Source organism: Aquila chrysaetos, chromosome 12 (genome assembly GCF_900496995.4).
Source record: "Aquila chrysaetos chrysaetos chromosome 12, bAquChr1.4, whole genome shotgun sequence".
Classification (NCBI taxonomy): domain Eukaryota; kingdom Metazoa; phylum Chordata; class Aves; order Accipitriformes; family Accipitridae; genus Aquila; species Aquila chrysaetos.
In genome coordinates this window covers 5,058,843-5,172,997 of record NC_044015.1, presented here as the reverse complement: position 1 = coordinate 5,172,997, position 114,155 = coordinate 5,058,843, and the positions used below count along the sequence as shown (strand labels likewise).

The 114,155-nt window shown below is 52.9% G+C and overlaps 4 protein-coding genes and 1 long non-coding RNA gene across 10 annotated transcripts; 2 read left to right on the top strand and 3 right to left on the bottom strand.

The window, feature by feature from the left end:
• Positions 1 to 261: 261 nt before the first annotated feature.
• LOC115349043 lies at positions 262 to 5,230 on the bottom strand. The gene is made up of 6 exons (XM_030032714.2): positions 5,150 to 5,230; positions 4,805 to 4,903; positions 2,744 to 2,847; positions 2,139 to 2,263; positions 1,393 to 1,505; positions 262 to 583 (listed from the first exon to the last, which is right to left on the bottom strand). Exons 1-6 carry the CDS (start codon positions 5,228 to 5,230, stop codon positions 326 to 328), a joined length of 780 nt encoding a protein of 259 aa, XP_029888574.1. The 3' UTR covers positions 262 to 325.
• A 2,590-nt stretch (positions 5,231 to 7,820) lies between these two features.
• On the top strand, positions 7,821 to 32,732 carry ONECUT3 (one cut homeobox 3). Its single transcript, XM_030033823.2, has 2 exons — positions 7,821 to 8,892; positions 30,331 to 32,732. The coding sequence occupies exons 1-2, from the start codon at positions 7,863 to 7,865 to the stop codon at positions 30,621 to 30,623; spliced, it is 1,323 nt and encodes a 440-aa protein (XP_029889683.1). The 5' UTR covers positions 7,821 to 7,862; the 3' UTR covers positions 30,624 to 32,732.
• Positions 32,733 to 38,989: 6,257 nt separating this feature from the next.
• On the bottom strand, positions 38,990 to 61,992 carry ATP8B3 (ATPase phospholipid transporting 8B3). Its single transcript, XM_030034152.1, has 28 exons — positions 61,729 to 61,992; positions 57,123 to 57,197; positions 56,433 to 56,524; positions 55,755 to 55,868; positions 55,195 to 55,293; positions 54,691 to 54,752; positions 53,998 to 54,070; positions 53,824 to 53,894; positions 53,176 to 53,258; positions 52,412 to 52,570; positions 51,781 to 51,869; positions 50,735 to 50,928; positions 49,833 to 50,041; positions 48,479 to 48,513; positions 47,874 to 48,030; positions 47,257 to 47,445; positions 46,713 to 46,825; positions 46,146 to 46,310; positions 45,730 to 45,841; positions 45,331 to 45,406; positions 44,728 to 44,869; positions 44,005 to 44,269; positions 43,257 to 43,480; positions 42,571 to 42,654; positions 42,027 to 42,266; positions 41,678 to 41,816; positions 41,280 to 41,410; positions 38,990 to 40,603 (listed from the first exon to the last, which is right to left on the bottom strand). Exons 1-28 carry the CDS (start codon positions 61,874 to 61,876, stop codon positions 40,367 to 40,369), a joined length of 3,777 nt encoding a protein of 1,258 aa, XP_029890012.1. The 5' UTR covers positions 61,877 to 61,992; the 3' UTR covers positions 38,990 to 40,366.
• Positions 61,993 to 67,181: 5,189 nt separating this feature from the next.
• On the bottom strand, positions 67,182 to 109,627 carry REXO1 (RNA exonuclease 1 homolog). 6 transcript variants are annotated; one of them, XM_030032776.2, is made up of 16 exons: positions 109,302 to 109,624; positions 93,590 to 95,373; positions 90,109 to 90,210; positions 87,489 to 87,690; positions 86,644 to 86,807; positions 84,627 to 84,764; positions 83,499 to 83,622; positions 82,292 to 82,405; positions 80,967 to 81,104; positions 78,947 to 79,060; positions 78,220 to 78,293; positions 74,556 to 74,666; positions 74,060 to 74,175; positions 73,752 to 73,890; positions 71,044 to 71,164; positions 67,182 to 70,156 (listed from the first exon to the last, which is right to left on the bottom strand). In XM_030032776.2, the coding sequence occupies exons 1-16, from the start codon at positions 109,495 to 109,497 to the stop codon at positions 70,068 to 70,070; spliced, it is 3,726 nt and encodes a 1,241-aa protein (XP_029888636.1). In that variant the 5' UTR covers positions 109,498 to 109,624; the 3' UTR covers positions 67,182 to 70,067. The 6 variants fall into 6 exon arrangements, with proteins under 6 accessions (XP_029888636.1, XP_029888637.1, XP_040983782.1 ...); XM_030032777.2 differs by lacking the exon at positions 109,302 to 109,624 and adding an exon at positions 102,632 to 102,743; XM_041127848.1 differs by lacking the exon at positions 109,302 to 109,624 and adding an exon at positions 100,899 to 100,929.
• A 102-nt stretch (positions 109,628 to 109,729) lies between these two features.
• On the top strand, positions 109,730 to 111,183 carry LOC115349071. The gene is made up of 2 exons (XR_003926000.2): positions 109,730 to 109,774; positions 110,946 to 111,183. It is a non-coding gene; the product is annotated as an uncharacterized LOC115349071 (long non-coding RNA).
• Positions 111,184 to 114,155: the final 2,972 nt, after the last annotated feature.

Genomic DNA, 114,155 nt, shown 5'->3' with positions numbered 1-114,155 from the left:
TTCAATACCCCCCAAAAAAAGTGGGGGTGGGAAAATGGGCTAAGTATTAAGGGGAGAAAATAAAAAAACAACAGAGAACAAGACGATGAGCACATCCAGGTTTCCCGGATCTGCAGAGAAATCGTCTCCTCGGCCCCTTCGCCCCTTCTCTCACAAGAAAGAGCCCTGTTGCGTTTCCCCTTCTCCCCACTGTGTTCAATAATAAATGAAAATGGTAAAAAGCAATTCATACACAGGCTAAGCATCTGGATTTATTATCAAGACAATTACACCGAGGAGAATTCCCGGAAAATTACTCTTTGAAGTCTTTCTCTGCCACCCCCTCCTAGTTTGGATAAATACAGCAGCAATTACTGCTGCGGGAGAGAGAAGGGCACGGGGAAAGGGGTGCCACCGCCTCGCACCCCAGCCAGGCTGGCTTTTGGGGTGGCATCTGCCATGGGGGTGGCTTCGTGCCCAGGGCGATAGTGGAGTTTAGTAGGAGGGGGGGTGGATTTGGGGGTAGAGCATGCACATGTTTCCCTTGGACGGGTCTGTGTGATGGGTATGGGCTGTGGCCGGCCCGCGCTCTGTGTGTGTGTGTCTGTGTCTGTGTGATATGAGCCGCTTTGGATTATTTTAGTGACAAGTGCCCCATGACCCAAGCAAGCCAAGGTGGGCGAGGGGGAGGCCTGAGCACCCCATCCTGTGGGGACCCACTGCCCGTCCCTACCAAGCCCAGAGCGGCTGCTCGGTCTGGCTGGGGGTCTGTGGGTGTCTGGCAGGTCCGTGCCTTGACCCTGCCTTGTCCACCGTTCCTGCCTCGGCTCCCATTTTACCTCCTCTCCATCCCTGCCTTGTCCCCGTCCCTGCCTTGTCCCCATCCCTACCTCATCCCCTTCCCTGCCTCGTCCCCTTCCCTACCTCATCCCCTTCCCTGCCTCGTCCCCTTCCCTGCCTCGTCCCCTTCCCTGCCTCGTCCCCGTCTCTGCCTCTTTTCCCGTTTTCCCTCACCCCCATCCCTGCCTCGTCCCAATTCCTGTCTCTCTCCGTTCCTGCCTCTCTCCATCCCTGCCTGCCTCCATCCCTGCTTCGTCCCTGTCCCCGCTTCATGTCCCCATCCCTGCCTCCTCCCATCCCTGCCTATTTCCATCCCTGCCTGTCCCCTCTGCCTGCCTGCCCCTACCCCTGCCTGCCCCCCCCCCGCTGCCTCCCCCGGCTCTTGCCGCAGGACGCGCCGGGTCCCCGCAACCCCGGGGAACGGAGGTACCTGTTGCGGGGGCTGAGCCGCAGGAACCGGGGGGGCTCCGGGCCCGGCAAATCATCCCCCCCCCCCAACCCACCCCCTTTCCCGGGCCCCTCCGCGGTGCGGCCGAGCCGGAGCAGGATCACGCAGGGGGGGCCCGGCCGTACCTTCCCGCTGCCCTCGGGCTTGCGGAGAAAAGTCTCCAAAACCGGGATCTTTTCGAAAAAGCAGAGACGCTTCCCGAGCCGGGAGAAGGAGCCCTGCGGCGACAGGGAAATACCTGCGGGAAATACAGAGAAACAGAGAATAGATATATATACCTATATATATACATCGCTTATATATAAAATAAATATCGTCTCTTTATATATATATATCCTTACATATATTATGTATAAAATAACTCTGTTGAATTCGCGTGCTTTCAGTGCACGGTGTGATGCAGGAACGCGCTGCAGCGCGGCGGAAAGCGCCCGGTTCTTCTCGTTTCCTCGGTGTTTCACAACGCACCGGCACCGGCACCGGCACCGGCTCCTCGGCCCCCGGCCCCGCAGCGAAGCTGAGCTCACGGCCCCCTCCGGACCCTCCCCGTGAGCCCCCGGGGTGCCTTTGGGGTGCTCAGAGACTCGGGCTTGAGGGTCCCCGAAATGCACAAGGAGCAGAAAGTGGGAGAGGACAGAGGAGGGGAGGGGGGGTGAAGGGCATTTCGGAGGTCTGGGGGACACCACTACCACCCACCACCCCCCGCCCCGCAGAGCACGGACAAATTCGTTGCATGTCTCACGTTGGGCTTTATAAATCCACCCGCTCCCCAGCCCGGCTCGGGGACGGCCGGGCCCGACCGGGAAAAAGCAGAGAGGGGACGAGAGGGAGGGGAAAAAATCGGGGGGAAAAAAAAAAAAAAAAATCCCACCTCGGAGCTCGGAGCTGGGCGAAATCTCAGCGATTTTCACCGGTTTTCCCCCGAAAGCCCCGGCGGGGCCAAGCCCGTCCCGCGCCGCTGCCAGGGTGTAAAGTTCAGGGCTGCTCCGCCGGGAACTTTTGAAAACAAATTGCGGTTGAAAGAGGCTCCCGGAGGCCCCCGTTGGTTTTCCCGGAGCTGGGGGCAGTGGGGGGGGGGCCCGGCCCGGTCCCCGGTCGCGGGTGGGTGCGGAGCCCCGGGAGTGCACGGCCCCGGCCCGGGCTACGCCGGAGCTCGGCGGGGCCGCTTCATTCGGGGAAAAACTGCGGGGGTTACATCGAAAAGAGCAACGGCCCGTCCTCAAAGTGTCCCCCCCGGGGCAAAATTGGATGGCAAACCCCCCCGGTCCCGCTCCCCGCCGCCGCCGCCGCGGCCCCGCCGCTGCCGGCCGCCGAGTTTCGGGGCGGCCCAAAGTTTGGGGGTAAACGAGAAAAGTCTCCGGAAAGGCTGTGGAGGGGTCGGTTCTCCCCCCACCCCCGCTCCGCCACCCCCCCGCTTGATTTCCCCCCGTTGCTGCCGCTTTTCCCCGCTCCCAGCCCGGCCCCGGCCCGACCCACCGAGCCCCGGGGGGAAGGCGGGCGGCAGAGGCAGACGGAGGGGGGGGCAGCTCCCGACGGGTCCCCCACCTTGTCCCTCTCCCTAAACTCCTCCGGGGCCGATTCTGCAGAGAGAGGGAAATTTTTCACGGGGGGGGGGGGGGCAAATTTAAAAATAAATAAATAAAAAAAATATTACATCCCGCAAAAGGGAAAGGAAAAAAAGCCGGGAGCGGCGGGGAAAGGGCCTGATCTTGCAGCTAAAATTGTCTTAAAATTTAAAAAAAAGCCGCCGAGGGCGCAGATCGGGGAGGGCTGCCGGGGGGGGGAGGCGGGATTTTAAGCAGAGGAAAAGGTCGATGGGGAAAGGGCCGGAGTTTTTTCCCGGTTGGATTGCTGCCCGAAGCGCCACAAACCCCGGCGCAACGCGCTGGGCGCCGCGGGGAAATCGGGGAAGGGCAAAACGGACCCGAAAACGCCGAAGAAGCCGGAGGACGGGGGGGGGGGACGGCGGGAGGTGCGGGGCTGCCCCCGCCCGCCGCCGGCCCGGGATACGCGGAGGCAGCGCGGAACCGCGCGGAGCCCCGGGGCGGGGGCGCGCAAGGGAACCGGTGGGGCTGGGGGCTTCGGTCCTGGCTCTGCTCCCCCCGAAGCGGCTTTCCCCATATCCCGCTTTAATAACCCCAAAACCGGGCGGAACTTTTCTGGCGTGGCTGGTTTTTTTCCTGCCTTGTTTTGTTTTGGAAGCGAAAGCGTTTGAATCCCCTTCAAGAACCGGTATCAAAGTCTCTTTTTTTAAAAGCTATTGATTGCAAAAGTCTTATTTAAACCAACACATTTTAGTTTCTCACATTTTAAAACATCATCTGGGGCCCATTGTATGGAAAATCGATTAGCAGAAATTGCCACGCTCTTTGCCTCCCGCTTGATTGTTGTAAAATCGAGACATCCATAGGCAAAGGCTGGGCTGGGGAAGATTTGGAACCGAAATGAAAGGGTTTGCGAGGAATCTATAGGCACTAAATAATTCACCTGCCAGGCGATGGTGCTGTTATTTTGAAGCCTTAAAGAACTTTAAGGAACTTGGGCTGCTATAGGGGCAGTGCTATGGCGGGATGCGCGGGAGCCACGTTACCGGCTCCTTCTCCTTCCCTGCCCGGCACAACAAAATGGTTTATCCCCTGCCTTGGACCTGCTCGCCGCCTGCAAGAAATACAGCCCGCAGGTGCGCACCCCGCTCCTCTGGGTGTATTTCTGGCCGTGTCGTTTGGGCTTCCGAGCTGTTCCTAAGGGAGGGTGGGGAAATAAATAAAAATAAAATAGATTTGAGCGCAAACCAACCGCGGTGCAGCCCAGGAAGGCAGAGGTACAGGCAGGGGTACAGGCAGGGAGCGGGCAGCAGTGAGCGTCCTGCCTCCGACACACCTTCCCCCGGGCTCCGGGGCTGCCCGACCGGCCCCGCCGCTGCCACCGCCTCCTGCCCGGGCCGGCCGGGAGTGGGGCCGCCTCTCCGGTGCGGGTAGCCCCGAGAGCCCCGCTCCGCCCGGAGGGGGGCAACGAGGCGCAGCCGGGGGGGTGCTGAGCGGGCGGGGGGGTGCTGAGCAGGGTTCTGCGCTGGCAAAGGGGTTTTTTTTTTGGGGGGGGGGGGTACCGGGTCCGCCCGGCTGCGCTTCTCTCCCTGCTCGTCCCGTCTAAGCGAAGCGGCCGGTGGCTCCGGAGGGGCTGGGGGGGGGGGGTGGGGGGGGAGGGGGGGGGGACCGGGCCCGGTGGAGGCTGCCCTGGGCCCGCGGTCCCCCTCCGCACTTACCGCTCTCCGCCCCCGGGGTGCCGGCGCTGCCCGGCTCCTCTCGGAGCGCTGCCCGGGCGGCTACGGAGGAGCAGAGGGATGGGAATTAAATAGGGAGAGGGAGCTCAGGAAGAAAGAGGAGGCGAAGGAAGGGATCAATAGCATCCAGCTGGCGAATGGAGACCGGGCCTCTCCCCCGCGCTGCGCCTCGGCCCATCGCTAGAGCCTCTGGGCGCTCCGAGGGGCTTCCCCCGGGCTGGGGCCGCCGCGGAGGCAGCAAACCCCGCCGGGCTCACCCATGGCCGGCAGCGGCTCGGGCCAGGGTCCGGCCCCCGGGGCCCGGCCCCGGGAGCTCCTGCCGCTTCCCCGGCCCCGCGTGTCTCGGTGACTCTCGCCTAATGATATTGTATCGATCGGGAAGAGCCGGGGGGGGGGGGGGGGGGGGCCGCGGGGCTACCGCATTACTCAATTATGTCGCACTAATTACTAAAAAGTCTCTCTCTTTTTTGTTGTTTGCTCCGTGCAAAGCTCGGCGGAGGGCAGAGTCCAGCGCCTGCCCCGGGGGGGCCCCGGTGCTGCGGGCCCGGCGGTGCTGGGGGCGGGTGGGGGGGGGCAGTAAGCCCGGCCCGGGGACGCTGTGCGGGACGGCGGGCGCGCTGGGCAGCTGCAGGGATAGATCTATCGATGGGCGGTCGATGGGCCGGTCGATGCGCTATCGCCATTATTACACTCAATGAAACCCTTCCAGACGCGGCTGCTTCATCCCTGGTTTGTTCCCCGCTTCCTCCTCGCTGCACACTTCGATAACCCCCCCCCCCCGCTTCAGCATCTTCTGGCGCTGCCCGGCTCCGGCCCCCCCCGCCCATCCCTGCCCGGCTCCATGTCCCGTTACCTGCCTGGAACCCCCCCCCCGAGCCCACCTGGATATCGGGGACTTCGCATCCCCACCGGAGCCCCCGGGATGCGGCTCCCTCCCGGTTTCGGGGTCTTGCTCACGGCCCGCGGACCCTCCCGGCAGGGACGCACCGGCGGTGAGAGCCGGGAGCGGGACACGGACGGAGGAGGGGGAGCGGATTCTTCCCACAACCCGGCTCGGCCGGGCCCGTCCCGGCTCCAGCGGGCCGGACCGCGGTATAAAGGGGTTACAGGGGCAGAAAAGGCGCTGAGGGGCGACCTCGGCTCCCCCCCCATCCATCCTCTGCTCCACGGGTGACCGCCCTGTGCCCGCATCCAGGGAACTTGGCGGGGCTTTATTTTATTGAATCGGGCGCTTCACCGACTTCCCAGGGGAGGGATGGGATGGGATGGGATGGGGTGGAGGGGATGAATGGGATGGAGTGGTTGGGATGGGATGGTTGGGATGGATCGGATGGTTGGGATGGGATGGGATGGAATGGGGGTGTGAATGGGATGGAATGGTTGGGATGGGATGGTTGGAATGGGATGGATGGGATAGGTTGGGTTAAATGCACTAAGTTTGGATGGGACGTTAATTTTTGCTGAATTATTCACTGCAAAGCCGGGTGGCCAGTGACACCCCGAGCACCGGCCGGTGGCTCCCGTCCCCAGGAGAGCAGGGACCTGCTGTCCCGCTGCTGCTGCCCCACACCGGAGCTCCCAGGCCTGCCCGGACGACCCTCGGCTGTGGGAGCCGCCTGGAGCCCGGCGGTGACCAGAGACCGAGCAGCCCATGCGAGGCTGGTGGGCCCACTCGCGGGGAACTATGGATTTTATTTTTCTTTTTTTCGGTCTGTTCAATAAAGCTGGGAAAACCGGCTCATCCCGGCCTGGAAATGCCCGAGCCACTTCAGCCGGCGCTGCCCGCCGCCCCTCCGTGTGGGGAGCCCGGTTCGGCTGGGCCGGGGCCGGGGCTGAGGCCGGCTGGAAACGGGCCCGGGAAGGACCCGGAGCCCCAGCCCGCCTGGTGGCCTAAACCCGGCTCGTGTCGCCTCTTCATTCTGCCTTCCTCCCTTCCCTTCCCTTCCCTTCCCTTCCCTTCCCTTCCCTTCCCTTCCCTTCCCTTCCCTTCCCTTCCCTTCCCTTCCCTTCCCTTCCCCTTTCCCTTCTTTCCCTTTCCCTTTCCATTTTGCCTTCCCCTTTTTCATTTTCCCTTTCCCTTTCCATTTTCCCTTTCTATTTTCCCTTTCCATTTTCCCTTTCCATTTTCCCTTTCCATTTTCCCTTTCCATTTTCCCTTTCCTTCTTTCCTTTCCCTTCTCCACCACCGCTGCCCAGGGCTCCGCAGCACAGCGCCATGTGCCGCCCCACGCGTGTCCCTGTCACACCCCACCCCAACCCCGCTCCCAGTGCCAAGGCAACCCCCCCCACCTCCCGGTAGCCTCCGCTGCCCGGGAACGGAAGGCAGTGCCCGCCGGGGGTCGGGTGGTGATGCTGGGGACACGCGTGGGGAAACACGGGTGTGCGGGGACAGGCGTCTTTGGGGTAGACGAGGCAGCCAGGCCCTTGGGAGCGACGGGGGGGGCGGGGGGAGTCCGGGGGAGGCAGCGGGGCTGGGGGGGGGGGGCTGGGGACAGGCGCATCCAGAGGTGGGGACAGCCAGATGTGTGCACGGGGGGGGGGCCTGGGGGCAGCCAGATGTGCGGGGGGCGCAGGTGGGCACAGTCGTGCAGCGCCGTCAGATGCGCGCTGGGTACCGGGTGCGGGGGGTCACCTGGGTGCTGGGGGGGGGCGACACACCCCCCCGGTGAGGGGAGGGTCACCCCGGTACGGGTGGGGGGGGCACCCCGGCGGGGGTTGGGGCTGCGGTGCGGTGTGCCGGGCCCCGCCGGCTTCTCTCCGCTCTCCTCCCGCCTCTGCCCGCCCCCCCCCCCCGCCCATTCCCGCACCCGTGGCGGGGGGGGGGGGGCGCGGCGCGGCTCGGTTCGGCGGGGGGGGGGGACACGACGACGGGGGGGGCGTGGCGGGGCGGCGCTGACGTCACGCCGCGGCCCAGAGCGAGGCTGCCGGGAGCCGGCGGCCGAGGCGCGCCGCAGCCGCCCCGAGCGCACGCACCGCGCCCCGCTCCGCTCCGCTCCGCACCGAGCCCCGCTCCCCGGCTCCCCGGCCGGCCGCAGCCCCCCCCACCCCCCCCCACCCCGCGCCGCAGCGCACCGAGGCGGGCTGGGGCTGGGGCGGGCGCGGCGCATCATGCTGGCCTGACCGCGGGGCGCGGGAGATCGATCCCCCGAGCGCGGAGTCTGAATTAATCCGGGCAGCCGGCGCGGGGAGCGGGGAGGGGGGGGGGGGGGCGGCGGTGGAGGAGGAGGAGGAGGAGGAGGAGGCGGCGGCGGGGGGGGGGGGGGGAGGAAGGCAGCGAGCGAGCGGGCGAGGCAGCGGCAGAGCCCGGCGGCCACCATGGAGCTGGCGATGGAGAACCTGGGCAGCCTGCACGGCGTCCCGCACTCGCAGCCCGCCGAGCTGCTGAGCCCGGCGCACGGGCGGCAGGGCTCGCACCGCAACCTGGTGCCGCACGGCCGGCCCGCCATGGTGTCGGGTATGGCCTCCATCCTGGAGGGGGGCGACTACCGCGCCGAGCACAGCCTGGCCGCCCCGCTGCACCCCGCCATGAGCATGTCCTGCGAGTCCCCCTCCGGCATGAGCCTGAGCAGCACCTACACCACGCTGACCCCCCTGCAGCACCTGCCGCCCATCTCCACCGTCTCGGAGAAGTTCCACCACCCGCACCACCACCACCACCACCACCACCCGCACCAGCGCCTGGCCGGTAACGTGAGCGGCAGCTTCACCCTCATGCGCGACGAGCGGAGCCTGGCCTCCATGGGCAACCTCTACAGCCACTACCCCAAGGACATGCCGGCCATGGGGCAGCCCCTGTCGCCGCTGCCCAACGGGCTGGGCAGCCTGCACAACGCCCAGCAGCCGCTGGCCCCCTACGGCCCCGGGGGCCACTTGCCCAACGAGAAGATGCTCTCGCCCAACGGCTTCGACTCCCACGCCGCGATGCTGTCCCGGGGCGAGGAGCACCTGGCGCGGGGCTTGGCTGCCCCCAGCTCGGCCATGATGCCGCCGCTCAACGGGATGCACCCGCACGGTCACCCGCACGCCCAGCCCGGTGGCTCTCTCCTGGGCGAGAGGGAGCGGCAGGCCTCGGCCACCGGTTCCCAGCCCGGCGGCTCCGGGCAGGTGGAGGAGATCAACACCAAGGAAGTGGCTCAGAGGATCACGGCCGAGCTGAAACGCTACAGCATCCCGCAGGCGATCTTCGCCCAGAGGATCTTGTGCCGCTCCCAGGGGACCCTCTCGGACCTGCTGCGGAACCCCAAGCCCTGGAGTAAGCTCAAGTCCGGCCGGGAGACTTTCCGGAGGATGTGGAAATGGTTGCAGGAGCCGGAATTTCAGAGGATGTCGGCGCTCAGGCTGGCAGGTAGGCTACGGCACGGTCCGCTGCCGCGGCCGCCCGCCCCGCACCTCCGGGCGGGTGGGTGGGTGAGGGGGTGCTGCGAACACGCGTGGGGACCCCTCGCTCGCGGGGGGGGAGGGGGGTGGCTGTTACCGAGCCCATGTGAAGCCTTTCGAAGAAAGGGAAAGAAATTCTATTTAAGGCGTATTATATTGAAGGCGAACCTCCCCCCCCCGCCTCCCCGGGCCTGCTCCTGCCAGCGGGAAATGAGAGATCCCGGGTGGCGGGAGCCGGGAGCTGCCCGCCGCTCCCCGCCGCCCCTCCGGGCTGCCTCTAGCCCCGGCGGGGCTTTCCCGTTCCGTCCCGCCAGCCGAAGCTGTCCCTTACCCCCCGGAGAGCCGCTGGCAGCCCCCGGCCCACGCTCCCCGCCGCCCGTGGGTGCGGGCTGAGCCGCGGGCCCCGGGGCCGCTCGTGGAGCTCCTTCGCGGGCGGTTTGGCACCGCCGCTCGGTACCGGAGCCGCGCTCGGGGGAAGCTCCGCTCCGTCCCCGCGCTGCCCGGTCGCTCCCCGCCGGGGGAGCCGGGGATGGGTTGGGCGGACTCGGGCAGCACCGGGGCTGCTCTCCGCTCCCTCCGGGGCACCGGCTGCCCTCGGGAAGAAGGAGCGACCCCCCCCCCGCCCCGTACCCCCGGTTCCCGGCCGGGGGAGGGCGGGGGGGGCTGCTGTCCCGCAGCACCGCGGGTGCGGAGCGCAGCGCGGAGGCAGAGCCATTCCCCGCGGCCGCCCCCGGCAGAGCTCGTTCGGCCTCAGGCCGGCGCTGGGCCGAGGGTTTGCTGGAGAAACGCGGTTTTGCTGCGCGGCCGCGCTGTGTGTGGCTGCGGGGGGGGCGGGCGGGGGTCGCGGCTCCGCTCTCCTCCGCGGGGGAGAGGGTCGAGGGCTGGCAGAGGGGTCAGTGCCCGGCCCGACCCTCCACCTCCCCGGCCCCCGGAGCCGCTCCGGCCCTTCCTTCCCCCGGCTCCTCCGTGCCGTTCCCGGCAGAACTGCGCCGGGGCTCCGCGGGGCCAAGCGGGGATGGCCGTGGGGTAAAAGCCACGCGTGTATAATTGTTTTAATTTTTTTTTTTTTTAAAGAAATCGGAGGTCCCCGTGGGGCCGGGCAGAGTCCGGCCCGCCGGGCGCTCGGCACGGCGAGGAGCCCGCTGTTATTTATGGAGGAGAGCAGCGTTCATATGTATTTAGTGTAATTCAGTTGCTCTTTAATTAGGGCAGGGTAGTGGCATCTTTTAGTTCCAGTCGATGCCCTATTGAAAAGCAGTTAATAGAATGCAAATTGTTCCTGGCTTTACAAGGTTCTGGTAAATAAAGATTTAAACACTGCCGCGATCGGCCGTTTAATGCCCCCGTTGTTCGGGCTAATTGAGCAGCGGGTGGCTGGTTTCTGACTCGCCAAAATTTGAAATAATAACCATGAAGGTGATGATAAAAATGCGGCCCCGGTTGGGGGAGGCTCGGGGAGGTCCCTGCCCGCCGGCCCGGCTCGGGCTCTGTCCCCGCTGCCATCGCTCCGCTCCTCCCGCGGCGTCGGGAGAGGTTTATTCTCTCCCAAATGGTTTTTATTCCCCAGCGCCGAGTTTCCCTCGGCCCTAGGGACGCCTTGGAGGCATTATTTACGGAAATTAAACCCCCAAATTTCACGGGGACAGGGTTTAATTCTTTGCTTTCTGCGAAGACAGAGGAAAAAACAAACAAAAAAAGCCACAACAAAACAAACCACCAAAGCAGTCACCCCGCCATGAACTGGCCCGCGTTGAACCCCGGCTCCCCACGCGGAACCGGGCCGCTCCGAGCGGCCCTTGGCGGGGGATCGGCCGGACCCCGGCCCCGGGCGGGGGGAGCCGCTCCCACCTCCCCGCGGCCTCCCCCGGCCCGGCCGCTTTGTTCCCGGCCCCCGGCCCCGGTGCCGCCCCGCTGGGACCCGCTTTCGTTTCGTTCCTCCCGCCGTTTCGTCCACCCGGGACCGGGACCGGTTGAAGCCCCTCGGGCTCAGCCCCGGCCCGGCTGCCCCGAGAAGGGGGGGTTCTATAGGAGGGGGTCGTGCTGCAGCGGGGGGGGCCGTGCCCGGCCTTCTCGATCGTTGCAGGCGAATCCCCTCCCCAACCCGACCCACTCCGGGGCCTCCGGTGGAACCTGCTCGTCCCTTCAGGCCGCCCCGGGCTGGGGGGGCTGGAGGGGCCCGGAGGGCTGCGACCCCCGCCCCCGGCAAGGAGGGAAGGGAGCCCTTCCCTGCCTGGGCAACGATCAGCTTTTTTCCCTCCCAGTGCAAGCGAAAAAAACGAGGTTTAGACGCGGGGCACGGCGAGGGCTGGTCCTGGTCCCAGTCCCGGTCCTGGTCCCGGTCCCGGTCCCGGTCCCGGTCCCGGTTCTGGTCCCGGTCCCGGTCCCGGTCCCGCCGGGCTGCTGGAGTCCATCTGATGGATTAGTCCGAGTCAGTAAATCGCGGATCAATAAACACGCCGGGCCCCTATAAATGGCAATTGCCGCTTTTCTCCTCTTTCCACTCCAATTCCCCCTCCCGCCGCCCCGTCCGCAGATGAACCATTAATTATTCAGCCGGGACCCGGGCAATGCCGCAGCCGGGGGGGCTGCAGCTCCCCCCCCGCCCCCGGGCTCCCTCCGGCTCCGCTCGCCCCGCGGGGCTCCGCAAAATAGGGGGGTCCCACGGGGAAACATCTGGGCAGCAGCTGGCCGGGCCCGGCCCGGCCCCTCGGGCCATCCATCTCTGCGACCCGCTGTCACGGCCGCAGCACCCCCCCCCCCCCCCAGATGCAGCTCCATAAACTTCGTGACCCCCCCACGAGGCCTGAGAGGGCCCGTGGGTGGCGGGGAGCTCCCGCCGTGGCATCTTTGGGGGTCCCTGCACGGCGGAGCGGGGCTCCGAGCCCCCACCCGCGACCCCCCCACCCGCCATCCCGGTCCCTCGACAAAGACATCGGCTTCGTTCCCGTGGGACCCTGTGGGAAGCGGGCATGCTCCTGCGCTCCCATCCCCGCGTGTCCGCGAAGGGCGGTGGGTGCCTTCCCACCACGCGTATCTGTGGGTGCGCTCCCATCCTGTCAGAGCAAACCCCCTCCCCGCCACGGATTTATTCCGACACTCAGAACTAGGGAATTCGCTCGTGATTATTTCTCGGGAGGGCGACAACATCGTTGTGTCCCTTTCGGTACACGGCTGCTGCCCGCTCCCCGCGTTCATTTGCCCTGAACTCGGCTGAGCGCTCGGCTGACCCATCCTCCCGTGTTTTTCCCCGAGACGCGTGTCCGTGCGGGAAATTCACGCACTTGCGTGAAGCGTTGGGGCCGCGAGTGGGCTGTAAGGCCGGGCCGGAAGAACCGGCTCCGCTGGGACCTGGCCGCTGCCCGCGTCCCGAGGAAGCAGCGCGATCCCGAGTGGGCTCCGCGGCCCCCAGGATCGGCTGTTTCTGCCCCAAAGCTTTTCCCGTGGCGCGGAGCAGGGGGAGCGCGGCCGCGCTGTGGCCGGGGCGGCTGGGCAGCGCTCCCCAAGCCCGTTCGTTCCCTTCTTCGTCTTTTACAGTTTCTTTTCCCTTTCCCTCTCCCAGCTTTCTTTTCTTTTTCCTTTAGCTTTCGCCCCCACCTTTTTCTCCCTTTTTTTTTTGTTTTGTTTTCGTTTACTTTTTGTGTTTTAGTTTCGTTTTTTTCCTTTCCGTTTTTTCCTTTCAGTTTTTTCCTTTCCTTTCCTTTCCTTTCCTTTCCTTTCCTTTCCTTTCCTTTCCTTTCCTTTCCTTTCCTTTCCTTTCCTTTCCTTTCCTTTCCTTTCCTTTCCTTTCCTTTCCTTTCCTTCTTTTGTCTTCCTTATTTCCTTCTTTCTTTCTTTCTCTGTCACTCTTTTATCTTTTCTTTTCTTTTCTTTTCTTTTCTTTTCTTTTCTTTTCTTTTCTTTTCTTTTCTTTTCTTTTCTTTTCTTTTTTTTCCTTTTCTTTCTCTTCTCCCAGGGCTTTCTCCCCCGAGCAAATCGCCGCTGCAGCACGAACCGTCGTTATTCAAAAAAACCCAAAACCACCCTGAAACTGTGAGCACGATCGCGGGGCTGGGCCAAGTCAAATGCCCGAGAGCTTTAGCAACGCTAATAATTAATGCCGCTAATTAATACTGCGAACTAATACACAACACTGCCAGAATCAGGGACAAGATTGGCAGCGTAAAAACTCGGGAAATATATATTATTTTTTTCCCCCACGAGTTTTGTTTCAATTTCAGCTTCTTTCAAACGACTTTGGCCCAGCGACGGCTCCTCCCCGCCGGCGGCCACCGGGCACCGGGGCGGCTCCGGCCGCGGCTCCGGGCGACCGCGGCCCCGGGCACCGGCCGCGGCTTCGGCCCGGGAGAGCGGCGGAAAATCCCGGACGGTTTCACTGCTTTCGATCCGCGCGTGTCCGCGGGGCGGCGGGGAAAACGCTCCGCGGCCGCGGGGGAGGTTTGTGGGATCGGGAGCGAATTATTTCGCCGCTGTAAAATGGGAGAAAACGAGAGTCTGGGGCTGGAGGCGTCCAGCGCCTCCCCCCCGGCACGGGAGAGATGCCCACTCAGGAAAAAACAAAGAAAGCAAGAGAGAAAGGAGACAAACCCGTTCTTCCCCTTGGAAAAAAAATGTGGGATTTTTTCCCCCCTTAAATTTCTCAAAATTTTCTTAAATTATTATTATTTTATTTTATATTTTTCTTAGCACGTTAATAAGATGCGACTTGCTCCGCCGGCGCGGAACCGCCCGCCGGGGCCGCCAGCCTGGAGCACCCACCGCCGGCTCCGCGGGGGCGGCCGCTGCGCGCCCCGCACCGCGCCCCGCACCACCCCGCACCCCGCTCCGCACCCCCCACCGCCCCGCTCCGCGCCCCGCACCCCACCACACTGCACCCCACACCACCCCGCACCCCGCTCCGCACCCCGCACCCTGCCCCGCACCGCCCCGCGCCCTTATCAGCGCGGCGGGGGCCGCCTCGCTCTGCCCGCGGTGATTTTTCTGTTTGTTCCTAATCTGCCCGTCAGGAGGGGCCAATAAACCTCCCGTCGGTTAAATATTAAAACGGGTTTCCAACCCCCCCAGGAGGAAATAATCTCCCCTCTCTGCTCCAGGTACAACCCACCCGTGTCCGTGGGATCCTGCTCCCACAATCACCGCTGCCCAAATCCCCCTCCCAGGGCTCCGCTCATCGCCTGCCCGGGAGGGACCCCCCCAGCCCCAAAGCAAAGGTAGCACCAGGGGCAAACCTGAGGCCTTTCTTGCCGCCTCCTCATTTTTGGGTGCACATTTTGGGTGGGGTTTTGTTGGTTTTTTTCTTTTTCTGGGTGTACGACATGGGGGTGATATTTTTTTCTCTGTCCTGTCAATCGCCACTGAAACCATAAGGGAGAGATAACAGAGAAGAGAAAACTCTCAGAGTGACCTTTGAATCAATTTGAAAAACCTCATTTAACTGATAAGTCTTGAAAGGCCCAGAACTAATTTGAAAATACATCTATTAAAATCTCATTGCCGCTGCCTGCGAGCTGCTGGGAAGGGTGTGCAAGGCGACTTCCCGGGGTTGGAGGAGCTGGGAAAGCAGGTTTAAGACCTGGTCAACAAAGAGATTCCAGAGCCGCCTGCAAAATGATGGGGCTTAAACCAGGAGAGAAAATAAGAATATTAAAAGAAAATCAGTCTTTCTTCCCTAGCTGGTGGGGAAAAGGGAGATTTACAGCATTTTCCTGCCATAACCAGGCGCGGAGTCTGGGATCGCAGACAGAATATTGGATTTTTTTTTTTATTTTTTTTTCCCTCCAGAAAACAAATCCAATATTTTCTCATTCTGCTCAGATGCAGTTGCAGGGCCGGGGAGCCTGCGCCTCTGGGAGAGGACAGCCGTCCCCCCCAGGAGTGGCTGCAGGGGAGGCTCTGCCTGTGCTCCCATCGCAGGGTTTTCCGCCTGGCTTCCTCGGTGCCACGGAGCAAATGCCAAAACCGGGGATGAACCCGGGCTCTGCCAAAGCGGAGGAAGAGAAGGGATGGTGAAGGCAGAAGACCAGAGGCAGGGCCCAGGTGCCTCTTTTCCTGCCCTGGAAACATTCCACCCTGCCCTGAGCATGGCACCTCGCCTCCCCCAGCATCCCTGCAGCATCGCCTGGGTGTAGAGGAATCAGAAATCCCCTATGGAAACCTCCTGGGCACACGGGTCTCCTTGTGCGAAGCCTTTGCAGGGCTCATGGCAGGGTGGCGATGGCTGACTTGCAACACCAACAAAAAAGTAAGAGGAAAAATTAAAAAAAAACCAAACCCACCAGAGCCTGGCTCGGAAGGGCTGGGGCTTTGCATCTCAGTGGAGATTCGGAGACCCAACGTGTTCTGCCCCAGACCTTGGGTTGCAGTTTGGGACGCCGCTGCCTTAGGACGGGCTGTGTTTCCCACAGGAATTGCTGCCTCCCTGGCCGCGGCAGAAGTCAGACCAGTTACCTCCCAGCCCCAGCACCTTGTTTTCTTGGGGGGGGAAGAATTTTCCCCCTTTGCTGCCTGATTCCCTGAGGTTTCTCAGAAAGGCTCAGGCAGAGGGACCCCGGCACCCCGAGTACAGACGGAGGCATTAGGCAGCTTTGATCTGCCCTCACCCCACATCCACGCACCCGCACGCAGCTCTGCCCCAGCTCCCTTTTGGAGCTGAGCTGAGGTGCACAAATCCTGTGGCTCAGCATCGAGCGGAGGCTTCAGTCAACCCGGGATGTGTCCAATCAACCCGGGATGTGCTCTTGGCCATTGCCCTACTCCTGCACAGCACCAACGGTAGCTGGGGTTAGTCCCTAGTTTTGAAAACTGGCCAAAAAGGGAAGTTGGAGCCAAAATTTTTCTCCTCCAGCCCATCCGTCCTCAGCCAAAAGCAATGCTGGGTGGGTGCAATGGGAGCAATGCAGGTATGCGCCGAGGCTGGCGAGCAGCCGGCAGTAGGTTTTGGCAGCCGAGTACATTTCTTACTGGCTCCGTGCAGGACCGTGGCCATTGAGTGGCAAGATTTTGCCGATTGAATGGAAATTAAAAAATCTTGTTGATACCTCAAATGATATAAAGCACCTCCAGCAAGATTTAAACCAAGGCAGGGTATGACAGGCAAAACAGATGGTGGATTTTTAAAACATTTGGAGTTGTTAAAAAATAGTGAAACGAAAAGGCAACCTGGATTATCTGGTGCTGGAAGGAGGGGGCAGGACATTTGAAAAATAAAGACCCAATATTAAAATTGAGACACATTTACATGGACATGGGTAGGATTTCAAGAATGACTTTAATAACTCTATCTTAACATATTCTATCTTAACATATTCTGTTAGGGATATGCACCGTTGCTCTAAGTCCTGGTGGTTTCTGCAGCGCAAGGTGAGGAGGTCCAAAAATTATTTAAAAGGGATTCAATGGGGTTCAAGGTGTTTCACAGGTGATGAAGTTAAGGCACGGAGAAGGCAATGCTTTGCTGCAGCAAAAGTGGGACTGGAGGTGCCGCATGGTGAGAGGAGGTGCACCCACGTACACCCACGATGGGTGGGATGCGGGCAGAGGTGGTGGGCTGAGATGGGTAGGGCTGCAGCGAGGATGCTCCTATTCCCCAGCCCCATCCCACTGTGGGTACTGACATTTTGCCCCCTTGTTTGGGATCAGTGATGGTCCTTTCCTTTGCTTTCTCATCCCCGGGGTTTTGCCTCCAAGCTCTTCCCTGCAGGACCTTGTCGCTCCAACCAAACCGTACCCTGGTTTCCTCTATGTAGGAGGACTTGGTGTTGCTGTGAGCTGAGAGTGGGGAGCTGCGGGGTGGAATTTGCTGCCTGGCCTCTAACCTGGGGAACAGCAGATGCCACCACTGCTGCCCTGCGTTGAACAATGTCCCCGTTGGGAGACCCGGACCCGCCGTCTTGCCTTGGTTCTGTATCTCTGTGATTGTCCCTCTTCTTTTTCTGTTCCCAGACCTAAGGTATAGAAATCACCAAGCAGGAGTGACCCCTTTGGGATCCGCAAAACCTTGTCACCCCTGGCAGGCTAGGGGTGGCTTGGCTCTGCCCAGGTTGGGAGAAGGAGCCAGAAAATCCCTGTGCGGGAGCCTGCCGAGGGGAAAGCAGGGACTGGTTTTGGGAAGGCGCTCACTGGGACTGGCCATCATCTCCTTGCTTGCAGAGCAGTGAGGAAAATCCTGACATCTTGACAAAAACAATATGACGGAAAAGCAAATTGCAGCTTTTTCTGCTGCTGATGGCATGGGCAGCAGTAACCGACCCAGCTCTGCTGAGCCCAGGTGTTGGCAGGAAGAGGCAGCAAGGGGACCAGGGGACTGCTGGTCTCCTACCCAGGTTGGAGGAGAACCGAGGTCTCCTGCTGTTGGCATGAATCCAGGGAGCCTGAAATATTGGGGGCTGGTGGGCTTGGAGTGTGCTGGGAGGGCTTGGTGCGTGGCACGGCTCTGCAGGGCACAGCCAGGAACTCAATGCATCAGGTTTGGCTGTCAGGGACCCTATAAAAACCCGAAGTGGACCAAAATGAGGGGAAACACCTCATGCCAAAGCGGTCTTCAAAGGGCTGTATAGGTGACGATCTCCCCAGGGAGCACCCACAGCGGTGCCCGGCACAGCCAGGGAAGCCGAGAGCCACGGCAAGTGGCTCTGGCCACTGGGAGATGTCCCAAAGCCTCGTCTCCCCTTCCCACGCCAAGTGCCACCACGCAGCTGAAGGGACAGGAGTTGTGACTTAACCGTGGGTTAACAAATTGAGCATCCATAAATCCCTCTGTGCCTCAGTTTCCCCACATGTAAGAGTGGGGATGACAGTGCTTTTACAGAGTATGTGAAGACACCAGCAGCTGGTTATTAAAGCCAAGGAACTCAGTGATGCCATGTAAAAGGCCAAACCTATAAGCTGGAAGATGAGCTCCAGCTAGCGATGCCCCTTTGTGGGAGTCATGCTATCCTCGGACGATAAAGAGCAGGTAATGAGCAAACTCTCTCCATTAGGGATAAAATTGCAAATGTATTGGGAGCTGCTGACGGGCGATGGTATCAGGGGCTGACAGAGATATCAACGGCTCTGCTCTGCTGCCGACAAAGGCTGCTCCCACTACAGACCATCGGAGACCCTGGCACTCAGCGCCTGTTGCAGGGCCGGGGAGCGCAGCAGCATGTGGCAGTGACGCTGGTGCCTGCAAGCAGCATCCCATCCCTTGCAATTTCTCCAGAGATCTGTCCCTGCTCTTCATTTTTTCCCATCTTCCGAGGGTCCCTCATTTGCCCTGGACCTGGCATCCCCCCAGATAAATTATAACCCGGGATGGGGGATGGATCTCGGTTGGGTTTTGCTCAGTGGTTGCTCAATGGATGGATCAACATCTGGCCCAGTTTGGCTCAAATGTGATGCTCGAAAAAATGATGGGGCCATGGTGGTTTGTGCTTCCAAAGCCCCCCCTGGGATGGGGGGGGGGTGTCCCTTCCCCATCTGCCTCCCAACCTGAAAGGGGAGAGGAGGAGGAGGGAGGGTGGGACAGTAGCACAGGGCTGCCAGGCTTTGGAGTCACCCAGAGGGACCCAAGGCTTTAAGAAGAGGCCTCTGGAAATAGATCCATGGATCAATGCTTGCCTTTAGTTCTCTTTTTGGGGCCAAACTTCAGGATTTTGATTTCTCACACGGAAGGCAGTGAACCCCTACCCTGATATTCACAGCCAAGCTCCTGTGTGGGGCACTCCTACCGGACCCCCCCAAAGCCACTCACCTGCCTGCCCACACACACAGGCAGCCAGAAGGGGGATCACGCTTGATTTAGGGCATTTAATTTGCTTTCTGTTGCATGTTTGTGGTGAGGTGGGTGTTCGCACATGCGTCTGCGTTGCGGCTGGTTTCAGTTCAGGTGGGTCAGAAATGGGGCGAAAGGAGGTGAGTCAAAGACGTGGCAAAGGGTGCAGGTATCATAGGATGCTTTCCATGCCAAGAGAAAAAAAATAAATTGAAAAATAAGTAATCGAAATCAGGGCATTTATTCAAAATAATGCTGATTTCAAACCAGCTTGTTTTTCCTGGAGAAAATTTGAAAGCATCTCCCCAAAACTGAAATAGCCTTTTCTGCCCCAAATTAATTATTCCCAGCCATTCCTCTGCCTTCAACACCTCCAAGAAAACCCCAAATTATTTATTTGCTTTGATTTTTGGCACCGTTGCAAGGTGGTTGCCCTACCAGTGGGTGCCCGGAGGTGGAGGAGGATCGGCCCTTCTCTCTGTACGAGAAGATGCTGCTTAATCGATACAGGCAGAGCCGGGATCTTCAGCCCCAGGGGTGTCACTACAGCACCGTCATCTCCCCTGGAAAAGGGACCTCAGGGGGGGCATTTGGTGGATCGGGGGGCTCAGATGTCCCCCTCAGCCTCCTGCCTGAGAGGTTTTCTAGTGGCGTTTATGGAGGGTTTATACTTTCTCTGCATGATGATTTCATTCCAGCTGGCTCCTCTCACCCATTGCTCTGATGCTCCTGAAGGTGCCGGAGCCCAGCCCGGGTACCCGGGGGGTGCTGGTGGTGGGAGGGAGCGGCCCCCCAGGCAGCGGCACCATCACCTGGCAGACACCCCCCTTGGCTGCCTCCTGTTCTACAAAAATGGGAGAAAACAGACAGGAAGGGAAAGGGGGACGACAACGTGGGGAAAACAAAGGGGCTGCTGGGCGTTGGGCTTGGATGGAGCTGTGACACCCAGCTGGGATCCCCTTGCTCCTCTCGTTTCCGTCCCTTTTCTCTTTCTTCTCTTGGTTTTCTTTTTCTCTTTTCCTTTTAAATTTTTTTCTTTTTTCTTCTCTGTTTTTCCTTTTCTTTATTTTTTCTTTTTTCTTCTTTCTTTTTCCTTATCTTTTTTCTTTTCCTTTCCCTTTTCTTTTTCTTTTTCTGTTTCTGTTTCTGTTTCTTTTTCTGTTTCTTTTTCTGTTTTTGTTTCTGTTTTTCTTTTTCTGTTTCTGTTTTTCTTTTTTCTTCTTCTTCTTCTCCTTTTTCTTCTCCTTCTCCTCTTCCTTTTCTCTTTTCTCTTTTCTCTTTTCTTTTTCTCTTTTTCCTTTTTCCTTCCTCCCCCCCTTCTCTCCTCCTTTCCTTCTCAGCCCATTTTGCCCCCCACAGCCGCTTTCGCAGCCAGCAATGAAATTTGGCCAAGAGAAACCATTCCCTTTAACGAACCCCGCAAACACACACACACCCCCCATCCAGCCATGCCGTTACATTTCACTCTCCCACCTTTGGGGCAAAGCCCTGGGGATGGGCAGCTTCCACCCAGGGAACAACCCAGCTCCATCAGGATTAATCCCCCCCTCGCACCACCCGTTTCCCTTCACCTCTCTCCCTGCAAACCTGTCTGTGAGCTCCCCGCCGGTCACGTAGCCATCAAACTGATGTGCCAGCAATATCCAACACGCAGTTAAAGCCACTCGTGGGAGTTTCAATAAAATCGACCAGGCAGGATCAATGGGCTGTGCTGGCCCCGGCCCCAGCCCCACACGGAGTGGCGGGGGGGGCAAGAAAAATACCCAGGGCTGTGAAATGGGGGCTGTGGGAGGGGGGGGAGCTGATTACAAATCCATCCCATACTTGCTGTGATTAATTGCTGCTTTACCAGAAGGAACAGCTCTGCATGGGGGTCATTTTTAAATGTAACGTTGTGGGGGAAGTTTCTCTGCCATGTTTGGATGGGAGGATGCAAAAGCCCTTTTCCCGGGGGAGTTTCCCTCCTGGCAGGACGGGGCCGGAGAGGGGCAGGGAGCAGGACCTGGGGGGCAGCGACAGTGGCTACAGCCCGGGCTGGTCATTCGCCCCCCCCCAAGCAGTGATTTGGGAGTTGGGAAGGACCCTCCCCAGCCGCTCAGGAGCATCCCCGGCTGCTTTGGAGCCATGGGGCAGGGGGGGATGCTGAACCCCCGCCAGCCGGGATCGCTGGCGTCCCGGTGCCGGGAGCCCGTCATGGAGCTGGCCGAGCTCCCAGCCGGGGAATCGCTTGACGCTCCGTCGCCCAGCGGGGTCCCAGTTTCTGGCTGCTTCTCACCCTAAAACCGCTCCCAGGCCCCGCTGCCTGTCCCCGGGCAGGCCCTTCGTCCCACGCCAGCGGTGAGGGCGTCCAGCCGGGCCTGTGCCTTCGCTCCCGGTGCTCGGGGGGTCTCGGTCCCTGCCCTGCCCGGCTCGAATTAAAACATCATCCATCGTTACAGCGGCAGCACGTAATCCCTGGCAGATCAGTGCAATTACTGCGGGAAATACCTTGGGAGCTGAACTAATAACGCCAGAGCGGTGTATTAAGAGTCACTGGCTTAGCGCAGGCCGCAGCCTCGCCAGCCCCACGCGTGTCGGGGGGACGGGGTGAGCCGCTCCGGGGGGGGGACAGCGGGTTCCCCGGGGGGGGTGTGGTTTGTGTGGCCGGGGTGGGAGTGATGGGGAGGGGGTGAGGGGCCGTGGGGCAGCCGTGGGGTTGTTCGTGGGGCGGTGATGGCGTCGTGACTGGGCGGCACGTGGGGTAGCCATGGGGTCGTGACTGGGCGGCACGTGGGGCAGCGATGGGGCGGCGTGTGAGGCAGCGGTGGGGCAGCTATGGGGCAGGGCTGGGACACTGTAGGAGGTGACATGACACTGGGGCAGCCGTGGGGCAGACGGAGGTTCCCCGCCTCGCTGCCGGGGCGGGAGGTGCCATTCCCGCGGTTCTCGGGGCTCTCTGGCCCCGACGTTCCCCCCCTCGGGACGCGGGTGGACCGCTCCATCCCGGCGCGCCCCGTCTGTGAACGGTGGCTGGAACGGCCCATCGCGTTGAGCGCCGGGGGGTGTGGGGAATAACCCATCTCCCTCGTGGAGGGGGGCGGCCGCAACGCGCCATTGGGCAGCGGCGGGGGGGGGCGGGGCGAGCTGTACCACTGCCACCGCCCCCCCGGGGTGGCGGAAATGCGGCCGTTCATCCGCAGGGGGGCGCCAGCGCGGCGGGGACGGCCCATCGTGTTTTCGGGGGGGGGGGGCGGAATAAACCATTCCCCGCCGTGCGGGGGGCAGCGCTCCAAAATGGCGGCGGGGCGGTGGAGTGGAGTGGGCTTCGGCGGGTTTCGGCGGCTGCCGGGGCCTTGGGGCTGGGAGTCCCCTCCACTCCACCTCGGCCCCGCCGCCCTCACGGCCCAGCCCGTAGGCAGGTGCTGCCGAAGGCCCTTTGCCCGGGCCAGGGGTGAGGGGGGCCCGGCATCACGCTGGGCCAGGGCCAGCCTGGTGGGGGAACGCACCCTGAGGGACCAGGCAGGTCCCCTCATGGGGTCCGAGCAGCTGCCCTGTGTCACCCTCCCGCCCCCAAGGAGCCCTCAATTCCCTCAGAGCAGCAAAATGGGACGCTGGGCCCCGCCATTGTCCCCAGACCCTTCCTCGGTGCGCGATGACCAGCCTGGGCACGTGCCACCCGCGCTGGCTGCTGCCTCACGACGTGGACGGCTTTGTGCCGGGTGTGAATAGCTGGGAATTGGGTTACGCTGGGAGCCGGGCTGTGGCACCTGTTGAGGTCAGGCTGGAAGCCGCTTTGAGCGCACTGGGGCCTTCTGGAGCAGGGCCTGGTGGCAGGGAAGGGCTCAAATCTGGAAGCTCCCTCCTGCGATGAGCTGCTGGACCTAAGGGATAATCTGAGAGCAACCGGTGTCCCTGCTCAGGCCCTCCCACCTGCCTTCAGAGGGTCCCAAACTCTGGTGAGGCAAACCTTGAATGCCCCAACCTGGAGGATTACACTTTTTCCTGTTGTTCACAGCACCACAGAGCAAGAAAGCCAGCAGCCATCCGAGAATTGACTCGGCCAAACCCTAAGGGAGCTGCCCATCTCACACCTGATAAATCCACCTGAGACCAGATTTAATCAGGAAATACAGAAAACTGTTGGTTTTTTCCCCCCACTGCTTTTCCCCTCTCTCCAGCAAATGTTCCTTGGCTGATAATGGCTCTGGGGCCTCTCTGGACACCAGCTCTCCACCAAGAGCGGCTCGGGAGCAACGTGTGCTCTGATGAAATACACTTCATTGATTGCTGAATTCTTTTATTGTCCCCGCTCAGAGAGCCAGATCTGGGAGCTGCTGAAGGCAGTGGGAGTTTGGCAGGAGGAGCCCAACAGGAACAGGCTGAGAGTCACTTAGCGGTAGCCCATGGTGATGCCAAAGGGAGATCCTCGCTGCTCCTTTCCTGTGCAAAGGAGCAAGGACAGAGGAGGACTGTGCAGGACCCACAGCTGCATGGGTCACAGGGATGTCACTTGCCTCAGATTCCTGGTGCAGTCTCCTTGTCTGGCATTACTTGGTTCTCCCTGTCATTGTGGCACAAATGGAACCCCAAACTACCTTTTTCCCCCCAGATTCTGCAGCTGGGGCTCTTGCGCCAAAGTTGAGCACGAGCAAGTGTCGCTGACTCTAAGGAAAACTTATTTCAGGGGTTGGAGGGTTTCCAGCCATGTCCCACCCCCATCCCCGCATCCTCCCTCTCTCCCAGAAGGCGACAACCTTCCCCTGCCACTGCCATCCCTTGCGGCACTGCCGGCTCCTGCCTGCCACGCTGCCTGACTCCAGCACTTCATTAGCACCAATTTGCTCTCGTCACACTAAGTGGCAATGACTCGGGAGAAGAGTAAGGAGAACAGAGCAGCTGGGAGGACTCCCAGGGCACCTCTGCCCAGCCCTGCCTCACACCAGGCAGCTGGTCCAGTCCCGGGCTGTGCTGGCAGCATGACCACCGAGCAGCTTGTGATGGCAGTGGTCTCCACCGGGACAATAAGAAGGAGACGACGCTGGTCCAGAAAAAAGCTTAGAAAGGGAGGAAACAGGACAAATGGGGGAAGTGACATTGCCAGCAGATGTGATGGCAGAGCTGCGGGTTGAGCCCAGTTCACCCGGCTCCAGGGGAGAGCAGAGCAGGGCACCGGGTCTCCCTTTACAAAAGTCTCCAGAAAAGCGAGTTAAAAATCAAACCTCTGCAGCAAGGAAATGCTTGTAACAACAGACCCACGTTTTTTAGTCACCTGAAACTGTTCTGTGTCCATGAGAGGAGTCTGATGCAGCTGGCTCAGGCCAGGGCTGTCTCTGGTGGTGCCAGTAGCAGCTTACCTGGAAAGGACAAGAATAAAAATAGGGCAAACATGGAGGGATGGAGCCAAGCACACCTGCAGCCACCCCAGCTTCTTTGTGTCCCTTCACCCACCCTCAGACCAGACAAACTCATCTGTTTCAGAGCTGGAAAAGCTGAAAATGCCACGCCATGAAAAACCAGACAGAGCTTGAGAAGAGCAGGAGAGGCAAAGTGAGGCATCCCACAGGGCTGGCATCACCACTCTGCTGCACGTTTGGATAGCTCTGCTGGTCCCCTCCAGCCTCTGCCAGTCCCAGCTGAACCCCTGTCTTGGGAGGGACTGTCATCACCTGAGCAGAGGACCGAGGACTTATGCTTTCATTTCCAGTCCCTTCCCTCAGCCTGCCGACCTGCACTGCTCTGAAAGCTGCTGGGGAATGAATGGGCTGGGGAGGTCCATGCAGGTGGCTGGTGATGCCTTGCAGCCCCGTACAGGTTGATTGGAGCTGCTGGCTGGAATGAGTCACCGAAACCCTTCACAAGGGAAGGAAAATGCACCCAGCAACGCAGAGGCAAGTGCTTTGTCTCATCTCATCTCCTTATTTGCAGCATTCAGAGGAAGATTTAATTTGCTGGGCTCCGAGAAGCGGCTCACCCTGCAGCGCGCTGGCTGCATACCAATGACCAGGGGCTCTCCCCGGGCCTCGGGACTCATCCTCCGGCAGCTCCCAGGGACACGAGCGGGGAAGCCTGTCCCCACCAAGGCAGGGCCACGTGGCACAGGGACACGCACGGAGCCAGGAGCTCTGGCCGGACTGTGTCACTCCAACCCAGCAGGACTGTGAGGCTGCAGCTCCGCAGACAAGTCGCAGCTCCTAATCGCATCTCTCAGGCTCTCGATGGCCTCTGACACACAGTTTTCTGAATCTGTGGGTTTCTAGAGCGGGGCAGTTTTTACTACAACATGGTTCAAAGCTGTCAGAAGCAGTGGCACCACAGCCGTCAAAATCCCCACAGGTTTTGGAGCCCAGAAGGTTTTTTTTTTTTTTTATCGTGAGCTGCTGAAGTCTGGAAGATCGCAGGCATTTGCAGGGATGTGCAGCGCGGGGCAGGCTCTGCCCTGGCAGTTGTGTGGTTGACACTGCATCCCCTTTGCCTGTGTGCTCGTTAGTTTTCAGAATCAAGTGAGGTTTCAGAAAAAAAAAAAAAAAAAGAGGCAGAAAAAAAGTTGGGGTTTGGGTTTTGGGCACTCTTTCTTCCTGTGTTGTCCACTGCTGAATCTCCCGTTAGCACTGAGTCTTCCCAGCTAGAGAAGACCCGAATTTCTGCTGGAGAAGCCTCTTTGTGACAAATCTCTTTGGGCTCTTTTCCTACAATGAAAAGAAAAGTCAAACAAACCTCTTGCAGTTACTAAGTTGCCCCAGCTCTGAGCAACCCAGCCAGCCCAGCTGTGGACCAAAGGATTTCTGTTTTGCGGATGAAATCCCCTGATCTCTGGTCCAGACTCAGCTCCAGCTTTCAGGAGCAGATGCCATGAGGTTAATTCAGCTCAGGATCAGACACCGCTCTGCTGTGGGAGGCACTGGGCTCATCCCAGTTTACTCAGAGCTGCAGCTCTCAAAACCTTCCAGAATATCAGGGCAGGGCATGAACCAGTAACACCCATTGCACAACCCGACAGCCAGCCCCGCCGTTCTCTGTGAAAGAGGTTGAGATCCCTCTGCCCCTTCAAGGAGAGGGGGAAACTGAGGCTAGTTTCCAGGGGCTAGACTCCTCTTGAAGGCATGGAGAGAAGCCAGCTTTGCTTAGGGCCATTTCCCACCCGGTGCCCACCAGTGAAAGAGCCTGTCCCACCTCTGCGCTGAAGAAATCTGTCCCGAGATGGCCGACCACATCCAGGTACCCCCTCTCCATCCCTTCTTCCACCTCCCTTTGAGCCCCTAAATGCTCCTCGGTCCCCTTGCACCACTGCGAGCCGATTTGACAGGGAGAAAAAGAGAAAAGCTTGTGGGTTTTTTTTTTTTCCCCCTAACCTCGCTTACAGCCAGCATGCTGGCTCTGAAAGCCCCTGGCTGTCTTTTGTGATTTCAACAAATCACCAGCACTTAAGCAAAGTGGGCAGAAAATTACAGGTTGTATTGCAAGTGAATGGAGAGGGAGAGCACGCTGGGGCTGAGAAAACAGAGGTTTGCGGGTATAATAGAGAAACCAGTGTCTGGCAGGCTGCGGAAGCCTGCAAAGCCATCAGGTATTAGTTAAATGCTTCTCGGAGTTCATGCTGGGAGGCATAATCGCAGCTTCTGAACAGCAGCCATTTGATTGTCTCTATTATGTCTCTTTAGAAATGATTTGGGAGATATTTTGCTTTGAGCTGTCAAGGTTAAGTCAAGGAAAACGCGCTCCCTCTGACATAAGTCTCCAGGGATGCAGAAACCCTCAGCAGAAATCCTCCAGGGGAAGCAGGTGGGATGCCTCTGCTTTCAGAGGACTTTCCTCTTGCTTTTGCCCCCAGGATTCTTCCTTGCCTTTGCTCCCTGTGTTTTTTCTGCAGCCAGACCAGCTACCTTAGGGATGAAATACCGCTAGGGTTGTGTGCCCAGCGTCCCAGGCCCGGACCTGGCTCTGTACTATCACCCCATCCCACTGCATCTGGCATTCCCTCCTTGTTACTCCTGCACTTGGCTGGTTTCAGCCAAGCCTGGCTGAGCTGTGGAGGTCTCAGAGGTCCAGGTGTTGTGACGTGAGCTAGGGAGAGATGGAGAGAGAAGAGAAAGACCTCCATTGTGGGCGAGCTCAACCCCTTACTGGCCATCGGAGCATTCCTGCTAGCCACGGGGGACCCTGGTCCTTCTCTCCCGCTGTTGGTCCTGGTACTGCCAGGGTCTCCTGTGCCCTAGGAGGAGCAGGGAGCAGGACAAGGCAGGGAATAAATCCTGTTCTTTGGGCATTTGCTGGGGAGATAATGCAGAAGCAGGGGTGGAAGTGCCCTGAAGCGTGTCCCCATCCCCACGGACTGCGGCCAGGCCCAGAGACCCTGGAGGGACATGGCTGAAGAACAGCATTCAGCCTAAGATGAGTCATTTGGAGCTTGGGACTTGGAAAACAGGGATTTTGAAGCACAGATAAAAACCATCACCTTATGTTGACCTGTGTGGGAGTTGGAGCCGTGCCGCCGGCTGTCCCCCGTCCCTGGCTCCCAAGGCCTGTGGGGACACGGGGACAGCCACCGCCAGCCTGCCTGGGAAGGCAGCGCCCAGGGGATGTGGAATAGGAAAAAGATCCTCTGTTGGGGGGGTTGATGGCCGCCGTAAATAGATCTGACCAGCGTCACTATTGATTTCTGTTGTGCGGAGCTGTAATTAGATTGAACTGGGTATGAGGGGTATTGGGCTGCGTCAGCAGAAAAAGAAATTAATAAATAAACAAACGAGCACAGGAAATGTGGGATGCGTCCGCCGCCGGTGTTGCAGGCCAAAAATAACAGAGGTATCAAGGGGTGCAGAGCAGGGTGTCACCTCTGTCTAAGCAATAGTCGGCACTGGTTTAAATGCTGGATCACAGTTTTACCAGCAAGACCCTGATGGTTAGTGTTTGCCTCGGAGCTTTGAGTTATTAATGGGTGACTGGTTTGTAATAATTACTCCTAAAAATTGAATGGAGGGGTCGGAATGTGAGTTCGAAAAGCTGAAACACTGAGTTTCAGGCTGGCTGTCCAGCACCACTGGTGGGAATGGGTGCCAGCAGGCAGGAGAGCGAGAGAACAGCCTGGATCCCAGTGGCTTTGCTAGGGTTACAGCGGGGTCAGCACATCACCCCGCATGTCCCATGGAGGTATGGATGTATTTACACATACCTACACACATTTGTATGTACCTGGTGTATATATGGTAGAGAGATGTAGTTTAAGTGCTATCCACGCAGAGCAAAGGCCATGCTCACAGGGTGCGTGTGAGGTGCCCACCATCGACCCGAGGTCCCACCCGCGCCACTGGCACGGGGCCGGAGCCGAGCATGCCGGGGGGATGCCGGGAGGGTACACGGCAGGCGGGCGAGGGGTCCGGAAGGGCGAAGACGCGCTGCTCCGAATGTGCACGTACGGTGTGGGGGGGACTTTTTCTGTTTGTTGTTTGGTTTGGGGGGAGTTTGGGGGGTCTTTTTTTTTTTTTTTAATTCATGTCTGGAAAAAAGTCAAATTTTCTATAAAGGCTTTTTTTGTTTGTTCTTTTTGCAAGCATCTGATGGTCATAGGGTAGGTTTCCACTAAACCATTCTCTGCTGGCTGTTTGAGTAAGATACCCCTGGGACAGCACCACCAGGGCTCAGACTGTCCCATGTCCCTAAGGACGGTGGTTTGCAGCCAAACCTGCTGGTGGGGGTGGGAGAAGGGGAGGGGAAGACTCTCCACTAACCACCTTTATCAGGGACAGCTGATTTTGGCTGAGTGTGGTTGGTTGTGCCAAGCTTGGTGCCTCCTGTCCTCTGCCCCAGCAGGAGCAGAATCGATGGCTCCCACCATCCGCATGGGGCCAGGGCAAGGACCGAGCCCAGCAACCAGGGAAACAAGGCTAAATTTGTTGGATAAATTAGCTGCTTCACTGAGTTCTAGATTTCCCCAGCTTTGGGTGGAAGGGGTGGATATCATCCTTCTCTGTTAGTTCAAGGTGATATAAAGAGGATTTGTAGTGCAGGCCAGCTGAAGAAAAAGCAGAGGAAGACCTTGCTTGTTCTGTAGTGAGGAAGAAGTGACTTCAGACATCCTCCTGTTACTCCTAGGCTACGCGGCTGCTTGCCCTTTTACTCAGCCTGGCCGTGAAGGTGCGTTTCTATAGCAGGCAGGTGATTAGCCTGAGGAAAATACCTGTCCCATGGACCGAAGATGCCATCCCATTGCTGTGGCAGTGGCTTTCCGCCTTGGCCTCTGGCCCCTCCAAGGTCTGTGCACCAGGTGGAAGAGACTCCTGGAAGTGCCTGAGAGAAGCAAGTTGAAATCTGTCATCCAGCAACATTCCGACAACGAATGTCTTGAAGGACCTGTGCCCTCCTTGCAAAATCCTTTGGCAGATCCGAACCAAGAAATACCAAAGGCTGAAAACTGCTGCTGTTTGGGGCAAGAGGGGGGCTTTCTTCGAAAAGCCCACAGTTTCCTGACTCTTATGAGCTTTCCAGAAGGAAACAGCATGTCCCCAACCTTGGAGGGCCAGATCCATGCCCTGCCTTGCCCATGGGCATCTCGTGCTCCCACAATGCTGCACATGTCTGGTCAAGTCCTGAGCCAGCGAAGTCCCTGTGCACCCTCAACAGCTTCCAGGTCATCCCTGCTTTGTGTAGGAACTGGACCAGCAACCTCCACCAACCTCAGTTATTCTATAATTTTCTAGAAAAGTATCATAGCAAAGGGCTCCTTTTCTCATCCCTTCCACCAGCAGTATGCTTAATACTCCTGCAATTAAAATTCATGTATTTACCAAAAGGTGTGTACTCACCTCCCTCCCTCCCTTGCACGCAGCGTGGTGGTGTCAGGGGGGAATTCCTGGCTCCCAGCAGCCCATCCCTCTGTGACAGCACCTCTGTCCTCCCCTACCGCTCGAGCCAAATCTGTAGGGGAGGCTTTTAGTTTGGTGCTGGCTCAACCTGACACACGTGCCAAAGTTTCTGGTAGCAAAGACACGCAGGGGAGACAATTTCCTGGAGCTTCAGATGGCTCAGGCTGTTCTCCAGCCTCCAGAGGCAGGAAAACCCCTTCCCAGAGCAGGTGGAACCACAAATGGTCCTTCCAGGCTGTCTGCTGTGGGATGTGGTGGTTGCAGACCGGCCTTTTCACAACGTCCCTGTCCCTGGCTCTTCCCTGTGTTTCGGAAGTGACAGCTGGACATGATGGCCAAGGGACACCGGTTCCCTGAGTCCTCCAGCGAGATCCACAGAGGTGATGGGGAGGCGAGGGAGACCATGCCAGAGTGCAGCAAGGGAGGGAGGCTGGTGGATGACCCCCAAAATTTAGGGATGGAGCAGGTCCCAATAGCCAGGCTGTGGGAGCAGAGTCAGCCCAGGAGTTTCCTCAGTCTCTAGTCCCAAGGTCAGCTGGAGATGCCGAGACTTGGGCTTTTCCTGGGCATCTGAAGAGGTGATGGGCTTCAACCAGGCTTTTCTAGTACTGATGTCGTAAGAGGCTGTCGTCCCATCTCAGCAGACGCTCAGGAGGCACAGGGAGGAAGAGGAGGGAGGTAGCTTAGGAGTGGTGGGCAACAAGCCAGCAGGTTTATTGGAGGGAAAGGCCTGGTTTTTGGGAGGCAGCCAGGCAACCTGCAAGTGGGCCAGAGTGGTGAGCACCAATTAATGGCCCTATTCTTTCTTTTGAACATCTAGCTTGCAAACGCAAAGAGCAAGAGCAGCAGAAAGACAGGAGCCTGCAGCCCAAGAAGCAGCGGCTGGTCTTCACGGACCTCCAGCGCCGCACCCTGATCGCCATCTTCAAGGAGAACAAGCGCCCATCCAAGGAGATGCAGATGACCATCTCACAGCAGCTGGGCTTGGAGCTCAACACCGTCAGCAACTTCTTCATGAATGCCCGCCGGCGGTGTATGAACCGCTGGCAGGAGGAGCCAGGCACCAACCCCGGAGTCCCCTCTTCTTCTACAAGCACTTTCTCCAAAGCATGATGTCCCCTAGCCCTCCCTGCCCCTTCCCGGACATCCTCCTCATGACAAAGCCAACCCCAGACTCACACTCATGCCCCAAGCCAACCGGGGTGGGTGCTTTTGGATGCTGCGAGTCCATCAGCCTCCCAAACCCTCAGCCGGGCGTCACCCCTGGATGTGCGCCTTGTGCCACATCCTGCTGCCATGTCCTCCCTGCTCATGGAGCAGGGAAAGGGTTTGCAACCAGGTCAGCTCTGTCCCCAGGAGGGCTTGGAGGAAACCCCTGTGGAGTGAGGGATGATGTGGGATGGAGGGAGAGGGTGAGGTGCTGTTTGGAAGCACGCCTGGTCCTTGGGGACCACAGAACCATGTCTTCATATGCCCACCAGGGTCTTTGGAGAGCGGGGCACCCCCTGACCAACCCCCCCAACCTCGATCTCTGCCACAGCCGCTCTTACAGCTCCCACAGTGGAGGGGTAAAGGTGGGGGAGGTACAAGAGGTCGAGTCATGGGGCTGGGCTCTGGCACAACCGCACTGAACCAGGGCCAAACCTGCCATGGTTCAAAGGGGGACGAGCAGGGAAAATGCTCACCGTGTGCCTGGAGGTTGACCAGGCTCCTGCCAGGTCTCTGGCTGCTGAAGCTTTTTCTCACCCTGAGGTACAGCGGCGTTCCCCAAGGCAGCCCGACCCTCTCTGCCATTGACACACGGGCATTTCTCCCCCTTGAAGGTTTTGAAAACCTGGTCGAGAGCATTCCTGTAGCCCCAGTCTCCTCCATGGGCTCTTCCTCCATCCCCCCCACGGGCACCCCCAAGAGCACCCCCACCCTCCAACCCCCCACCATGCACACATGCACCCCGACCCACGAGAGCACTCGTCCCCGGATCCCTCCCAGAGAAACTCCGTGGCAAAGGAGACACCTCGCTGTGGCCGCCCGCCTCCATGCACCCGAGCATCCCCCAGCACCACGGCTGGAGGGGGACCACGGCTGCACCGCGTCGCCTGGCGCCCAAGCAGGTCAAAGAAGCACATTTTAGCTACAGAAATCGGGTATTTAAAAATAATAATTGTTTGAAAGGAGACGGGAGGAGAGACTTGGAGCGAAGGATCTGATCTTTTCTGGTGACTGGCTTCACCATTCACCACTGGATTTCTGGTTCACTTTTCGGTTGAGGAATGGACACAGACAAAGCAGATTTGTTGGCTTTGTGTCTCGCCCCATCCACCCCTCGACACACACTATTGCCCCCTCCCGTACCCCCTCTTCATCTCTGTTACCAAAGAAATTACAAAACCAAAAACCCAACAACAAAAAAATTCCCTCCTGGGAACCAACGTCGGTGTACGGTGGGAAAAGAAAAATCCGAGGGATCTGGTGGCGAAATCCAGCCCTGGGTGTGAGAAGGGGGAAAACTCCCCGACGAGATTGAAAGGGAAAAAACCAACCCAAAAAAAGGAATAACAACAGAAACCACAAGCAAACAAGCTCAACGCAAATACCGGCAACTTACCAAAAAGACGCCAGATTTTTTTTTTTTTGTGCCAATTAACAACCTGCCTTAAAACGCGAATTTCTGGAGCAATGGTACTAGCTTCAAAACGATCGTTTCCTCCGAGCTCCCGATGGTGACTTGTGCCATATAAAAAGCAATCACGAGGCCAAACCCTTACAATCAGCCCTTGTCCCAGCCGCCCTGTGGGCTCCTTGCCAGCCTGGGGTGTCTTCGGGAGGAGCAGGAGGTGCCGCCAGGGACAGGGAAGGGCTGGGAGAGGCTTGGGGATGGAGGGGGAGGCAAGGTCCCCTCCTTCCCCCACCACTTGGGGAAAAAAAAAAAATCCTCCAAAACCAACCATCAACCAAAAAAAAAAAAGGGACACTATTGAATTTATGCGGGTAAAATAGTACCATCTGTGTTCTAGCGCTATGGTTTCTTCGATTCACTTTACTTTGAGAGCGATCTGTTGTGTAACAGGAAGGCACCTTGTTGAAAAGAAGGAAAAAAGGAAAAAAAAAGTGTATGTGTTCACCAAAAAAACCCAAAAAAAGCACCCCAAAAAAAGAGGAAAGAAAGGACAAAAGAATGAAAGAAAGAAAGAAAAAAACCCCTGCACACGAAGCCCTGACCGGCTGTGGTCACCGGCGGGGTTAGAGGACGTCTTTAACCAAAGAGCTCCTGGGGTAGGTGGGCAGTGGAGGGGTTGGGGGTGTCAGACTGGACACGGTCACACCAAACTAAACCAATTTATTGCTGGAAAGAGAGGGCGGGAGAGAGGGATGGAGAGAGGGAAGGAGTGGGAAGGGGCAGCTGCCGCAATGTATTTTGCCAACCACAACCCAAAAACTAACGGCAAAGCGAATCTCATCCCCCCAGGACCCCGCTGCCCGCCACTGATTTTTTCCCCTAACGTTGTTTCTTCTTGTCTTGTCGTGACGTGGTGACGATGGTGGTGGATTCCTGAACCCCATCGAGTAGTATTCAAGGGCTGAAAAGCCAGGAAGGGGGCCTTGGTTTGGGAAGTGAAAAACACACAGGAAAAAAAATGGGAAAAAAAGGAAAAGAAAGAAAAAGAAAAAAAAAGAAAAGAAAAAAAAAGAGTAAATGCCACAGGCCCTCAAGGATGCAAAGACATTTCTAGTGAGAACCCGAGAATAAAGGCTACCTCACTTGAGTTTTCAATTTTTGTGATTTGAAAATCACGTCTGATACCAAAGATTTTGTTGCCTTGTCTGGTCTGTGCTGGAAACGCCACTTTCCCTGCTCCCCGCGGACGGGCCGGCCGAGAGTCCTCCACCCCGGCCAAGAGCCCCTCGCTGCCCCCCCCCCCCCCCCCCCCCCCCCCAGCCCTGTCGAGTCCCCAGAGAGCGAGGGAGAAGGCAAGCGAGCGACTCCGGGATGGCAGCGTGGTAGATGAGTGCCTTTTTCTTGTACCAAAGGTGTGTGGCCATTTCTTTGCTCCTCTGCTTTGATCCTAAAGACTCACTATTACCTCAGCTCTCCAAAGGGACGGATTCTGGCAACTCTTGTAGTCTTTGGGTGTTGGGATGAAGGAAAGAAACCCAAACCTTGTTCTAATTGAAGAGAAAGCATCCCCCTTGCCGCCCGCTGCGGGAAAGGTGCTGGTTCCTCGGCGTGTCCCCTCTCTCAGATGTCCCTATGTCCCCCAACCTGATGTGGTCCCCAGGGTCCCTCCATCCAGCCCCTCTTGCCCTAGGAGCACTGACCTGGTGTCCAAGTTCCTTCTCGCAGGGCATCGCTCCTGGGGAAAGGTTTTGCTCCATGTCCTTCACCAGCCCAGCTTGATGCTGGGACCCTACAGAAGCCCACAAGATGAAGACATGGGTTTCATCACGGGGTGTTTCCTCCTCGCTCAGCTTGGACTTGGGCTTCGGTTTCCCTTTTTGGTAGCACAGGGAGGGTTCTTGGCATTTCTGTCTGGAAAGATGAAGGCAGGAGAGGTGGAAAGCCTCACCCCGGGCTTTCTCCAAACCCCTCCTTTAGGGAACGGTTTGGAGCTGTGAAACCTTTCAGCAGGAACTGTTTCCAAGTCCCCCAAAGGGTATTTTTGTCTCACTGGGGGAGATGGGTGCAGCCAAGTCTGCTCCACTCCACTGCTCACCCTTAGCAAAAGGCAATGGGAGGACCTGCCAGAGAAGATGCTCTTCCACAGCAATCTCCAGAATGTCTAATTTAGGGAAATCTTGGGTTGAATTGTACCTACTTGGTTCAGGCTCCGGCCGAGGTGGCTCCTTTTGAATTGGACCAAACTTGCCCAGGGCCAACCCCCCTGATGACAGCAAGCCCGGCCGGGACCCCCGTAGGGTCCTCCATCCTGCTGGGCAACCTGACAGAGCAAGTCAGAGCATCCCCGACCCCATCACCTCCCCATCTCCTCATTCCCCCTCCACACTATTGCCTTGGCCAGATCTTGCCCGACCCCATGGCCGTGCCACCCCGCTTCTACCTGATACCCACATGGCTTGTGATACCAAAGACGTTCTCTATGCAGGAGAAAGCCTTCTTTTCCACCCAGCACAGACCTTACAAGCCTTTGACAATGTTCTCTGAAATACCTCAAAATATTTAATGTATAGTTTATGTGATAAAAAAAAAAAAAATTACTTAGCTAGTTTTTGGAATTTGTGACTTGAAGCTTTATACTGTTAAATTATAATTTTGCAGAAGACGGCATGTTCTTATTTCTTTGACGCGTTCAATGGGAGACATATTGAATGTTAAGGAAATGAAAGCTGGATAGTTTCACGATTTAAAAAAAAAAGAGAGAGAAAGAGAGAGAGAAAGAGAGAGAGAAAGATTAAAAAAAGGACCCTTGGAGTTTACAGATTTCATATTTAAACAAGTCCTTTTAAAAAAAAAAGAAAAAAAAGAAAAACTAATAATGATGATGATACCTTTGCGTTCGGATGTGTTACTTTTCTCTGAGTCATGTCGTACAAGAGTATTTATTATATGTGTTCTGTGTTCAAATGTAATTTAAAGAAGACAAAAAAAAAAGACAAAAAAAAAGACAAGATGAGAATTTGATTTATGCATGAAAAAAATATACTCTTTCTTGAAGTAATGTAATAATTATTCGGGGAGGGGTGGTCGGGTGGGAGCGGGAGGGGACAAACTGTGCTTTTTTTGTCCACAAGTTTTCAGTTGATGAGGACTTCTCTGCATGGATCACGGTTTTTTCCAACTCATGCAACCACGGGAGAGTTGTTGTTTATCCCCCCGGTTTCTTCCTTTGCCTCTTTTCTTCCTTTCCTCACCCTGAAAATCGCGTCGCAGGGACGCAGGGAGGCAGGGGGCTGCTCGGAGGATCCCCAGGGAGGACAGGGTGCACAGTGTGGCCCCGTGCCCAGCAAACAGGGTAAGGGTTATCTGGGGTACGGGACACCGGTGTGCACACCCACGTGTCCCACCCGCCACCATGGGGTCTGGCTCCTCGCCGTGCTTTGGGTTTCGTTTTTTGCTTTTTTGTTTTTTCTTTATCCAGCTCTGTGGGTCAAATCCCAAGTGCAGACAAGAGGAGAGACAATCAACTGCCACAACCTGAGCCAGCAAAGCCGCGGGGCTCCTCGTGTGCTCTGAGACAAGGGAAACGGCCCCCGGGCACCCTAAACCTCCCCCTGGGGCTGAGACCTTTCCAGGTGATGCTCCCAAGTCCCCGTCCTTTGGGGTGACCTCACAGACCTGCCTCTGCCTTTGCCCTGCGTGGAAAGAGGTGCTGAAGATGGTACTGCATCAATGCCCAAATGGACCCAGGGATGGACTGGAGCGACCCATTTCTGAGGTTTTTCTCCCCAGGGATGTGGTTTGGGTCAGAGACACCACCCAGCACACAGTGTCTGCCCCTGCCAGGCTTTCACGTGCCACCCAGCCTGGCTCTCGCCCTGCATGGGGGCACCCGCTCTGGTTGAAGGGGTAAGAAGAAGAGTCCAGCCAGTGGAGAAGGTCCTGGAGGACCCCAGCCCACTAACAGGTCCCAGGGGATTTTGGAAGGTCTCCCTGCCTGCCCTAGACAGCCAGGGAGCTTTCTGCAAATGTCCAGAGAGCCCCCCCCTGAACAGGGCTGCATCCCCTGCTCCTTCCTCCCCCTGCTGCTCCTCCTCTCCTTGCTTAAAGATGGGAGGAGAGTAGCAGTAAGGAGTCATGTCTTTGGAGGTCAGGAAGGTGGTGGGGGCTCGGAGGAGGCAGTGGTACCTACTTCTTTCTGCTTCCCCACCATTACCAGAGCATTTACCTTAAAATGCTGGTTCCTCAGCCCTCTCCAGCCTCTTCACCACTCCATCCTTTGCCTCCGTCACTAGAGGTGGCCCCAAAGCTCAGCACACTGCGAGGAGAGAGATCTCAGCTTCTTCGGGCCCCACTGAAGTGGTCCCCAAAAGCAAAGTAGGTTTTTTTTAAAATCTGCATCTCTTGTCTAATGCAGTGTCCCTGCAGCCCTTGCCTTCTTCATGGCCAGCACTGAGATGCTCAGTACCAGGTGGTGGTGGGAGACGTGGGACCCACTGACCAAGGACCTGGGTTTTAGGAAGAGATGTTTATTCCAGCAGCACCATTCATCTACTAACCAACCCTCCTGTCCTCCGGGGAGCTCTGCATCTCTGCCATGTCCCATTTCCTCCTACGAGACCTTTTCTAGCATGACAAGCTTTGGTGCTTGGAGGCCAAGACCTCGTTTCCAACTGCAAGGTCTCACCAGGCTTGGATGCACAGTTCACAAGTCCTTGGACCTTACAGAGACCAGCTGGTTTCCATCATGGGGAATGAACCGAGTGGCTTGGGAAACCCCAGAGAAGCCAAAAGCCAAGCACTGTCCCCTGTCCTTTAGCACACCAGGACTTGCTGGATCAACCGCTGGCAGGCTGAGCCCTGCGCCACACCGGATCTGGCCATGCCTGCTGCCCACATCAACCAAAATGCCTTGAGGAGCAACTTGCCACAATACCAAAGATTTTTTTTTTTCCCTGCAGGTAATGACAATCCGAGCTCTGTCCTAAAGACAATTCTCTCGACCAGGGTTGCCCCCAAAGGGTGTTTTTGTGCTGTGGGGAGCAGGAGCAAAACTGGGGCCCCAGGGGCACCTCTGAGGATGATGGAGAGCAGATGGTCAGAGGGTGAGGAAGAGGAGTGGACCCAGGATCTCCCACTGAGATCTGCTGGTTCAGCCTGGCCACCATGTCCTACTTCAATTGTGGAAGTTTTCAGGGATTTGGGTCATTTCTTGATGCTCCCCCAGGCACTCCAGTTCTACCTTGGGTGGAAGTTTTCCACCGATGGCTTTTGTGCCTTGAAAACCCACCATCAGCAGCGGGGCAGTGCTGTCCCCGTCCCGCCGGGTGAACAGGAGGAGCACGGGCTCCCGGAGACACCTGGCTGGGTTTTAGCCATTGTCACCCCGCTACGGCACAGCCAGAGATGAGATTTTCCTGCTCTAACTATGGCTCCGCTGACGGGACATGGACACAGAGTGGGCCAGGAGCTGGCGTTTCTCTGTGCTGAGAAATGGCTTTGCAAAAAAAAAAAATCACCACTCGTCCCTTTTCCTGAGCACCCAAAGTCTGGGTGGGGAAGACGATCGGCTCCTTGTTACCGCTCTCCCCAGCCCACTTTGGGCACCGTGAAGAAGCCGCTGGGCTGGGTTGGCTGCCGGCACCATGCCAGCCGGCCGCCCTCATCACCGCCGCGCGTCCCCAGCATTAAATTGGCTCCTTTTCCCTTGTCTCAGAGGACACCCGCAGCTGAGGCGGCGCTGGCAGCCGGCGATGGGGCTGGACCTGCAGATGCTGCCGTGCAGAATCCGGTTCCTCTTGTGTCTTTGTTTGGGGTTTTTAAAGAGAGGAAATTAAAACTGCAAAGAACAAAATCAAGTTTTGTTTGTTTGTTTTTCTTTTTCCCCTTAAATTTCTAAAGGAAAAAAAGAAGTCAGACAGAATTAATCCTGGCCAGGAAGAACCCGCAGCCTCGGGTTTGCCAGTCCAGCCACCTCCAGAAAACATTGCTCATTTTTCTGTATAGCAATAGGCGACACTCACCCTCGTCCCGCACGGTCTGAGGGCCGCATTTCTGAGTTTTTAAATGACTTTTTCCTTCTAATTAAATTGATTTTTTTTTTCTGCTGCTTCATTGTTACTCTCATGGGATAGGTTTTACTCTACAGCGAAATGCAATTGTTACTCCTCTGTGTCTTGCAACTATATTTGTTTAAGCTACTTACAAACATTAAAAAAAAAAAAAAAAAAAAAAAAAGAGTCTTATGTGTCAGGCACTTTATCCAAACTGTGCTGTGTGCTCTGGAGTTTGTTCCTTGTTCTTTGCAATGACTCATGCAGGGGAAGTTACCAGGAAACTTAACTCCAGCCTGTCAACAGGTTTTAAAAGAGAAAAAAAAAAAATTAATCTCTATTTGTTCATCCTCTACTGGTCATGACTGTGTTGTATTTCTGCAGCTTTCTGTTTCTTCAATAAATTATTTTCTAGTCATTCACCCTGGCGTGTGTGTGTCCCGCAGTGATGCTCATGGGTCAGTTCCCTCCTGATGCAGCTCTGCTGCTGCTTTGGAGGAGTAGCCCCATTTTAACCATCTCAACTCCTTTCCCTAGACCTGGCCTGAGAGCATCAGGGGGCTGATGCGGGGATCATGCCCAGGCACCGGGAAAGGTTTCTCCCCCCAGTTTTCCACTTCCCCCAAGTTTTCCTTGGCAGTTGCAGAGGTGAGAGCTTTCCCAGAGGAAGCCTCAGATGCTTTTATTTCTTGGCACCATCCAGCACCCTTCTGGACAGAGCCCAAAGAAAACACTTTAATTCTCACAAACTCGGTGCAGATGAGGCCAAAGCACTTGTTAAACAAACCCATCAAGTCGTGTGTGCTGCAGGCAGGTCCAAGACCCCATGTCTGATTTAATTATTTATCTTTTTACCCGAATAGCTTGTCGTACTGTGCATTTTGCCATGGTGCAAGTGCTGGCAGGTGGCAAAGAGCTGGTGGTACGCACAGAGGGACCAAGGACCTTTCTGTGCAGCTTTCTTCCTTGGTGGCATAGCAGAGATTTACAGGAGAGGAGAGAAAAGCTAAAATCGTTTTAATTAAAAAATAAAAACAATAAAAAGGGTGATCTGGTCACCAGTCAGTTGTTCACACACAACTTTTCCAGCTGCTGATATCCCCAAAGCGTGGCACTGCAGGGCACGTGCTCCCATGCCCGCTGGGCAGAGCTGATGCACATCACCCCGATGCTTTGCCCTCCCCCTCCGCCAAAAGTACTTTTCAAGGGCTTTGCAGTGAACAGCCTGTGGCCACAAGTTGTCCCCAAAGATGGGGACATCAGTCCTGGGGGAGTGGGAAGTGGCTGCTGTGGAGACAGGGCATGGCACGTAGCAGATACCACCACCATGTGCACCTCGTGCTGGGATGGCAAAGACAAGGAGGTGGAGATGGTGGGGAGCAACAAGAGGAGGCTGCAAGAAGCTGGGCTGGTTTGGCTGGAGAAAAAAAACCTGCAGGTAATCAATCATACACAGGTCCTCCTTCAGAAAGTAGGGGGTATTTTAAAATTATGCCGCTCGAGTCTGATCTGTTGGGTTGATGCATGTGAAAGCCACGGGCGCCGGGTCCAGCCCTGCATGGGGAGGGCGGCTGGCTCTGCCCTGTGCTCCTTGAAGCCTTGGGAAAACAAGATGAGGGTCTTCGTGCAGCCGGTGCAGCTCGGCCCCCGGCACAGAAGGGAGTGAGCAGGGGTGAAGGGCTGCACCCGCCACCCAGCCCCACCGCTGGTTTTGCATCAGAGTATTTTGGTAATTCAGAGGTGGAATAATGAGCCTGGGACAGCAGAGTTGCTGTTTGTGGGTCCAGCCTGGAGCAGGATCAGCCTTGGGCAGGAGGAAGCCCAGCTCCGAGGGGGCTCAGCAAAGGGAAGGGGGCTGGGGTGCCAGCCAGGGTGTTGCGGGGCAAGGGGCCAAGCGTGGAGGCAGAGGTTGGTGGTTTTCATGGCTTTACAGGCTCCTGCAAAGCCCATGCACACACTGCATGGGGGAGATTTTGCCGCTGGTGGGACACATCCCAGGACTCAGTGCCTGGAGCAGCAGCCCCCCAGGCTGGGCCAGAGCCTCTGCAGCCACAGGGGCTGCCCGTGCTTCAAAACCATCCAAATAAGATTTTAAAAATGCCCATAAAAGGAGGGAGCCAGCCAGTTCTGTGCCTTGACGGCACCTCCCCTGTCCCAGCATGGTGGGAGGTTGATGCCAGCCAGGGCAGCTATGCCGAGGGACTGGGGAGGGAGGACAAAACTGGGGTTGTCTCTGGGTGCAGGAGACCTGGGGCGGTGCGGCGGGTGGCCCCGGCACGCAGACTGTCCCCGCGGGTGATGAGGCCGGCGTAGCCCTCCTGGTGGGAGAAGGCGTAGCTGGAGCGGCGGTGGAAGGAGCCATGAGGGACATGGGCACGCAGCTCCACCGAGGGCTCCGGCTCCCGCTTGGCCTTCAAGCGGATCTTCTGCAAGGAGACGGAGAGATCAGGGCTGTGGCCTCCTCCCACGCAAGCCCTCACCCCGAGGGGGGACACACAGGGAGCTCAAGGTCACCCTCCACCGAGACACAGTTTAGGTCCCAGCTCCACCATGACCTGAGTTACCATGATGGGATACGTAACATGGGGACCCTCTTGGGGGTATTCAAAGCTCCTGGAGCCCTGGTGCACAATCTCAAGCCCTGCTTTCATCTGGGACCTCTTTGTACCACCAGGAAGGTATAACCCACAACCCAGATGGGAATGAGCTCTACCAAGGCTGGGGGTGGTACCAAGACGTGCACCAGACCCCAGTGCCTCCTAAGCGGCAGGTCCGGGGAGTCCTGCAGGCCAGTTCCTTACTGCAGCCAAAAGCAGACCCTCTCCAAGAGGAGGTCTCTCGCCCCAGGGCCTTCTGTCGGGCCATGAACCAATTTGGGGAGAGGGCCCTGAAGCCAGGCTTGGGCACCAGTGTCATGAGAGACCACCATGAGCTGAGTGGTGCCACCAAGGAGAGGTGACATGTCCCACTACTACAGTCCAGGCAGTGGCTTCGCTGGGGAACCTCACCTTTCCCATCACCAGCAGCGCCCTGGCCAGCCCCAGACACTGCCGCTGGCAGGAGACAGACCCCTCCCCATGCCAGCCCCCGTGCAGCCCTTACCTGCTGGATGGTGGTTTTGCCCGTGATGGTGCGGTACAAGTGGACGGTGAGCGAGGGGATGGTGTTCACCACCAGGGACAGCAGGACCACAAGCAAGACGTAGGGGTCGGTCAGGGCATTCCGGCTGGCATCTGTCAACGCAAGAAGTGAGTGGGCGATATTTAAGTAGGGAAGGTGGAGAGGACAGAGGGAACAACTGTCGGGGGACAGGCCCCCACCCATGAAGGTGTTGAGGGGTCTAAAGAGGAGATGGCACCTAAACTGGAGTCAAAACTCAAAACACCAAGACTGAGAAGTGGTGATGAAGAGATGATCTACAAGGTGGGAAACACCAAGCCCAGGCTGGGGTCCCCTGGCTGGGGAAGGGAAGGGCCATGGGGATCCCCGGGGCGTCTCACCTGGGAAACGGAAGATGGCAGGGGCTATCCTGAAGGCATCAATGCTTTGGGTCAGGAAGGAGAAGAAGCAGAAGAGCAGCAGGCTGGCTGTGACCATCAGGAAGGACAATGCTGTCCAGAACTTGGTGTCCAGGATGATCTGCAGGGGCAAGGGCAGAGCACACAGCGTCTTATGGAGGCTGCAGGGACCCTCTTCCATTCAGCCACTTGTCCTGAATTCCTCCCCTGCCGCAAGGGAGATCACCCCCCCAGCCACGAAGCTGTTGGGAATGGTGTTAGAGAGCCCAGGGCTGCAATCCCTAATCATCTACCACCGGGCCAGGATGGGGAAGGGCAGATTGGTGCTTACCTCCACGAGGACTGACAGCAACGCCGACGTGGCCACCGTGACGGCAAAGGACTCGTAGTCACCGACAACCTTGCTGCCGACATGGTCCTCAAAGGCCCAGAGCGCAATGTAGAAGCTGGCAAGCGAGGTGCTGACCCCATGCAGGACGGTGATGCCAAAAACGCGGTAGTTGAAGAGCTCGTCTTGCTGCCCAATCACATAGAGCTCAGGGAACTCCAGGCTCTTCTTGGCACTCACGTCCTGCCAGGAGACCACCAAGCATCACCCTCCCCACCCACACTGGGGAGCAGGATTGGGCCATCCCACCCAATACACCCTTCGGGAGAGCTGCAGTGAGTCCCTCCAGTTGCTTGCTCTGGGGTGATGGGGAACAGAGGCACCCCAGGACAGGTGGAGAGCTCCAAATGCCCATTGAGCTGCTTGGTACCGTGTCCCAGCACAAAAAGCCGTGCAGATGGGGTGCAACAACTGCTGGGCTGATTCACACCTGCTGAAGATGCAGCCTCCAGGCACAGGGGCTGGATGCAGCCCGGTGAACCCATACCTGCTCCAGAAGGCCCACAGACAGCACGGGGTATGCAGTGTAGAAAATGTTGTAGAGTGCAAGGAACCAGCCCTCATACAGAGGCTAGAAGGGAAAAGAAAGCAGCTGTGAGCTCAGTGGTGCTTTGGAAAGACTCAGAAAGGATGCCCAGGCACCAGGGGTGAGTCCAAGAGACTCATATCCAAACTCTGGAGAAATCCCCATGGACTTTCCCCAGGCTTTGCATCAGCCCCATGTTGTCTGCAGTGATCGGTGGGCTGTGGGGCCATGCTGCAGACAGAGATGGGAGGCTGAAGCCACACAGTAGTGGTCAAGTCACACTAATGGCCCTTGGGTTAAAATTTTGGAGGAAGCCAGCTTAATGCACATGGCATCTTTCCCTGCGTCTGTCTGAGACTGAGCTGCAGCTCACAAGGACATCCCAAATCTCCACAGGATGCTTTTCCCAATGCAGCCAGGTAAAAAGCAGATAACCAGGTGCATCTTAGCCAGGCAGCCCCCAAAAATTGGACAACCCAATACCAGGGCATGGGAGAAAGGAGACCAGGGCAGTGATGTGGACATGTGCCCATCAGGCAGTACCAGGCACGAGACCTGCATGGGATCCTCAGCAGGGGAGGTCGAAACATGGGTGTGCAGACCTCCAGGGGATGGATATGACCCTTACTAATGGCTGAATCCCTCACCTGAGCTGTGAATCCGCTGTGGAAAGCGAACCAGACCTGGGCCATGAGACCAGCAAAGGTCTTGTAGAAGAAGTAGCGGAGGAACTTGCAGATGCGGAGATATGCCCAGCGACCGTGGACGAGCAGGAGGCGCTGGAGGTAGGAGAACTGTGCCAGGGCGTAGTCGCTGCACTGCACGGCTTGCATGCCCTCCAGCCCGCTGATGCCCACCCCGATGTCAGCGGCTGCGGAGGACAGGAGGGTGTGAAATGCACGTGGGGAGGTTTTCAGTGAGCTGGGTGCTTGAATTCCCTGTGGATTGCCCCGAGGGTGATGGGCAGAGGGTGAATCCAGGGCTGATGGGCAAAGGGAAGAAGCCCCCTCTATCACATGCCACAGCTGTGGGAGTGACATGCCGGGCATGACTGGGTGTGCAAAGAGCACAACCCCATGTCAGGCTGCTGGAGAGGGGCAGGAACGTCTCTGCCAGCTGCCCACGTTAGGGCTTGAAGTTTCATCAAGGTTCATCCCCGCTGTCAAAGCAAGTGGTCCACCCTGCTCTTGTCCCAGGCTGGTCCTGGTTCTGGTCCTGTGCCTCTCGCTCCCCTCCCGGCACAGCAACATGAGGAACTGGTTTGGGGGTTCCCCTCCCAACTCCTCATCTCAAAGGAGAGGGTGAGGTGGTGGAGATGGCAGATGGGACACCACCACTCCCTGCTAGCAGGACGTGCCGGCCAAAACCCACACTCCCCCCTGCCCTGAGCCTCACTTTTGATCATGTTGACATCGTTGGCCCCATCTCCAATGGCCAGCGTGATGGCCTTCTTGTGCTTCTTCACCAACTCCACGATGAGGGCTTTCTGCTTGGGGGTCACCCTGCAGCAGATCACCGCCTGGCAGCTGGTGGCCAAGTCCACGAAGGCCTTCTCCACCAGACTGCCCTGCTCCTGCGAGGCTGTAGCCCTGCAGCAAGCCAGCCGCTGCCACAGCCACCCCTTCTCCTTCAGCACCTCTCCCGTGTGGAGGATTTTGTCCTTAGGGGAGAGCACACGTGGTTGGGACCTCACTCATAGCCTTCATGGCATGAGGGCCCCCAGCTCCTCAACAATGCTCTTAAATCTTGTAGGTGCTACAAAAAAGCAACCCCCAGTTTTCTCCAAGTTCAGCACGCAGCAGGTACTGCGACTGTGAGACCGGTTTGTCCCAGTGTGACCAGAAGAGCATGTGATTACCCTCCAGCCTGCATCATCCCAGAAGACTGGTCAGGCAGGTGTGCTCGAAACCCCCCAACACCAAATGATCGGTGCAAGGTTGTCCCCTTCTTCACTCATCATTCCCCAACCAAAAATGGGTTTTTCCCGCCCGTTGGGCAGGAGGGGCATCACCTCCTCAGCGTGCTGGTGCCACCCAGGATTTGGATAGCATCAGGGCAGAAAGAGCAATCTGCCAGTGGAGGCAGGGAGCAGAGAAGAGCATCCTAGTGCCACCTTACCAGGAAGTCCCCGCTGATGATGAGAGCTCTTTTCTTGTTGCGTGAAGCCTCTGGGCGCTGCTGGGAGAGGCAGCCATTGCACAGGGCTTCCCCGCTGCTGCTGAGGTGGTTGTTGCTCACCCAGTAAGTCCTGAGGATCTTGCTGTGTGAGGAAGGGATGGTTGGAGCCGAGCTGGGGACACAGGGCATGCTGCCTGGCTTCGACCGAGACCTACAGTTGGCCTTTGGCATCTCAAAGCCAGCTCCAGGGAGATGGGGCTGGTACCCAGGGGTGGGAACAGGAGGGACAGAGAGGGGGACCCAAGGGCTCACTGAGATCAGAAATCAGCCTCTGTCCCCACGGTTCAGAGGCTGGAGAGGCAGCTTAAGCACTTTCTGGTCAAAGCCTGCCAAGAGAATGCTGTAGGGGCAGAAACAGATGGGGAGGCCATGCAAATGAGCATGCAAACAGCAAATGAGGGCCTTTGATATCCAGGCTGGGACAGGGAAGGAGAAGCATCTCTGGCAGAGTCGAGCTCTGCCCATCCTGCACAGGTTCCTATGCCCTCGGGTGTCTTCAGCGGGGACACCAATGTCCTCAACCAGGAGGTCACGATTCCTCACCTGATCTCCTTCTCCTCCAGGATCTCCATGTCGTCCGTGAGCAGCTTGCACGCATAGCCAATGTTCATTGCAGTCTCTGCAACACACAGGTGCCAACGGCCGATGGCCACAAGATGCTGCCCCCCCCATCCCGGGGCAGCCCCCAGCCCTTAGGTCCAACAGCCCTCAGTGGGCTGCAGCTGCTGGGGGCTCTGATCTAGCTCTGTGCCATTACGCAGATGGCTTCCTGCCCCAGTTTCCCCATGGGTGACATGATCTGTGGGACGTGCTATTACTTTATATTAAAGGGAAGAGCAGAACCTGGTTGTTTCCCACTCCAGGATCTCATATCTCTTCTCTGGTCCTGCTTAGGGGAGAAGCTGAAATGTGTTGGTGGGGTCTGAGGTTGCCTCCACTGACCTTGTTTGTCTCCCGTCAGCACCCACACTTTAATGTTGCCCAGTTTCAGCAGCTGGATGGTCTCAGGGACTCCATCTTGTAACTTGTCCTCAATGGCTGTGGCCCCAAGCAGCTGGAAGGAGGGTAAGTGGGTGTCGTGACATGGGGCAGGGCAAGATGCGGAGGTGGGAATTGCCCCTGGATCCAACCAGGGGTCCTTGCCCATGGGTGGACACAACCTGACAGGTCTCTAACCCAGTGTCTACTGGCATGTCACAAAGTCACCCCTGGAGGGAGGACCTCCACCTGCCCTCCCACCCAGGGGATGGGTGTTGCGTTGGACGTTTCACCCCTCATCCCGGAGAGCTGAACCCCCTGGTCCTGCTCTCTGTGGGACCAGCGCAACCGATTCCTCCTAAACCCCGGCCTCATCCCACCTGCAGGTTCTGCTCCATCTCCTCGTACAGCTTGTCCAGCTCCCGCGCGCGGTCCTGCAGCAGGATGCTGGCCTCACGGTGCCTCCTGCTCCACACGCTGTACTCAACCTCGCTCACCTCCTTGCTGGCCAGGCATAAAGTCCTCAGCGTCTCCTCTGCAAAGCGCTGCAGAGATGAGACATCAGGTCTCCCTTCCCTCGACCAGGATGACTTTCACAGTGGACCAGGGCATCATGCCAGCCAGACACAATGTTCCCATGGCCAGAGCCAGAGACCCTCCAGGATCTGAGGGTCTCCCTCTGGGCTCTGACTCCCTCCCCCATCCTACAGCATCCCCATGAGAATCCTTGCAATGCAACTGGTCCATGCAGAACACCGAAGGTGGATTTGATGCCCTCTTAGCCCCTGTCCCATATGCAGGTGAGGCTCCTAGAGCAGAAGGAAGAAAGAAGGACCAAAATCCTGAAGCCAGAGGGAGAAAGAGCAGCAGGGGACTCCAGGACACCCAGGCCAAAGCCAGCAGCAGGGACACCAGCCCTTTCCACCCCAGGCTGGCATGGGACTCACATCCAGCGCCATCTCGGTGAAGGTCTCATTGGGCCCTCGCCTCTGCAGTCTCTCCAGGATGACTGTGTCAGCCCCCTTGGTGTAGAGCCGGATCGTGCCCTGGGGGTCTCGCACTGGGAGGGAGGGGAAGGACAGCTTAGGTACGCAGAGAGGTGGCTCCCACTCATCGCTGTTCCCATGCAATGGCCATGCTCTAGAAGACACCCCGGAGGACGCTAGTGTTTTTCTGCTCGTGGTCATAGGAAGCACAGGAATGTCCCCCGATCTGCACCACCATGAGGCAGAATCAGGCCTCAAGGACTGTCAGTTCCTCACATACCTACTCTGAACCCCTGATTTACTCGCTCTCTCGGCTTCTCAAACCCTTCACCAAGGTACCAGGGAGAGCAAAGCCACAGGGATGACCAGGATAATCCTTAGGAGTCCTTGTGCCAGTTGCAGTCAATCACAGCCATCCTGGTGCCATCCCTTGTAGGGCTGGGTATGGAAGGGACCCTCTGTGTTCCTGAAGGGCCCCCTCTCTGAGACACCCCATCCCGCTCACCCAGGACAGACATCCTCTTGCGATCGCTGTTGAAGTCCAGCATGGCCAGCACTTTGTACGTCCTCTTCACCCCCAGCTCACTGATGGTGATGGTGTCTTGCGTTCGGGCCAGAAAGACGTATCCCAAGTTCCTGGCTGCCAACACCAGCGCTTCTTCGTCTGGTGAAGCTGCCTGATAAACCAGCTGGTCTGCAGAAGAGGAGTAGGGATTAGACAAGGAGACTCCCAGCCAGGCAACTCTTGGACATCTGAAACACCCTGTTCTTGCCCAGTACCAACATTATCTATGGAGACCCTAAAGTCCAAGCCACCAGGCTAGGGAAACTCAGTCCTACTTGTCTCATCTCTTCCACTCATTGCCACAGGCAGGACAAGTGCCCAGACAGGGATGGATTATCCTCCCTGTGCTTCTGTTCCAACTAATTAGCTTTAAAACAAACCCAAATGTACACATCCGTGATGCTTGGACGGTGGCCCAAAGCATCCCTGGGCTCTCATGCCACCTGCACCCCCACAGCAGAGCTTTGCTGGGCGATGGAAAAAGCCATCGTGGCCTCAATGCCTTGAATGGCAGCTCGACCCCGCTCCGAGCACGTCAACCACTGTGTCCAACCCACCGCCCTTTTCCTCCACCATGACAGTGTGGCAGAGGGCCAGCAGTCTCAGGAACTCCCTCAGCACAGGGTCACTGTCCCGCCGGGCGGCTTCCAGCAGCATCGCGTCGCAAAAGTCCAACTTCTTCTCCCCATGGTGGCTCCAGGTCAACCCCGACCCCTGCAAGAGGCACGGGCAGGCTGCAGGTGCCCGAGAGAGAGACCGAGCATGGTGCTCTGCACCGGGGATGCTGCTGGGTTGACAATACAGCAACCCTGCGCTGGCACGGTCCGATCCAGATCAGAGTCCATAAGCCGAGCTCTGCATTGCCTACACCAAGGGGATGAGTATAAAAAGGTTGGGAATCAAAAAAAAGAAAAAAAAAAGAGGACGCATTATTTTATAAACCCAGTTCCCCTGTCCTTGACTGGCAGCTGAGAACTGGCAAACTTGCCAGCCCGAGGAAGCATATGCCTCTCTGTTACAGCATGGGACCCATTGTAAGCAAGCTGTGCTCCAAAACAAAAGGCTGGTCCTGCTGCCGGTGTAATCAATAACTGCTACGGCTTTGGCCCCGATGAGGAACAGCGTCCGGCCCCATGCTACGTGGGAGAGGGGAGTTACGCACCGATGGCTGCTTGTTCCCACGGCCTGTGCCTGTACCTGCCAAAATAAAAATAATTCAATTAATAACTGCAGGAGGCATCGCCGGTGGGGGCTTCGAGCAGTTTCTCTGGAAGGGACTGCTGCTTTTGCTGGCCAAAAGACTGGCAAAAAGGGACAGGTTTCCAGCAGCTGCTTGGTGTCCGTCATGAGCCAGGCTCTGTTAGGATGTCCAGGTTTGACTTATTTGGCTTTCTACACATTTTTAATGTTAAAAATTCAGGTCTAGCCTTCATCCACATTTCCTTGGAGACTCTGCGGTTGGCCAGAGATTGGTATGGGATTACGGCGATGCTGCTGTCGCAGAGGTGCAACAACGATACATCAGGCAGGGGAAAATTGGTTTTATTCCTGCTTAAAAACTTTGCTAGATTTTTTTTTTCCTCCTCTTTGCTTTATCACTGTCTATTTGTCTCAAGTGCCTGATACTTATCTCAGGAAAAAGGAGCTCCATGCTAAAGCTCTGGCTCACCCCACTTGCTAAATTTCACTAATCAAGCACTGAGACAATTCCCAAAAGCCAGCTGAGCACTCGAGTAAGTATAGCAGTAAGAAATGGAAGGACTTGGCAATCCTCAGGTTTCTAAGGGGAAACACAAGCAGAATCATAAAAAAGCACAAAGAGCAATTATATGCATTCACTGTAAAGAAAAAGAATAAGGGAAATGATAATTTCTTTGCCTCCTCCATAGGTCACCTGAAAGCCTTAAAGTGCCCAGATTTGGAAACCGAGCTGGAAATTCATCAGAAAACAATGTAAAGAAGAAAAGCAAACCCTCCTTTTTCTCTCCAGACCTTCATAGAAAATAAAAATCCATGGGCTTCACTGGCCCATCACCCTGAGGCTTCTCTGCCTGCCCTATCCTGGACACTTGGGCCAGCATCAGCTAATTATTCCAGGTGGGATCCACCTCACTCAGACTATGTGTTTGCCATGTAGCTGTGCTGAGTTTCTAACCCCAGGGTCCCTTTTGTATCAGGGAAGACCTAGCTGATCTCAGCTGAGTTTGAGCCATGATACATCTCCTGAAAGGTACGTAGCCATTTCAGGCAGGCAGAAATGTGCCCTGACTCCGTGCACTGGGAGCGTGAGACAAATGTGACCGCAGGCGTGGTGGCCGCTGCAAAGCACCGATAACACAGAAGATGAGAACAAGCTGAATTCCTACAGCTTCTGCTTACACACTGGACCACCAAGATCAATCCACATGCCCCAAGCTTCCTAGTGAGCCAGGAGGAGTGGAAAGAACCAAAGTGGCCTAAATTCAAGGTCTACCTCACTCATGAGTCTCTACAAACTTGCATCCACGAAAAGTTACCGTAGATGGTCCCATTGATGCAGCATTTCTTGAAGCTCATAACATTTTGTGTCAAGGTGCCAGTCTTGTCCGAGAAGATATATTCAATCTGGCCAAGCTGATCATTGAGGCTGGTGCTTCTGGCTTTTGCTGGAATGTCCTTGACAGCGTAATACATTTCCAGATCCCAGTTGATAAAAAAACTGTTCACCAGATAGATGAATTCAAACCTAGGGTGTCAGATAGAAGAAAGCTCACGCTGGGGAAGGAGATCACATTACTCGCATCCCAAGGGCACTTGGGGATCTGACACAGGAAGAAAGGGCAGAGGGGAACTCCCCACCTGGATCCTATTGCTCTGAGCTTGGGAGAAGCAAGAGGGTTTTCATTGTTTGTGGCCAGTTTTCCAGAAGGCTCATCACACCTGACTGAGAGCCCACTGGGTCCCAGGCAACTGGGCTCCCCTCTGGAAATCTGGCCCTTGATGACAAAATTAATAGATCTGGAGGGCCGAAAAGTTTGGAAACGGCTTCTTCCAGCACAGATTGTGATTATTGCCTGCTCGCAGCAGTTGTGCCCTTCTCTTCCCCACCCTGCTGCTGCTCAGTGGGGAAACACCACCTTCATCAGTCTCATCCTCAGCCTGCCCACAATTTCCAACATCGATACGTGTCTTTGCATCTCTTTTCTGGCTTTCCTCTGAGAAGGTCTCAAAGCACATCATCAATGTTTGTAAGATACACACCCCATCCATCCTTACCCTCTTACGGCTAAGGGAACACATGGGAATGACTTGCTCAGGGTCCCGGCTGGATCTTTTGTGCAGCCCCATTTTGTGGCTGTAAACCAAGGTGCCAGATGATGGCCAAGGACAGGGTGTGAGGTATTGATCTCTGATCACTTCCAAGCTCTGTTGTTCTTACGTTATATACATGGACATGGGTATGATGATGCTCAGGAGGATCATGAAGCCCCAGAAGTTGAAGAAGGCCTGCTGGGCAGGAGTTGTACGCTTGCAGAGAGCAGAGAGGTAGCTGTGCTTCTCCTGGAACATCCTGGCCCAGAACCCAGAGGCAACGGCGAGGCCCAGCGACGTGACCAACAGCACCAGGAAGATCTGAGGTGGGAAGCCAGGATGAGAATGTCCCATCACACAGAGCCCACCAGACTCTTTTCTAGGATCAACCATTGCCCCTTCCGAACGGTTTGCCTCATTTAGCTGTAAACCTGTGGAAAGGTGTCCTTGTGCCTGAAACTGGTTCTCAGAGCTCATCCTGGGCCGAGATGAAGGATCGTAGCACATATTTCAGCTTGACACATCCGCAACACACACACGGCAAACCCCAACTTTCCCACCCTCCTAATTGCCTCAGACACCATCTCCCTGGGCAAGGGGTGTCCTGCAGCCTTCCTGCTGAAGTACCAGCAAACAGAGGAATCTAGTGGCCAGTCTGAGAAGGGATGACACTCAACCACCAGGAACAGGAGTAAGAGCCGTCCAATTCATCGTTGTGACCACGCTGCTTCGCTTCCCGCAGAGGAAAGGCTCCTCCTTCCCCCATCCTCCATCTACGCTGTGCTGAGCCACAGCTGGCAGGTCCCTCTGCACAAGCCACATCCTTGGACCTGCACAGTTATGGATTAGTAAAGCAGGCCAGGAGTGGCTGGAGATCCTGAATACTCCAGTTCATTGGTCCAAGGGGCTGCTCTACAGCTGAGGACTCAGAGCTGCCAGGGCCCAGGGTTTAAGCAACACAACCACCACACAGACTGCTCCAGACCCAGCAACTGCCACTTCCTGGGAACATCACTTGGTATTTGCCCATAACGTGTTAAACCCAAGATATTTTGGGCAAAATATTGCAAGCTTAAGAAAATTAGCATCACCCAAGAAAGCAGCCTCTCACAAGACTTGTGAGCAACCCCAGGAGGCCAGTGGACCAGAGCAGGAGGAGTTTGCACCACTCACTATGATCACCAGCCGGTCCATCATGCGGTCCAGCTTGGTTTTCTTCCGCTTGATCTTTCCACAGTTCTTCATAATTTTGGAATCAAATCCTGGACGAGAAGCATTTTAGAAGTAAAAACGTGAGTCCACAGCCCCCAGAAGGTTGAGTTGCAGCTAAGTGGTGCTCGTTACCTCCATAACAACATTTCCCCCCACCAGTGAAGACTTCAGAGGACCACATCCCTTGATCAGTGGTTAATCAAGCTGTGGCTGCACACTCGGAGAAGTGCTGCTTACACCAGATCTTATCCCTCCCCTCTACCCACAGCTACTCATGGCCAAGCTCTCAGCTGCACTCTCAGAGCCACAAAGTGCAAGAGGCCACAAAATGGAGTGGATCCAGGATGTGATGCAGGTGAAATCTAACTTGGGCTGAGTAGAGGTTTGGTACGACCACATCATCTCCCTGCCAGCAAGCCCAACACCAGCAAAGCTTAGGACAAGCTTCTGGGGGCTTGGTTACAGTGGCAGGTCCTCCCACTTTGTAACAGCTAAGAATGGGACCTGCTGATGCCAGAAGTGCTTGGGCAGCTTAAAATCCCTGGGGACCTGGGTGTTTTCTGCCCTTCCTGCTCTGGGCCTGGGCACTCACCTGCGTAGATAACCAAGCCGTAGCAAACGTCGGTGTTGCGAATCTTGCAGCCTCGCAGCAAGATCCTTTCGCTGTCAAGCGAGTAGGTCTCGCCCCTCCACTCCAGCGTGCCGGTGAAGCTGTGCATGCGGCTGTTGGGCTCCTCACAGGTCACTCTCCCTTGAGTAGAGGGCATGATTCAGGTGATGGCTTTGGGGGAAACGAGAGGACCTTTCTCTCCCCTCACCCGCCACGCCTGCCCCTCCGAAGAGGGGTGCTGGGGGATTCTCGGGGAGGTTGAGGTTTTGTCAGGGCATCTGCAGATGCAGTTGGGCTATGGGTGGCTCAAATTAAGGCTAAGGTGGAGGGTCACCCCGCAGTGCTGGGAGGGTGCTCAGTCCAGGAACCGCACTGGGCTATAAAAGTGGAGACACAATCCCCTTGATTCCCAGAGCCTCTGAGAGGGGAGTCTGCATCCTATGGAGGGCCAAAGGGGAAAAAAATCCAGGGTCTGAGCTCAGGTTTGGGAGCCAAGCACTTGATTCCAATGGGAAAATCAGGATCCAGGACAGGGGGAAGGTGCACAACCCCGATGGACTCATCACAGGGCTGCTTTGCTGGGGAAGGGCCTCCATGCAAGGTCTTTGGCTCCTTGCAGGCGGGAGCAAGGGCAACCTCCTGTCGGACTGATGGCACTTGGTGCCTGAGGGGCCAAAGACTTCCCAAAGCTGAACCCATCCCATGCCAGTGAGATGGCCACATCTTCACCCATCTGGGAGGCTCACCGTCAAAGGCAGCCATGATCTCCTCGCTCACCAGCTCCTGGTGGGTGACCAGAAGGGCTTGTCTGAACTTCAGGTTTGTTTCCCTGTGAACAAGAGCCAGGGAGGGAAAAATAGAACAACCCTGTGGGGTGACAGAGCTGTTAATTCGGCTGCCAGACCCATGGGACAGAGATGACCATTAATTATTGGGTGTTTACATGACTGATGACAATGAAAAGCGAGATAAGGACCTATCGTGACAGACATCAAGCACTCATGCAGGGAGCCCTGGACCGGAGACCCTGCCATTAAATCATCTGCAGATGGAGGCAGGAGGGACAGGCAGCTGCTGTCCTCCGCCTGGCTGGGAGGGAGCTGAGAGATGGAGAGAGATGCCCGAGGTCACAAGCTGCTCTGTGGAAGTCTCAAAAGTGTTTTTGGACTCCCGTTTTCAAAATTTGGGGTTCAAATCCCATTTCTGGGGTGTTTGTAGGTTTAGCTTTTGGAGGATCCCCCACATCCCATGATTTCTGCTGGACTTGCAGCCTTCCCAGCATGCCTGACCCCCAATGCCGGGGGTTCCCCAAGACTGGAGGCTTCAGCCGTTGGCTGGGATGTCTCTGCCCCTCTCCCCCCATGGCAATAGCAGTCCCCTGCCCCTCTCCTCACCCATCGATGTCAGCAGTCTCCACATAGCACAGGCTGCTGGGCTCCGAGCTGCACAGCAAGAGCATGTCGGCCTTGAAGAACAAAAAGTGGGAGAGATCACCTGGCTGAGCCCTTCCTTGCCAAAACTCCCCCTCACTGCCCCTGGTGTGCAGCCAGCTCCGGGGCATCACTCACCGGGACAAAGCTCTCCTTACGCAGCCGGACGATGTCCCCGACGCAGATGTCACGCCATTTCTGCCAGCAGAAGCTGGGGGAGAATTAGAGGTGGACATTTTTATCCTTGCAAAGCAGTGAGAATGGGGGCTGTGCCTGTTTCTGTCCTCTGGACCAGCCTGTGTCTGTCCCAGCTTCTTGCACGAATGGGGTCTCTCGATTGTTGGTTCCTCTGCCACCGTGGTGGCCTCCCATGTGGATGACTGAAGGATGGCTGAGCACCGAGGATGGCACAGGACCCATTTGTCACATCCATATCCCCCATATCTACAGGTGGCAGGGACTTTCAGTCCCCTGGCCACAGGTGGGACATGCTGATCGTCCCCGGACCAGTGTTTAGCAGTGATATGACTCCGTGGGTTAGATATGAAGACCTGGAGGAACTTCTGTGGCCAAGGAAACCCTCCTCCCAGCACATCACAGCAAATTAGAGCTTTTTTAGACCTGTTGTCTGTAGCTGGAATATGATCGTCCCTACAGAGGAACAGCTGGACCTGCAGCAGATTTTGGGAGGTGATGGGAGTTTGCAGAGTCAGGGACAGTCCCACCAAAACCCTTCTCAGCTGCTGTGCTCAAGGGTGCTCAGCACTTCAGATGCTCCATCATTCCACACAGGCCTGGAAAACAAGGGTACAGCTTCCCAAAGCCCCTCACCTCTTCCCAGACAGGATTTCACATGGCCTGCTGTTGATGTTTCTGTCACTTTGGTGTCGGCCCTGTACAGAGAGAAAAAGAGGCCAAAAGAAAACTATGGGCCATGCCAGACTTCCTTGTCCCACGAAAACAACCCCCTTAATGCCACCATCTGCCTTCTCAGCCCCAGGGCAATATCTGCTTTCTGAAGCAATTGGAAGATGTATTCCGATGAATAAAGAGGTATTTCTGGGGACCAATCTGGGAATATAGCCATTGGTTAAGATATTAAAAGATGACAGAGATGGGGGTCTAGACCCCAAGGAAAGCAACCGGCTTGTCACATCCTTCCCATGGGAAAATACAAAGCATTTTGGACATGGTAGAGTTGATGGTACCTCAGGAACGATGAACAGAAACTCCCAAGCTTTTCAGTTCTCCCCACAGCAAAGGCGCCCTTTCTGCTGACTGTCCCCCCCAGGACCTACACCCAACACACAGGCTTTTGCTCCAACCCATACTTACAATGTCATCGATCAGGTCTCGTAGACCCCGAATGGTGAGAAGGCAGCTCAGGGGAAACAGCAGAGTGTACCAGGGCAGTGTGGAGATCTCAGGGAAGGTCTAGAGAAGGAGAATTTTAGACCACTGACACAACATTCACCCCACCTTGGGACACTTGAGGTGACTGAGTAACTCCCCCTCCCTCCCAGCTCCCTTCCCCAGTCAACGCCTGAGGATGGCAGGAACCCATTTAAGAAGAATCAAATCAACATCTCTGCTTAGAGAGAACTGTTTTGCTGAATTTCCTCCTCTTTTTAAAGTGGATGTGTGAAATGCATGTGGGTTTCTATCTAGGTGCGGTCTACATGAGCTTCGCTTACATCCCAACCCAATCAGTTTAAAGTAACCAAACTTAACGTATAGGTTAAACCCCTCAGAGTTCATGAAAGACAATGAACACCACTGAAAAGCAGCATCCTTGACACCATTTTAGACCAGAGTACTCTACTCTAAATGCCAGACAACCCTCCTGTGCTAGACAGTCTCCCACACACTTGCTCTTATCTTGGTGTCCATCTCACCTGTAAGAGGATGACAAAGACGAAGTAGACATTGGCCATTCGGTGGAACTGCTCATAGAGGTTCAGCGGCAGGAAGGTAAAGATGTTGTACTTGGCTGTCTTAATGGCATTGCCCTGCAGAAGAAAGGCAGGTCAAAGCCACAGTGGGAGTTCAGCCACATGAAATCAATGATGTGTTTTGAAAATGCCAAAACCAGTCTGGTGTTTTTAGGACCTCAACTTTTCATGGCAAAAGAGATGCCTTTGAAAATTTACCAAAGCCATAAGGAAAAAAAGAGATTTACTAGAGCAAAGGGCCATATAAAATTGAAACAAAATAGTTTGCTTCCGATCATCTAAAGCATCTCTAACTGACCTCCAACTAGATGGTCATTATTTAGCTGGAAAAAAAAAACCTGGTTTTGTTCAATCAAAACTTTTCCCAAAATCTTTTGACTCGACCATCAGACTAAAAAGTATCCTTCATACAGTGCTGCTCCTTGTCTGACAGCTTCAGAGGGCATCTGGGGCACCAGGCAGGGAGCAGCCCTTCCTATTCATTTTGGATTACATATGTGACTCTCCATCCTACTGGAGATCACTCTGCAGCATCTCTGTCATGTCACCTCCAACCACCACCAGCTCAGGAATCAGGGGCTGGGTAAAGAAATGGCCCAGGACTGGCCCAGGCTGACTCACCGCATACTTCTTCTTGGTCAGACAGAAGGCAAATTTCTTCTTGAATTGCATGTGGTAGTTTCGGTCGTTGGCCCTCACCTCCCAGGTGAAAGCTGGAAAAGCAAGTGGATATCCACCAGCTCTCATCAGAGCCAGGCCCTGGTCATCAGCCTCTGGCCTCCAAGGACACAAGGACCAGTGATGGTGCCACTGGGCTCGTGGTGACCCACCGCTGGTGAGATGGGCTTTCCATAGTGCACCTACACCTTGAGAGCAGCTGAAGCTACAACTGGGACAGAGCTGGATCTTTGGGGTCAGCTGGGTTACAGAGTGGGCAGAGTGGGCCAGAAGCTTCCAGAGATGTAGGACTGCTGCGCGCACTTCCCCTCTGAGCCTCAGGCTAACTGTTTGGGCTCAGGTTTTGGTTTAACAGTATAATCAGGCCAGGTGAAGGATGACTCCTCCGTGCACAGTCTTTGCTGTTCTGAAGACTGGTTGTTCCTCTCCTGATTTCCTTTCTGATACTGCCAGGCAAGGGATATCCCAGCCATGTTCCCCAACTCCTGCACCCCAGCTGACAGTCGATCCTTCCAGACCATTTCACCCCAAATCTGCTTCTTCTCCATCTCACAACCTTGTCCCACATTCAGCTTTCTCATAAACTGTCTAAAGAAAAAGAAAAACCCCAAAACACACTCATTGCACACTGACCTGGCAGCTGCTGCTTTCCATGCAGGCAGCCCGAGGCTCGGTCCTGCTCAGCCATGCTGGCACTGCTGCCAGGATCTAGGAACAAGGACAACCGCAGATATTTGCAACGCTGAGCAATAACAGCATGATCCCACTGGGATGCTCCAACATCCCAAAGCTGGGCCCTCCACCCCTCCAGGGCAGGACATCATGCAGAAGGGACACTCTTCTGAGCACAGCTGGGGATGGGTGTCTTCCCCAGACCGACAAACTAATTTAGACCTTTTTACTACCCCGGAAATGTAAAACCCTACAGCAGTCCTCTGTAGCCATCTGAACATTACAGATCAGTGACGTCAGGCTGAATATTTGTTATGAGAAAACATCTTTCTCCCTTTAACGCCTGATGTTCTTTGTCATGCCTTTTGCAGGACCAGCCATAGCTCAGATCTGAATTGAAATCCACTTCACCCTGGCATTTTTTTCCAACAGTCACAGATTTGCCCTTCACGGGTGCCTTACGCTTACTCAGACTTTGTGTGGGCATTGGTGCTGGGGGTTGTCTGGATAGACCCCTGCCTTCTCAGTGCTCTCAGGGATGCTCAAGAGCTTTGGCATGGGTCATCTTTCAGACACACCTTCGCCCAGCTCCAGCTGCCCATGACAACTCAAAGACACTTTTCCTCTCTGAGGAAGTTATGGGAAATCATTTGAAGTCATCAGCAAGGAGTAGAAACTCTCCCCATCCTGCCATCACACCCGAGCATCCGTCATGCCTAGAGAGCAGCCACCTTCATCAATGACAAGATTTCCCTTATGCTCAGTAGCTCAGTGACCTTCCCTGCAGAGATGTTAGGGAAGATTAATTAATGTTTGTGAAGCGCTTTGTGATCCTTACATGAAAGGAGTCAGTGAGGTATAAAGCATTAATTACCTTATTATTAAATAATCCCACACAGAAGTCTGTCCCTGCCATTATTTTTTATCTCACTCCTTTGATCACTTCTTTTTTTCCATTCTTTCACCAAAGTATCTACTTCTCTCCCTATTGCTCCTCGTGGTACAAGGCAAATTTGATATTGGTTTGCCCCAACACACAACGCTGCCCTGAGACGCTCACGGATGCCACCAGCTGGGCCAGAGCTGTCACCTCATCAAAGAGACCCTGAACAGCAACATGGGCAGCACCAAGGCCCCTGCGTCCAAGAGCTTGCCCCAAAAAAAGCTTTAATCCACGACATCATCCTTCTTTACCACTAAGGACTCGGCATTTGTCACCGTACTTGGATCCTAAATGACACCCATGAACTCAGCACATTTGGGGCCCATCTTTATTTTCGCAGCATGGCTGAGAAGGAAGGCAGGCTTGCAGGGAGCTGCTGTGCACGGTGGGACGCTCATGCTACATCCTACGGCTCCAACTACCATTTGTCCCACAGATAAGAGGGAGCGGGAAGAGCAGGGATACCTGGAGGGATGAGATTTCTTCCATACCCAGCTGCACGGAAGCCCCTTGGTGCCCAGACTGGCCGTTCCCACTTTGTTTGGGCAAAATAAGGTGGCAAAGGATTTGACACAGAGAAATGCAAATCTTCCATCTTCCACCCTGCCGTGACAGCACTCGTGTCCTTGGCCCAGTGAAGCTGTCAGCCTGGGACATGTTTCCCTGCAGAGAGCCAGTTCTGGGCTGCATCTGGTTGCAGAGAGACAAAGCAGGGGACACCGAACTGCCCTCCATGTCCCGCTCCTGGCAGGCATGTTTCCCTGCCTCCTCCTAACAGAGGGGTGGGCTCCCCTGACCACGCAGGGGTACCTCCTCCTCATGGACCATAAACAAACCAAAGGATACAGGCTCAATGGAGGTACCTGCACCATAGGGAACATCCAACAGAAGACAAGATGAACCTCGGGGTATCCAGAATGGGGAAAACTGAGCCACCCGCTCACACACCTCTAAGCCAGCGAGTGTCCCTTAGTTCGTACTGGTGGAGGCAACCATCCCCGCCGTGACCCCATCCCCAACACTGGGCCAGGGCACAGCAAGGTCCTCACCAGCCCCGGTCCATCCTGCAGTTGCCAACCATGGGCAAGCAGGGCAGAGCCAGGGATGGCAACCAGGCTCAACCCCGAGCCCAGATCTCCAGTCAAGCTTGCGATGATGAGGTAGGCTCAGATTCAAGCTAGGAAGTCAACATGCAGGTCAGAATCATGTCTGGTGACAAAGGCCAAGGTGAGACATAGCCCGGTGATTGCTGGCCAGGTCCACTGGGACAAGAGAGCTCCAAGGCCAAGCCAGAAAGTCAGTCCATGGGTAGAGGGCTGGGTCCGTGGCCAGGCGCAGGCACTTGGCCAAGCTGGAGACAGACCCACCTACAACTAAAACTTGGGCTAGGACTGAGCCCCAGGACTGAGCTTAACTAGAGCCCATGGGCAGTGTGGGAGAGGTCCCAGGTGAGGCTGCTCAGGACCATTAAGACCTGTTAGTGCCCTCGGGGCCCTGACCCGTTGCTCAAAGCTTCTTCTGACCTTGCTCCAGGACATTAATATTAAAGCTAAGGCCAACAGTGATGAGTGCCAAGATTTTTGCCTGGGCTCACTGCTTCCAAAACAGCAAACAGTGTGATCACTTTAATCAAAGAGTCTAACCCTGCCCTGAGTCTCGCCGAGATGCACAGGAAGACCTTACTTTTGTCTGCGGTCATCCTTTCAGAAGGTCTCTCTTGCGCCCAGGATCAGGCCTGAAGTTGACTATCCGTCACGTCCCCGCTGTGTTTGGCACCTGCGAGCCCCATTGTACCCAGTAACAATTGCCATTACCCCCTCCGCACACCGCTCATCGGCTCCAAAGCACCCCTGTTCCCGGGCGATGCCAAATGAAAGTACAGCTAATTAAGCACCTGCAGTTGGCAGATGCAGGACGCTCTGTGGAGCTGAGTGCTGTGCAAAGGCAGCCAGGAAAACAGCCTCTTGCCAAAGCCCGGGAGCAGGGTGAAAAGGGAAAAAAGTAAAAAAAAAAAAAAAAAAAGAGTGATTCAAAGCACTGGAGAAATACTCCCAAGGAGGTATCCAAGAAATCTCAGTTCCAAGAAAACTCTCGACAAACCTCACTCATCACCTCAATAATTAGAAATAAAAATTGCACTTTGGGTAAGCGGGAACAGGCTGGAAGAGGGTGCCAGGGCACCCTGCCAGCCCCAGCCATGCAGGCGGGCAGCCAAACCCTGCACCAGCCCCAAGCCTGGAGCTTCCCAGGGCCAGAAAGGGCCAGCAACGTCCAAAGGCACAAGACATCCTCTGACCACTGCTCCACGCCTCTTCTAGACCAACAGTGATTTATTAGCCCACGGGATGTTCCTCCAACTCAATGACTGGGATGAACCGGCTGGTCCACCTGGCCCAACAGGGAACATCCCGTCTCGCTGGTCCCTGAGGTCTCGAGCTGTAAAGCAGCCACGCGGTGCTGCTGGGTGCTAACAAGACCCAAAGCGGGGCCTTCTCACCCAAAAAGCGTAGTTTTAGGCTAGCGGAGGTTTGCATGGCTGAACACAAATAAACCAGTTTTAAGCAGGAAAGGGCACTGCGCCACAAGGGTTTGGCCTGGCTTAGGGGAACACGTGGAGATTTATGTCGTTCGCTGATCCGATCCTGCTGCCATGGGGTTTCTGTGACGGTTTTGTTTCTGAAATCTCCAGATAAAATGTTGAGTTGTTGCTCAGTACAGGAATTAGTGTAAGACACGTTGGGTTCCCTGGGAGTGCCCAGCAGACCCAGCACAGCCAGTGCCCGTGGCCAGGCGCTTCTGCTCACCTTTCTCCCCCTCCTGCTCCCTCCCAGACAAAAATAAAGCGGGGGGACAGGACCAGCCTAACCCCCCCCATTACCTGCCCCGGGGCTGGAGGGCGTTGCTGTAACCAGCCTTGTGAGTGCTGCTGTTCTTTACCTGCCTGCAGCATCCCCATGGGACCCCAGCTGGTGTCCCACCACCCCGGGGGGACCCCCCCACCACCGCCAACCCCCGGTTACCGCAGCTCCGGCATCACCCCAGGCTCGGCCCCATCACGACGGCCCCATCGCGACAGCCGTCGGCGACAGCAGCCCGAGGACGGGCGATGAGCAGGTGGGTGCGTGCGGCAGCAGCCAGCTCATGCCTCCTCCTGCCCTCGTCATGCCGGAAACACCCCCGCGCTCCGGCCGGGTGGATCACAGCTCATTAAAACCTCTCCGGGGTTTTTTTTTTTTTTCCCCCAACTCTGAGGACATGCCCGGGCCATGAGTTTCCCTCCGCTCGCCCTATTTTTCCACCTGCTTTGATGTGACTCCAGGTGAAAAGGCGGTTCCACCGTCCCAAAACGCTCTTCCGTGCCCAGCATCCAACTGCGGCTTTGTTAAAGGGGTGCTGCCCTGGGATCCCTCCTTCTTCCCAGGGTCCATAGGGAGAGATGCAGCTCCCAGGAGAGCCCCAAAGGACCCCCCGACAATGAGCCCCCCCCCCCCCACTGCCCACTCAGCACCCATGGGTGCCCCGGAGCGAGCAGGAGGAGGAGGATGGCAGTTCTTGGGACCTGCTGCCCTGAGGTGGGGCTGCCACCGTGCCACACTCCCCCCCACCTCCCCCGGGTCCCCGTACCTGCACCGATCCTGCCCGCGGTCCTGCCGACAGCCTCGGGCAGCCGCCGAGCTCCTGCCACCGCAGCGCCGAGCGGGACTGCTGCCACCTGTCCTGCCCCACGCGGGGACCGTGGGGACAGCCCATGCCACACCTCCAGCCCTGGCATCCGCAGGGACCTGCCTGCCCTGCCTGCCTCCCAGCCTGCCTCTCCCTGCCTGCTGCCGGGGCACCCTCGCCGGGCACCCCCCGGGGCTCCCCTTCCTTGCTGGCAGCCGGGGCACGGCTCAAAACGTGCCCGGATTTATCATCTCGGCGCAGCTTGGTTCAAAACAACCCAGAGCTGCTGCTGCAGGATCTGCCAGGGGATGGGGACGCGGTCTCCCGGCCGGGTCATCCCCACCACCGTCCTGGTGGAGAGGCAGGTGGTCCCAAACCGGGTCCAAGGGCAACGGGTGGGCACGAGCATCTCTGGGGCAGCGTTTAGGCAGAGAGCGGGCGGATTCAGGCAGCAGGGGCGTTGGGCTGCACCAGGGCTGAACTGGTTTCACTGGGGAGCACTCAGTCTCCCCCCCCTCCCCAGAGCCCCCAAGGTCTGGCAGCAGCTCGGTGGGGCTTGGGCTGTGCCTTGAACACCGAGGAAGGTGGGAGCAGGGGCCAGTCGAGGAAGAGGAGGCTGAAGGCACAAACGAACCGTGCCACCTCCGCGCAGCCCCGAGGTGACAGCACCGGGACTGCAAACCCAGCTGGGGACAGAGGCCACCTCGTTAGTGACGGCAGCTAAGGAGACGAGAGCCAGCCCGGTGTCTCCCTGCTCTCCCATCCCACCCCGCACTTGTCCCGCACGCCCGCAGAGAGGCCCCACCGTAGTGGTCCTGCCTTAGCCGTCATTAGATTAATTGCTCACTGCAATTAACCACAGAAACCCGGAGGCAATTAACCAAGCGCTGGCCTGACAGTCCATAAAGCATTTACTGCGTAGTCATGAATAACTTGTTTGAGGTCCATAAACAACGCAGCTGCGCCATGTCCCCGTATCCCCATGTCCCCATGGGGCACTGGGTGATACTGGTCAGCACCCGACTTGCGGCAGTGGGTGCGGATTTGGGTGCATCCCCATCCCGGGGCTTCTCCTCACCTCCCGAAAAGGGAGGGGAAAAACCTCACCCAACCCTTGCCCAAGGGGCTGGTGCTGTGAGATAAGCCAAATTAACAAGTTATTGTTAATTCTCACGCAAAGTTGGTGAACTGCAGCACGTGTCGTTTTGAAATAAAACGCGGCAGCCGCCGAGGGGTTGAGCTCAAAGGGAGAGGTCTGGGTCACAGTGGGCAGGACAGGACGTTTTGGTTAGATGGTCTGAGCAAATGCCAGTGGTGAGAGCGGGCAGATACTGGAGCGGGGTCAGGGAGTCTCCATCCTCGACCGCAGCGGGGTCTGGCCGGCCCCACTGGGAGCGATTTTTTGCATTTTTGCAGCCCCAGATTATGACCGTTAACATTAACCCAACCCCTTTCTCCAAATACAAGTGGAGTTTCTCCCTTCCCGCTCCCCAAGCCCATCACCTGCCTTTCACGCCTGCTCTTCCCCAGCAGCTCCTCCGCCGCCGCGGTGATTCCCCTGCAGCTCTCGTGGGGCTGACGCCTGGCCCCGGAGCGGCATCCGCGAGGAAATTCGGCATTTCGGCCCTCATCTGCCATCTCCTACCTGCCGCTCCCTTCTGCGCCGGCAGCAGGTGCAGCACCGAAGCCCCGCAAAGACCCTCGGACGAAGATGGCACCGGCACCGCTGGGAAGGGTCGGTGGCCGCTTGGGCATGGTGGGGTCAGGCCCCGGCCCCAATCCTCCGCATCCCCCCCCCATTTTCGCAGCCGTTCGCTGCTTCCGGCAGCAGCGGGCCAGATCCGGAGGAAGGAAAGGGATTTCCACATCCTGGCCCCGTGTCCCCCCCCGCAGGGACACGTGGCGGGTGGCTTTGGGCACCCAGGAACCAATAACGCTGGCGGAGAACGGCCGAGGTCACCCTGGCAACCGCAGCCAGCGAAGATGACATTTTTACCAATCAATCGCCCCCTGCAATTAGCTGAACACCCCCCCCTCCCCCCCCCCCGGTGCAATTAAGTGAGCGCCGGGAGGCCACACGCAGCCCAACGCTGGGGCAGATGATGCTCCTCTGGGCGCCACGATGACCGTCCCAGCGCGTCCCCCTGTCCGGGCACAAGAGACCCTCGTGGGGTCTGCCCCACGGCAGCGGCGGCCAGATCCTGTGTGCGACCTCCTGCGCTTGCAGGGAAGAGTTAAACATTTGAGCTTGGGTTTTTACCTTTGCTTGTGGACTGAGCAGCTCCGGGTGCCCCGTTCCAATCGGCCGAGCAGCTACAAAGCCCCGTTTGTTCAGAGAAAATAATAATAATAATTTAGAAACGTTTCCATGCGGGACAGGGGTTGTTTCTCAGCCTGGGAGCAGCCCCACGTGCAGCCCCCGGCCTCAAGCCAGCACCTCCCCGGGCTCCCATTAACGCCCCAAACTTTGGTCTGGGCTCGGCCACCAGCAGACATAATGGCGATGGCGGGGGCCGTCATGGCGCGATGGACGGGCAGCGCTTCTCCGGGCATGGCTGCCGCCTTCCCTGAGCCCCCGGACCAGAACTGCTCTGCGCAGAGGCGGTGGCAGGAGTGAGCGATGCCCTTGGCACCCAGCACCCGCCTCCAACACCCAAAAACTCACCCCCCCCCCCCAAAAAAAAACCTGCACAACCAGTCGGCTGCTGTCCTCCTTCCTGCTCAGCATCCGCACCCTCCTCTTCCTCCTCCTCTGCTCCCGGCCACCTTGCAGCCACCTCAGGTCAGGGGACAGGGCTGGGAAGGGGACAGGGCTGGTCACTGGTGGTCACTCTGTTTTTCACCCACCACCAGCCCTTGCATCCCAGTCTGGCCAGTTCTCCTCTCTCACTGGTGGCTGGAGGGTGCAGAAGGACACCGGTCCCTGCGGTGACACCAGTGTCACCCACCTTGCCCTGCTGCAGGTTTAGGGCTGGGAACAGGGACCCCCATGTCTGGGGAACCCTGCAGCCCCCCTGCACTGCAGGGCACTTTGGGGGTGCAGGGGCACGGGCATCCCCCGCCGCCACCCCAGGGGAAACCGAGGCACGGAGCAGAGCGGCTGAGGTGCCCGGGCTCGGCACACCGACCCCGGCTCTGGCCAAACGAAAGACTGGAGCGAGGAGGAGTGCAGAGGGAGCGGATGCACGGGGTCTGCCGCGAGGTCCCTGTCCCCATCGACCATGGCAGAAAGGGCGTCATGGCACCGATGTCACCGCGTAAGGAGCTTTCCTGCCTGCACACGCAAGCCACGGGATCCCTGACACACGATAGATACTCGCTCCCAGCCCTCACCCTCCCGGACGTTCTGGACAAACCGTGGTAAAAAGCGTTTTGAAAAGAGGATCGATGACCATGATCACCTCTGACCTGTGCCGCGTGGCTTGGCGGCAGGGGGTGACATGCAGATGCCCCGTGGATGCCCTTTGATGGGGGACGATGCTGCAGGATGAAACAGGCCCTGGTGCAAACCCTGGTAGCATCTGCAAATGCAGGGTTGCATGTGATGAGCTGCCCAGTCTCAGCTGCAGCTGCAGAAGAAGGACACGTAACGACCCCATGCACCCAACCAGCCCCCTGGGCTGCCCAAAACCTCTCCCCGCCTTGCGAGGGGGCAGGAGGCTGCTTTGATTCAGGTTTGGAAATTCCCTCCCTGGTGACATGGGCAGGGGGGGAGCAGCCATGCAAGCTGAGCTGCAACCAGCACTGCAGAGGCAGGAGCAGGGCAGGAACCCTCCTCTTGGGGCTGAAACAAACTCTGACAGTGCCATCAGGGACCCAGCAGGTCACTGTATCCGTGACAGCTCCAAGGACACGGCCAGCCCAGTGGCACCAATTTGCTGGTAAAGAGCTTAGACTGGGATGGGGGCCAGAGGCTGTTTCCACAGATCGATACAGGCACAGTGTGCGGAGATGGGGGCCGGACCCGGACAAAGTGGGGGGATTTGTAACACCCTGGCATCTCTGAGCTGGGGTGGAAATCAAGCCTTTTTTTCCAGCAAGCTACTTCGTGTCACCTCTCCAAATTTCAGCTTGCCCTGAAGGAGCTGGCTGTGCTGGTCCGAAGGGGTTTCGGGCAGCGAGGGACCAGGGTTATGGCTCTGGGAGTCTCTCTTCTTGTTTGCTTCCCATTTCAGCTCCAGCATCCCAAAGCCGAGCCGGTGGCAGGGGGAAAGGCAGCACCAAGCCCAGGGGCTACACTTCAAGTCAGAGGCAAAGGACCCCAAAGAGGCAAAGGTTTCAGAGAGCAAGAAAGCCCCTTGCTGCGGTTTCTGTTGGCAATGCCCCACCTCCAGCAGCACCCTTGGGAAACAAGGTTTTCCAGGGAAAAATGAGGGTCTCCGAGACAGATATTGAACACACACCTGCAGCACCGGTGTCCGCCTGTCCATCCATGTGTCCATCTGCACACCCGATGCTGGGTGAGCGGTGCTCACCTGGGACCGGGGCTCTTGCAACCCTAAAAACCCTGCCTGCCTCACAGCGGGTGACCTGCAAGAGGGGGACGTTGTGGGAGGAGAGGAGCCAACCATCCCGTAGGGGAAGGGATGGCACCCCGGGAGGTTAACGCTGGAGCTCAGCACACCCAGCACCTCAAAGGCCCATAAAGGTGGCTGAGAACACAGGTCAGCCGTGACTTTTATAGCATCCTGAGTAACCGCTGCCATCGCCAAGCCATCACCAGCACGTTAAATAAAACACATTGCCAGTGAGGTCATCTAATAGCCTATTATTTTTTTATTTGAACTTTTTACCTTCACCTCTTCCTCCGTGCTGAATCAGCTCCTTCACTTGGCACTTTAATTCCTGCCCCATTTGTGAGATTGATACGGGCTCTCCTGGGGAGCTTGGTCAGGCGGTGGGAGGATGCCCAGGCAGGCGCTGGCGCTCTTGGGACTTTCGCCCCTGCTCCGGGATGGAGGCAAGAGGAGCCAGGACCTGCCCCACTGCTGCCCCACGGCTCAGGACACTGCATGGGGGGCGAGAAGGGTTTGCACAGAGCAAGGATACGGCCCACACCACCCCAGGCACCACGAGCATCACCTGGTCTTGCAGTCCCAGGGGGTTGGGCTGGACTTTTGCCCTGGCTGAGTGGCACCAGTTTCACCCCCTCTCCTCCAGCTCCTCAGCTCACCCCCAGAACGCTGACATGCCGCAGAGAGGCACGGACTATTGAGAGGTGCAAAGCCGGTGACAAGTGCTGGGGGAAGGCTGGGCTCTGCTGCAGAGCCGCTTTGTGAGGACATAGAGGAAATAACAGTGGCTGCAAGTTGAAGGGATGCTCCAGGGAAGCCTGCCCACGTCCGGGATGGCTCCAGCACCCATCCTCCCCAATCCGGCCACAGGCAGAGCAGACCCAGACTCAGGAGCGTGCGTCTAGTCAACACTCTTTTATTAAAAACAATTACAAAAAGTTACAGGTTACAATAGTTATGTACAACCCAAAAACCTCTTACCAACCACAAACCTCTGGATTTACAGTGTTACGGTGCCCGGGGGTGGAGGCGATGGCAGCCTGTGGGTCCGACATTTGCTCTGACCCACACCAACAGTATGGGTAGAAGTGGTCCGCTTTCCCACTAACATCCCACGAGACAGGCAACCTCCCCTCCACACACACACCCCACTCCAAAAGCCTCATTTTAGGGGGTCCCAGCTGAACCGTGGGGAAAGGAAGGGGAAATGACTGAGGTCCCCTGGCCTGGCAGGACTCACGCCTGGAGGAATGCACCCTGCAGCGATTTCTGCCTTCCCCAAGCCCAGGCGGTGGGATCAAGCCAAGCAACCAGCTCCCCAAGCAGGACACCAGCGCGCCGGGTCCACGTTAGAAACATGCCAGCTTTTCCAGGGAAGACAGCTGCTGCAAGAGAGGGCCAGGGAGCTGGGACTGCCTGTCCAGTAATGGAGGAAACTTGAGGCAAGAGCCAGCTTTGAAATCTAACATGGCTGCATGGTAGATCGGTGGGCTGCTCCAGGTACACTCTGTCACTGCAGCCGGGTGTGAAGATAAACGGGGGAATAAACAAGGGAAAGAGGCAGAAGCGGGAACAAACTTTCCTCCCTGGTTAGGAAGCACTGAACTTTCTCTCTGTCTCTCCCACAGCCTGGGCGGGAACAGCATCGTTCCTGGCAGGCAATGGGAGAGGGGGACAAGACAAGGTGTCCCAAGGCTGCTTCACAAGGAAGCCCCACGGCAGGCAAGGAGGCGGCTGCAACGCTTGGCAAAGGTGGGCTGCAAGGAGAGCTGGACGCAACGTGCCCTGTGGAGTGCTGAGGGAGTGGCAGGGAGCTGCACAACCTGAAGTCTGGGGTAATGAACAGGCTGGCAGTCTGTGCCACTGCCCACCGGGGGACACACAGAGGGGCTCAGCAATAACAGGAGCCTTTACGGTCCCCACTTCTGGTGGCTTCACGAGAGCCTGGCAGAGGTCAGGCACTGGAAGCCACATCCTTGCCTCTGAGGACAGCAATACCAGCGCCCTCTGGCCCACGCAGGGGGGGCCCGAGCAGGACACCCCTGCCCACGGCACACAGCCCAGCCCCGTGCTCCTCCCCACCACCGGCGCTGGGCACGGAGGTGGGACAGGTCAGTGGGATGTGTCGGCTGACACACAGCACGTCCCCAAACTCTGAGCCCAGCACCGCCAGCAGGGGTACAAAGAGGTGGACCCACCTCTGACAAGAACCAAAACCCAGCATCTCCCCTGCCCCACTGCCACCAGAGCAACACAGCCAGCCTGTGCCAAGGGCGCGGGGGCCAGCACCATACCAGCTACTGCTGGGAAGCAATGCCAGTCCCGCCTGGGAGGGGCGAGGCGATCGCTGCTCTAATAATGGGGCTAAGCTGCTGCCAGGACCTCAGCTAAAAGACCTCATCTATCACGGACCATTTTGATCAGCTCTGTTGTTCCTCCAACAGCAACGGAGCCTGGCCGGAGAGAGACCACTAGAGCTGTCCAGTCTGCCTGTGCTGCTGCCCCAGTTGCCGCAAGCGTGACAGAGACACGCTCTCAACAGTTGCTTTTGTCCAGGGGCCAGACAGACAATAACTGGGTCTTTTGCTCTTCTTCAAAACACCCAACATGTAAACTAGTTTAAAAGAATAATTTTTACCTATTGCTTTTGCTCTTGCCTGCACCAAGTCCCTGCTATCAGGGACAGCCTGGTGGGGAGTCCTGCAGACTGTTAGGGGCCACCCTTAGGTGCAATCTTAGCTGCACCTAGGTCCCCCCAAAAACCTCGATCCCTACATACAAGCTCACTGGAGACATGCTGGAAGGTCAGGGTCAGGGGAAGGACAGCTTGTCCTAACCCACAAAGACACAATGCCTGCTCTTACCACTGTCCTCCCCAACACAGCTCCTTCCCTGGAAGGCTCCAAGTTGCTGCTTGGTTCTGGGAGCCCAGTTTGTCCCAGCCCGACTGTCCCTTGTCTTGCTACTACACACACGGCTCCCTGAGGTCTGGTCAAGGTCTGACACTTGTGGTTTCCCCCTTTTGCAGCAATTGCAGAACCAGGATGCCAGCCCTCACTGAAGAGATCGCCTGGGTCGCAGCAGGCAGTAATTCCCCTGACCCCGTCTCATTCCTCTCCGACCTGCTGCTCCTACCACACACTCTCAGAGACAGCCTCCCTCTCTTGCAGCTCTGGCTTTCTCCTCCACAGTGGGACTGCACTAGGATCTCCTCCCAGATGGCTTGATCCTCAGCTCTCACTACCCCCTGCTTGCCACACCAGCAATCCACTCACTTTACAGCTTCCTGCACAACTTTCTTCCATTTCCCCCCTCCTCCAAACACTGTGGGAATCTACCAGCTTTGGAGTACAGAGGCAATTTAAGTTACATTTGAAAAAAAAAAAAAAAAAAGGAAAAGATCTACCTTTAACCGAACCAGAAAGATCCTTCTGCACATATCCAACCTACCTCTAAAAGCTTCTCCTAGGAACCAAGAAGTTCTCTCTGGTCGTGCTACTCAAAACCACCTTGCCATGCCTACAAGGCAATTGTTGTACCACAAAGTATCCCTCAGGTGGAGTAAAGAGGATCTGAGAGCCACTATCTGGACACAGGGACCTGCAAGCAGTGAGCTGGTGCCATTCAGCTGCACCAGCAGCAGTCCTTAAGTCCCATAGATACCTGCGAGTGCACGGGGAGTCTGGGGTAGCATGCTGCTGCGTACAGGTGGACAGTGTTACTCTGAGCATTTATTGCACTGCTTCAAAGAGGTGGAAGAGGAACAGGAGAGAGAGAAAGCGCAAGTCATCGTTTCACTTTAGCATCTTCTTTGATCTTCCAGACCATCAGCTCCATGCAAGCTCTGGCATCCTCGCTGGAGTCGTGCCCTTCCACTGGGGACAGAAAGGCAAGGATGACAGTTACCACCTCGGCCCAGGCAGTCCCTCTGCTGCACAGGGGCTGCCTGCTCACAGCACAAAGCACAGAGGAAGGCTTCCCGAGACCAGGTCCTGCCTGACACTGCTGGCCCAGCTGCTCACTGCCCTCTGCCACAGCAACCACAGGTGCATCTGTGATCACCGTGAACCACAGTGATGGATTTGAAGTAGAAGAATTTCCGCTAAACACATCTTTTGCTGGACTTCAGCCTGACACCATTCCCTTGTTTAAATTAAGGGCTGAAGTCCTGCTAGTCTGTAGGCCCCCAGGCTACAGAGTAGCTGGTCAGAGGCACCTCAATTTCCCCAGCAGTATGTTTACAATGTGCTCAAGGAAGATGGAAAGGAACATGCCATGCTTCAAACAGAAAGGTCAATCTCAGTTTGCCAGAGAGGGAAGGAAGGGCATGACATGAGGCCAGGCTGGATGGGGCTTTGAGCAGCCTGATCTAGTGGAAGGTGTCCTTGCCCATGGCAGGCGGTTTGGAACTAGATGATCTTTAAAGTCCCTTCCAACCCAAACCATTCTATGATTCTATGACATGGCCGTGACAGACCTATGTCTGGCCTTCTCACACCACTTCTCTGGTCCCCACTTAGCACAGAAAGGGAAGAAGCAAGTGCCACTGGCCCTCAGAACAGGGTTCAAACTGAAACTGTGTGGCAGAGACTTCATAAGCTGGCCCATTCACAGTTACTGCCAGATGCTATGCAGGAAAAAAAAGATTAGGAGAAAGAGGATGATGGGGCTTGGGGAGAGCAGAGGAAGGCAGGTCCAAGGAGCCCACACCCAGGTGGGACAGGACACGAGACCCTCACTTTCAGCTACTCCTTGGTCTCACCATTGTCCTGGATGATGCGCTTGAGGTAGTCTGCCATCAGCGTCCGGAGAGCCCGTTTGTAAGGCAAACCCAGCCGGTGGGGAAAGACAATCGCAGTATCCACCACTGTGCCATGGATAAGCTGGAGGGAGGGAGCAGGAAAGAAACGTGCTTATTTTCCCTCTCCCACAGGGACGGACACTCCTTAGGATTAACCATGCTAAAGCAATCTTCCGGTCAGCCTCTCAGGCTCAATGTAATGCTGTCACCAAGCTCCAACCCAACCAGTCTTGCAAGAGGCTCTGGCTGAATCAGAGATGACTCCCCCTTGAAGCGTGCGTGCACACAGTCTTCCCAATGTTCTGCCAGCCAACATACCTGCCCTTGAAGTCCTGCCTAACTGCACATTCAAAGTAGCAGAAATTCAAGGCTGATTCAGTTCGAATAACTCAAACAACAGGACAGGTCAATCCTTAATACCCCAGCCTGAAGAAGCTGGCATACCTCTGAGAGTGTCTTTCACAATGAAAAACTAAGCCGAGGAACCAGTTGACCCCACAAAGCTTGTAACAGCCTTTCAACTGCTTCCCACTTCTGTCCACATCTTGAGAAAGATGTGCAAGTCAAAACTGTACCTAACCCATTATACATCACACTGCTTCTGCAGAAAAGGCCTAACCCTCAAGGTGCAAACCAACCTGAAAACTTCCAGTCCGTCAGCAATGAGTCAACAGGAAGTTTTTAACCAGCACTGGCTTAGCAAGGATGAAATAGGGCAAGGAGATCTTGTACTTCTGGGCATAAGGAGCTACACAGTGGATGGGAGGGAGGCCCTGGCCTGGTCCCATGTCCGGGTCAAAGTGCCTGGGCACACAGGAGAGGCAAGAGGTTTGCTGTCATCTAGCTATGAAGTGTCATCGTGCTGGAGGAACTGAGGATACTGAAGAGGTCAACATGCTGCCTACCCTGCACCAAGGGCCCCTGTGGAGGACCAAAAGGCCACATCTGACAGAGTCCATAAACATAGGGTAAGCTGGCTTTTTTTTAAATACTAATTTCTTACTCTCAGGCTAAGACAAGATTAATCCTCTTTTGCCAAGAATACGTGTTCAGTAAGAGCTAAAGGAACGTGGATGAAGGCAGCCCACATCTTGAGTACAAGAGTAAAATGCAAGGTCTAAGAAATAAACCTGTATGCCTGACCAAAAGACGGCTCTGCAAGTCTCGACACAGGATGACTCAGACAGGACCCTGATAATCCAGTCTCCTCATCTGCCTCGACTCTTCCTAGGCACCAGCTAATGTTGCGTGACAATCCGTAACTTCGTCATTAATAGTTTCATAGCCCAGCTCCGTAAATGCCTGAGAACAGCTGCAGTTTAACAGAAACAACCTGCTACGCTCTTTGGAGTATAAAACTGCCAACATTATGGATAATCTCTCCTAGACTGCAGTCAAGTTTGGCACCCACCCAGGCACAATGATAATTGCTTATGTAGATCAGGAAGACTGAGGAAACAGGATAATATAGCTTTAAATAAAAATTGAAATGCTATCACCATTTGGAGCTTGCCATGGCCATTAGCGAGATGTCAACTTTACTGCCACAGCCTTCAGACATTACGACTTGACATGCCACTGCCTGTCACGCTCTGCTATATTGCTCTCGGGTTCGTTCTCTTGGCAGCGTCTGCGATGCTAAGAGAAAATCGTGCCTCTAAGAGGCCAACGCAGTCATCTTGTGCTGATAAAACTGTAAATAATTTTTTTATGATGATGATGAACTCTCCGAGAGGCTGGGATAAAGGGTGCCATGGAGAGGTAAAGTGCTTTGCAGGCATTAAAACCTCCTGCTTCCAAACCATCACCGTGAGTTGGCAGCCACAGCTTCTTCATCAAAGAAGCTGCATGATAAAAAATGGCTGGAGGAAGTTCTGGCTTGTGAGCATAGACTAAAGACTCAGCTCCTGCCTGCCGCACACTTTCTTGGTGACCCTGGACAAGCCCTTGGGGATCTATGTTCAGAGCGCAAGGGGAGAGGACAGCCCTCCCTCGCAGGACAGCAGAGATGGCTGAGAGGTGTGCAGGGTAGACTGAGGAGGGCCAGGCAGGAAACAAGACAGATAAAAGGTCAAAATAGCTTGATCAAAGTAACACCACAAATGACAGCAAACCAGGCAGAGAACCTCACTCAAAGAAAACAGACTTTTTAACATTAGAAGAGGAACCATGAGAATTATCTCAAGTGGCAGAGACAACAAAGAGGCTTGTCCTGTTTCTAAAATAGTTACTGTTGGCATCCAGAGGGCACAGGGGACTCCGGAGCCTCCCCTGTTCACGCCCTGACCCTGGCTGAACACATCTTCAAGCCAGTCAAAGCATGCTGACACCAACGGAGGATTCTTGACTATATGGCAGGGGTGAAAGGCAAATGATTCAAGATCAGTCCTTCCAACCAGCCCTGCTCTATTCACCCTCCCCAGTCACCTCTAGAGAGGTCTGTCACCCTGGGCAGCACCAGTCACTAAAAGCTGGGGTGACACGAGTGACACACAACCCACTCCCTTGCTCTTCCACCACAGACAGCTTCCCACTGGCTCAGAGACAAATCTACTGTGTTCCTCCTGGTTCTTGGAAATAAACATTTCCTAAATTTAAAGGAGACATATAACACACACCAGGGTGGGAAAGAACCAGAGGGAGATGTAAACACAAGACATGCAAGTTACCTTTAGTGCAAATAAGTCACTTTCCAAGCTGTGCCCTATCAATATGGTATCTGCACTGAACATGTTCAGTAGGACGGCTTGGACATCCCGCAGGGTGATACTAGTGTTCTCCAGGTCCTCTTCTGTCACACCTGAGAATCTGCAGAGCAAGAGGAGGGCTTCCTTCACTAAAGGAACACCTCAAGGCCCAAAGCATCTCAGCCATTAGGAAGTGGCGGTCAGTGGAGTTTCAACCAGTGCTCCCAGCCATTCCCCCTAAGCTCCTGATTCTAAGCACAGACCTCTGATCCAAGGAAGACCGTCCTTACCTGGTGTTATAGTCCACCACCTTGGTGTCCGGTTTGACAAAGGTGTCGTATACCACTTTCAGGTCAGAGTTGATCACAGTTACTCTTGTCAGCTCCAGTCCTTGCTTGGTGTAGCACTGCAAGCAACAGACCAGACATGAAGACAAGTGCATGCCAACCACAGCATAGTATCAATGGAGCCATTCACCAAAGTGCTGCAGCTCCCCAAATGCAGCACATCTAGTGTAGCAAGGCCAGCCAGCAAATATTGCTCAATATCAGCCAGCTAGCTACAGCTTTTCAAGGGTGCACACAGTCCCTAAATGAAACACACATTGCTAGAACTAATTAGGAAGAGCTAATTTAAATGTACAGGACCAATATGACTTAGAGACCACAGCAGAAAGGAAAGATGGTAAGGAAGCAGACATTTCCTTCAGCCACTTGTATCACACCCTCAGCCTTCCCCAAAAAGCTTTATTTTGCTTGTGTATTGCCTCTATCCTTAGGGACCCACCATTTCGCAGTCTAATGCGTAGATTCCAGGGTAGCCATCAGTCGTAGGCAACTTCTCAAAAGTCTTCACAAAGCCATCAAGGCTCTCCTTTCGCCCATCATGGACATGTTGCTTAAAGAAAAAAAAAAAAAAAAAAGGAAAAAAAAAAGGAAAAAAAAAAAAAAAGGGGGGGACAATTGTTGATGGTAGGAACAAGAATCCAAAAAGCCCACTTCACTAGAACGTCGACTTAAACAAAAAGATTTTTTTTTATCATTTCTAAAGGTTAATGAAGAATAAGTTTTGCCTACCAGTCAGTCTAAGAAGTTCACCACAACAGCAAACATAGCCATATGCAACCCTGATTCCAAAGCCAGATCAGGGCTAGTGGCATCGTATTGACAGCTCACATCTAGGGACAAGTAGCTTTCAACTTTCAATTCAGAGCAGAATTACTCAGAAAGGGTCACACTGAGGTCTTACACTGACCTAACTCCAGCTGCTGGTTCCTGGTTTAGCTTGCAGCCAAGACATGCCCAGGTGCAGGATTCTAATCCCAGACATCCCTGTTTGAGCATTAGCATCAGATGTATCATAGCCCATAGGCAGCATGAGAAACTGGTGTAATGAAGTACCAGAAAATGTCAATGTGTGCATACAAACAAAAGCCACTGTATTCCAAAACCACACAGCTCGCACACAAATGGGAGCTACTGCCTACCAGCACTTGAGGCAATAAATAGAGAGTATTTCCAACCACTCTTCATTATCCCTAGCTAAAGCTCTAGGGTCAACAAGATCCAGCACAGAAGAGCTCCCTGAGCTAGCAGGAAAACTCAGGGAGGGATTTCACAAGTAGCTTAAGCCAATGCAAGACTAAGCTGCTGTTGCAACAGGCACTCCCACTCTCCTCTCCTCCACAGCCACAGATCCCACCCTACCTGGTCAGCCTGAAAGCCTTCTTCAGAGGGGAGAGTTTTAAACTGGATGATTGCACTGATCTGGTTATCTGTACCACTGCACCAGTGGGGAAGCAGGAACACATAATCGAGGGCAATGCAGAGGTTGTGACAGCCCTTTTGCCCACTAACATGATTTTAGGTCAAATTAAACTGCTGCACCACACCCAGAGGTGATGCTCTATCTCCCTTATTCCCCAGTGGGTTTTTTTGTTTTGTTTAAGTTTTGTCTATCCCTAAATCTCAATGTATTTGCACAACATCACAGCAGCCTGCGTACAGCCTTCTTCATTGTGCTTCTCACAGATCTCACCCTACAAGGAATCAGACTGTACTTGTTTGTGTCAGGATAGAAAGGCTGGAGAGATGAGGAACTGAGGCACTTGTAAAGCTGAAACCTGTAGGCAGAGGGATAACCAAAGCAAGGATATGCATATTTTCCTGCACAGGTTATTACTGCAGGTGCAGCCAGAGTACACAGAACTACATCATTTAAAGTTAATGAGGCAGCTGGACCAACACTCAATCCAATCTCTCCCTATATCCAAAGCCAGCACTGTTCAAAGGCCACATGGTCCGTTGCTTCCCAGGAACAAGAGGCCACACTTGTCCATTCTGCATCTATGCCCATGAACCTGACCGTTTTGCTGAAGAAATGGGTAGGGCAGATTACCAGGCCAACAGATAGTAAACGTTTCTCTCCCTTGCAGCTTGATCCCTTCCCACCCTCTGTAATACAATATAACTGGGCAGTGAAGGAAAGAAAAAAAATTTAGGTGTCTTTCTAGACTAGTTCATGTTCTGCAACTGTCCAATTCTTCCTTGCTGGGAGGAGGGCAGAAAAGTTGCTTCTGTTTTTCAGACCAGTGAAAGAAGCAGACTCGGTCATCACAAAGAACAGCAGCTCCAAACTCCTCCGCTCCTGGGGAGCGGTAGGTACGAGCACAGCTCCATCCTGCCATCTCCTGCCACACTGGCTAACTGCAGCATGATCCAGACAGGCATATCCCAAACGTATTTGGAAGGAAAAGACACAGACATGCTTTTCTAACCAGCTACGGATCTAGTTAGTTAGAACAGTTTCTTATTACAAATATTTGCTGTTTTCAGTGCCCTCCTTCAAAGCTGAAGGATACTGTGCTCCCCAGTAGCCCAAACATCCCAGTATCTCATTGCATACTCTCATCCTGAGCAGGCTGTGGACTCCAACCTTAAATCTACCAAAGGATGCTGTGAAACTCACTCATTTGGATGAAAAAAACCACGAAATCCAGAACACAGTGATCTGTAGCAGCACAACAACTAGGAGGCAGATGCAAAAGGAAGCCTGAGCCCTGCAGCATTGGCGGCATGCTTCATTGAGTAAGAGACTATTAGAGAGATTGTATGTTTCTTAAAAGGCCATGAGGTTTTATGGTCTACAACAGCCACGTAAAAACATGTGGAGAAGTCACGTTTTTATAGTCCCATCAATTTCTCCTGACTTCCCTGCTGGATGTTTTTTGGAACACTGATTAAAGAGAGATCCTAATTTCACATGAAAAAGAAATAGGAGAAGTAGCAGCCTGCCTGATCCCATCCATGCTTCAGACTGTGCAGGGCAGGCCTTTAGGGTGCCCATACAGACAATTCTTCCTATTTTAACAAGCCTTGAATTTTGCCCCAGAATTCACTTCCTAGCTCTAGTTTTTGGCCAGAACAAGAAGGGCACACACCTCTCCAGAACCTACAGCCAGCCTTGCTGGCCCCGTATCGCTTGAGGTCTTTCAAACAGTGCGACAAGAAGATGCTTTGTAACAGATACGCTCTAGGAGCCTCTTCCACTGGACGTGACCCTTTTAGATCCCCTCTCACTTGGTTCTGCATCATGCTCCTCTCCCCTGCATGGCAGCTGCCAAATATAAAAATGCCACTGAAACAGTGACGAGGAGCATCCCCAGAGACCTGAGGGAGAGGCAAAAGATGGATTGCTCCCTTCAGCCAATGTTTTGAGAGGACTAGTGATGCCAGGCTGGGAAGCCAACTCTCCTGTTGCCTAAAGGAGAGAGAGGAGGAAAAAAAAAAAAAAAAAAAAAAAAAAAGTACCTGTGCAAAGGTATCGCAAACAGTGTTCAGCCCTATCAAAGGGCCAAAACTCCATTCCTGTGCAGGTTTTTCATTCTGCTTTCTAGTGCTGGGATCCTTTCCCCCCGTCCCTTCTCAAGAGAAGTAATAGTTATGAGTCACAACACGCTCTTTGGGAAGCTTCTACCCTTTAATACAACAAAGGGCGTGCAGTAAACAGAAAACTAAGAAAAGATTTGGCCTACAGCAGAAAGTTACCTTAGCACAGGCATCTGGGAAAGAAAAAATGGGAAAAAGGTTTTGGCACACTGTTGTCAAGGCCCCGAGACTGCTCTTTGAAAGGAAATCCCTTATTCCTCACTTCCTCAGCGCTTCCCTAAAGAAGTCTGTACGTGAGCTTTTGCTGGGCAGCTTAATTCATTGGCATTTGCTTAGAACAAATGAAACCACCTCAATCCAGACAGCTGAGTCTCCTCCTTCCTACCAAACACTGAATCTTCCTACCTTTGCATAGCAAAAGATATTTCAGAAGTACTTGTTTTGTCCCCCTTAAGGGAAGCCACCATTCTTCTAGAGGCTTAAGCAACAGTTACACAGCCATCACCACAGTAAGCAGAGGACAAATGTCACTGAGAATAAAAAGGTGTTGTTCAATAACTTACTTTAGCAACCTGGCAGCCTGGTGAACCCACAGCTCCTGAGCAGCAGCTGTAATGAGTTTCCCATCCACCTGGCACTGAAAGAGCAAGAGATAAGAGTCAAAGAGAAGAGTCCTGTTAATAGGAGACCTAAACTTTAGCTCTTACATGCAGAGATACCCTGTATGAGCACAGCAACAATGTGTCAAACAAAGGGGGAAAATAAGTATGGATTCGCATGCAGCAATCTAAAGAGTTTAAGTCTTTCACACTCAGCCAGACAAACTCCAGAAGCCACCCGGATGCTCTGCTGGAAAACCACAGCAGAGCTTAAACTAGGTTAGTGTCTTGCTGCAAATGAATTCAGCCAAGATGAGTAAACTCTCCTGGGCAGTGACAGACATCTAGAGCTCCCAAGTCAGCCTCCTAAAAAGACTGATTTTTTTCAAAAGGCACAGGAAGGTTTGTTTTTTCTTTTATTTTTTTTTAAACTGGAAGATCAACAACCTCTGCTCCAGCCCCAGTGTCACGCTTTCGGGACTGTCCCACTACTTCCCAGCAGCTCTTTGCCAGGCTATTTCAGCAGCAGCAGGGCCACCCAGTGACGAAACTAGGAACTGTCACAACCTGTGAACGTGACAACCCCCAAAAGTCACAAAACGTTCCACAGCAACTCAAACCCAAGGCAGACTCCGTGTTCGAAGTTAGAGCACAGCTAGCATGTGACTAAGCCCTCTTTGAAGAGATATACCTCTCTGCTTGCGTAGCCTTCCCCAGTGATGGACACACTCCTCTTTGCGAATGCAGTTTCCAGAGGCTGAGACCATGTACTCAGTGCCACAGCGACAACAAATCCTGCAGGAGGCTTTAAGAGAAGAGAGAAGCAAAAGTCAGGTCACTAGAAATCCTTCACCTGTTAAACTTGGCCAAAGCACAAGTAAATCAGCATCACTCAAGCCCCAAACACTGGTGAAACAACTTTTCCTGTTAAAAAGGATTCCAAATGTTGTTTCAAACTCCCATAAAAGACACAGCAATCCCTCTGAAAATGCAGTCCTGTAGCATTTGCCTCCCAAACGCTTCTCAGAGGCAAACATAAGATTCCCTAGTGGTTTTGGTGCACAACATCAGCTTCAACACAGTTCACATCAACATTTGCTGCATTGTTTCTCCATCCACAGCAAATTATGTTGTACTCTAACAAAGTTATTTTAAGAAACAGGATAAATAAGTCATTCTTTGGACATCAGAGGTAATGAAGCCTGGTTTCCAGGGGATCTGTGCCTTGTCACTTCCAAATGACATTCGAGTTCTTCCTGGGTACAGCTTTTCTGTAAGGATTCTCCAGCATCTAAAAATGGGAAGACTTACAGCACAGCCTGGCCCACCGAGGGGGCAGTTACAGACTTCTCCCTCCTGTCATCTGTGCTTGTACTGCCCACAATTCAGAAAAGGGAGATGCAAAAAGCCACAGTAAAGGAGTTGACTGTCATGCTTCTGATCTCCATGCAATTACCTGAGTTCTAGTGTAAGCATTTAAGCTCCGCATAACACCAGTCTAGACCATTTTTGTCCACTGACCATGGTCACAGCATTAACAGACCAGCAATAGCTTTAGTTAAATAAGAACAAATTCAAAGATCCTGCAACATCTGCAGCAAAGTACAGAACCAGGAACATGATGTCAGAATCATATAAAGCAGCTGGCTGGTTAACTGGAGAAAAGGGCTCTAACAAATACAGCACTTGACAGCGTTAATGCAAGAAAGCTTTCGTACAGGTTGCTTCAGCAACCACAGGACAAATGTAGACACAAGGTGTTAACATGGATGAGCACTTAACACACTTTAGCAAGGTCTCTCCAAAGAGATGCTCAGAGGAGTGTGGCAAGGCACCTTAAAATATATCCTAAGTATGTGTTTTATCCCTGCTGCACCACAGCCTGCTCTAATCAGTGTTTGAGAAGCATTAATCCTGCTACAGGAGTTCAGAAAATTCAGATGGAGGAGGACCCCATCCTATACTGAGGAAACCTGGGGGATTATTTTGTCTAGTTGCAAAAAGGGCTGTTGGGAACTACTTGGCCCAGTGCTGTCAAGAGATCAAGCAGAAAACTGCAATCCAAACCAGCAAGGCATGACCCATTGCAAAACCAGCCTGGCCCAATGTCAGTCCATATCCCACTGTAACAACAGTTCATACGCAGGGACACAAAAAAAAATATCCTTCCCCTGCAAGAGCAGAGCTTCGTCAGATGCTGAACAGGAGCCTCTCTCCAATCATTTCCCTTGCAACAGCTGCAGGCAGCCTCCAAGTTAGTGCAATGAACTTGGGAGTCAAAGCCTGCACTGAGTAAACAAGTGCAAAACATGTGCCCTCACAGGGGGTGGCCAAAGGCAGCTTGTCCACAGAGGCAACCTGACCAATTCATATTCTTTGGCAGCAATTAGAAACCTCACTCAGCCTCACAGCCCCACATGCCACAAACTATAAACCTTGTGTCAAAAACAACATTCTTGTGACATGCAAGCTGAAGAAACTCGTCCTCTAGAAAGGCAGCAGACTTCTGCAGCCACACACCTCTCCTCTGCAACCGGCTGGCCTGCAGAGACAGAGGTCACAGCCAAGGAGACACATCACACCAAGGGCAAATGGCTCCATGCTGAGACCAAGAACATCTTTATGCAAAAAGACCAGTTGCAAGCAGGACAGGTGTCTCCAGTTGTAATATTCTGCAAGGTTTGCTAGATACGAGAGCCAGCAGAGCTTACAGTCAATCGTTTTCTTCTCCTCTGCAGTGAAGAGGACAGCACGGCCGGGCTTCTCTGGGTGAGGCATTGGATAACCATTTTCCTTTAGCTGCTCCTCAGTCATGAGATACTCCTTTAGTCGCCGGTATAAGGCAGCTCCTATACAAAAAGACAATGCTGAAGCCAGATCACTTAAGTAGGGGCTGTTCTCTCTTACTGTTTTTTGCTTTATCAAGCCTCCTGGCAGGGACTCCCACTATTTTGAAATTCCTTCCACTGCCTTTGTTCAGGATTGACAGGGAAATAGGTGTCGGGGCAGTATTTTTTAAAATCTGGTCATTGGTGCACAAGCTGATTTTTAACCTCTTCAACAACCAGCATTAAGTCTGGAAAACACAGATGAAACAGAATTCCCCCAAAGGGCCCATCTTCAGGTCTTTTTGTTACCAGTGTGAGACTTCTCCCATTTTAATGTTTTAAATGCTTTAACTGGTAATTTGTAACACAGCCCAAAGAATACCGCTCAAAGGCCACCCACAGCTAGCTAAAAAATTCATTATCAGAAGCTTTCTTCCTGCTGTTGATTTCAGGCTGCTTGTTTCATTTCACAGAATAATTATAACTTCTTGCACTCTGCTCAATATCTATTCTTTTGCTGCTACGTTAAACCCTTCCAATATTGCTGTGTACCCTTTGATGTTGCTTAGCTGAGCTATACAGGCCCTTTTAAGCTTTCTCCATGTCAATTCCTTCTGCTCCATGGCCTCCCTGTCTCTTCTCTGATCTCCTCAACAATTTGCCTACATCTCTTGGCAACCAAAATACCCATAACCGATTTGAGCCAACATGAATAATGCTTCTGGCACAACCCTTTGGCTACGATATGACCTTACTATGACATTCATAAACGTGAAATTGAGCCCTGCAGAGCAGATGGAGATATTTGTAAGTTTGCCTTTTAATCTGGCAGGCACATTGTAAAGTACTGCTTCAGGGCAAGAAAGTTAAAGTAAAATCCAGACAGAAATAAAATCCCCAAAGTCAGTAATACCCAAAACACAAGAAGCAGCTCTGAACAGTTACTGATGCTACATCAAAGCCACGCAGACTATATCAGTGAACTTGCAGCCCAAAGCAGGGAAGCAAGGAAGGTGCTGATCAGAGTGGCGTACCATTCAGCGAGCGACTCTGCGGCGCTGTACTGTAGTTAGGTAATAACTCATAACACTGGCCCACAGATAAATCACAGCACTTCATGCATCAGCCAGATCCTGCTCTCCCCAGTTACAGTGTTATACCTCCGGCTATAATTTACAGGTTAGAGCCTCACAGGAGCAGGGTCTTACCTGTTAAATCCTCTGCTCTCAAGCTCCCTGACCGGTTTAGAGTAAAGCTTGTCTTAGCAGCAAGCTTCCCTCCCAGCACAGCTTCATGGGACACCACTTTCTTGTTACTTGTCTCTGCAGTGAGAAGAGGGAAGAAGCAAAAGAGGACAGAGATCAGGTACCCTGCTGAGTAAGAGTAAGTGACTTCAGTCCTACAGTTTGGGGCACTACATATTGGCAAAAGGAGGACTGCATTTATCCTCTTGAACTCTTGCCCTGCTCCAGAAATTGGCACATGTAAGGTGGTGGCCTAACATTTTCATTCCAGCACTATAGGGAACTTTCTGTTTCCATTGTCAGCCCACAGAAACTTTTTTTAAGGGCAGCAAGGACATTTTTACAGTTCCCCTGGAAACTCTGGTAGCTCTACCTGCTTACTCTGCATAGCAAGCCCTCCTACTGACCAAAAGCAAGAGAGGACTAAGCACAGAAGCAACTCGACCCAGTCATGTGCTGCATGGTGGCATCACCCATCCACCGTGAGCAGCTTTGTTGTTAGGTCCCTGCAGACCAGACTCCCACGCTGCATCTTTCAACTTCTTTTAGAAAGGAGCTTCAGAGCTCTAGAATATGCTCAGCACATCAGATAATGGCAGATAGGTGCTTTTTACTAATCATTAACTGGCAGCCCTCTCCTAAAGGCCAGCCTCCCAAGTTCAGCCGCTCTGACTAATGGCCATGAAGGTAATGAAGACAGAGGGTAGAAAAGGGAAGAGACCAGGAAAAAAAAAATTCACAAGAACAGCACAAATTGATTGTTTAATGTACCCTCTCGAGAGCCAATAATGAAATGTCTTAACCCTCTTCGTTTCTCTCTTGAAGCTTAATGTGTGTAACAGATTTCTGTGGTGATGGACGAGTCTATCACTTTGAAGGCATCATGTGAAAGTTACTCCATTAGCGGAGCTTTTCATTTTAAAGAACTTGTGCTAAAAAAAAAAATCCATGTGGCATTATCTCCATTTAGGTTCAGACAGCCAACAAAGCATTGCAGGACTTGCCTCTTGAAGGCCCATTAAAGCTTGCCAGACTATAAAAAGCTAACTGGACTTGTTTGCCTTTCAGCATAATGCTTCTGAGAAATGGGTCTGTCTTTTCAATAAATTTCTCTCCATGGCTTCTAATCCAAGCAGGGCTCCGATTATTAAACCACAAACGTGGTACGTACTGTTCGTACTGGACGGGGAATTGGGCACTAGGCTTCGGAGCTTCTTTAAGGTGTTCACTGCCACATTCAGGTAGATGTTGCGACTGGTGCTACGTTCGTAAGCCACCTTCTCTTCTGACAGAGCCTGCAAACAAGGCAATTCATTACTACATACTCTCTTTCCACTACTGCTTTTGGAGAAAAGAAATGTTTGGCTCTTAAAACACAGAATCCAAGCATGATAGCAAAAAAAATTGCCCATCAAGGAATCGAGTAATAAAGTGGAACATGGCAGAAACATATACTGGTTCTGGGGCCTGTTTTAGGTGAGTAAGAGGGGAAAAAAAAAAAAAAAAATTGTATTTTAAACAAAGTGCTGGAAGAAGCATTTTCATGTGAAATCTTCCCTGACAGATTAACAAAGCAGTTCTGGGACTGCCTGGGAAAGGCTGTTTTCCCCACTTCAGTGGCAGCGCAAGATCTTAACTGGCAAGAAAAGGAAGTTTGGCAAACGGTCACTCATTGGATGCAATAGGAACATTCCCCCTAGGGAGCTGTGAAGGTGAAATCCCACAAAAGAAATCCTCGTGGCATCTGCTTTGGTTACAAAACACACCACACAATGTCCGATATTTACCCAACTAACATTAATGGTCAGTTTTCCAATAAAATGCATTACTTTCTCAACTCTGCTTTTGGAAATCCTACTATACTACTCCCTACTGCTGGAAGGCTCCTTAAAAGCCTTCATAAGCAGCAAGTTTTACCAATTACATCTATCTCAAATACTTACCTCTGCTGAACACTTAGATTCCAGGAGGTGTTTGCTGCTGTACCAGAGCAAAAGGCCCTTTTGTCCAGCTTGACCATAATGCACATTCCCCTATGTCCTTCTTCTGAGGTTATTAAAAAGATCATGTGTGCTTTCCGAATGAAGGGAAAGATGGGATTTCCTACTGGAAACCCCCACTGGAATTACACTTTCTGTTGTCTAGTCTGGAATTATTTAATGCCAGTCTCCTCTACAGAACTGTATGTGGATAGGAGAGTTTTCTGGGTTTGCTGCAGTTTTAGAAGGTCTTAGCCAAGGCAGAGGATGTTATTGTCTGCTGCAGACTTTATTCATAAGAAGCAAGCATCAGTACAGACCTTGTCAAATGCTTCCTGGGAGGAAGAGCAGAATTTCAGGCACTCATCAATGAAGAGATTGAGATATCTTTGACGAATGTTTGTTGGGACTTTAGCACCAAATTCTGTGGGAATAACAGGCCTCTGTAAGCTGGCGCTCTAGAGATGAGACAGAGAGAGAGAAAGAGGCTATTCAGGGTTTAAGAGGTATGTGGCTTTGAGACTCTCACATTTCCTGCCATGTTATTAATAGTGGCATGACTTCCTTTCTGAAAATCTGCCCAAAGCTAAACATAACACACATAATTTTTGGTACTAAAAATGCCACTTGAAGCTTTTGTACCACCTTCAGTATCTGAACTACTTCAAAAAACAACCATGTTTCGTTATGCAACTCATCCAGCAGCCAAGGACTCCCAGTGGCATTAGTCACAATACTACATTTACACATACAAGCATTCCAGACCACAAAAATGATGACATTTACATTAAGAGATTCAAGATTAGGATGGTACCAAGTACCACACTTTCAATTGGAGACATGAACACAACACCAGCTATGTGCATGACAGACATGGTTTTCTTTTTGGTACTCTGGCTGTGAAGAGAGAATGAGAGGCCCACTCCTGCCAGGCTGGCAGCCAGCTAAATCATCACACTTTCTGTGGGATTTCTGTAACTTTACTGCATTTGGTTCTTTCTTCCTTTTTAATGCCAATCATGATGCTCCTGAAAGGATTTCCCCCTTAAATTGAACGACATGGTCTTCAGGCATAAAAACCGCATGTTGGACCAAGTCACGACCTACCACTGCAGTTTTCCATTTAACACCAGTTTATCTGCCAAATCACACAATTTGCCTCTTTTTTTGAGAAAAAAACCTGTGCATTCACCTCTAAAGCACTCAATTGTTTCATCAGTCTTTCTCCATCCCACCCAAGAGATATCCATAAACCAAACCATCTGCTGCAATCTGTAATAAAAACAGCTCTATGGAAGGGGAGCAACTGGTCCTAATCTCAATGGGAAAAGTGCTCATCTTCCTCGTAAGACTTCCAATTTGATGCCCCATTCAAGGGGATTTGGTCCTTTTCATTACATATATATTTTTTCTCAACCTCTAATACAATACCCTTAAGCACCTCTGTAACACTGGTAAATATTATCCTTTCAGTTGTCTATTTTATTTTTAATCAGCTTCAAGTTATATGTTGCTATGGTGGCTTTTTGGGTGGGGAAGAAAGAAAATGACTTTTCACTCCTACAGAAATAATCAGAATACTTTATGACATATCTTGACACAAGGTATCATCAATAAAGATATCTTTAATCAAGTCCTGGCACTAACCACATTCCTTGCCATCCACTCCAGCAAACAGCTTCTTATGCCATCCACACGCAGCTAAACGAGAAACTCTATTCTGAATTGTCTTAGCAAGTAACATGTTCCCCAGTGCTTATGGGAAAAGGAGGGACTTCTTTGCTAACGAGTTCATAGCAAAAGTACTCAAAGGCTGGGCATGTATCCCAGGAGAAAAAAAAAAAAAAAAAGAAGAAAAATAAAAAAGATAGTTTTTTCCCCAAATATTAACAGCAGCATGAAGTTTAAATCATCACATTTTAACTATATAGGTCACTGTGGGACATTATTCATAACCACCTTCCTCAGTATGGCCCACAAAGCCCGGGAAGGCCATTAATCCAGCCATGCCTTTTGAAGACGAAAAGCTCCAAGTCCCTGACACAAACAGCTACACACCTAGCCAGACAGCACAACAGAAGACTCAAACTGAAGATGAGTGATCAATATTCAAAGAGATCAGAGCAGCACTTAAGTATTTCTATCTTTTTAAGCTCCTACCCCTCAAGTGTTTAATTTTTTATACAATGCTATCAAGGAAAACCACAGGAAGAAACAAACCCACTTAATCAACCTAATCAAAACACCGCTCTTCAGAGACTGCTAAGTTTGGAGCAGCATGGTTAAACATACCACCCTCAATGGGGAATGACCGGAAAGATTTCAAATTTCTCTTACCTGTAAGGAGGGAACATGTGCTATCCTTTTCGGCACGATGGTGCTGGTGGTCTTTGAAGCCATCCCAGCTAAGGTGCAAGCCTTCAGAGGAAGGGTGGATGCTTCACAGTCATTGGAAGGTGTGACACTCCTGCCAGCAACAGTCGTCTTACTACTCATGAGGCCTGCAAGAAACAAAAAATATATTTAGGTAGAAATCCAACCACTGGGCTTCAGGTTGCCAGAATGAACTTACTATAAAAGGTCCATGCTGCAAGCTGTGATTTTTTCGAATGGAAGCCTCCAAAGGGATACAAATTGGGTAATTTTACCACCTTCCAGGCAAGGATGAAGGAACCTTCTGCCAGGAAACGTGCCTTATTTCTGTTTGTTTTGGGGTAACTGAGTCAGCAGAGTTTAAAGATGTAACCCTGTCAGCTACAATGCACTAACTGCCCATCGCGTCATCTCTGAGTCCTTCCAACTACAAAGGGATACCAATGAGCATTAATTAGTACTTCCCTCCTGTTCGTGCCACCTCTGAAAGCTTAAATGGAAGAGAGAATGAGGAGCAAGCACACTCCAAGGAAGAAACACAAAAAGAACAGGCTGAAGTGAGGGAGGCTGGATGAGACAGACAGGGGAATGAAGCTGTATGTCTAGCCTGTTGCTTTTCAGAACAGGATGGAATTTCCCAGGGGAAGGACCTTCCACTGGTCACTATCAACAAAGATTCAAGTCATGGCCAATGCTACACATCTCCTGATAGTTTCACATCTGCTCGTGAGAAATTTAAACATAAGGCAGTGTCTTTTAACAAGGGGGAGGACAGGACACCATTATCACAAATAACGCTGCTGGCTTACTTTGTTTGGCTGCTGCGGAAAGGGCTACATTTGGCACATGAGCAATCCTCTTCTTTTCTCCTGGCAAAGAAAGAGAGGCCTTTTGAACGGCCACAGCCAGCTGTGCCGCCTGCTGCTGAGCCAGCTGGATCCTCTGGTAACAGACCTCCTGAGCAGTGGGGGGACGGTATGGCCGGATTACGGGCTTGCTCGGGACCTCTGCCTGCACAGACAAAAAGGTTTTAGAGCCAGCATGCTCGCCTGCTCAATCCCCACCCTCTGGCTTCCATTCACCCAAGAAAGGTCTCTTTTCCTCAACCCCTCTCTGTTAGCAAATACAGGTCTTTGAGAGAAGAAGATCCCAACCGTCCTCCAGGACAAAACATTTAGAGTCACCCACCAAAAAACACGACATTAATGATTCGCCCTCTGGCAAGACCTCCCAGCACTCTGACATGTTCCTAAATTGGTAGGTGGTATTTGAACTGCTTGTTTAATGGCATGATGTTCCCCATCACTGTGCCTAACCCTCTTCTGGACTCTGTCAACACTCTCAGCTCTACAGTCTTGCACTAGAAAATGAATGTAGCCCCGTGCTGCCTACTGCATGCTTCTTTAGTTTATATTGCAATGAAAAAGTGACCAACTATTCTCCATTCCCCTTTGCTACATGATGCTGAGTTTTACAGCTCTCTCCCTCTCTGTCTTTCCCATGCTGAACAACCAGTGCCATCTACCCTTGCATTACAGCAGCTCTCCACCTCTCAGCAGCCTTGTTTCAGGTCTCTAGTTCCTGTAACAACTTAAAAGTCTCACATATATGTATTTATAGGATTAGAGCGTTACATAAACTGAGCTCTGAATTTTAAACAGGCTGTCCCTGCCTACTTCTGGAGGCATTTCACTGCTTCAGCCGTTACTAGCACAAGTTACACATGCATTTTCTTTGATGTCCAAATTTAGGTTGCAGGAAAGGTGCCAGAAATTATGTCAGCAAAGAGAGAAGTTTTCTAGCAGCAGAAGTACAAGAGAAACAGCAGTAGTACAAACTTCTCCACACTACTTAATAACCTTTGAAATCTGAGAAACAGGCCTTCCCTCCTGATATTTCTTCAGAGAAGGGTACACTCACACAGCCCATGTGTAACATGGTGGTTTTGAGACCACAAATTGGGGCAAACTGGCACCTCCTGCATTCCTGGTCTCTGATGCTGACACCAGCTTCTAGATACCAAACTGAGTGCAGTCAGCCCTTGAATTATAATTACAGACTTCCGAGCAGGACAGGACACTCATTTTCTGCCTCACCTTCAATTCCTTTCGCCCACCATTTCCCCTGGCAACTAAACTAGAACTCAGCTCCCCCTGCTTCTGCCTGCTCAGTCCTTGAGCTATAGATCACAAGCAAGACTGAGCAAATATTCAACTTGGAGGGACACAGCAAAGCACAGGCCTCAACTCTGCACGGAAAAGCAGCAGTTCAGGTCTTACGGCACCTCTTGAACAAACTTGGCAGCAGCACCAAGCTGAGATACTCCAGGGAACGCACGTCCCAGTGCGTGCTCATGGCAGCTGCTGCTGAGCACACCAGATCGGCTCTGTTTGCCCATGCAATGGCTGTGCTGGGGCTCACATCTTTGGAAAGCATTTTGGGATTAGCTGTCACATTAAGAAAATGTATTTAAAGATTTGTACATGTCTAAAAGGTACCTATTTACAATAAATATTTGAGTTAATGAATTTCCAACCCATTTGCTTCAGTCTCTTATCTCTTCACTTTGGAAGAAAGGGCCCTTATCAAAACACATGAACTGGCTGAAGATATGTAGTTAAATAAAACGCATTGTATTGACCTCAGGGCTTCAAATTATTAAAAGCAAAGAAACCTTTTCTAGGCAGAGAGGGAAGGAAGAACAATTAATTTGGACTACCCAGCTCAAATCAGTGCTTAAGTCTCCACTCTTATCCTGCTGGAACATAAAACTGACTAATCTGTGCTCAGCACCTGGAGGGAAACACATTAAACCCTCAGAGAAAACATGAATTAAAATCCCAGTGAGAAAGAAATAAAAAAAATCAGAATGCCTTCCTTGCTTCTTTTTTTTATTCTTCTCCTCTGTATTTAAAGTATTTTCACAATTGTGAAAGAAGAGTATCAGACAAGATACTGTTGATATTTTGGCTGATTCAGCACAGATATAAGGCAATGGTTTTAAACATCTGACAAAATTCCTACAGCTATCTTTTAGGTCCACAAGACAAAGAAAAGTACCATCAAACACAGACTGACCTTGTGTCCAGCTAATTTTTATCTAAGTGATTGAATGAAGCTATACTGTAGAAAAATGAACATCTCAACTTATCCCAATGAGTTACAAGGCACAGAATCCATTTATGCTTCTACAGCTTACCCTTAGTTTTATGAAAGTTTATTAGAGTTTTGCTGCCATTTGTAACAGATGCCTAACCATGTTTTTCAGAAATCAGAAAGGAGAGAAAAGAAAACTGACATAGACGGATTCCAGCACAACTCATCCGCTACTGCCTGAACCTGGGATGGCATCATTTTCCAGTGTTGTAACAGGACAAAAAATCCTCACTTTCAAGAATCTAAACTTTTGCTTCTAAAAGCTGCACTTACATTTCCTTGTTTGACAAGATGAGAGATCCTTCTTTTTTGGCCAGGAAACAAGGTAGTTAAATTATCTTCTGTCTTTTCTTCATTTCCTTCCTCTTTGGATAGCTGGAAAACAAAAGAACAAGCTTCCAAAATTGAATAGACTTGAAGATCCCTCTCAATGAGGAGATCTGAAAAATCTCCTTTTGGGTTAACAGAAAGTCTTTGCAGGTGGCAGGTGAGAACAACATGTGGTCAGCTGCTGAACTACTAAAACAAACCTTGTTTTGAACCCAAGAGCCACCAATGAAGCCAACGAACAGCAGCATTACAGTTCTCACCCAAGCAGTCGCTCCACGAGCTGTGCACTAGGCAGCACTGGCATGATTCAGGAGAGCCCCTACCTTCCACGAGAGACTTGAACACCCTTCTCCTGCCAGCCACTCACACATGTCACCTTTCATGGCATTCTTAAAATCCAGAGGGTTTGGGGTTTGTTTTTAAGAACTTGGGAGCTGACTCATTTCTGCCCTTGTAGAACATGCTGCCAGAGCAGGTCCTGAAAACCTGCCTGACATCAAACCACGGTGCCCCCACTCCACATTTAGGGAAATGTTTCTCTGCAGTTTTATCCACAGCCATATCTGCAGAAAGACTGCAGTAACAAACCCCCAGGTCACACACTTGTATGGCCAGAAACCCAGGAGGAAGTAACAGCACCTCTCTAGCTAAAGCTACTTCTGAATTAACATCTCAGACTTGCTCCCAGGGCAGGGGGGAAACCACCTTAACATCTTCTTTGAATTTGACTCAGCTGTTCATTTATACAAAAAACATTTCACAAGTTTATTTTTCAAAACTATAACTGCTCTCCAGTCAATCTTGCTTTCAGTTTTCCAACACAACCCCTGGCAAATCTCTGAGCAGAGATGAGCCTGACAATCTCTTGGAAATTCAGCAACAGAGCTGAGGGCTGGATTTGGGGATGAGCTCAGATTCCACTTAGGTTGAGCTTGTGTTCATCACCACAAGGGCATTCTGGATGAGCACTTTGCACTGAATCACTTTGCTCTCTAGGAACTCGGTAAGTCTGTTAATTCAGTTAAATCCTTAATAAACTCACTCACAAAGCGATCATGCCTGGTGGAAAAGTACCACACTGCCCACACGTACCTTCCCTCTGGACTAGCACATTACCAAGATCAAACGACATGGGCTCCATCTACAAAATTATTCCATAAACAAAAAAATTCCCTGTGACCAATCCCACCCGCCAGAAACACAGCGGGGAAGCAGGTACCTACTTACAAACACCCATCTCTCAAAGAAGGACCCCTCCACTGCAACGCTTGTTTCTCCCTTTCCAAAACAGGGGGAAATTAAATTTCAGTGCAAGGATATAAGGTAAAGCACGTGCAAAGGAAACACACGTGGCTGCTGACAGCTCAACATTGCCACTCCATGCCAGAATTAACTGTTTGCAGTGAGTGGCAGCCCCTGGTTCAGCACTTTCTGAATTCAGCCCATTTTGAATCACCCCATATTTGGAAAGCTCTAAATGGATTAGTATTTCCCACTATAGATTGTATGCCCTTAAACTATTTTCACTTAAACTGGGCAATTTGGAGAAAGAAAGCCAAAAATAAAGTGCTCTTTCCTAGCTGGGAATTGTCCTAAACACTGAAGAAAGAACAGCTGAATTTTAAACAAGCAAAATCAAGTAATGCTTAATAGTTCAGAAGAAAATCATTACACTGAACTGCTTTATATAGTTTCTCCTACCAAGGCATTTCATGAGTGTAAAAAAGGTCTTTACTTGTCAGCAACACAGACTTCTCTCCAAACAGATCGGGGATATTAGCGCAACAGAGAGTTCAGCAAAAAGCTTTAATAGTCCAGCTATTCTTTTCAAAAGATGAGCTCTCCTCCCCATGCTGCAGATCCCGGCTCACTTTGTCCTCCACATACAGATGGTTATGAATGGAAGAATTTTGTTCATGGCCACTTCACCCACCCAATTCACAAAAGCCTGAAAACCAGCACCAATTTCTGATGCTGTTTTTAGAATAAAAGTCAACAATCAATCATACCAGCAGAAACTGCCTCTCCACCATGCAGTTGCATAGCTCCTGCTGCACTCGCCCTGCCCCTCCTTCAGATCAGTAATCCCCAAAGGAGTCTTGCTGTGTTTGAAGGGGTCTAAACTGGAACACATTAGAAGCACTGGTGGTGTCCCAGTACCTCCATTATCTTTTGGATGCAGGATAGCTGCAGTTGAAGCTACTCAGTAATTCCTTGGATAGACACACTCATCCTTTGGTACCCCCTCTCCCCCAGCACACAGAAGGCACCTGATTTTGTCACCTTGCCTCATTAAGCCTGCCAGGTAATACAGCTAACTCAGCAACCCTGATACCTCTGCACTGCAGTCAGATGTGCCAGATGGATAACGCTAGATACAGGTTTGGGGTGTTTTTTCAACATTGCCAAATTTGTCACCTTTTTCTTTTTTAAAGCTCTTTCCAATCCAATTCCCTGAACACCTGCTCTGTACACAAGCCAAATCATCCCAACCAGAAAATCTGGGCATGTTGGGTTTGACAGCAAGTCAAACAATCCTGCCCATGCACAGGCAACCGTTCCTGGGATCAAGGGTTTGCTCTTGCTGCCCAGTCAAACTCAGATGTCAGAAGATGAAGGATGAGTTTTGTCTGCTCCTACTTCCCTGCCTTAGATACTGTTAGAGGATCACTGCCAGCAGCTGCTTTCTAGCCTTTTACACTTGCTCCATTCTGTTTTAATCTTCGAAAACGAGGGTCTTGCATCCTCTGGGGAGCCCTCTGACCTCACAGTCACTGGGCAGAAGCCTTTTTATGTAAATGCTGTCTTTTTACCTCCTTATTCTGAAACCCCTTGTACCTTTTGAAGAAATTTTACCCTCCATTTCTTATTTGTGCCACCTACACGGTATCCAGAGATCCTCATAAAATATCTGCAGTATGCATTTAAAATAGGAAACAGTAATCTGGGGAGTCTCTGAAGTGTCCAGTGCCAACTACATCAATTTACTTGCACCAACACATTGTCCTGGTTCTACCTGTCACTACATTCCTTAAACTATGCTGCAGCAAGAAGGCATCATCCAGATTAGCAAGCTTGGATTAGCTTTGAAACACTCACAACATACTCTCTGAAGCTTTTTCTCCAGCCATCCAGGCCACCATGGTTCTTAGGCCAGATAGAGAGAAAAGTAGCTGATAACCCTGAAAGCTAAAGGCCTTCCACACAAAAGGTAACTGAATCCTTACATTTCACAGCAGCTTTCAATCCAGCAGGTAAATTCAGGTGCAAACTCTTCAAAGCACTCAGTCATGACAAGGATGAGGTTATTCCAACATATGGAGTCTCCCTCTTCAGCTACTTGAAATAAGCAACACCACTAAACTAAACCAGAATCCTTTCACATTTAGAGGTGAGAGAACCAACCAACCCAAATCAGCATTACCTGTTTACCCAGCCTTCCCTTGTCTTCAGTTTTCACATCTGTAGATTCATTAAAAATCCTGAGACACTCTTCCATTGGATCTGACTCAAAGTCCAAGTCTTTCTCAAGAATGGAATAATCAATGTCATCAGATGTTGAGGAAGATGATGATGACTTTGACAATTTAGAGCGCTTTGCTTTCTTTGTCTCTTCATTTTCACTCTCAGAGTCTGAACCATAGTCATCACCATCCGAGTCTGAGCTCACATCAAGTAACGTGGATGGCAAAGGCTGACCTTTTTCATCATCATCTCCACTCTCATCGCCGAACAGGTCAACATGACTCAAACTCTGCTGCTTCCGACCCTTCTTTGGATCTCCTTTTTCTGTAGAATTGACCTTTTCTTTCTTTCGCTCCAGTGCTGGAGTCTTGGTCCCTTTCTCTTTGTTTTTACGGCCAGAGGTTTCCTTACCATTTTTCACATCAACTGTTTTAATCTTGGAGTCCTTCTTGCTGCTCCCCACCTTCTCTGTGCTAGAGCCTTTGATCAAACCCTCACTCTTGCTTTTCCCTGAACTACTGCTGGCGGACTTGGACTTTTCTTTCTTAAGCCCATCCACTTTTTCTGACTTCTGTTTTTCAGGTTTCTTTAAATTCCCATCGGTTTTCACTTTGACACTTCTATCTTTGCAGTTTTTCTCTTCATTCTTGATTTTTAATTTTTCTTCTTTCTTGAGCACTTTGTCTTTTTCTGTATTTTTACTTTTCTCCTTCTTACCAACCTCATTGAGGCCAGGTGTTTTACTAAGGTCTGATTTCTTCCTTTTTGTTTTGTCTTTTGAGTCTTTGTTTTTGTTTTCAATTTCCTGGTCATTCTTACCAGAACACAATTTCGCTGCTTTTGCATTCTTGTCTGATAAGTTTTTGGCAAGATTTTTCTGTGAACTTGAAACGTCTTCCACGCCATATCGCCCTGCCACTTCTTTGCTATCCTGGGAAGCAAAGTCATCCAGTTTGGTGCTCTGCTCTTTTTTGGATAACCCATCATTTGACTCACTTTCAGAACCAGCTTTTGACTGTGAACTAGCAGAAGTTGGTTTATATTCCACATCAGCCTCATCTTCAGAGGAAGAGAACCTGGCACACACTTCATAGTCATCGAGTACTTCACAGAGCTTCTTTCGTGAAGGAGAGTAAGATTCTTCATAACTAGACACCCTACCCCTTTTAGACCCTTTTGGCTCCTTTGTTGTGGCTTTGCTCAAAAGCCTGGCTGAATAATTTGAAAGTGGGTCATATTCCAAGTCTGTAGAAGGCTTAGAGTCATCAATCACATATTTATTGTTAGTGACAGTGCTACTGTATTTTTTATTCTGTACTACAGCCTTGGGAACATATTCCAGTGAGCTACCTTTAGATCGGGAAGTATCCAAAGTGTATTTACTTGACCGGCTAGCAGCAGCGAGAGGAGTAGGGTTGTAGTCCGAGTTATTATTAAAGTTGTAGCTACCTGGATTATACTCTAAGGAGGTAAATGAATCATTTTGTGTCCCAGCAGGTGACACGGGTGTATTCGAAATGAGCGAAGAGGCCTCTGAAGCACTGAACTCCTTTGTCGTTTCTAGCAGCTCCTCATACTTTTTCTGCTCTCTCTCAACTTCATTTTTGACTGCCTCAATGGCCTTGTTGACCAGCTCCAGCTCCAGAATACCGGGTGTCACATCTGTAATGTCAGCCAGAGTGCCATCCTCCACCTCCAGTGAGGGTCTCGGAAGTTCTGGATTGTAGGGATCATAGCCTCGTTCTGTAAAAGAGAAAGAAAAAATAATTTACTGCCAGGAATTTAGGCAAAATTTTCTTTGGAGTAAAATTTTAAAAAAGGTCTTTTTAAGGTCTGCTGTCATCAAAACCCAATACTACCAAAAGCCATGCTCTTGTCGCCACAGAATAAATGTTTGATATCAAAAGCCACCAGTGATGTTCTCTGGTCAGCAGCAGGTGTGTGGCTAGACTAGATTTTAGAAACTACTCCCGGGTCTTATGGACTAAAGATCTATTAACAAAGTGGTTTTATTACTCATGGAAAACCTCTATAAATTAAATATTCTTTGGGGCACCGAAGAATAATCACTGTATTAGGACCAAGAGGAGCTGCGTCTGCGCAGAATTATCTGCTTAATTCAGTGAAGCAACCAAGGGAGGAAAGAGGATTCCAGTATGAAAACTGTGGATTAGGTTCTCACTTATCAATGCCAATGCCTAAAGCCCACTGAAAGCCTCCAATATTCCTCAAAGCTCAGTACTTCTCACGGCAGTTGCAGGAAAACCAGTCTTATTTGGACTGACAAACTGAGTGCTGCTAGTAAGAAAAAACTACAGGTACAAAGGCAACACAACTCAACCACACAGAACAACCACCAAGACAGGAATATTAAACAACCAGAATATTTCTCTTTTCTGACATTCGTCTTTTCAGACAAGTCCCTTCAGTGGCCTCTCTTACACAGACATTTCTAGGACTACAAGCAGAGGATACGCTTTGACCATGCTCACAGCTCTTCCAACCACAGCTCTACAGGAGCACTTTTGGCAAGTGATGGTCCACCCTGTGGAACTACATGGAAATGCCAAAGCAACCTGTCCAAGTGACAACTTACAACTGGAGAGTCCATTAAAGCTCATCTTGTAACATTCATCTTGAAAAGGACATGGGAGCAGTTGTCACAAGCACAAACACTCACTACTTTCCGCCATGGTATCCCAAACTCTCCCACCTACCTTTCCAACTCATAGTGAAAAGGAAGGGAAAAGGATGTCATTCACGCATGTGTGCAGAGTGACAGGCACCCTGCTTGTGAAAGCAGGCAGGAAAATAACTTCACCTTAAAAAATTAGACTAGTAATGGAGGAACCCAGTAATAAAAGGTGACTGCATTTAGCAAGCTAAGAGAAGCTACAGGTAAGTTAATGGCTGCTTTTTGACTTTGAACAGTTTCCAACCCTTGTTTTATCATAGTGTTTCTGGATGCTGATATTCCAGAGGAACTTTCTGTTCTTTGCTAGAAGGATAGTAGTAAAACTGGCTTTCCAACACGAATATGTAGAAGAAAAAAAACAATAAGCAGAGAGATAAAAGACAGGGAAAAAAAACCCTCTCAGGTCTAAGAGGGATGAAAGAATTTCTTGTAACAGCCAGAAATGAACAGTGTTTACAGGAGCTGTTTCTACCATTCTCACAAGACTGAGTTTTTTCTTGGATTTTTTTTTTTTTTTTTTTTTTTTTGGAAAGGATCCATGAATGCACAGCTCCCTTTGGTAATAAGAAAAGAACCTGTCTAGCAGTTGGCAGAACTAGCCTCCAAGGAAGCAGAATAATAGAGACTGGGTTAAAATAAAGACAGTGGTTTCATAAAATACTTTTTACTCCCTCAGGTTTGCAAAGTTTTTTTCCAAACCAACTAGCTCCTGATTGAGCAGGGACTCTGGGCAGTCATAGTATGGTGTCACCATCTTCCAAAGGACAGTCTGAGCTGTGCTCAGGACCAGAAATCTCGGGAAAAAGGAACAAGGTGATATATTTCTATAACTAGCTTCCCCTCCGCCTATTGCAAAGTGCTTTACAACCAAGATACAAAGAGCATTTCCAAAACTAGTGTCTGCTCTTCCTGATGCCCAGCACAGCTCACACCCTGGGGGAGAGAGGGAGGGAGAAGGTGGCAAAGCAGAGCATCTCAGTGGATAGTGTACACCTGACAGACTGATATCCAGAGCCTAGTTAGAAAAAGAAACCACGAAGAAATGCAGGTAACAAGGAAAAAACAGGAACAAACCTAGATGCAAACAGCATCAGCAGCATCAAGGCTAGTATATGTAAACAGATTATCAAAACAATTAGGTATAAATATTAGCCTAACAGCTGATGAACAACAGAGCCCTCCATACCCGCCACCTCATTTCTCACCACTTTGCGAAACGCCAACTCCATAGTGGTAGAGAAGACCAGTGCGGTGAAGTCTGGAGGAGTCAGCTATTACCCTTTAACGCAAGATGGAGACCTAAAATTTAGCACAAGCATTGTTAAGGGAACAGCTGAAAACCTGGTAATTTGTGCAGCGATAAGTATTAGGGGGCCTATAAGCAGAGGCAAGAACACAGAGTCTGGATCTAAAGACTTGCCAAAACAAACACTACCACACACAAAAAAAACCCCAAACCCTAAACTATACAATACACAAAATACATCTTGTCTACACAGAAAAGCAAACTATTTTAAATACATCAAGATACAGAAAAAGTAGAAGACAACCTAAGTACAGACCTGGTGTCTGATTCTCTGCTGTTCATCTACAGTATAAAAATAATTTGCACATTTTCTTTCAGTGGAATGACCAGATGTAAAAATACATTGCAATCTCTGAGAATGCCAGCAGGCTTTGAGATATAGTCATAAAAGAGCTCTTTTGTAGGTGTGTAGGAGGCCTGATGGATTACCCAAGCGGCGCTGATCAAAGGCTACCTTTTCCATGAAAGAGACTTGTGTAAGTGGGCTCCGTGATACTAATCAGGACTGTCACCTTTGGCTATGATGCATTTGCAGATAATGTAGTGGAAACACAAGCAGAAGGGGATTTTTTTTTTTTTTTAATGTATCTACATACATACACACACACACACACATATATATATATATATGGATAGCCCTAAACACACAAGTCCCCAGAGTCAGAGAAATTAAATAGCCTATCTGAAATCAGGCCACCTTTTCAGATGCCTAATTATACTTCTAAGAACCTAGGAGAGAAAAGGATCTCTGGGCAATTGAGCCCAGTGCCACATAGGCAGGCACCCAGCTACACCCACACACCCCTTCTTACAACCTGAATACGAGATTCAAACGAGTCTTCAGCTTCTGCATTTATTCCTCTCCATTTCAAATGCATTAGTGTCCATGGTGTAAAGAAAGATTACTACAAGATGAACTACACTGGTTTTGCTATTCTGATATACAAGATGTCTGCAGTATTTCTGCTGAAGCAAAATGAGTTAGAGGCACCACATAGTAAAATAACTCTTTTAGGATGGATGTCAAATTGAGAGTCTACACTGTCCTTTGAGAATCGTGAGATAATGAGACTTAAGATGACAACTCCTTATAGGATTGTGAACTAAACTGCTGTCAGGACACTCTTTAAAATACAAACTATTTTAATAAATTAATATACCTCAGACATAATGAAATAGTCCTTCTGAGGCACAAAAAGGTGAAGTTAACATCAACACTACACCAAAGAAGTTATTAATAATTTACATAGGACCTCAGCAAACAATTTATTTAACCTAGAACCACTTCAGAATATACCAAAATTAACTGCACTTAAATCAGCCACTTCAGCCGAGTATACAAAAGCATAAAACAAGATTCTTCCAAAAAACCAAGGTTGATTGTTTTTTTCCTGGTTACAGTCATGTTGGTTCTGGGAAATGATGCCTCAGTTCTGAGGTGGAGCTGTTTTATTACAGAGCTTCTAAAGCTAACGACTCCTTGCTGTACACTGGTCCTTCTAGTTTGTGCAACAGGTGAAGGCAGTAAACAAAGGCTGACATTAAATGAATAATCGGAGTACAAGGTCACCTGTTTGATGTTAAAACTTATTTCACAGTGAATCACTCTGGAGAAAAAGATGTCTCTTCTTTTCAAGCACCCTACCAGAACACATACTTCAGATGTTTTAAATACAGAAAAGCCCAGATGTATGACAGGTACTGGTGGTTGTAAACCTGCAGGTTTTGGAAGAGGAGTCAAGCTCTTCCATGCATGTGGGACATGGATGACAGCTACCTTCCTTCCAGATATAACAGTTGCTAAGCAGCAACAGCTGCTGCTAAACAAAAGGGAGGCAAAAATTGGAAACTTTCAAATTTACAGCAATTAAGATCTCAAAACGGAAGGGTTTGCTGGCCAAGCTGCAGAGGGACCAGCACAGGCCAAAAGACAGTGAACATTTTCAAGACCCGCCGCTGAAGTCACCCATTTTCCTGGGTCACCCGGAGCTGGCAACAAGAAGTGCATTCACTGGGAGATGGGGACAGTGAAAGCTGTTGGGAAACCTCTTTGGAGGAAAAAAAAAAAAAAAAAAAAAAAAAGACATTTTTATTTTAACGTCATCAGAACAGCTTTGTTAGCTTAACAGCTTGCCTGTGTTTACAGTGCCAGTACTTAGCAAATGGACAACCTTTGCGATTACAGAAAAATTATCACCATTGGAAAATTATTTTAAGCTTTTCATTTAATGCTTTACAGAAGAGACAGTGGTTTCTCAAGAACAAAATGTTTCAAAAAGGCTTTACCAGCAGGCTGAGTTTTGCTACTGTTCAGAATTAAACAGCGCAAAAGAAATGGCAGGTTTTGGCGCAGACCTCATTTGTGAGTACCCAAAGCAAATTTCCAACAATTAATTTAACAGTAATGTCCAACCACCTGGAAATAATTAACACTGAGATTTAAAATAGTACATTTCAAATAATTATTCAGAGTAAATGGGTTAGGAGGGCAGGTAAGAGGAGCTAAAAGAAATGTTTCTTTAACTTTAAATATAATGCTAGTCCTAATGATTTTTTTTTTCACTCCTCCTTTCTCTTTTTAAATAGTGAATTTAATTATTAAAATTAAGTATTAAAAGCATAGATAACCTTGTCCTGGTCTAAGAACATCAGGGAAGCAAGGTTTGAGAGGTATTACAGCCAGTCTAGTCCAAGCTGGCCAATCCCTATGCACCCTACTCTTTGCATGTTACTCCATGACAGGTATTTGATGCCACAGCATCAAAGTACATCATGAACCAACAAGGTCATTTCTTTAGTGGAAAAAAGGAAGCAAATATGAGAAAAGAGAGTCTTATATTAGCAAGGCTGAAAAAAGTTTGAACAGTCATCCATCACACTGCGGTATTTTTAAACCTGCTGTGACAAAGCCTGCTTAAGGTCAGGGTATGGTTTCACCAGATGTTGTCAGCCAACGTAAGCACTCGGTGCCACCGAAGAACTGTCTCAGTGGGCTGAACTGGTTGACCAGGGGGTTCACCGGAGGGTTTCACAACCATCATAGGGAGGGGTGGATCACACCGAGGGACAAGAGCAGCCAGACATCACCCTCGTACAAGCCATAAGCCGTTTTCTCAGCTCAGCCACCTGAGACTGCTGACGGGCTGTGGCTGGAGAGGAGACACGGACCTGCCTGAGTGGGTTCAATCCAGCAAGGGACCAGCTCCAACATGGGCCATGTCACTCCTAAGCAAGCAGCATTATCAGGGAACGACTCAAGAAACTCACTGTGACAGGAGGACATTAGGGCACACCCCTCACAGCAGCTCAGACAGCAGCTCAGACAGCAACATCCAGGGAAGCAGTACACACCTCCTAATTTTATTCAAGAAAAATCAACTTTGCATGGTTTTGTCTCTGGTGCAGCAGAAGATGCATCTAAAAGGTCCTCAAGCCTACTAAATATGGCAGCTTCACCCTCGTGATAGCCTCACAGACGGTTCTGGAGGACTGTCCTGAACACTGGGACTGCCACTGCTTCACACAGCAACACTAGTTAAATCCGAGGATGCAAAAGCCAGAACAAGACAGTCTGGCCCATGCAAAAGCCATCATTTACATTCCTCTACTGCCACAGTGATTTACAGTCCCACCCGTCCTGGTGCTAAAACAACAGCGGTAGGCAAAGAGCATCAGAGGTGTGTCAAGATCTGTGATAAATGTAATGTTTTCCTAAGAGGAAATCACACTATTGGTACATTTCTCCCATAACCTAGGAAAGAACGTGAGAAAAAGAACTGGTGTATTTACCAGGACAGGGGCAGAAAGCAAAGGTTGGCACCCAAAACATCACGATTGCTCCCCATGCTGCTATCCCGACCCCACAGCCTGTCATCACACAGGCTAGAAGGCGTCTCACCGTTTTAAAATCGATGATACATTAATCTGGATATTCAATGTTTGGATTCTTTGGAGATGACTTTCCACTCCCTTTCTCATTTTAGCTTTAAAGTTATTCCTCAATATACAAGAAAAGTTGAAACTCTGTTTGGGGAAAAAAAAAAAAAAAAAAAAATTAACGGAGACTTATTTTTTCTGTTTCTGAGAAAAAGACAGACCAGAAAACATTTCCACATCTCCTGTATAAGTGATGGGTAAAACTAAGGATCTACTCCAAAACTTAATTAGTTTTTCCGAAGAAGGCTACAACTTAGCTTTCAAAGCAGAAGAAAAAAAAAGAAATACTTCAAGTATTCTGGTGTCTTCTTTTCTCTCTGTTTAACTCCACCTTGAAAACTTACTTTGACCAGCAGGGTCACAAGCAGTAACACTACTCCTCACCCACCAGTTCCTTAACTTTCCAGCCTTTCTCTTGCTTGCTCAAGATAAGTTACCTTCTCAACACCTGTCTTATTTCTTTAACTGTTTCGGGTGAAGAATTCCCATTTAAGGGAAAAAAAAAAAACAATAACCAGCAGTATTTCAATACAGTCACAACTGGAAACTTTGAAAAACAAAGTTAAAAACAAAAGAAAAGCACCCTTCAAGCTATATTACATTTAAAAACTTCAGCTGTAACTTATGAAGGGCTAAAACAAAAACTTAAACTGGTTTTAAAACCTGTCCGGCTTTAGTTAACTCAAAAGCTGGAATTAATACTTTGCAGCTCCTTTACGACTCAAGACACCTGCAGCTCCGCAGACTCTTTTAACCAGCTATCCCAACACACTCCCCGATTCTCAGCACAGATCCTCTCTTTAATAAACAGGCTAGACCTCACAGGGAAATTAAAATCCTTGTGCAACTAAACCCTCCAAAGCAGAACTAACTTTTTTTGCATAGTCCATGTATTTCAGAGGCAGATGCAACCCTGAGGACCAAAGTCTCACATTAAATGAATGGCTAACACGTGAAAGCCTCTCTGGAGAAGGCACTTCTCCCGCAGCTGCTTCTTCACGTACTGCAACCCACACAAAAACACAAGTTCACTCCACAGTAAGTCAAAAACTTCAAAGAATTACCTGAGCTCCCCGCAGTTAATAAATATTGCAGATATTTGTTCATGCTGTACTTGAGGCTTTTAATATCTGCTTGGTACTGCTAAGACACTCCAGCAAAGGCTTATAGCACAATACCGCTGACCATGTGCTGACACAGCACTTTCTGGGCTGCAGAGATAATTAGGGCAGGACTTACCAACCCAAAGTCCCGCCTTCACCCTCATTTACTCCCAAGTCGGATGAGGTTTTACTCAAGTGTCTGCAGGGACTTTTTGACTGTTTTCTTCTTTCCTAGCACTACTATCATCTTGGGGGATTTTTTGACATCCTACTTTCCCCAATCCCCAACTGTACACGTTGCTTTTTACTTGATTTGAGCAACACAAGTTGGCCAGCACAGCAGTTTCCCAAACAGCGATCCCCAGGGTCGTGCTAAGCGATCCCTTCATCCTGCCGGGCCCCCACCAGCAGCACGCTCCCCAACTGGAGCCCAACACCACCCCACTTCTCCAGCACAACAACCCACGCTCAGTCCCAGCAGGGAAGGAGGCTGCAGGGCAGGGAGATGACCTGGCCCTGCTTGTTGGTGCGTGCCTGCCTGCGGCCCAGTGCTGCCGCCTCTCCGGTATTACGTGAGCCCGCTGCCCCGGTGCCTCTGACTCCCCTCGCCCAGCACAGGGCAGCCCACAGAAAGCAATTTGGGAAACGCTGGACTAGTGAGTTGTGTTTTCTGCTTCTCCAGCACTAACGCCGCACTGCAGTGTTTGACTAGAGGAAAAAAACCAACAAAACCAGAGGAAGTGTTTAAATGTCAGGTAAGATATTCCACACTGGAGAGAGAAATCCTGTAAGAGCAGACAAAGGGCTCCTGTGGTGGGCAGAGAGGAGCCTGGGGAGCTCGCAAACACTGGCACAACTCTAGTACCTTCAACACCCATGCAGGCCGCTGCACCTTTAGCCTTCAAAATCCTTCCGGCTTGACAACAGAGAAGATTTGCTCCCACCTCCTGCTTTTCACAAGTCTGTAACTGGAGTGAGGAAGAGCCACATGCAAGCTCAGGGCCGAGTCTCCCCACAGCCACTCCCACTTGCAGAAAGACCAAAAATCAGAAGTGCCCTGTCAGCCCACACCGAAATCCTGACATATAATGCAGCTGCACCTGCCCACCCACAGGAAACCTGCCATAACTGACAATTTAGTTAAATGACAAGAAATCCCTAACCACTGGAAAGCCATGACATTGATTTACATGAAAAGACACATCCTGACCTTACCGTCAAGTGGGTTTTCTATTCTTCATTTCAAAACTCAGTTAAAAAAACATCCACTGGCGACATTTTGGTAATTACTGTCCTAAACACAAATATGGGGGGAAAAAAGCAGTCTTGGCAATGCCCCCGACATGTAGTTCATGGACTAGAGCACCCAACACTGAACCACTCGATTTCCTTTCTTGGTGAAGAAATACTGAAGGCAGTTCATAAGTTTCCATTTCTGCTCATTCAATTTCCCTGTAGGAAATACAGTAATAAAAGCTCTTTCCTACAAGAAGCTGATCTTGCACAACATCAACTACAGGAAGGAAAACGCATCTGTGAAGACTTTTTTTTATCCTTACTACACATGGAGTGAACCTGCGCTGCAATATAAGTAGTACAAAGGCAATCCCAGACAGCACAGAGAGGCTGCTCCCACCAAACACGGCTGAGTTTAACGTGCAGCCTCTCAGCAATGTGCTGTATGAGGAACCTGACTGGCAAAAAAGACAACAGCCTTGGTCCTATGGTGACGCATGGGCTAAGGATGATTAAAGTTGGGTTTTAACATTTAAAGAGCCTCTTTAGGTTTTACCAAGTATCATTTTGCACAGTGTTTTATATACAAGTCACAGCCATCCCACATGGTTGCTTTCTGGCTGAAGACTTTGAAGAAGGGAAAGGTAAAGTGCCTTCCTGCATCAGTGACAGGATCAACAGAGTTAAAGCTGGGGAGATAAGCCCAAGGATTTCTCCGCACCTGACCTGGGCCAACAGGAGCCAAACAGTGTTACAATGGCTTACTTGTGGGCTGGGTAGTGTAAATCACAGAGAGGTGAAAAATTCCATCGCTGGACAGTACCACACAAACCCATCCAGTCACCTTTCAAAGATGCAATCTAGATTTAATCTGCAAAGCCTTGCCCATCCAAATAGATAATCCACTGTGCTGGTTTTGGCTGTGATAGAGTTAACTTTCTTCATAGTTGCTAGTACAAGGCTGTGTTTTGGATTTGTGCTGGAAACAGTGCTGATAACACAGGGATGTTTCTGTTATTGCTGAGCAGTGCTTACAGAGTCAAGGCCTTTTCTGCTCCTCACCCCACCCCACCAGCAAGTCGGCTTGGGGTGCACAAGAAGCTGGGAGGGGACACAGCTGGGACGGCTTACCCCGACTGACCGAAAGGATATTCCAGACCATAGGATATCACACTTAGCATGTAAAGCTGGGGAAAGAAGGAGGAAGGGGGGGAAATGTTCAGAGTGATGGGGTTTGTCTTTCCAAGTAACTGTTACACATGATGGAGCCCTGCTTTCCTAGTGAAGGCTGAACACCTGCCTGCTGATGGGAAGTTGTGAATGAATTCCTTATTTTGCTTTACTTATTAAACTGTCTTTATCTCAACCCACGAGTTTTCTCACTTTTACTCTTCTGATTCTCTTCCCCATCCCACCAGGGGGGAGTGGGCGAGCAGCTGTGTGGTGCTTAGTTGCCAGCTGGGGTTAAAGCACAACACCACACAGCAAGAAAACCACTCCACAAGCTTTGGACCATACAAGAAGACTGCTGAGCAACTGTCAGCACGCACCACTCCAGAATGAAGTATTTCAAAGCAGGGTGCTGAAAGCCTTGCTCTTCCCATCTCATGCTAACACAAGGATCAGAGCAGACAAAGAGGAATTCAGACCTCCAGACCTGGACACAGCTTTCTGCTCTGGGTTCAAGTAACATCCACCTCCTAAGCATCTCCCGACAGCTACTATCAAGCCCAGCAAACCAAAGAGCTGGTTTCCTTAAGATATTTATGAAGAGATGTATTATGCTTCTTTTATGTCTTTCAGCATACTCAGGACCTAGACTTTAAAGAGAGACCTATTTTTCTCCTCTACAGCTCTTGAAGAGACGCTTTTAGGACTGAAGGCAGTTCTTCCCTCCTACTTACACAGCACGCTTTCAAAGCACTTCACACACATTCAATAATCTTTTCATCCTGCTCTGAAGCAGGTGGGGTTTAGTCATTTTGTAGATGGAAAAAGCACTTCAGCCAAGTCAGGATTAGAATTTGCAATCTCCAGATTCCCAGTCCTGCACAGGCTCACATCCCATTTCTCAGCCCACAAACACTGCCGTGGAAATACCACATCAGTGCATGCTACCACCCTAGCACCCTCCTCAGTTTTCAGCCAGCCCTGAATTTGCACAAGCCTCCAGGTAGTCACACTTTTTTACCACGCAGGCAGATACTTGCAGTAAAGACACTGAAATAGATTTCCCACATGAAGTATCATACGTTTCAGAACCCAGTTCAAACGTGTCCTACGGACCAGATGCATCATGCCAGTTCCCTCCTCACCCGACAAGTTTGTATTTACCGAGCTGCTTTCAGAGGGGAAGAAAAGGGAACGCCTGCCACATGCAAGCAGGAGGAAAACTCAGTCCTCCTGCTGCTGATGATCTCCTAAGAGGCATGGAGGCCTCTTCACCACTGTCTCCCAGTGGTTGGGACCACAAGAGCACTGTATGAAAAATAAGGATCATCTGTTACGAACATCTGAACACTACGCTCCTCAGGAAGTCTGGAACTGTGAGGGGGGCAAAGAAAAGGGAAACAGTACTATGTTGCACTAATTCCCCTTTTCATCTCCTCTCTGCTCCACCTAGCACTCGTCCACAGCCTCCTCCCACCACGATCTGGCAAGGCCAGCTTGACTTCTCAGTTTTCAAAAGCTACTTTCAAGGCTATGAAAGATCTACTAAGAGTGTTGGGGTTACTGCCAGTCCTACAGTGATCCTCAAACACTGAAGTCAACATCAGCCTCGAATCAATATGCTTAGCATGCTGGTTCTTTAGATGTTATCCTTTTTTCTAGACAGCATCCAAGAAAACACAGATCTGCATTGTAGCTCTTGGTATAGATACCCACCTGCTTTGGCAAAAAAATTAGGCTTTTAAAGCTTATTTATTAAGCAATGAGATTAAATAGGTCAAATATGCCCAAGTGCATTGTTATAAGGCTACTTTGAAACAAGACAGGTAGTTTCACTGACAGGGAGCAACTTATGTTGGATCAAGAACCTGCTTTCAAGAAGATGGTTGCCTGGTTGCTAGCTAAACTACTACACCCTCTAGTGTAAATCTTAAATACAACCTTCCAGGCTAGACAAGCTTCAGACAGACAGAGGAAAAGACAGGAGCACTTCAACCTGAACCCTTCAGATGAAGCCGAGACACAGCACTGCTTACAAAACAACTGCAAAAGCATCTTCTGCTCCTACAGAAATCAGGCACCTTACGCAACCCCGTTGAAGTCCTTTCTAAAAGACAGTGTTTTGCAGCAGGTTCATCGCTCATTTTCCATTTCTCAATCAAAATCAACATAGAAAAAAAATGGCTGAAGTCCAACACTAAGCTGAGGCAGAATTTACAGATTCCTGGTTATGACACCCATGCCATGCATTAGATGCCAAGAGTTTGGGAAAGAGGGCAAGAACACACACTGAGCTGGCTGTGGGGAGTGGGAGGCAGCAGGCTGGAAGTTAAGCTTCATTATCCTGCTTCTTTTGCAAGTGGCAGACACTTCACCTAGGAAAACTAGACCCATGCTTATAGCTTTTGTTTTTCAAAAGCCAGAGCTTCTCTAGGAGTCATAATATAGTAAGCCACTCTTACTCCCCAAAACACAGGGTTTTTCTCCTGGGTCACTAACACATCCCAGCCAGGCCTAACAAGACATTTGGATAATTTCTTTCTTGTCATTTACGCTAAGCTCTTACATGAACACTTTTCAGCCAGTATTAGAAGCTGCACACACTTTCCAAGTGCAGCAGGAGGTTTTACTAAAGATGAACCTTCACTTCCCCATTTCGAAAATCAAAACCAGCACCAGCTTTTATTTAGTACAGCAGCATCTGTTTCAGGTGGCAGACCAAAATAAGCAAATCTAGTTCCAAAACTGACACTCTACAGATATTTAAAGACAAACAGGAATAGTACACTGAAACATAATTATAATATCAAGCACCTAGAGGACCATCCTAAAGGGTTCTACGGAGCTTTTCAAATTCAAAAGAACACCGAAAGAGGCAAAAACTTTTGTCTTTCTAATATGGCATCTGTCCGCCTGCGACAGCCCTGAGTACGCACGCTTCCTTTATTCTAAACTAAACCACAGTTGTGGTAAGTTGACCAGGTAGCCAGGAGGCATGAAGAATTAATCATCTTCCAAACTTGTGAATAACCCAACGTTAAGCAGGCACAGAAAAAACACAAGTCATGCTTTATTTTGACAACTTCTGCTTCAGGTTGTTAGAGACGATACATACTAGCAAGTATACCTAACTGAAATAACACAGCTTTAACAAAAATAAAGCAAGCAGCATTTTTCTAGGGAAAAGAATGAAGGCTTGTCTCTCCAGATAAACAGGCAGATCAGCAAATAATGTGTGTAAGTAAAACGACACGAGTTGCTGGAAGAATGGAGGAGAACAATAGCTCACTAGCTTTTTTGCAGCCAAGCTTCATCTGAGAAACCTGGCAGCACTCCATGCCTTACTCAAGACCCTCATAGGGAGGGGGCCCGGCTCACCGCAGCCCCCGCCCCACGATGCCCCACTAGCAGGACCTGCCTCGCAGCACTGGACAAGAGAACACATCACCTCCAGCTCCCAAAGCCCATGCATCTCCTGAAGGGTTGTGATGGCACAGCAGCTCTTAGCAAAGGTTTGAGTGAGAGGCTGCCCTGACACCTCATTGCTACGTGAGCCGTGGTGCATGGAGGGACAAAGAAAGGGATCAGAACAGAGCTGCCCTTCTGCAGCCTCCATCCTGGTGACGAGAGACAGGCTGACCTCAGACAATCGGACATTTTGGAAAGCTGCTCCCCACCACCCCCTGTCAGATGGCAACTGTGGGATCTGACCGACGATGATGAGGAGGAGACACCCATCTCTCTCTCACCTGGAGGGGCAGAAAAGGCCCTTCAGACCCTCCTTTGGAGGCAACAAGAGGTGACATCGAAGGGCCCAGAGAGCACAAGCAGACACAAGAGCTCAGGGGCAAGCGGGACCCACCTGTCCCGCCTGGATGGTACTGACAGACCCCCGTGAGGACATCCCACTCGAGAGGGGCTTGAGGGGGAAACACCCAAGCCCTGGCAGCAGGTGGGATTTAGAGGACTCGGAGGCAGATTCAGGCCCTGAACAGCGGGCAGGCGTGAGAAGGAGGAAGGGCACGGGCCTGTCCTTGCCAGGGTGAGGACACGCTGCTCCTGGGGGAGGGGGGCAGTGCCGGGGTGGGGGGCGGCGGGACCGCGGGGCGAGGGCGGCGCAGGGCCGGGAGCGGCCACAGCCCGGGGAGGGAAAAAGACGGGGGAAAGGGAAGGAGGTACCGCGACCCGCCGGGCCGGGCCGGGCCGGGCCGGGCCGGGGCCGTACCTGCGCCGTGGCCGAGCGCGACCCCCGCGCCGGGGCCGCCGGAGGCTCCGCACCGCGCCGCCGCCGCCGCCGCCACCGGGGGGTGCCGGAAGTGGCAGTAGGGCCGGCGGCAGGGCGGGCCCCCACCCGGCCCCGGCCCCCCAGCGCTGAGGAAAGGGCAGTCGATGCCGCGGAAATAGCCGGTGGATCTCAGCATCCCGCCGGCTGCGGGGCGGGGAGCAGGGCCGGGGCGCCGGGGAGGGGACAGGAGGCGCGGGCGGCGGCGGCGACGCGCTCTCGCCTCACACCGCCGGCTCCGGCGCCGCCGCCATCTTGGAAGCGCCAGGCCCGGCGGCGAGGCCCCCGCGACGCCGCTGCCCGCACAGGGCTGCCCGCGGCGCGCCTGAGCTGAGCGCGGGGCGGGGCCGGGGGCGGGGCTAAGGGCGAGGGCGGGCGATGGAAAATGGCGGCCACAGGGAGGCGCCCGCGCTGAGGTGAGCTCGGCCCGCCGGCCGCCTACCTCGGGGTGCCGGGGCCTGCCTGGCCTCTGCCCGGCGGCTGCGGGCCTGGGGGCACCGGCGGGAGGAGTCCGGGGTGGGTCTCTCCCTCAGGAAGGGGCCTGGGGCGGTTCCGGGCTCCCGCGGGCTGTAGGGGGACAAACCCCCGCGGCTGGAGGTCAGTCGCCTGTCGCCCTCCCGGAGCCATAACTGGCGTGTGACCAGTTTGTAGGAGATGCCGTCGAGAGCATTTCCCAGTTCAGCTGGTTTGGGGCACACCGCTGCACCCGCTCCCCCCAAAGCGGCCGCAGAGCGAGGGGAAGGCGGGTGCAGGCCCTAGCCCTGTGGCCGCCCCGTCCTGCTGCCTCACACCCCGGGCTGGGCCACCTCTGCTCCACCCGAACACCAAACACCGCCAGGTCCCTCCTGCTGCGGCCAGAGGGACGGCCCTGGGCTCCTTGCGCTGCGGCCCACCACCCCCAGCATGGCCCACCACCCTCAGCACAGCGTCGGCCTTCAGGAAAGCAGCAGAACACCAGCCGGGTTTTGGTAGAGGGACCCGAGGCAGAAATAACTCACCTGAGGCCACGCGGAGGAACGAATTCACTCTGCGCTTCTCCCTGCCATGAAGACCCAGCCCTCCCTCCTTTTCCCCAGGCAATCGTCACACCCATATTTACCAGTGGGGAAACTGAGGCACATGGTAAATAGCAATCTGTCTGTGTCGAGCCGGCACCAGAGCAGGGACTCAGAGCTGGCCCTGGGGGGGTTCAGGCAGGTGAGGGGCATCTGCAGCACCTGGGAACCACCCAGCAGTGCCCCTACCTTGAGTTTTCAGAGGAGGGGGTCTCCACCTTCAGCAGATAAGGCTGTTTTGGGACGATAGCGAGCAACCAAGGCCTTCGAGGAGAAATCCCATTAAATGGAGCCGGAAGCCCCAGCCCAGAGAGAAGGGATGATCCAGGAAAGCCTCATCACTTTTGAAAGGAGAGATGGGAGAGAGGGTGGAAAGCGCTGAGGCAGTGCAGGGAGCCAGCTAGTTGATATAGAGAAAAGTGCACAAGGAGGAGTCGTCCTCGGCCCCAGGGAAGGCCGAGGGAAAGATTACAAAAGTCATGTTTCATAGTAGTCTTAAAAAAAACCAAAACCACTTTATTTTCAAATACAGCACAGCAACAAGGTGATGATGGTGCCTCCTCCCTACCCATCGCTCCCCCACAATGTCCCAGCAGAGCAAGTCTGGGAGCTGAGGATGTCAGGAGAGGAACCCACCACCATGCCTGGCCAACGTGCAGGGGGGAACGGGCAGGAGACCGATGCCCCAGCACTGCCGAGGTTTGGAGGCGAGCAGCTGCCAGCCCCGGGAAACCTGAATAATCAATAAAAAGCTTTTAAAAAGCAGGAAACACCAGGAGATCAACAGCCTTCCCTCTGGCAGAAACGTGCAACCAACACAAGGTGCTTTACAAGGTACCCAGGGAGGGCTCATGCTGAGCATCCCCACCCACACTCCTGCCAGCCAGCTCCCCGCCTCCCACAAGTGCTAGAAAAGCAAGCTATTCTTTCCCCCAAAAAAGAAAGCATTTTTATTTTTATGATATAGATAAATCTATTTTATATAACTTCAGCTGTAATAGAGAGAACTCTGTAGAAAGACCACGTGCACAGACACATGCTGAATAACATTATTTTCCTTCCTTATAATTCTTGCCCCATGCTTACTCAACTCACAAGCTGGCAAAATAAAATAAAATAATATAAAATAAACCATTCACTTCTGTCCAGACCTAGAGGACCCCACATGGTTAAACTGTCCTTTATTGATTGATTCAGGCCAATCTTGTCTATGCTTTTGCTTCCCCATGTGGAAAGGGGCAGCTTGGTTAACTGGGATGCCCACTTAGTTCCCAGTTAGCAGCACTGGAAAAGGTCCCAAGGGTGGCTGCGCACCCTGAGGCAGCCCCTCTGAGAACAGGGACACCCAAATTCACCCGTCCTGGTGAATCCGAGCGCTCCCCAAGCTCGGCACCACAAACAAGTCCCTCCAACCCTGCAAGGACCTGAACCCCCCCACCACAGCCTCCCAGATCAACTAATGAATCCCCAAGACTGACCTCATCTCCCCCCAAAAACCTCCCGACCCCTCTGCAGAGAAATGAGGGGATTTCCTCAGCCACTTGTCCCCGGGATGCCTGGCTGATGCTTGCTCTGCCTCCTGGCACAGCTCACGTCAGACAGCCAAATGTCCCGATTTAAGTTAAGGAGAGGAGCAACCTCGGAACAGGGTTCGGGCATGTGCCAGGGTTGTCACAGCACTTTGGGTCCCAACGTGGGGCGAGGGGCAGCGCGGACAGACGTCCCTCCGCATTTTTGCCCCTTTCCTCCCTGGGGAGAGCCAAGCAGAGGGATGCCACCGCATCTGGGCCGAACCCATCCCCACGACAGCTCGTTACTGCTGCTGGGTGACAGCGGGGACCTGCTCCCTGTGCTGGGGAGACCTCGTGCTGTGCTGGGTGTCCCCCAACATAGCAAGGACTGAACGGAGGATGTGACCCAGAAACGTGGCTCCAGACCTGCCATGGGGGATGCTCGCAGTTTGCTCACCGGGGCAGAAGGCCGGATCCAGCCCTGGGACAGCTGGGGCTCAGGGGTGTCCCCAAAACCCTACCTACCAGCCCTGGCCCAGCCGCAGGCAAAGCAGCCCCTGTGGGGAATGGGTCCCTGCCTCCCTGCAGCTGATCCCCACCCCACAATAAACCCACAGCCAGGTGCATTGGGTCGAGTTTTTGGGGAGAAAAGAACCAAAAAAAAAGGAAACCAGACGGAGATGCTTGTGTGGTGGGAGCCTCCCGCCTTCCAGACCTCCACTCCCTGCTTGTTATTTTGCATCACCATAAAAAAGCACCTCCTAGGGCAAGTTTCCGCTCCCCACAGTGGGGGTTACACATTTTCTCTCCATCCACACGAGAACTTTCCAGTTGTCCCAGCACAGCCCCAGCACAAGGCATCAGCCAGGAGTTTGCGAAGTTGGAGAAAGAAACAGAGCAGTGGGAGAACAGCGGCTTCCCCAGAGCTGCTAAAACATCCTCAGGCAGGTTCATCTCTTCGCAGGGATGGGCTATTTGATGCGTGGGGTGATACCTATCCTGGTACTCCTGGGACCCCACTCCCGGTACCACCCCACGTGTATCCTGCCACAGTCCACGTCCCCCATGGAAGACTCCTCCCCAGCCCCGCTGCAGCATCCCGCTCACCCCCCCAGGCCCCCCCCAGTGGCCAGGGGTCCTCCGTCCACGTCCTGGGGCAATGGCCCGGCCACCGCATCCCACACTGCCCAGCCCCAACCCACTGGCTATCGGCCAGTCCGGGGAGGACGCTCCAGCTCCCCAAGAGTGCTCCCAGCCCCCCAGGGTGCTCCTGGCCCCCCAAGACGATACTCTGGCCCCGCAAGGGGATGCTCCAGCCCCCCAAGGGGGCTCCCAGCCTCCCCACCCAGGACTCAGCCCCCGGCCCCGGCCGTGTAGTCCCGCATGTGCTGTCCAGGCGTCGTCGCCGCAGGGCTGTGGCAGCCCGTGGGCCTCCCTTCACCGTCCCAGCCTCCAGGCATCGCTCAGGCATAGGATGACAAAGGGAAGCTCACAGGGGGCAGGGGGCCGCGACCCCACAATCCTCCCGCCGAGCGCTCCTGCAGACGGAGGAGAGATGTGAGCCAGGAGGGGAGGGAAGGGGGCAGGAACCCCGGGGGACCTGGGGGATCCCCAGCCTGTGAAAACCAGTCCACAGACCTCTCCGGTGTGACCCGCCGGACCCGGCAGTGCTTCTCTGGGGCATTTTGGGACATGGCGAGCATGCGGGGTGCGAGCGGGGCCACGCGCTTGGGCAGCACTGGCTTTTGCAGGGGGGTTGCAGGTGAATGTGTGAGTTTGCGTGTGCAAACCCGAGGGGGTGAGGAGTGCGGCACCAAAAGGGCAGCGTATGGGAGTGTGTGCACATCCACATATGTGTGCGTGTGCATGTCTGTGCCAGGGCGTGCGCACACGCGTGCACAGCCACCTGTGTGCACACGCGTGGAGGTGAATGCGTGTGCAAGACCGCGCAGGTGTGCACGTATGCGTGTGCAGGTCGCTGTGTGCTCGGATGTCAGTGTGCAAGTGTGAATGCGTGTATGCGTGTCTGCAGGCACACGCATCTGTGTGTACGTGTGTGCACGTACACACGTGTGGGTGTTTGCACACGTATGTGCACAGCGCAGAGCTGCATGGGTCCATCCCGCGGTTGCCCACCCACAGAGACCGGGCCCAGGCACCCTTCCCAGGACCCAACCCAGCACAGGGGGACCTCGGGGACCACTGGGCACCCACCACCCCCATCCCACCCC

Bases quoted from the DNA above. Each gene is read 5' to 3' on its own strand.
- REXO1 (XM_030032776.2), bottom strand. From the start codon at position 109,497: ATGCTGAGATCCACCGGCTATTTCCGCGGCATCGACTGCCCTTTCCTC. The intron at 90,211-93,589 runs GTAATGCTGATT...TTTGTTTTCCAG, and splicing joins AGGGAAGGCTGGGTAAACAG to CTATCCAAAGAGGAAGGAAA. The intron at 71,165-73,751 runs GTAACTTGCATG...CCCTCCCTCCAG, and splicing joins GTGACTTATTTGCACTAAAG to CTTATCCATGGCACAGTGGT.
- LOC115349043 (XM_030032714.2), bottom strand. From the start codon at position 5,230: ATGGCGATAGCGCATCGACCGGCCCATCGACCGCCCATCGATAGATCT. The intron at 2,264-2,743 runs GTGGGTCGGGCC...TGTTTTCAAAAG, and splicing joins CGCCTTCCCCCCGGGGCTCG to TTCCCGGCGGAGCAGCCCTG. The intron at 1,506-2,138 runs GTGGGATTTTTT...TATTTCCCGCAG, and splicing joins GCCCAGCTCCGAGCTCCGAG to GTATTTCCCTGTCGCCGCAG.
- ONECUT3 (XM_030033823.2), top strand. From the start codon at position 7,863: ATGGAGCTGGCGATGGAGAACCTGGGCAGCCTGCACGGCGTCCCGCAC. The intron at 8,893-30,330 runs GTAGGCTACGGC...TTGAACATCTAG, and splicing joins GTCGGCGCTCAGGCTGGCAG to CTTGCAAACGCAAAGAGCAA.
- ATP8B3 (XM_030034152.1), bottom strand. From the start codon at position 61,876: ATGCCAGGGCTGGAGGTGTGGCATGGGCTGTCCCCACGGTCCCCGCGT. The intron at 52,571-53,175 runs GTGAGCCTCCCA...CCTCTACTCAAG, and splicing joins GATCATGGCTGCCTTTGACG to GGAGAGTGACCTGTGAGGAG. The intron at 47,446-47,873 runs GTGGGTTGGACA...CCTCTTCTGCAG, and splicing joins CATGGTGGAGGAAAAGGGCG to ACCAGCTGGTTTATCAGGCA.